Source organism: Corvus cornix, chromosome 2 (genome assembly GCF_000738735.6).
Source record: "Corvus cornix cornix isolate S_Up_H32 chromosome 2, ASM73873v5, whole genome shotgun sequence".
NCBI lineage: Eukaryota > Metazoa > Chordata > Aves > Passeriformes > Corvidae > Corvus > Corvus cornix.
Window position 1 is genome coordinate 66,870,483 of NC_046333.1, and position 144,179 is coordinate 67,014,661.

Genomic DNA, 144,179 nt, shown 5'->3' on the forward strand with positions numbered 1-144,179 from the left:
AATTAAAACCAGTTTTCTTGCTTTACAGCATGTGGAGCTGGCCAAAAACTATGAGTGAGTAACTCTGTTTACACATATGCTTTTTTGGTTTCTTTTTCCTAATCTTAATTCACCTTCTCAATGTCAGGGCATTTTAAAATTCTTCTCATCCCTGCAGCCCCTGTTTCTTGAGCTTCAGCTTGGTTTTATTTAGAGTATGTGGAGAAATCACAGGGGCTCTGTAATGTGTCAAATATCACAATGGACCAGCACTTGTGCTGGCAGATAAAAGCAGCTGCAGGTTACTTAAGAGGGTGTGTGCAGTGTAATGGAAGAGAATTCAACCATGGAAAAAAATAGCCTCCAGTGTTCCATCATTAAGAGGAATACATTAAAGCAGCTGCAGAATTAATAGCAGGAAATTCCTTCTTTATGATCCATGAAATTTTCAATCTATATTATCCTATTCTTCCTAACAACTTCTAATTGCAAAAGTGAATTTCTCCGTTTATTAATTTTGCCACATAGTGACTTACAATTGAGAGTAAATTGCCTGAAAACAAAATTCTGTTTCATTTGACTAAACCATAAAAATCAGAGGACCATGGAGGGAATAGCATTCCCAGCAATGATATATTCTTTTCCTGCAGGCAATGAAGGGAGCAACCATTGAAACTGAGGTTTGTGGCCACGGTGGTCAGAGCCCCACAGAGATAGTGGTCGGCCAGCACAATGCAAATACCTTTCCTCCAGACAGAAGAGCACTCACTTGCCATGAGACTGCTCTTTCCTTACTGCTGTGCCATTTGCTAGGCTGACAAACTCATAATATTTTGTGGGTGGCAAAGTGATGTCATTTTACTCAACAGCTTGTAGTAATTTCCACTCCTAACCCTTCATGAGAGGTACAAATTACCAAAGAAAAAGGTCTATAAGCTTACAGATGGCAGTATCGCTTTTCTTTTCCATTGAGATCACAACATCCTCCTTTCTAGCTGAATGACAATTGGGCTGTCACTAAAATTACATAATGCTGTGTCCCCTGAGGGGCTATAGTTTGGGATTCAAAGGACAGCTGTCAAAATACAAGTTGCTCTATTTTGAGCTTTAAAAGTCTCTTAGCAGGCTGTACATAAGAGTTTGTCTTTTTTGTGTGTGTGTGAATTAGAGGTAGAGTTAACAATGGAATGTTAATGAAAAAACTACATTTACATGGTAAATTAAGTGATACACACAAGATACAAATGACACACTAAAATAACTAATGTCTGCTGTAAATCATGGGCTTGTGCAAATGGCAGCACTATAATGACCCAGTAGGGTTTGGTATCCTATGGTAAATCTGGCTTTTCCCTTTGTTTTGTGTACTATCACATCATACTATATGTAGACGAATCTGCTCTGATTTTCCAGGTGTTGTCCACTGTCTTGAAGTCAGCTGTGCTCTAACAGCATTCACTGCTGTACACTGAGTGCCTGCAAATTACTGTGAACAAGCATTAAATTAAAGAGTCTCAGTACAGACTTTGGCTGTGACTGGAAGGCACAACTTGGGTAGTTTTAAAAAATTTCTCCAAAATTTCCCCTAACACGAAAACACGAATAGGGAAAAAGAAAAGAAAAAAAAAAAATGTTCTGGTTTAGCTCCAATAGGGGCCTGCCCCTAAGCAGCTTCATGCCCACTCCCTCTGAGTGGGATGGGAGAGAAAATCAGAAGGCCCAAGGTGCGAAAACTCATAGATTGAGATAAAGGCAGTTTAATATGTGAAGGAAAATATGTGTGCACAAGCAGTGCAAAATATGGGATTCATTCATACCTTGCAATTGGCAGGAAAATATTCAGCCGTCTCCAAAAAAGTTGGGTTCCATCATGCATAACGGTGACTTAGGAAGACAAATGACATAACTCTGAACCTACATTTTTCTCCTTCTTTCTCCCAGCTTTTATTGATGAGCAAAACATCATATGGTGTGTCATATCCCTCTGGTCAGCTGGGGTCAGCTGATTGAACCTGGCCTCCTACAGTGGGCAGTTCTACGTTCTGCCAGTCCCTGCCTCTGCGTTCTGTGACTTGGGCAGTGTGACTGGACCTCTTGCAGGTGAGGACCACGGCAAAAATGTCATCTACTACCTCAGACTTCTCCATGTCTCTGGTAACCAGGTCTCCTGTTTCCTTCTGAAAAAGTTCCGTATTTTCCCTAGTCTTCCTTCTATCACCAGCATACCTATAGAAGCCTTTTTCTTTTTGTTGCCCTTGATGTTCCCAGACAGATTTAATTCTATCAGGACTTTAGTTTTCCTAACCTAATCCCTGGCTGCTTGGAGAACTTCTCTGTACTTCTCCCCGGCTACCTGTTTCTGTTTCTAGCCTTTGTAGGCTTTGTTTTTGTGTTTTAGTTTGTCCAGAAGCTCCTTGTTCATCCATGCAGGCCTCCTGGAGTTTTTACCTGACTTCCAGTTTGTTGGGATACATCATCCCTGAACTTGGAGGGGGGGATCCCCAAATGTTAACCAGCTCTCTTGGGCCCCTTGCAGGGTTTTATCTCAGGGTATACTACCAAGCAGATCCCTGAAGAGGCCAAACTCTGCTCTCCTGAAGTCCAGAGTCGTGAGCTTGCTGTGTGCCCTCCTTAGTGCTCTAAGGAACTCCACTATTTCATGGTCACTGCAGCCCAGGCAGAGGTGTGTGTGTGTCAGAGCATTTATTTTTGGACTCTATCAAGCAGGGCAGTCTTTTGCTGCACATTGCTTTAGTTGACAGCAAGAAAATCACATTTAAAAAAACCCGAAACAAACTGAATGCATACATAATATCACCTTTTCAGGTCTGAGTCACAGAGAGGAAGTAGCTGTCTGTGACATGAATGGGAAGGGAAACATAAGCAAAAGAGTCAAACTCTTAGATTAGATGTTAGTCCCATCTCTGAAATGCTTTTAACACTGGGGGTAAGACAACCGAGATGTGCGAGTGTTAGAACACACATTTGCAGCTCAGCTGTGTGGGAATGAATGAGAGCATGAATGATTGTTTTTATTTGCCAGTCTGGTTTGTGCAGGAGATTTGTGGGATGGTACTCAGGCATGAATGGGAGCTGTTGGCTTGTTTAGTCTAGCAGAACAAAAGTGAGAAAGGATGTCACTGCTACCTCTAAATACTGTCAGAGGGGGAAAGAGTATTTCATTGAAAAGACAATTCTGGCAGAGGAATGCTCTGGTATGAATGAGCTATAAATAAATATAGGCTGACTATGAAAAAAGTTCATAATCCTAGGCAAGGGACTAACTTTCAGAGTGGGGTAGGCAAAAAACCTCCAACTTGTTGCTTGTTTTAAAATAGAGCTGAGACAGTTTACAAATTGGATTGTATGATGCTATTATCTGGTAGAATGAGGATTAAAATTCGTCCACTCTGAGGTCTTTTCCCGTCCTAGGCTCGTTGGTCCTACAAAGCGTTTACATCAGACCTATGCATTGCACAGCCTTCCTGAGCACACACTGCCCCCCAAGGACACGTGGATAAATAATTTATTTGTCCTGTTTGACCTCTGCAAGTCAAAGCATCCACCAGGAATAAGCTGGTGCCTCTTAGCCAGTGGGAGCTGGCTGCATGGGGAGTTAAGAGGCAGTGGGCTAGGTTTGCAGTATCAGGATTAGTTCTCTGCAAAGATTTTGAGATTATTTGTGTTTCCAGAGCTGAGGTGGAGAGAATGGAGGACACTGGGAGACGGCATATGTGCACAGGGGCAGTATGATTCACTGGGAGTCATAATCAGTAGTGACTGTCAACATGCAAGCATCAGCCCTCATGCTTATAAACAATGTGTGTATTGGCAATTTCCTCTCCATTAGGAGGTTAGTTTAGATCCGTCGTGGCAACATCAGCTACCACCTGTAGCTTTTTTTGTCTTAATGCTTTTTACCTCCAGATGCATGTTCTCACCCAGAAGGAGTTGCTGTGAGCTGCTGATCAGTGAGAAGCAATTGCAGCAAGCATAAGTGGTTGATGTTGGTGGCTCTTTGTCCTTGGGACTATTTGCCCTAGGTCCTGCCTTCTCAGCTGTTCCATAATATTTGCTCTGGGACAGGCAGAGGGAGCAGGGAGCTGGAGTGAGGTGGTGGACAAAGTAATTGAGTTTTAATCAAAATGCAAATCAGCAAGCAGGAAACACTAACTTACATAAGTGATATTAAACTTATTAGCATTTAGGGAAAGAGGTAGTGTCAGAGAAAGAATTATTCTTATTGACAGTTCTGACCTAATAGTAGTTCTGCCTAATTGACAAGAGCTTAACTATAACCTGTACCTGTTCCTCTAGGGAATGTTAATATATATTATACTCACATTTCTACTGAAAGTGATGCTGTATCGCTGTCCCTTTCTCCATGGTATGTACCTTACATGGAAGCCTTAAATCCACACATTCATTAAAAAATATTTCAAAATTGCTTTTAATTAGTCCATTTTTAATTAAGGTAAGAGGATCTGTAATTTAAAAGTCTATTTTTAAGCATGGTAAATGTACAGAGAAAAGCAGACCAAAAATACACTCCTGGGGAAAAGAAACAGCTCGCTTAATGACAGGAGGTACTTTCTGTGGTTAGAAGACTCACCTGGTTGTATCGACACCTGAGAATTACTCATTCTCACCCTCTCTGATACTGCCTTTTTGTTTAGGGGGGTTGTTGGGTTTTTTCCCTATGCTGAAGAGGGAAATAATCTGCACTTGTCTTTTTTTTTCTTTTTTTTGAATTTATAATTACTCAGCCACTTAGTTTGAACACCACAGAAAGAAACTTCGTTAAAAGAAAGGGCTACTGCTTTGTACTTAAGTTTCCTGATTTGAAATTAAATTTTGATTCATGTCATTAGCTACTTTTCTGGACACTCCAGGTTTGTCCTTTCTTCTACCTTGGCACTAAGTGCAGTTTGAGTCTTTTGTAGTTGTTTCACATATACATAATGAGGAATTTTGGAAGAGTAATTTTGAGGCAGATAATAGCTTTAGAAAGTAATCTAAAATTTTCAAAGAGAAGATGTCTCTAATTTTAATTTCTAGTTTTTTGGGGTTTTTTTAAAGAAGTGATTTTTGTTTGCTCTAAGGATGGCCTTTGTAGCATAAAAGTGAGCTGAGCAACCAGAGTCAGCACAGGCCCTAAGCGAAAACCAGCCCAGGAAATTAGATGGGGGTTGCACAAGCACATGGGCAGCACAGCCAGGTCCTTCCTTGTGTTGATCTTGTGGAAGATGTTGAAAAGGTGATGTTAGAGTGAAGCATTCAGAGATGAGATGATGTGGGGAAGGAGGAGTCTGGAGGACACAGTTTGAAGCGAACTATACCAGTCCGGGCAGGTTGACTGCAAGCAGCAGCTTGTCAGCGAGCAGAGCAGTGCCAGGATGAGCCTGTCTTGCTGGTTTTGAGTCCTGATATTACACCAGCAAAGGCCGCTGCAGGTACAAAGGTCAGACTCATGTCTGCGTGCACGTGTGCACGATGAATTATTTAGTTTCCTGACTTTTTCATTAAAATGCACTTTGCTGTTAAACAAGGTGAGTCCCTTGTTTTTACCCACTTCACTATCACAAACTCAAGGACTTGAAGTTCAAATTAAATGGAAAATAATTATAACTGAAGCAATTATATAAATGCTGTGGGACCTCCAACACAAGAAAGTCATGGACCTGTTGGAACGAGCCCACAACAGGGCCACAAAGATGCTCAGAGGGCTGGAGAACCCCTCCTATGAAGGCAGGCTAACAGAGGTGGGGTTGTCCAGCCTGGAGAAGACAATGCTCTGGAGACACCTTGGAACAGCATTCCAGTACCTAAAGGGGGCCTGCAAGGGAACTGAAGAGGGACTTTTGACAGGGGCATGGAATGATAAGACGAGGGTAATGGCTTTAAAATGAAGGAGGGTAGGTTTAGATTAGATTAAATTAGATTAGATATTGGGAAGAAATTCTTTACTGTGAGAGTGGAGAGGCCCTGGAGCAGGTTGCCCAGAGAAACTGTGGATGTTCCATCCCTGGAAGTGTTCAAGGCCAGGTTGGACGGGGCTTTTCTAGTGGAAGGTGTCCCTGCCCGTGGCAGGGGGTTGGAACTAGATGATCTTTAAGGTCCCTTCGAATCCTAACCATTCTGTGACTCCATGAAATACAAGCCCCTTCTCCCGTGTTATATCAGCTTGCAGCTATCTCATCCGGATCTCCTTGTGGTATTATTTGCTACTACTATTATTACTATTTCATGATTACTGTTACACTGTTGCAACTCAAAACCATCAAGCAGCATGAGCACCCATTTGTTCCGTTCCCTCAGAGGTAGGTTCCAAGTGTGGGGCAGGAGAGCCAAGGGAACGGAGACCTCTTTCCAGTTGGGCATGGAGCTTGAAGATCTTGGGGGCCAGGCTTTCTCCTAGAGGCACAAGACTATTACTGACTTGGCTGGTACCACCACGCCTGCCTTCTTATCATTCATTTACTGTAAGAAGAGCTTCATTGCAGTATGTGTGCATGTGTAAATACATAAAAAAGGATTGTCATTTGAAATTTTAATATAAATCCATAGATCAATATAATTAATATGTAAAAAACAGATCTGTATAAAACAAATATTATGTGTTACAGAAATAATATTTTAAGGCCTTTATAAAATTATTACCAGAAATGAGTGTGTGTGTACAAAAAGATATTGCATTTGTTATTGTTACTTTTTAAAAATTTTAGTATCTATTTATAGATCAATCTAATCAAAATATAATATAAAAATAGATATTATATTGTATTTAAATAATATATTAATGCTTTCATAAAATAAAGAATTTCCAGAAATGAGTGTGTTTGTATATAAAAAATATAAAATCTGCAATTATTTCAAATGTTAATCTAGATGTATAGGGCAATCTAATTAATAAATAGCATTTTAAAAAACAGATGTTGCATGCTATATGAACAGCACTTTCAGAGAATGGTTTATTTCCAGAAAGGAGGGTGCGGGTGTGCGCGAGGGGTGCGGGGAGGGAGGCGGGCGGGGGCGGGGGCCGCGGGCGGGGCGGGGCGGAGGCGGCAGCGGCCGCCCGGGGCTTTGCCCGCTCGCTCTCCGGCGCTGCCATGGCTCCGTTCCGCTGCGGCCCGGCGTGGTGGCGCGTCCTGGCCCTGGCCGTGCTCGGCCCCGTGCTCTGCGGCCGCCCGGCGCGGGCCGAGCCGGAGCTGGAGCCGGGCCCGGCGGCGGCGGCGGCGGGGGACCCGCACGGGCGGCACCTCTACAGCGCGGAGATGCTGCGGCACGGCGCTGCCGCCGCTCCGCACTTCGTCATGTTCTTCGCCCCGTGGTGGGTACCCGAGCGCGGCCCGGCCCGGCCCGCGCCCTCCGCCCGCCTCTTCCCCGTTGACGTGGCGGCGGGAGGCGGCGGGGCCGGGCCGGGCCGGCGGGGGGGCCGCGGGGTCGCGCTGCCCCGAGCCCCGCGGCGGGGCCGGCGGCGGGGCCGGCGGGGAAGGGCAGCCCCGGGGGGCCGCGGGGGCCGGGAAGGGCTGGGACGGGGAGCGGGAGCCCCGCGTGTGCCTGGCCCGGGCCTCGGCGGCCGCACCGGCCACCCCCGTCACAGAGCCACGGGCTCAGTTAGGTTGGAAAAGACCTCTGAGATCATCAGGTCCAAGCCATCGGCGCCCGAAGCCGCCCCCCGGCTGGGGCTGCGGGGGGAGTCGCTCCGGCGTGCCGCAAAGAGACCGAGAGCAGCTGCAGCTCGGCCACCGTCACTTACTTACCATGTGCCCCCCAGCCCAAGCTCGCAGATGCTTTCATTGCAGAATTTATGTTCTCTTTGCAATCGCGAAATTTAAGGGAAAATTTTTCTGTGTTAACTATAGTGCTGTGTCCCCGAGGCCACAGGTATCCGTAGGAGAGCTGGAGAATTCTCAGGTTTGCAAGAGACCCACCGGGCTTTTGTCCTGGTCTGGCACATTTGGCATGGGAATGATTGAGACAAATGAGGGAACAGTGCTTTACTGGATATTCCTAGTCAAGACGACAGTACTTCTCATCTCTGTGTCTTTCTCATGGTTGTTCATATTCTTCTCTTTTCTTTGCCTCTTCCCCTACGCTTTTTTAACTTACTGATATCCAGTAAACATTATTGGGAGTTCTGTTCTTAGGTTTGTTAGGTTTCTTTTTTCCTTTTTTTTTCCTCCAAAGTTTTCTTTAATCTAGACAAAATAAAGTTAAGGGAACAATGTGCAAAAGTTATGTTTTGATCCAAAGTTATCCGTTGCTACATGGTGCCGTTTAGGTATATGAGAGTCTTTGAAATCCATAGCAGGAAAGGATTTCCTTTGAAAACTTTTTTTGTTATTAACATTGACTTATTTATGCCATGTGAAAATGTAAGTAAAAGCTTGAAAGAGCAGATGCCTTTGTTCTCTGAAGATCACAAAAGTGGAGGACGCCTGACTTGCTGGTGAAGGACTTTTTCCTGAGAGTGCAGTAAGGCCTAAGAAATGCCCATGCAGAGCAGGAATGCTTCTGTTCTTTTCTGTACTCAAGTGATGATATCTGTGTCTGTCCACACTTTGACTGTTTCACAGGCATCCCTAAAAACAGATAAGCTTTCTTTTATTCTGAGACTGTTTGTAGGAGACCCTGTGCCAAAAGGGCTGTTGCAGAATCCAGGATATGCTGCACATCCTCAGTACGGATCAAAGGGAGTGTTGGCCTTGCAGACTTGGATCACGCTGTGCCCTTGGGAGGGCTGAGGATATCTGCCCAACTTAAGTGTGAGGGAGCTGTATAGTTTACCAGATTTGTTGCAGCTTCTCTGGATGTTCTCACCCTTAGTAAATCTCCAGATCTCTGGGTCTTGGCTTCAGGGCCCTTTGTCTGGATGTCTGGTCCCTGACAGGCAGCAACAGGGCCAGGTTTCAGGTCCAAGGGAAGAGCAGAACAAAGGGAACATCCAAATGCCTGAGAGAGGTGCTTATACACACCAGTAGTTTTATTGTCAGTGGGATCAGGGGGTATCTTAGAGCCTCTTGCCCTGTTCTGAGGTGATGTGCTAATCTCCTAGTGCTTCTCACAGGCTCTTCTCTGTAGTTCCAAGGCAAACAGCAAACAGCCCAACGCTGAGCTGGGATTGTCTTTCAGATTTATGTGGATGCTGCTAATGTTGCATCATCAATCCTACCAGTAAGAGTTGGGTTAGAGCCAACACCACCCTTCTCTTCCAGATTCTTGAAACAAATGTTGCTGAGGGCCTTGCACAGAAACAGTGGTGGTATCCCATGAGGTCCTAGATTTATTTCAAATATGGCAGGATACTCCAAGAAGAGAGCATTCCAAGTCATTTGCCATCAGATGTCATAAGACTTTTGTTCAGAAGGCTCTCCCACTTGGCAGGTACACCTGGGGACAGAACAGTGAGCAGGTTACTCTCTTGGTGGCACAAAGTATTCGTAAGTTGTTCACCATGCCAGTTGCATTTCTAGAGGGGAGTGAGGTTCCCCTGGTTCCTTAGCTGGAAGGAATCTCAATTGAGTAGTTTCACTACGTTGTTTTGACTCTTACAGATCTTTTCAACATGTGTTCTTTCTCGGTAAACCTCCAGCAAGTCCACTGAGCTACAGCAGAATTGATCACCAGAGTTCTTTGTTGTTGAATTGAACTCTATTGACTGGATTTTACTTCAGTTGAATTCTTCTGTCCAGAGCAAGACTGGGCCTGTGCTGCTTGTACCATTATACATGTCTGTGTTCTTAACTGGATAAGGATTTGAGCTGTATCTTGCTGTGGAGATGCCCTTACTGGCTGCAGAGCTCAAGCTCTACTGATGGCCCCCAGAAATGTCTGTGTTAGTCTCTTTTGGATCTTCATCTGTGTTTGTAAATGGAGGTTGTGGATGCTTACAACTTTCTAGCCCATGTAGGGATGAAAGAGCAGGACTCATCATGGACACCCAGGTTTCCACTGTCCCCAGCAGCTCCTCCAGCCCCCCCTAATGTGTTGCAGAGTTGCAGCAGTGAAGGACTGTGTACTTACATGGGCCTGAGGGAAGTGTGTGATGTTGCATGGTCTTGCTCTCTTTAGTTTTGACCTCCTTGGTTTTATATATATTTCCTTGGAAACTTCAGAAAAAGTGTTTTGGGGACTGTCTCTCATTTCCTTCTATATAATACTGATTTTTTTTTTTCAAACTGGGAATGGCTAACTAGTCAATTACTGATTCAGATAGGAGCATTTTTCCTGCTTTATTGTCAGTTTTAGCTTCCATAATCCAAAGAAGGAAGGGAAAGGGTGTGTATAGCAGAGATCACAGTGTTAAGTAGGGACAAGGCAGCTCTGTTGTGCTGAAAAAACAGGAGGTTAATTAATTGGGATTCCCTTACCTAGCTTTTCATGCTCTGTTCTATAACAGCAGCCTCTGTTCTATAACACTCATTTGGTGTTTCACATCCACTAGGGGAAGGGACCAGGGTATCTAAAATCCTCCTCTTAATTCAAGCTCTGTGAAGGAGTTGACTATGGAGGGAAGTCAGAAGTTAAATATTAAGGGAATATTTGATTTTAATAATAACACCTTGTATCTCTTCACCAGGACAATTCAGAATTAGATCACGTGGGAGGTTGTATTCACCCACATCACGGGAGCATGTGTGACCCACTATGCCTGACTGTAACAGGAAGATCAGAAAACATTCTTTATCTTAAAGTAAATCTCAAGGTGTTTTGTTTTGCTTTGGTTTGGTTTTTTCTCTTAATGATATCAGGATACCTAGAAAGGTGTGAATCCATGCAACTTTTCTATAAGTGTACTCAAAATAATTTGTATGAGTGAAACTGTTTTAAGTCAGAGCAAAGTTCTCCAAAGTCCTAATGGTGATTTAATTGTTACTTACAACGTCGATGTTCTAGGTCATGCCAAGCAATAAGTGCTTTTGTACTGTCAGTCTGAGAATGTTTTCTGTTAATCCAACTTTGTATTTTTTAGATGTCTTGGAGGGTTGGCAAAAGCAGCTGTTAAAGAGAAATGAAAATCCATTCCTTAAAACTTTTCATCATACTTTGAGGAACAGAGTATTGCTATAATGACTTGAAAGACTAGGTAACAGTGAGAAGAATAATAGCCATTTTCTGCTTCTGGGGAGGTGCTGTTGTAGCAACTGTGGGAGGCCAGTTTTCTGTGTGTATGCAGATATAAAGGGTTGATGGTGTGTTGCTGGGCCAGAGCACAGGATGGGAGGATTTTCACAGAATCACGGAATATTCTGAGTTGGAAGGGACCTAATCTTGACAAGGGTCATCAAGATTTTGGGAAACCGTGTTCAGAAATCAGTTGTGATGTTTCTTGACTTGTGTGTTACAATTCCTGTGAAGCACAGAAGTGCAAGAGGCATTACAAAGAGGCTAGAAACTATTATCTTCTTACCTACTGCTAAAAAAATGGGGGGTTTGAAATACTAGAATGTAAAGAAAGAAAGCTGGGCAACCTTGCAGGATTTCTCTAGAAAGCTGGAAGACTGACAGTGCTTTGATTAACATCCTCACTAAGTTTGGGGAGTAGGATTTTTAATGTAAAAGGAGAGTAGCGAGAGGTTCTCAGATCCTGGTGATTTTTACATGAGGTGTGTTTGCAGCATGCTACAGTTCCTAATAGCATTTGCTGTTGTTTACTGTAACAGTGCTTGAGTATGGAAGATTTCTGATTTAACTGATTTAACTTTTGATTTAAAAATTTGTTTAAATTTATCAAAATCACCATTCTGCATATGGCTTTTCCATGGGCTCCTTCCTCTCTAAGTGTGAGCAGCTATTAAACAATATCTTGTTCCTTCTGTCACAGGTGTGGACATTGTCAGCGCCTCCAGCCAACTTGGAATGATTTGGGAGATAAATACAACAACATGGAAAACCCACAGGTCTATGTTGTTAAAGTGGATTGTACTGTAGATATTCCACTGTGCTCTGAATTTGGCGTGCGAGGATACCCTACGTAAGTACAGAAAGAAGTCTGCTCCTATTTTTCTTTTTTAGTTTTCCATGGTCCTCTGCCAATTTCTTGACGCTAACTTCTAAGCTATATTTTTGCTGGGCTTCATTGTAGCCCTTTGGACCTGCTATGTTAATTTTAAGCCTTTTTACCATGTTGCCAAGTACCATGAGATACATAGTACTCTTATGCTTTTTGTTTGTTTGTTTGTTTGTTTGTTTGTTTTTTTAAAGAAGCTGTTTCATGTCTTGGAAGGTGGCTGTGTTTAACTGAAGTCCAGAATTTTCCTGTTCTTTTCTCTGGGAGTATCTCTTTCTGAAGCAACAGTACATTGTGCAGCTGTGGTATGCATGACAGAGCTGGTTTCTACTAGCAGTACTTTAAAAAATAACTTGCCACAAGTTTGTCAGTACACTGCACCCTTCATATTTGTATTATAGGTGATCTCTTAGATTCTTAGTGAACTTAGTGCTCATAAAGCAATAAATTAATGGTATCACTTAGCATAGTGGTGGTGATACTGTGTGGACTTTTTTCTAGCTAAATTTGCTTATACTGATCTAGTATTTTAAGGTTATGTTTACGCTGTTATCAAGGATGTGTGTCTTACTACCTCAGCTTTGGTAGGCAGAACATGGTCTAGAGTATGTATGAGAGTTCAGTGCCTTTGGGTTAGATATGTGTTCCCTTTTAAACTGCTGAAAAGGAGCAAAATAATTTATTTTTCACTTGTGTCATCTTTAAATCTTCTTGCAAATATGGATGGGATCCTTTCAACTGCTTTATTAATTACTCATCTGAGTGGGGATAAGTGGAGATTGTAATAATCTGTAGCCCTTCCACAGCCTGTATTTTTCAGTTTCCTTCCTTTTGCTCACTTTGTCTGGTGCTTTTGCCAACCCCAGCAACAGCCTGAACTTTTCATTCGCTCCTGGCTGTACCCACTTGGATGCAGATGAGTGTGACTGAGTAGAAGTTTAGAGTTATAAATAATATAGTCCTTGATGAGATAGGAATTGTTCGTAAGGGCAGTGCGTGCCTTAGTTCCACTACAAATACCAAGAAAAAATTAATATTACAGTTTTGCTTTCATATCTTCAGGAGTGAGCACTGGTTGTCATTGCATATTTGCGTAGATTGTATTGTGGTGCTGTTCCTCTTAAAATAGGGTGGCAGAGATTTTTGAATAGGAAAAAAATCAATGGATGTGTAATTGCTGGAGGGTTTTTTCCCTCCCTCCTCTTTAAGGTCATTGAATATACTGGAATAGTTACTGCTTGCTTTTATCTATTTGAAAGGTAAAAATAATAAGGCAGTCATCTGCTAGGTATAGAAATATAGCAATGAAGGGGAATTCGTGGTATTAGCTCTCTTCCTGTCTGAATCAGTTTTGAACTAGCTTTTTTCTAAAAACCTCCAGCAAGGGAAATTTCACAGCTTCCTCAGTCTCAAGTCCAGGATGTGCTGATCCCTACACTGCTTTTTCAAACACCTGTCAAAGGAAAGGCTGCATCCCCTTTTCATCTCCTCAGAGAAAAAGTGGCTGAGCAGGTCCTTGCACTTCTTAGTACAGTTGTCTCAGGATTGTTTGGTGCTGCAAAATAAATACTCTCTCAACTGAACTAGAGAAAACTTACTTGTTTGCAGAAAATAAAGGTGCAGGTAGCTTTTTTTTAAGGTGTTACCTGAATTTTTTTTGTTACTTTTCAAAAGTATTGCCAGCAGGTGTATTTTAGATGTTCTTCTTTTTTGTTTTTGTTGCTTCCTTATTATTTTGACTTTCTATCATCACAAGGAACATTCAAGAATATCTTGAACAGAAATGACAGTGGGAGCTCCTATCTCTTTTGAATGGACTTGCATTATGTGGTTTTTCAACACTTTCATATGTTAGTATCTTTCAACTGTGGAACAAGAGAGAGAGAAACATTTCAATAAACAAAAGAAGCAGTACAAAATGACAGCTTGGCAAGGGGAACTGAGGGCTAGGAGACAGTCATAATTGAAACTCTGATTTGCTTTAAAAAATAAGACTAGGTCAGAATTCAGCATTACACCTTTATCAAATATACTTCCAATTTTAACTTAAAATTTATTAGTAGAAGCTTTAAGTAGTTTATGGAAAAGTTTTGATAGCAATTATTAAACATTACAATCATGAAGTCTGAATGCCTGCAAGCAGTCACTTAACTTCTTGTCCTATTGACTTGTCTCAGTGTGTTTTTAATCAGTTTAATACCACATGAAAAGCCCTACACTATGAGAGCAGTCAGGAAACAAAAGGTGAGAAAGAAATTCCTGGGAAAATAAGCATTAGATATTTTTCCTTTGGTGATGGAGAGAGGTGAACAAAACAAAATTGATGCTCTTTGACAAACTGAATTAGGATTCATAGAACTGAATGCTGCAATTTTTAATTTGCTCTTTCTTATTGATCAAAGTAATATTACACCATGCTGATTTTTAACTTGGTATTTCTTTTTTTCTCTTTTTAAAATCTCCTTAAAGCTTACATGGGAATGAAAAAGCGTCCTAAGCTCTGGCCATGACATTTCAATCTGAAAGGGATGCCTGATGCTGATGTTAACAGTCAAGAGATCTCTTACTGCAGCCTGAGCTGTATTGCCATGGATTAGCAAAGCACATTATCTTCCTGAGAATGTTTCCTGTGTGAAAATTTTTGCCTCACTCTTCTCTACATTTTGACCCTTTAGGCTAAAGTTGCTTAAACCAGGACAAGAACCTCTGAAATACCAAGGCCCTAGGGACTTCCAGGCACTGGAAAACTGGATGTTGGAGAAACTAAATGAGGAACCATCTGTAAGTGAAAAGGAAATAAGAAAAGGAAATACTCTTTTCTGCAGGCTTACTTATCTATCATTTCTTTAAGTTAGGTTTCAATTTCCAGGAGGAGATCTGCTCCTGAGGATAAAAGTCAGGTTGCAGTATCAATCTGAAACAGCTTACATGTAAGTCAGAGTAGTAATTAAAACTGTCATCCTGTGACCTGCTCCCTGCTTCCTGCATTTAAAACTGCAGTACATAATGCAGTTTTAATGCTTATACTTTTGATGTTTTAAGACACAGTCCTTGCTGTCATTTCACTTGACACCTGTCGGCCATAATGTTTCTAGAATAAGAAAAGCAATTTAGCTCTAATACATTGTAAATTGCATTGTGTTGGGCTTAATTGCCTCTTAAAACATGGGTGCCATCTTTAGCTCAGTTACTTTCTGATAATGTTGTGGCCTAAAGAAAAGTTTTAAAATGATCAATTAAGTAAGATAAGCTAATACCCTCACTAGGGAAATCCTTAAGTTCAGGGGCAGCATTCACATATGGGAGCCAAGCCTTGCCTAAAATTAAATTTGTGATTGCTGTTTCTAATCAAGAGAAGGCATTAGTGGTTGCTGAACCAGTTAGAATGTGATTATATTTAAACAAACGTGGTGTTTTTAATAACTAAAATTAAATGCTAAACTATTTTAAGAAAGGCACTTTGAGGTTCTTAAAAAATTCTTTTCAGCTCTAGGGTTAGAGTGTAGAAAGTATTCACTTGCTTTTGCTGAAATGCTCATGAGTTTCTTACAAGTTATAGGTTTGAAGTGTTTGCTCTATTTCCATTGTCTTCATGGAGGCATTAGTTAGACAGCATTTCTTCTGGCATTAGGGGAGCAGAAAATAGCTTTTGCACTATTTTTAAATAGCCCAGAGACCACTGAAACGGGTGTGGTGGCAGTTGTGGCTGATGTGTGATGCTCTGCAGGAACTGTTATATAATTTAAGCGTGTTAATATATGGTGATGCAATGAATACTACAGCAATTACTGTGCTCAGTGACTGTACTACAGTGCAGTGAATGACTGGTATTCCACAGACTCTGCTAGCTCTCTTTTATGTGGCAATCGTTTTCACCTTTTGCTATCAAGTAGTTGTTTTTTAGGACACATTAGGTAGCTAAATCAGGCTAAATAAGAACATTGCTTTAGGAATTTAAAATTTCAGAGTCTATGGCACTGTCACAGAATGGTGTAATGCAGGAAGCAAGTGTTGTGTATTTGCTGTAGAAGAGAAATAAAAGTTAATTTTTCTCATGAATAGGAGCCAGGATCTGATGTGGAACCACCAAAAGCCCCTGAACCTAAGCAGGGAATGTATGAACTCTCAGCAGACAATTTCAAGATGCACATAGCAGAAGGTAACTGTTTTTTCCAAAGAAGAGAAACTTGGTTACAGAGACATTAGTAGTGGGAAGACTGCACCAGAAATGTTAATTTTCAGGGTACCTCCTTCCCACTTTTTTTTCCAGTAATACCTAGTGAAAGAGGACGAAACTTCAAACTATGTAAAAATGCTCTGGTTGAATTACATATTGCAGACTACGAGAAAGCTTAAGCAGAGCACTCAGAAGGCAGTAAAATTATGGCTGCTAACCCCAGGGAAGAGGCTAGTGGGGCTTGTTCGACTGAACTGTCTCTTCTCATGAGTTCCTTGCTCAGTCACAGCCTTGCTGCTTTGTGTTTTTGCAAGTCCCGTTTCCTCCTTCCCTAGGTGCTGGCTTGTTCTTCCTCCCAGGCTGTTGTTCTGGATAAGTATAATCCACCCTCTTCCTCCTTCCAGCCCCCATCCCACTCCAGTCTGGCCCTTTATTTGATATTGTTTAGCTTCCTTCCTCCAGAATTTAATGTGGGCAAAACACTTTGTCTCTTCAGCTATTTTAAAAAATATTTTGTCTGGAAGATTTAAAATTAATGCCAGGAGGGATACCTAATATGGGAAATTTCACCCCTCACATAACAGTTTTTAGACAATGAGCAAAATCTTAGAATACAAACTTTGGGCTGGCATGACAACAGAGGATCCTGCTTTCTCCATCTGTTATCCAAAAAGGAAAGGCTGGATTAAATTAAATATTTGCCCATTTGATATCACTAGGAAGGTAGAACTAGAACTTTTTTAAGTAACCATTAGCTGATTAGAAATATTTTCATGTGTAAAATTGCATTTTGTGCAGCTAACTTAAAATTTCCCAGCATGTCTGGCTCAATGCGGAATTCAATCAAAATTCTGAATGAATTTTCCTCGAAGCCATCAGGGAGATGCTAAGCATTTGTCAACTTAATCACCTTCTCAGACTGTAAAGTTCAGTGCATTGCAGATGTTTTAATATTTTTATTATGTATTCATTGGCCTTCATAGAGGAGACATTCTCATGGCCATTTGTGATAGTTAAGCAGGTTTATGATCATCTGTAAATCTGTTGTCCTCTCTTGACTCCAATTACAAGAAGTTCAGTGCTTGAATTGAACATGAAGCTTAGCAGTTACACCAGCAAGGTTGACTTCTGTTCTTAAATAGCCTCCTTTTACCTTTTTGCTGCTCTGGGAAAAAAATAAATGATATTGTTTTCTATTGAGGAGAGTATGTCAATGTACATGGTAAAGAATTGCTGATTTTGATGAGATATTCTTATTAACTTGTGGGAAATTTAATTTTGCTGTCTACTTGACCAACACAGAGCATGTCAATCAGTTTGAAAGTCTTCCACATGCAGACCAGTTAAGTTAGAGTACACTATTATTGCAGTTTGTTTCCTAGTTATTTTGTGCTGCCTTGCCTCGGACCTTCTGTTGTGGACAAGCCCTCAAACTAGAAATGAATTCAAGTAATACCAGCCCCAAAGCAGTCTTCAAAGGATTATGAATAATTCTATTAAAAACAGCTTTTCTCCAGTTGCTGGTGTTTCCTGCAAATAATTTTGATTTTTTACCTTGTTCTAATTAAGTTCATTTTTATTTCATTTAAAAGAGCCTTGCCTTGACGTGTGCAAAAATGTGCAGCAATTTGAATTAATTAATCTTAGTTGAAAGAAATTGCATATTCTGGTACTTTGCAATCAATAATACACTTTTAAACTAAACATTAGTAGGAGATAGCACAGAGACTCTCTTCTGCATAAAATACCACGAACATCTACTAAGAGTAGACGACGTGAAAATTCAAAGAGCAGGGCAGAAAAAAGAGAATGGAAAACCGAACAATAATTTTTAGGTAATTCATGGACTTAAGCATTTCTTAGGAAGCACCATTGCATCAAGTTGAAGTTTAATACTTTAATTTATGCTGTTATCAACATATTCCTTGGTAGTTCTTTCTACTCTGTAACAGGGCAACTGATTGACACAGTTGAGTTAAACACTAAGGTAAATGGCTAGGTTAAAAATATCAGTTTTAATACCTCACTTGTTGGCTTGAGATTGTGAAGCTGTTTGGATTTTCAGGAAATTTGGCAATGCTGTGGGACTGCATACAGTATTGAAAACCTAATTGCTGAAGTATTTTGTCCTGGCCTTTGATTCACAGTGTTTCCTATCTTTAACTCAGGAAATACCATGATAAATTTGCAGCCTGAGATTAGTACCTCAGCTTTAATTGCAGCTAAGTTCATTCCAAAGGAACTAAATATTTTTTTTTTCTTTTTTTACTTAAAAGGTAATCACTTCATCAAGTTTTTTGCCCCTTGGTGTGGTCACTGCAAGGCTTTGGCCCCAACCTGGGAACAGCTGGCTCAAGCCTTTGAGCATTCGGAAACTGTCAAGATTGGTAAGGTAGGTGAAGCACTCTTAGTCTGAAAATATGGTTTGTATCAATGTATGTTTCAGCCAAGAATCATGCCTTTTGTGCTATGATTTGCAACTAACAATTGTTTTGGTTGTCACCTCTTAAATCCTTTTATAGTCATACTTCGTATTTTAATTTTGAGACGGTCTTTTTTCTTTCTCACACATCTGCAGTTAACAGGACTCCCCCATTTTAAGCAAAGCCTCCTTGCAAACCCAGCTGCCTCTCTGCACTTCAGAGAGTTGGGAATAAGTCTAATACTTCAGATGCAGGGAGTAATATTTTGAGACTTGTTTTTATTATGCATCTGCTTTGTCAGAACTTGATAGACTTCAGTATTTATTTTGAGTGGGAAAGTGACTTCTGATTTGTTCTTTGCAGCATTGCATTCCTTAGCAAGATTTAGCCCTACTGGGTATTTATGATGAATTATTTCTTTTTTGTTTTCCTCTTTTTCCCCATAAAACTTTTAAAAGGTTTCAGGGGGTCTTACACCTTAAAAATTGATATCTTGTCCTGCTTTACTATTTTCCTTAGGGTTGATAACCAGGTTCTGTGGTGTATTTACCATGGGAGCTTGTTACTTGTACGTGGAGTGACTTCTGTGCAGAGGTATGGAGGTGGTCTGGCAATTGCAGTTACTGGCTTTATTTGCTGACCCATACCTAAGTCCAGGTGGCTCATGATGGGAATCCCTCTGTATCTGCCAACAGTGGAAATCGGACCGGGCTCAACTCCCACATCCCTAAACTTTTACAGTGGTTCCACTGATCTGAAATATTGCATGGCAGCAGTGTTGTCAGTCCTGCAGAGGGACTGTGCTGTCTCCCCTGCCTCTGCCCTCGCAGCACTTTCAGCTGTAGTAGGAGGGATGAGCTTGACTTCTTCATTTTTTTTTTTTTAAATGCTTTTGAAAATGTGTTAATTCAGGTATGCTGCACATGCACAGCGCAGGTCAGCACAGTTGAACTTTAGAGGAGACATAGATATACATGTATATATAAGCACAGTTGGACTTCAGAGAAGATGCACATATATATATTTTCAGACCTGGTGGATATAGATTCCCTCTGAGAATAAAATGTCAGAAGCTATTTTTCCTTTGAAGCTTTCTGTACTTTTTGATACCCTTGTTTGCTGTCTTATGAAAACATTGCTTAACTTAAGTATCTTTCTGAAGTTACCATTCTCTGGTACCCAGAGAAAAATAAATTTCCAAAATTTCTGTTGTAATCAGTTGGCTGTGGTGTTTGCAGATCATATTACTGAGAGTTGCTATTTAATACCACCACTAAGAGTGGTCTTGATGCCTAGACAATTTTGTGTAACTGTATAACTTGTGAAACATCTCTTGAAGCATGTCTTGGCTAAGATTTTAAGTCTGTAAGTAAACAGGAAACACAACTGTTCCTAAGAAGGTTGAACCATGACTTTCATCTAATCTGGGGGAATAGTGTCTTAACACTGTTTAATCTTTAGGATTGATCTTCAGCAAAAAGCTTATGAACTAGTAACTTTACAGACTGGTTTGTGACATACTAGAATTGAATGTTGCTATGCACTTGGAGCTTCCCTTGGAATACAGTTAACTTGCTAGCTGTTGACGTGTCTTCTGAAATCTTTAAAGAGTAGTCTTAAAAAGTGGGTGAGCCAGTATGTTTTCACTTTAAAGCTCTCTCACATTAGTGTTTTTGTGTCTCATTGTCCACTGAGCACTGATTTTATTAGCTGAGAATAACAAGTGCTTTTTAATTGAAATATTTAATTATGTCTCCATTGTTCTTTGTAACTGCTACTACTTCCTTCTAGCCATACCTCCCTCCCCGATCTCTCCTTAAAAAGAAAAAAATAAATCAAATATACACAGAGCCTCCCAATTATACAACCAAACCACTGTTTGGAAGGCAGACATAATCATTGTCAAGACAGTACTTGGTACTGAGTTTTGCCAAGCCTTGTATTGCTTGTTCCTGTATTTTTCTGAGCTTTTAAACAAGGAAGGCTGTGATGCTTGTTGTATGTTTATTTTAGGCATTGAATAGTTTGGGGTTTTATTCCCAAAATGTAGGTCGACTGTACCCAGCATTATGAAGTCTGCTCTGAAACCCAAGTTCGTGGTTATCCCACACTCCTCTGGTTTAGGAACGGTGAAAAGGTGAGTCTGACACTTCAGCAAAAGATTGCACCATTTTTCTCTGAATAATATTTGGACTATGCTTACATTCTGGAAAAAAAAATCAAGTGGACATATACAAAACTCTGCTTGTGAGAGAAGAGATATTGGAGGTTCATTTGGGTACTAGAAGAGGTAGACTTTGTCCACAGATACAAGTTAACGATTTTTGCTGTATTTTGCAAACAACTGCTATAATGCTCATAAACCTGTGAGCAGTATCTCCAGTTAGGCTGCTGTGTGAGAGAATTCTGGGTTTACTTTATCATAGTATTTTATTTCCTATGGAACACAAAAACATAACTGAAATAGAAATAATAATAAAGTATATAATTTTCACAATGTGTATCAGAAGGTTCTCATCTCTAAGTGGTGCCCATCTGCTGAGTGATGTCTAGAGATGCAAATTTTCCTTCTTACATAAACTGGAACATTTCACATGACACTGCGAGTGAGAATCTTGTGGGCCCAGTTGACATTTTTCCTTGCAGCAATTCAGAGAACTAAAATATTCTGAAATTATGGGGAGATAAAATATTTATAAATACCACATACATGAACAGCAGTAAATAAACATATTATAAATTGTAGTGTTATTTATACTATGTTTCACAATTTCAAGATTAGTTAAATATATTCAATGGGTATTAAAAACAGGCCTGCAAGAGAACCCAGGACTACACTTTTAGCTCTTACCTGCTAAGTTCTGGGCAGGGAGGAAGGAAGAGGGGGTTTTCTCCCATTCATCTTGCATTCCTTTTTGAACATGTACAGTATCAGCAATGTTAACTTTTGCTACTCAGTACAGTTTAGTGGCCACTGCTTATGGCGATTTTCTGGCATTCTAAAGAGAAGCTGGCCCTAAGTACATATCAATGCATGTGAGGTTTGGTATAAGCATCCCTTTAAGATCAGACACTCTAGGGAATTTAAATGAAGCAGCCCCTGTGTTTTTGAATCCCAACCAGATTCACATAAGTATGCAGCCTTGTGACCTCTCAAGGGACACGTCAGAAGCACAACTGGAAGCTGAAGGAGTGGTCAAATCAAGCATGGTGCTACATCCAAGGCTAGAGGTTTCCAGTTAATTGAACTTCTGTTTAAACTTTGTAATAACTGAAGTTGGAGTTCCTTGGAGTTATTTGAATCAAGAGTGCAGTGAAAGAAAAAGAATCACTGCTGTTGTATTTGGTAAACCTGAACCTTGGCCATTAATCTGAACAATATATTTCAGATGACATCAAACTCTCTTTCTCCACTGGCAGTGTGGCATTCCTTGGTGGAATACTGCCACCACGGTCCCATCTTCCTCCATGGGCTGATACAACATATTTGAAAAAAGCACAAAACAATCTCAACAATTTTCCAATAATCTGGCCCAGAAATTCCTGAAAATCTTGCTGGCAGCTATGATACTGATGAGTAAAGAGAAGGAGGAGAACTGCTTCAGTCATCCAGCCTTGCCTGTAATACCTTCATCCCCTTTGTCATAACTGAAGTCTGGCATCACACCACTGCTCTTGGTGACATGCCGCAGATACCCTGGGAGGAACCAGTGGGTGCTGACCCTGCCCTGTTGACATGGATACAAACGAACAGGTACAGGCTTCTTGCTCCTTAGTGACTGACACCCAGTGCCAGGAAAGGGGCAATAGTTACAGGTAACATTATCAATTACAAAAGAAGAGAAATGTGTAGAAAGAGTTTCAATGATAAAGGAAAGTTGAAGAGATGTCTGTTCTTCCTTCCAATGTATGGAAGATTGTATGTTGTTTCTTAAAGAGGCCTCATCTGCAAGAGGAGATACATTTTGCAGCCCACACACACCACATGGGACCACATATCAAGAATTCTGTCTAAAATGGATATATAATGCCTCAAAGTTATGATCTCTCTTCTGAACAGAAAAATTAGTGCTTGTTTTCACAGACAGCCCTGAGGGCAATCATGCAAGAGCCAGTTTGGAGAGGGCTGACAGTGGATTTGAGGCTAGAAGCTGCTCACAACTGCTCCGATTTCTTGTTCTGACAATCTCATGATTGTCTTGTTCTCTAGATTTGTGAAAGTACCTGAAATATGGGGAAGCATCCAAGGCAAACTGTGACCTCAAAGATCTGGCTGGCTGACAGCTTTATGTACAGGTCAAAAAATAGGATAGGATTAGACTTTTGTGAGAGTAGTGCCATTGGAAATGTATGCCCTGCTGCAGGCTGCTGTAGTCTCTTGCTCCCAGGTGAACTTAGGTGCCCAGAGTACATTGCCTTACTTATTTGGGTTTTCCAAGGATTTGTGGCAAGTGTGTAGGCCAGAGGAACGACTGTGTAGTCCAGTGACATGCAAGTTAAGGTTTTCAGCCCTGTCAAAGCATTGTGTAGAGCTCACAGGCTAACAGAGACCACACCCAACCACACTGGGTATTTTATTTTTCCTTGTAGTAGCTATAGGTTCAAAAAAATAAAACTTTGAAAAAGCTGACTAGGGTGAGACAAGAAGGTGAAAGTGGAAAAATTTCAAAAATTTGCTTCTGTTTCTAAAATACCTTTCATTTCAAGGAAATTTTAGATAGTTCCCTTTGCTTACTGAAGAATCTATGGCAAAAGCTGAAGACGTGGAGTGAATAGAATGTCATAGATAAGTTTAAGAACTAGATAATCATATTTATTATTACTATGCTTGCACTTGGCAATCTTATGTTTTGCTGGTAATTATTTATTTGCTACATTAACTGCATATAGAAGGTTGCACAAACTATTTGATAATTGTAGGGTGACCAGTACAAAGGGAAGAGGGACTTCGATTCCTTAAAAGAATATGTGGATTCCCAACTACAGAGCTATGGGAAAGAGCCACCAGCAGACAAACCTGCTGAGGCCTCACAGCCACCACCTGCAGAGCCCACCCATGTTGAGGTAAGTGCTCCTGTGCTCTGCAGCAGTGTAAAGTGTTCAGACTGTTTTAGCAGTCTGCCTGAGTCTTACATGTGTTTTTCTCTCTCTGATAGCTTGACAGTTTCTGGATGTAAACGGTACCAAATACTTTCCTGGTTATTTTTTTAGTCATTAATGAGTGGAATCAGATCATAAAGCCTAGAGATACTTTTATTAACCTGATGAATTGGAGAAGGAAAAAAATCTGATTCCTATTTTATGGTTGCAATAAATTGTTTAGATACAGGCATAAATGTGGTCATTTTGGCCCATGGAACTGCTGGCACCTTGGTTTGTATGATAGCATATTTCATCACTACAGAGATGAACATTTTTTGCAAGATTATCACTTGAACCCAGGAGGCTGATGCACACTGCCAAGCCCCTAAAAAAATCCAGGACGTAATTACAAATCTATCTGCAGAAACAATGAACAAAGATTCTGAAGACCAGTACCAGTATGGTAGGGTAATGTGCCCTGTGACAAGAAAACTCCTTGGGGTTTGGAGACTTATTTTAATCTTGGTTGTAGGAGCTACAGGCTTTAAAGTGTTACCAAGGAATTGGTGTGAATTGGTGTGAAACCTTTGTGCAGTTGTAGTTCATGTAATATAGTTTTCTGTCTTTTCTAATCCCTTTGGCTTTTCATCTGCCATCTTTCTTGGAGATGAATGAAAAGTTGGTGGGGCTGAGAAGTTAGGGATGGATTTCAAGCACAATTTTTCATGAAATGTGCAGAACATACTTTCTGCCTATAAAATAAGGGACAGGGATTTACACTCCCTTGTGATATAGAATGAACTTAAGTAATTAGGCATCAAGATTATGAATACAGTTTGTATGCAGCTTCTTACAGGAGAATATTACCCTTCCCAGCTGACTTTTCCAGCAGCATTACTCATCTTGCATAAAGTGGCTTACCAAACATTACAGACCACATAGATTTGCAATTTTCATACTCTTCAATTTTTATTTTTTTAATTGACCTCATATTTGGAAGATCCCAATGAGCTGGTGTTAGTACAATGCCAAAAGTAATTAGTTGCCTTTCTATTTTTATAGAAATAACACAAACCACATGTGACACAAATTCCCACTTCTGCCTTGCATTCACCAGCACACACACAAGCAGGAAAGGATTGTTGGGGGATTTTTTTGCGAAATAATAGTAGACATAGTGTAGGACTCAACTTGTCCTTGCAACTTTTATCTTCAGACCCCTTGATTTTGTTTTCATGAATTTTGAAACAAGGGGCCAGCCCCTGTAGCCAGCAAACACTGACTGCATTTGCCATGAGTTGACCACAGCTGGTACCACAGGCAGCAAAAGCAATGAGGTCCCACTGCAAATTTGTGTCCCAGTGTTGAGCCCCTACTTGGATTCCCTCATGTCTTACATAGCCCAAGTACTTGCCAGCCCTTTTGCAAAAGCTGTACTTTTATGTCCGTGAGATTCTCTACTGCCAGACATGGCTAAAATCATTCAAAAAATGATCCAGGTGGATTAAGGCAGCATGACCAGCACATGCTCAGATTGTGATTGCATTAGATGTCTTTTTTTGAGACACAAAGCTAAAACTGAGATATCTGATATTAAATTTATTTTTGTGGTTATATAGTTCACATTGCTATTCAGATAGTAATCTACAGATCCTTAAAATTTGTTTTACTGTGCAAATCATGGGGAAGTTACTTACCAAGTTTTCAAATTTTGTATCTTAGATTGTATATTATGTTTGGAACATCAGGTTTAGATATCCATTTAGAAAATTCAGAAGCATAGAAGCATACTGCTTACTTTTTCCTTCACTTAATTATTTCTGATTATTTAATAATTAGAAAGTATAAAAGTATAATTTCAAATTTTAAATAATTTTTTAGTGGTAATAACAGTTCAACTTAGTCAAATAATTCCATGAACTAACTATTTACAGAAATGTTTAAAGGTAGTGGATGATCTGGATTTTCAAATTTATTTTTGGCTTCATAAAACTTACTGGGATTAAAATAGAATTTATAATACTGTCAGTTGTGATCTTGTTTTTCTTTTGCTTTCATTTGATTTTGAAGCTTTTAGAGGCATGAGAGTTATTTGTTTTTAATCCCTTCCACCCTTAAGGGTCTCACACAAAAAATGAAATTTCAGTTCCATGCTCTCATATGAGACTATAAGCAACGTGCTATCCTCCCATCATTCCCTTGCTGCTGATATTATCAGGAGTAGAAACACTTCCTGGCACCCATGCAAGTGTGGTGTTGTGATGTCCTCTTGACAGGCAAATCTGTGTTCCTGGTGACAGTTTTTCTTCTGTGCATGCAAGGCAGGGATAGAAAGAACAGAGAGAACAGCTCTTGAGACATCACTTGTGTGCCTGGAATACCTCATTAAAATCTCAGATGGCCATTACCTGCTTGAAGCCAACTCCTCTAAGGGCTGTTCCTTGAAACACAGTGTATTAAATTGGGGTGATTTTTTACAATTACTGAAAATTTGGATACAGGCAAATCCTTTGAAAACAGGAAAGCTTTTTTTCTCCAGTTATGGATGAGATTCAGTGCAAAATATGCTTTTCTCTGCATCTCTCTAGGGAAGGAAAGTAGCTGAGAAGTAAAAGTCAGGTCTGCTGCTGCTACTCTTGTTTATATTACCAATAATATTATCTTTTCCATTTTCAGTTTCCCTTTTAGGAAGGTAAAAGCTCAGTAGGCTGCTGTTATATATACAAAAAGGCTTGACTTTTTTTTCTCTGTCGTTTTTTTGTTTTCTTTTTTTTTTGGAGCAGGCTGCAGTGCTCTCTCTCTCTGAAAAAGACTTTGATGCAACCATTGCCAGGGGGATCACCTTTATTAAATTCTATGCTCCATGGTAAGAAGTTTGCAGCTGCTGCTGTTCAGGATTATTGCTGGTCTAAGCTGTGAGTGCATTAGTTGCTGTAGGTCTTTGAGCTGTAGTACTGTATTTGTTGCCTTGATCTAAACTGCGAATTAGCTGAAGAATGTGTGTGTTGGCAAGAGTTGCAGCACAAAAAAAAGCTCAGTCTGGTTTAGATCTCTTGAGCTGCCTCTTTGTGGAAAGGCTGACGTAGAAGCTTTACCGTGTCAGCCTCCAGGTAATGCTAGGGTAACAAGGAGGGTGAAGCTTTCTTTGCAGGCTCAGCATGCTCCTATCCCTGCATTAGGGTAAGGTGAGGGGAGCACATCATCATATCTCAGTGCTGAGAAAAAAGAGCATGCTAGCCTCAGGGCCCTCTCCTGCCACAACCAGCCTCGCTTGGAAGATTCATTCAAGCCACCAGAGTTTTGATACAGACTGTTGAGCTATGGATAATTAATTGCCTGTTACTCTTCAAATAACTCTCAAAAAACTAATTTGCACAAATGACAATTTTAGGATGTTCTTAGGGTGACCCAAGGTAGAAGTGTCCAATGCAGATGGTGTAGGTGTAGACACCCAATGGAAGGCATTGGGGGGAGAAATGAAAATAATGTCTGGCATCTGCCATTACTGCTGTATCCAACAGAGCCTGGGACCCCAGCTGGGTTAAGACCTCAGTATTTCAAACTTGTAGAACAAGTATTTCCCCAGTTTTCTCACTATTCCCTTTCTGAGAGAAAAATAAAATTTCACAGTTCTCTCTCTGGTTTATAGAACTCGTCTTATTTGTGCCTCCGCTGAATTTAATGAAACTTGCATGCCATCTTGCTCATCCATTGCTGGTCTCTTAGCCAACAGAAGGAAGCCTAGTGTAAGGGGACAGATTAAAATTAAGCTGTATTTCACTGTGTGAAAGATAACACATCTCTGATTTAAACACTAGCATTCCATTAACACAATATATAAAACATAAAAAGATCTTTTGTTTGGGGTACAAAAGACCCCATTACAAAGCAACACAAGCAAATGCAACCCATATTAGATGTGCTCAGGCATAACAAAATATTGCAGTTTAATTTTGACAGTAGGCATAAATGTGTTTCTTACTGCAGGCAAGAGTTACCTGGGAGCATTTCATTTCATGTAAGCTCAATGCTGCAGGCTTTTCCAGTGTCGTCACCCTTTGCTGCTTGAGAACTACTTCTATGCTCTCATCCATCTGAAGGATCTGCTTTTGGATGTGAGCAAGTATCTGCCACCACTGGGTTAAGAAATACCCTACCCATAGCTCTCACACCCCTCATTGTTTGCTGCTCTTTCCTCACTGCCTTTATCCCCTCTGTACTCTGGGAGGGACTTAGAATGAGTCTGTGCCTATGCTGCTTCTGCCCCACCAGCAAAACTGACTGGGAAACTTAGTTCACACCTGTGCTCAGAGCAGCTTCCAGTGTGATTTCTGAACCCAGGGCTTGTTGGCATATCTATTAGTTCGTTATCTGGAGCAACTTTTTCTGGGAAAGTTTAAGATCAAGAAATGCTCCCTTTTTGATTGGTTTTCATTAACAATACCATGTCCCCATCTCATGAGATTCTCATGAGATACTGCTGGATCTCACAGATAGGATCAGTGTTGGATGTTAGGCTGAGAAACAGCAGTTTCAGGATGTAGCATTCTTAAACCAATGTGTGCTGCCTGGCTGCAATGCTCTGAAAGCCACCATTTAGGAAAATGCTTCCTATATTTATGTAGCTTGTATCCTAGTTTTAGCTCTGAAAGTCAGGCTTGTGACTGCCTGTTAGTGCTCTGCATATAAATGACCAGATTCTCTTCCAAGTGGATTAACTTATGTAGGGCTCAGCAAACACTATTATGTTGCCATCTAGTTCTGTCTTTCAGTTAGTTTTGGATAAATATTAATGTTAACTTGCATTGTAAGCACAAAATCATCCTGTTCTAGTAGTTTTTGTGCATGGTCAGAAATGCTTTTATACTGTCACTGTGTATTAACAAGGTGGTTTAAATATACATTGGCTTGCATTAAGAAAACTTTTGCTGAGACATCTTTCATTATTTTTGTAAATGCCCTGATCCAGCCTCAAGGCAATTATGGGTCTGTTTTAATAACCTAATTAAGGTGCAGCTGGCTTAGAACAGAATGAGCAGTGCAGCTTTAAAGTCTAAAGTGCTTTGGGAATTCTTCTTGAAGGCAGTAAGAAGTTCACATTAGGAACTTGGCTAAGCCAAGTTCAAAATATAAACAAAATAAATGCTTTACTATGCATTGGTCAAGGAGGCCATTAGGAACTGGAAGAAATTTAATAGGGATATTAAAATCTCATTTAACTAACTAAACTTGGGCTACATAACTTTACCATAACTGGCATATGCTACCTGAAAACTTAATTCATACTACAGATATTCTGTGTCTTCCTAAAAGAATTTTTGTTTCCAAGAGATCATCTTTTTTTCCAGTTAAATATTCTCTGTGCTTGTCTTTATTTGGCTTCATATTCCTCTGTGGGGTAAAATGTTAATGCACGGACATCTAGAGTACCATTCTAGGCAAGACTAACAAAGGCCAGAAAGTACTTCAGTGCTTAAATAAAATCACTTGTTTTCTTAGCTCATTTACTGACATAATAGTTCAAGGGAGTTGGAGGGCCAAATCATTGGGGGATAGGAAAGGCAGCTAGTTAAACTTACAGCAATTGCAGCAAGACAGCAGAGAGAAAGTGGAAAGTGTATCTGCTAAACAAATCTCCCTCTTTTGTTTCTAGGTGTGGTCACTGTAAGAACTTGGCTCCAACCTGGGAGAACCTTGCCAAAGAGCAATTTCCAGGTTTGACTGATGTCAAAATAGCAGAAGTAGACTGCACTGTGGAACGTAACGTCTGCAACAGATTTTCTGTAAGTGTGAAAGTTCTGAAATGAAGGGGACAGTATTGTGCACCAAATGTTGGAGGCTTCAGCATGCAGCCCAACTGGCTGCTGCACTCCAGGTGCCTGGTGACAGTACAGCTGTGTTAGCCAAAAAGAGGCACCTGCTGACACCATTTCTTTCCTGAACTGTTTGTTCAGACTTGGTTATTCTCATTACTGGACAAAGCTGAAGAAGTCCCTACGTTAGGAAACCTCTCTCTCTGAAAGCACCAGGTAGTCTTGTGGTATCCAATGCTAAATTCAGTTCCTAGAAAGAAAAGTCTTTCAGAGCTGGTAGGCAGACAATTGAAGACAGCTGGAGCTGCCATTCTGAGAGCCTAGATGAACATGTATTACCCCATTCTCTTAAAAAACTTCAGATACTGCAGGCTGCCAATGAAAGTTCTGCTGTGGGTTTGGTTTTTTAAATTAAAATAGCTTATTGTTCTAGAGGGGTTTGATGACTTTTCAGAATCAGGTAAATATGAATGATGGATACAAGTTTGAACATTAATAGCAAGTTTCTTTTGCGTGTGTCTTTTGAAGGTACGTGGTTATCCTACACTTCTGCTTTTCCGAGGTGGAAAGAAAGTCAGTGAACACAATGGAACGAGAGACCTTGAATCACTGCATAGCTTTGTCTTGCGTCAGGCAAGGGATGAATTGTAATAAAAGTCTGGATGCTCTGTCCCTGGCTGGCTTTGTACAGTAGCTGAGGGATTTCTATCTTTGCCAATTTTCAAATAGTGTATTTGGGGGGGTGGGGCTTTTTTTGTTTCTTTGTTTCTAGGAAATTGAATGTACTTAACTTTGGTATCTTCCCTTTGTGTGTGTGTTAGAGACATGCCTCTCTGTGTGTGAAGGAAAGCTAACAAGTAGTTACTGTGCAAATCAAGAGTATTTTCAGCATTGGTAGTTGCACTGCATTTCTGCGTTCCCGCAATGAAGTGTAAATGGTTTCCTTTGAGACCAAAATACGTTAAGAAAACCAACTGAAGGGCAGCAGTAGAATATTTTTGTCTTCAGGTTAGATCTGGTTAAAAAGTAATCCTTACAAACTACTTACCGTTACTAGAAAGGCAAAAGCTACAGCTGTGTTGAGTCACTTTTGCCTCTAGAACTGTACTTAAACCCTATTTGTCTTAATATAGCTGCTGAAAGGTTGAAAACACACACACCGTTGGAAGATACCAGGCCACCATGAGCTGGTTGTTTCCTGTTAATCCTCTCAGCATGGGAGGTCTAGCCATAATGAAAGTGATGGCACTGTAACATGTGCCTGAACGTTACTGATGCCATAGTGTATATGTGTCAGGTGGATTTCCATAGGCTGCTGCCATCCAGCTCCAGAGGCACAACTATGCTCTACTTCTCTAGAGCCAGAGTGAAAAAATAGGTGCTGTTATAACTTCTCCATTAATGGTAAATGATCAGTTAGACTCCAGAGCTGACCATGTGTTTCCTATCCCCTGAATCCAGACATTGTGCTGACCTGCTCCTTAGTCAGAGTACCTAGAGAACAAGTAGTACAATGTTTAATATTTTTTTCCATTCAGCTCTTCTACAGTAGTGACAAATAGTTCCCCCCTCTTCTTGAGCCTTAACGTTTTTCCAAGCTGTAAGCATTGATAAGTTTGAATGCTAGGACCACACACTTTGTGGTGTCTTGGATTATAATATGAATCTATTCTTTGGTGCATAAGATGTTCCATGTTAGACTTAACTGAAAGCCAAAGAATTTACATTGCAGAGACTGTCACGATACAAAGGCAACAGCAAACCAAGGACTGAATTCTGCTGTCTCATGTGCACAGAAACTCATGGAATGAGGATTTCTACAGGCTAATTTGACTAATCTGTCAAGATGCTGGGTTTTGTCCATCATATGGAGTAAGTTGGGTTGCTTTTCTTTTTTATTAAAAAAAAAAAAAGGCAAAACATCAATGAACTTTTAAACCAGTGAATTTCTCCTGGTTCTTCACTTCACTGTCTGTCCAGAACTTTTGATTCTGTTTGATCAGAAAATGTGTGAAGGTGAAAAAGCCACAGTGAAAGAGAAATGTTGTACTGGCAGGTGTATTGGATCAACGTGTGTATATCTGCCTTTCAGGAAGCCTTTATTACATTTTTAACAACTTTCTAGTGAAGCACAATCTCATGAGTTTCTTGTATAAAATCAAAGTGGTACAATTGTTTACACTGAGATTTTTTCTAAATAAAAACTTTTTAAAAAAGCAGTCTTTCTATAAATGATACAGCACAATGAATATACAGTGACAAGTGCAATAAATTATAGCTTGTATTTACAAGAAGCCTTTTAAATGCAAGTAGAGGTAAGTGCATTTAATACAAGTTTAATATTGATCAAAACAATTTGCTATTAGCTTCTGCTAGACAAACCATGGCTCTACGCCGCATATCCTTTATACCAGTTTGTTAGTTGCATGAGTTGAAAGGGAAAGATTGCAAATGTTGTTGACATTCTGTCTTCCTGTAAACAAACTGTTCAGCTAGAGAATGAATGGCCCCTAAGCTTTTACGTCTAAATTACAGCTGTAGAAGTGTCCTGACTTCCTTCCTGGGCAAGTGGTAGTAGATGAGGCAGCTCCATGTGGGGAGTGGAAGGAAGTTGCATAAGACAAGTGTATAAATTTGTATTGCTCAGTCAGATGGTGAACTGGGAAGACCAGCCAGGGTCTGAGTTCATGGTGTTTCTAACACAGGGTGCAGCCAAGCCATCTTACGCTTGCAAGATCAGAGTTAAACGGTGCTTGGAGCATAAGAGAACTGAAACATCTGCTTTGGCACAATTTTAGATGCTTACTGTCATGACAGTCTCCTCCTGACATCTAACAGTCTAGGTGCAGTAACTGGTCCTTCTGGCCAAAAGGATCTTGCATGAGATGTACACTCCATGTCTGAAGTGCTAACACCACGTCCTTTAGCTTCTCTGCCTCTCCCTCTCATCTTCCCTCCCCACCCCTAAAAAGAGACCTCACTTGTTTTGGGTGTTGAGTGCCCATCTGGTAAAACTGCAGCACGTGTCCAAGCACCTGCTACAGGCCAAGCTGCTCTGTGAGATTAAGACCATCCCAGCCAAATAAAGTGTGTGGGCATTTTGCTGCTGCTGCTGAGCTGAGCAGCCACCATGGTGTAGGGTCAGGCTGCAAGAAGTCTAGCAGTTTGCTCGCACCCCGGGGGGTGGTCCCCACACCCCTTCCTCCCACAAGGCACATACATGGTGTTCTGAAGGGTGATTCGTCACATGGTTTTTTTCCCAAGATCATGAAAGCAGGGAGGGCTGTATCCAAGTTCATGGCAGCATCACAGAGTCCGTGTGAAGACTGTTTGTCAGTGACATCCACAAGCTCTTACTACCATATTCCTGTATTTCTTCAAGATTACATTAGAATTATCATCAAAGTAAAGAACAGATATGGCATTTAGTTTGGTAGGTGCGCAGCATGGTTTGGGAACATAATCAGGATTCATAAGATGAACCTGTTGCCAAGAAAGAAAACACAACTGAGCCACTGGTATATTGTTTACAAATTCACCTGGTGCTTTGGCACTGAGCTGCCTGGAGACTTACCAGAGTTTGTACAATGGCATGATTGGTTGCGTTCATATGGGCGTTGAGTGGGAACGAGCACTCCCCATCACAGTAGTTGGCTGCGTAGCCCTTTGGAGCGATTATCCAGTCCTTTTTAGGGAAACAAACAGAACGTGGTTCAATAGACAACTGCATGCAATTAAGAGCAGCTGAAAATTTTCCACTAACTTCTTCCTTGAGGGTGAAAATGTGTTTTCACTGAAACTGCTTGGATTTTAGTTGGCCTTTTTTTTTTTTTTTTTTTTTTTGTGTGTGTGTGCCATCACTTTTCCATGGACACACTGATTTTAATGTCTGAACAAAGGTGCACATCTACGTACAGCTCAACTATCATGAACTAAGAGGGCTTTATCCCTAAAACTCTTGCTTGGCTGCATTGTGGGGCTTGTGGTTTGGAGGCCTTTATGTTCCAACATTTCCTGCAGGCCCTCTGGTCAAACTACCTTTGAAATGTAATGTTTGATTGCACTATAGCCTGGCCCTAAATAACTTACTCTAAACAACTTTCTGGCTTCATGGTGTTGCAACTAAACCCAGTTTTCAGTTTACCTACCGCAGGCAGTGCTAATTGTGGGGCAGGGATTGTGGAGGATTTCAAACAATGGCCAAGGTTAAAATCAGGGTGATCACTAGAAAAAAATTTAGTTAAAATCACTGCTTAACATCAGATTGTTTTCCTTATCATTAGAGGTACACAGATATAAGCCCTTGCCCGTACTGTGACTCCCATGAGTGACAGAGAATGACTGTATACTTGAATCTCATAAAGTATCAAGCTTTCTCTGGATCTTATCAAATGTCACAACTATCAATATTTATTTGCCCTTCTCTGTGACTGGTTATAGTGAGGAGGCACAAGGGACATTTTAAAGCATAATGCCAGACTCGAGTGGAATTACCGTGACACTGTTTAGATAACATTTCATAACAAAATGTCTGGTTTACCCAGAGAGAAACATCACACACCTGCCATCCCAAGTCTTGGAAGCTAACGTAAAGCTCATGCTTTCTGCACGCTGTTTTTAAGTCACTGCTGTTGTAATCTGTTAAAAGAAAAAGAGCAAAACAAGAATTTAGAAAGTAAAACAGGCAGAGCATTGCTGGAGGGCACAGCTGGCCAGATGTGTGCATGCTGTGGGCTCAGCAGTGAGAAATGACGAGTTCCCTCCGCAGCCAAAAGGAAAAGGGTGTTGAGGGACATCTAAAGCAGGGCTGAAGCTTTTAAGATGCCTGTGGGAATGGAGGAACCCAAGTAACAAGGACTCGGTTATAGTTACTTCAGCTGTCTTTAAAGTGCTTGGAAAACACCTCCAGTAAAACAACTTCTTAAAAATAAATCTGCTCCTTCAGCCCAGCATAGGCTGCATCCTCACTGGGTGCTCACACTCACCGCACTTCCTCGGCTGCCATTTCTGACTTGTGTTGACTTTGGGGAGCTGAATCTGCACACCCTCACTGAGAGAAAGAACTACAGCTCCAGGAAGGTTAATCATCACCTTGTGCCCCTGCACCAGTCTGCAGAAGCCCTCAAACAGCTTAGGTGGGCTGGGAAGTCATGTCCATGTTCCTCTCTGTGCCTTACCCCCAGCTTGCCTCACACATCTCATGTGACCCATCGCACCATCTCTGCCCTTGGACCTTTACAAACCATGCTCTGAAAAACACATTTCTTGTCTCCATAAACTGTGTATCTGCAGATGACACAGCGCTGGACATGCTCTCGCCATTCACTTGCTCCTTATTGTCAATAAAAGTGGAGACACAGGATGCAAAGCCCTGACCAAGACCTTCTCCCTTGCCATGGCACAATGTATGGGGATGTTTCAACCATGCAGGAGCTGCTCCTGATGATCCCACAAAGAGCAGCTTTTGCCAGCGAGTGGAATTTCCCATTTATATTTGGAAAGAGGGGTGGCTCGGCATGCGAACACCTGGAACCACAGTGAGTGGAGGAGCTGAGCTGTGACAGAGGGGCCTTTCACCTCCAGGTGGCTGCACAGATCCACCCTGACTGGTGGTTGCTGATTTTGTGACACCTCAGGTGGCTTCTGGACCTCGGCAGAGCAGCCACAGAAACCACTTTTGCAGTGGGGTGACTTGGCCACCAGCTACAGCTGCTGATCCTGTGCTTTGCACTCAGTGGTAAGCATGAGAGGAAGAGATGGCAGCAAATTCAGCCAAGCAGCTTGGGACCCCAAGTCCCCATCCATGTTTTCCTCCCACGCCTTTCCACAGGGGCCTCCTCCTCCTCCCTCACAGCCCTCATTTGCAAGTAAAGGCACTCCTTTCAGCAGGCAGATGCCACAGGCTGATGTGCCTGCCTCCTGCTGCCCTGGACCTTCCAGTTACCACCCCCTGGTGCCCCTACCATGGCTCAAAAGGGCACCCTCCCAGTGCAGCTTTCCCCAGATGCAGCAGCTGGGATAGAAAAATATTTTTAGTGACTTTTTCCTTGGCTCTGAATAAGCCTTTCTTTTTCTTCCCTCCAGCACCCCCCCCAAAGTTTGGGAACTACAAATGCAAATATTTATTCAAAAGAAAAACTATAATACTAAAAGCACATCCAACTGACATTAAGGGCAGCACAGCAGTACAGCTGGGTACAGTTAACACTGAGGGCTGAAAAAAACCGTCCACCTCAAGCCCAGCTTCCCAACCACTAAAGATTAGAGAGTTGTTTTTAGAAGCAGTTGGGTTTTAAACTCTAAGGATTGCATTTCAGACTTTCAATAGCTTCGCTTCAATCACGGATTTAATCAGGTGAGCAGAGCTGGTTAACAGCCTGCTGCAGCATAAACATTCGCTCTTCCAGGAGCACACGGTAGCAAGAATGGAGGCGAGTCTCTCTATTCAAGCTTTCCATTTTCAAACCAGACATACCCAGTAGAAACCAGGGTGTGGTGGTTTATTTCGGATGAAGCTTTCCAGCCCCTGGCTCAGCCCAGGAGCAAATTTCTAGCATGAGACGTTTTGAAATGATTTGATCATAATGAGGGGAAAAAAAGAGAAGATACTTTTAGTGATCAAAGGCTTTCATTAAAGTACCTGAAAACATAACCTAATTGTTCTTCGATGGGAAATATATAGTTTGTTTAGAGGAAAACTATCTGTATTTGACAGCGGAGTTGATCTATTCACAACTGAGTGGGCAAAATGATGCTACATTCCAAATCCAGCTGCAATTTACCCAAATCTGCTACAGGAAAGGGGAGAAGGCAAGGGAGGCAGAGAAAACAGGAGTGGGAAGGAAGGCTGCAAGCAATCACAAGTTTAAGAAAACACAGGGGCGGAAAAAAAGAGCTGCTTAACAAGCTACACCAAGCAGAACATGTTACGAACGTGTCCTCTCTCACACTACCCCCAAAAACTCGCCTCAGCTCACTGGTCGGAGTCACCTGATTCACACTCCGCATGGAGCCCTGGCTGCTCTCCACCCAAGGCAGATGCAGACAGCTCTACCTCCTCACTTGCCCAGCTTCACCCTTTGCTTTCCTAAATGTTAACACACTAAACATCTTCTCTCCCTGGGTTTACACTCTTCCCTGTTTATCCCTCACCCCAAGATCCCCTGTCCTCTTCTTTTGTTATGTGTTTGCCTACTATATCTACTTTTTGGAAGCTATTTTAGCCTAACTTTAGGGAAGTCACAGACCTTTAAGCAACCCTTAGCAGTGGCTTTCTGAATTGGGGAAAAAGATGCAGCAATACAGATGCACATAATCATTCCCTACAGTTAGGGGCTCAGCATATGCCTTAGAGCTACGTACATTGGATGTATATCCAGTTATGGGCCTGAAAAGAAGAGGAATACACAGAGTCACGGGGTTTTGGCAGTGAGCTAAAGCTCACTGAGCTACTGAAGTTGGCTTCCACAACACATTTTCTCCAAAGCCTGGAAAGCAGCATCAGCCACCCCAGGTCAGCATGCTCAGCTGTTTTAGCCCAAACTGCCACTCAAGAACTGCCAAGAGGCAACAGGGTTTGTGCTCCTTCCCGCCAGCCTTGCAGCAGGGAGCCAGGAGGGCCAAGAGCAGGCAGCCTGCAGAGGGGAGGTGCTGCAAACAACTGCCACAGGGCTGGCCTACACTGCCACGGCACAAATTGCAAGGATTGCTCGCCAGAGGCCTTCAGCATCTTCTGGGAGTTTAGACAGCTGCTTTGGGAGCTCCTGTAGGCTCCTTGTGGGTTTAGCAAAATTGTCTCTATTTTTTCCCCTGAACATACCAATTCAGAAACGCTAACTTGGCATTTACAAGGCACTGAATTTAATCATACTGCAAACAATTTTGTCTAAAACAGAGATTTAAAAAAAGCTCAAACCTCTAGTTCTGCACTTAAAAATAACTCCTGAAGAAGCACAGTTAAAACAGCACAGCTAAGATGGCTTGTCTCTGTGGTGTCTTTGCACTGAATGTTGTCTGCTTTCACCGGGACCCAAAGTCTAACTTTCTGCAAGCACAGATGTTTCTCTTAAGGCTGGACACTGGCATGTGTGTTGCTGAAAAGGGTGAGAGAACAGCCTGACCCTAATGGTCTTCCTCCTACAGATACTTCTGCACCCACCTTAGATTTCCTATAACCTCTCCCACATTAAGTGCTGGCAAAGAACATATAAATATTTACTGAGGTCGATCCATCTGAGAATACCCTTGCTGCTCCCAACATGCCAGTTTATCAAATTCCACACAGTAATTAATTGCTTCTGTGATTCAAAATAGCTTTGACAGAGGTCTCCAAGGCCAGCCCCTTCTTCTTGGTGTTTGACTTTGGTGATTTGTCTGGATAAAGCTGGTGTAAACTGATCACACAATTAATAGCAGCTCACTTCACATGAAAGTGATCTGCCTGGGTGGGAAGAAGGGAAGATGTTGGGCTGACGTAAACCCGCATGTGAAGGCACATACAGAAATGCTGGCCACGCTGCTCCAGTCTGCATCCAAACACTGTACTGAAGGGAAAACTATAGTGAAGGGAAGATTGGCTGCCAGATAACGAGGTTCATTAACAAGGCCCTTGCCATCACAACAGCACTTGGCCTTATTTGCCTTCCGTGTTTGCGCATGCTGCCCTTTGCGGTATCTGCTTCCCGTACACGCAGGGAAATCTGTCTGGTGCCTTGCATGTCTGCTGGAAGGAAAGGCCACTTGAAGGGCTTCTCCATTTTTTGTGGAGCACCTCACACCAGTCCTGGGGGCCCTAGGATGGCTGAAGAGAAGGACCTGAAAAGGGACTTGGCTTGAGTTTCATTCAGAGCAGCAAGCGCAGTCCAAAGTCAGGTGTTTAAATCCTCTCCATGAGGAGGGGCTGACAGGAGGGGATGTGCCTGAAGGCTGAGTTGCAGAAGAGAAGGATTATCGCCACTGGACGAGGAGATAGCCCTGTGCAAAAACCGTAAATCATGGAGCTGGCTGAAGGGCAGAGGGTCACCACCTGTTATGCTGGACAGTCCCATCTCTTTGGTCAGCTGGAGGGTCAGCACGAGTCTGAGAGCATGAGTTCAACCCACTGCAAGATTGCACTGAGCAAGGGCCTCCACGCCCTGCCAACAGCAGAGAAACACCTGCCCGCTCCTCCCACCCATTGTGCTCCTCCATGTCCTGGGCCAGAGCTGGCATATGACATTCAGCCTCAACAGATGAAAATACTCCTTTTCTTCCTGCTCATCCTCCTCCTGCAGAAGAATTGAGGCTCCAGGAATGCAATGACGCAGGATTCTATGTCAAAGCAGTTTATAACCATGGGAGTTGCTCAGTTCTGCTTTATATAAGGCAGTGATAATTATGTGTTTATAATACAGGGAAATAAGCATTCTTGGCAAAAAAATACAGAGCATTGAGAACCTTGTGCCACAGCCACAGCCTTAGCATCTGAGCCCTTGGTACTGACTTCAGGACAACTGCACATCAAAGTGAGCATAATGGGGTCCCTTTCCCACACTCAGCAGCATGTTCTCACCTAACTCCCTGCCTCCCCAGGTCCAGTACCAGCCCAGCAGCATGCTTCATGTGCTCCAAACTGATTGAAGTACTTGCCACATCTCGAGAGTAAATGGGGCTTTTTGAAACATCCCATCCCAAAACAACTTACAGCATCTTTTGGGAAAGGGATTCCTTTTTGGACTGAAAAAAGAAAACCCTGTGTATTGATTAACATAGAGGAAGGAATCTACAAAAAAATCTACAAAATCTAACAATCGACAAAAAAACCCCATCAAAACCAAACAACTGCCTTGCTCTGCAAGAGAGAAACTGCTCTCAAGCCCTGGTAGGCAGCAGCAATCCTAGCTTGGGGAAGAGCACAGACCAAAAATTTGACAAGATGTGAGACACAACAAGAGAAGAAGATGCCCAGTGAGGATGCACAGAAGGGAACTGCAGCATCCCAGTTCTGCAGCACCCACTTTGGGTCCAGATGCATCAGGGCACCCTCAGAAGAGCTGGACAGCCTTCAGGACAATCCCTGGACTTGCCTTCTGCTTCATCCTGGGGAGAACATTTCCTCAGCCCCACCATGCATCAGCATTTTTTTATCCTCCCAGGTCAAAAAAAAAGAAAAAGGCCCTGTGATCTCTAATGCTAAAAACTTTTTGTTCATTGGTGCGCCTCTTGGACTGTCAAATCAACCACTTCTTAAAGAGAACTGTCTGAGAGTGTCACACTTAGAAAGGAAAACAAGATGATGTAGTCTCTCTTTTCTAAACACAGAAACCAACCAAACATACATTTTAACTTTAAATTCCCTTCCTTTCCCCTGCCTTAAATCCACAGTCTCACTATACCTTGTTGACTACTCTGCTGCCAAATTCCAGGTTTTAAATTAAAGCTGGCCCAAAATAAGCCCACGAGACCACAGAATGCCAGCTATTTTTTCCCTTTTTGTCATTTTAGAATTTTATGACCTGATGTGTGGTGTAGTCAAGAAAACAGCAAAGTACAAATGGCCCTTTTTGCCCAACATATCTGCTCCCCCTGGGGCTTTGAGTCACATTGCCTGATTTAATAGTGTGAAAATTTTGTTTCAGCACTGTGAAGTTTGCAGAGCCAGGGAGAGAAACCTGGAGCTCATCCTGACTCCAAGTGCCAGTAGCACCGCAAAACAGCAATGCAGCAAGTAACTTCCCCAAAGCACTGTGAACGCATTAAAAAAATGGCTCTTGTGAAGGGAGCACAGGAGCTGAGCCTACCTGAGTGGGAGAGCTGCCTGCACAACAGCTGGGCTTACAACACCCAGCTGAATAAGCCACCTGTGCCCATGGCAAGCTCATCATGCAGGAAAGTAACTCCGCAAGCAGCTACGATGTCCAGCTTTAAAACTGCAGCATGGAAAACTGAAGGAGACCAGGACCAAAGCAGGTCTCAGCAATCTAGACCCACAGAAGGTGCTCTCATGGCAGATTAGATGGTAAGTCCTCCAGAAATGCCACACTGGCACTGGCCAGCCTCCCTCGGTGAAGTCAGGCTGCAGAACTGAGTTGCTCCTCCTGCCCTTAAAATCCAGGAAGGGACATCTCACACCCAGCTGAGTCTGGCACTTGCAAGGCATGGCACAGGAACCCACAGCCATGCTGCAGTGTGCACCACAAAGACATGCAAAGGCCCCTAAGTGGCCAACTGCTGCTGGCACACACTAGCCCAGAGGGCAAGTCCATCTCCATGATGGGCTGGAACAATTGAGCTGAGTCAACACACGGCCATGCACAAACCCTGGCCACCAGCCCTGGAAGGGCTCCCAACCTGGCTCTGCTCCCTGCAGCATGGAGCCACCTTGGGTGCAGCTTGGCTCACCCACAACCCAAGCATGCAAGAGCAGGGAACAGCCTACAGATTCCCACCAGCTAAGTGTCAGCAATGCTGGCTCATCTCCTTCTGCTGTGTTTGGACATAGACTAAAAAAATACAACTGCCTCTCTTCCTTGGGGCATAGTAATTTCCAGACATGGGAAAAGCAGGGATCCTATTGGAAACGAAGGGGGCAGCATAAGCAAATTAATCAAGCAAGCCTTGGAATAGGCTGAAATGTTTGAGAGAAAAGAAGGTACTCAATGAATAAAGGACTTGTAGCACTGTGGTGCTGGAAAACAGACAAGACTTAGAAGACTCAATTTCTGCCAAAATATCATTATTACTCTATTGCCCCACCAGCCCACAACAGCACTCACGAGCCTGTTGTAGAACACCTACAATGTGCAACCTCTCCACAGTAAACAGGCAAACTTCTTTGCCTGCCTGGAAATGTACTTCACCATCTGTATGCTGATGTTCTCACAAGGTTAAAAACAATAAAGCATCTCGTGCTGTCCTACCTTGTTTTTTTCCAAAGAAAACTGAAAGAGGACTCTGCTGGGAATGCATATGCGCAACACCATAAATCTCAGTGTATACAGAGATGGAGTCTTTTAAATACTGCATTTCACAGGGCATAATTCTAGACAAATACTGCATAACAAGCAACCTACAAGCACAAGAGTTGTGGTTAAAATACCTCACCACCTTGAATTCAATGGATGCAACTTCACATGGGGGTCTGGACTCCATGCTGGATTCAAGAGGACTCCTGTAAGTTTCATTATGTGAGACCTCCTCTTCCACAACCTTGCGGATGTAACCTATTCGCCCAAGGAGAGCATCCCACCTCACGACCCCCTTCTTGCTTCTGCACTCCAAAGCAACCAGAGCCATTACAAGAAGTCATTCCAGCTTGTGTTGCACAATTCCCCGTGCTCCATGATTACCTGTGACACTGGATACCCTCGAAACGTCCTGAGTCTGGGTGGAACGGTTTCGACTCTGCTGCCTGCGCCTGCTGGTCGCTGACCTAGTGGTGCGTAGGTGAACTTCGCTCACTTTGAAGAAGGCCACCATGAAAGGCTGCTTGTCATAAGGGCCATCTCGCCCTACCAGGCCTGCTTCTCTAGGGTTTACACTGAAACCTTCAAGACAAACAGAAAAGGGAGTGTTAGAGAAACGGTGCAGTTGGATTGCTCCTTTCAACAACCTGGTATCCCCATAAGCAGTGTCTCCTCTCTTCTTGCTCAGACTCTTCTTTAAACACCAAACATTCCTTTCCTGCCACCACCACCTATGGACATTTTTATGACAGCACTCCACCCATACTGGACAAGACCTTACTGCAGCATCTGGTTCCTTGGTTCCCCTTTGGCATCTCTAGTACTGTTTTGGCTTTAAAATTATATAGATAGATATGTAAACACTAAACTCAGATGTGTCATGAAATTCATTCTGCTTCCTGTGAAACACAAGAAGCAGACATGAGATTAGGAGACCTCTAGGGACAGCAGGGGGCAAAGAGATGGTGTGCTTTTGTCAGGAGCACGGTGATGGGCTCTCAGCCCAGCTGGGGAGGTAGGGCTGGCAGTAACATTTCCTCAGGGAGATGTGGACAGCCCCTCTAGTCTTACTTGACATCACAGGTGTACCAAACTCCAGCATGAAGCAATAGAAAGAAAACAAGGTTGGAGACTGGTTCCTATAGAAGACAAATGTCACGGTCATCTTTTTGGTCACCTTCTGCTCATCTAGATCCTCTTCACTGCTTATCTTCCAACACTCAATTTCATGCTCTTTTGCAGTCTTTTCCTTTCTTCTCCACCTTTCAAAGTTTCTGTAGGCTGTGAAATGCTGTCATTGCAGCTGCCCCACACAGCAACCACATCGTTTCCCCAGCAGTGATCACACGTCAGCTTTGATGAGATCTGAGCATCAACAGCAGCCACAGCCCCCAGGAGGGCTGCCATAAACCCACATGGGGAGGTACATACCCATCCATCTGCCTCTTCTCTTCCTCTCATCCCTAAAACTCACCCCACATCGCATCCCAGCTCCATGCCCCCTTCTACCTCTAATACAGAAACTGAGGCCCTACCCAAACCCACCTCCACCAGATGGTCCTGGTACTGTCTAGAGACACCTGACCTCACTCAGACATGTCCATCATGGGACAGCCAGAAAATGACAGCCCACCACCTGTGCCCTCAGACATCTTGCTCATGGTGTTGGCTACAGCTGCCTTACAAACTCAGAGTGCTCACCCTGCCACATCCCAGCTGAGTTCTGTTAGCACCACTTCTAGAGAGCATCCAAGAGACTGAGGGGTGACTCAAGTTACCTGGCCCATAACCTACCGTCCCGGGTCACCACGCTCAGCTGCAGTCCCATGTTGTGCTGGGGGTTCATCACCCACATATTACTGGTGGCAGTGACGTCGAACTCCAGCCAGCCCTCCTCCGACGCCCACACCGCCCGCGTGTCCAGCAGAAACAGGTCGGAGGCCCTGCAGAGGAGAAGGGTAATGACAAGATTGTGATGGTGGGGATTGTCTCTCCTGGCTTTTGCTGTTACAGAAACAAAATCTGAAATAGTTACAAGTTATGTTAATGTCTAAAACAAACAAAACAAAACAATGTCTTATATCTGCTTGTTTGTATCCAGAGTTTTGTCATGAGATGCACATACTTTGACACGTGAAATTCAGGAGTATAAAGGTTTTCACCACTTTCTAAGATGGAGGAAAGCAATCCTAGTCCTCAGGGCGGTCCATTTCTCCACAAGCAAGGGATTACTAAGGCACTCTTCTTCCTGAAGAGTGTAATGCTAGCCCTGACATTACTTCATTCATACATTTATTAGGTTCATAGCCAGTGGAACCACCAGCATGACCAGGCATTCAATGGCTTTTGCCACAGGGGTTTCATGGTTTAAGCTCACCATACACAAACACAGGCTTACCTCAACTGACCAAAATACAGAACCAAATAAATGGCTGACCAAGCATCAAACAGTGAAGGAAAATGAACCACTAAAGGCCTCTAAAGACATTTTTCTGAGGCTTATCCACAAGGATTGGACGCCTTGTTCCAAGGCTGCTGGTCTTGCCCCATCTTCATGGGCTTCAGCTTCAAATGCTTTTAAGTCTGTAACTTTTTTGCAGCATCAAGTACTCACCCAACCTCCATTTAATGAAATCAGCTGCAGAAGCACCCAGAGAGATCCCATGTACATTTTCTCACTGTATTAGAGACATAACTTTCCTGTGCTAGAAGGCTACAGTTTCCACCCTTTACCTGTGGCCATCACCACAAAATGGATATCAGGTGTCAATCCCATCTTCATCTCTTTTGCTCCCTGGATTTTTTTCTAACAACGTAAAAGAGAAAACAGAGTACCTGTCTCTCCTACCCACCAAAGGTTAAGTTCATAAAAAAAATTTTGATTGAGTTACGTTTTATTTTTGGCCAACTGCTATGTCATACTGCCCAGCAGCTTGGTTTGCATGAGATCACACATGGAAAAATAAGCACTTAAGTGTACTAGAGCTCCTAGTGCAGCTATTTTTACAGCATGGAGGCTTTCCTCCACCTCACTGGTAGCTGCACACTCTGTGGTTGACTCAGCAGCCTTTCCCACAGGAGTCTTTGCCACCATTCTTCCAGCGGGAAGAGGGCTCAAGATCAACTCTGACCTTCACCTCCAACAGCAGCAAGCAGCTAAAGCTGGCCAGCTGCTACATGTTTTGGAAACCTTAAGGCTGAGAGATTTGGGCTTTCCCAGGCAGGGTATATAAACTGAAGTGTTCCTGAAAGGCAACTGCAAACAGCAGCTGCAGCTGTGACCACTCTTTCCCTCTCCAGTTTTAAGAGAGGAATGCACTTCTAGATCATTCCCACCTCTGAATATGACTTAAACACTGGGCCTCTCCAACGCTTGAAGTCAACTATATCTGAAAAGGGGTTTTCCTAGCACCTGTTCCAACCTTCCCCCTCACACCAATTGCTTCCTGATCTCTGTACTCTGTAACTCCTCTGCACAAGGAACCCTGTAAGAGCAAACCCTCCTGAACACTGAAGCACACACACAGGAGCAGTCAGGTCTGAAAAAACATGAAGAGGAGGCAGAAAGTTTATATTCCCATCGCCTTGACCTTTGGGAAGGCACGTGGACATCAGAGAGCTGTAAAGCCAAAATGGTCCACATGACAACATGTAGCCCATTCCCCTGAACTCCAGGGAGGATCACCTACACCCATGTCATTCCTGAGAGATGTTTGCCTGACCTGATCTTGTATATCTCCAGCCTCAGGAACTTTCTCATCTTTCTAGGGAATTGAATGGATTTCACTTGAACTTCCCCTCCCCCCCCCCCCATATTATCTAACTTAAATGTCACAACAATATCTTCTTCTTGTTACAACAATATCTTCAGTCTCTCCTTACAAGCCCTGTTTTATAGACTTAGACTCCTCTCATTGTTTTTTATTAACCCAGCTCAGATCAAGACCTCACTGATGCTGAGTAAAGTGGAAGGATAATCCTGATGCATCTCACAGACTGTGCCTCTACTCATACACCTCAGAATATGATTTTGGCTTCTTCACAAAACTCACACTGTTAACTCATGTTCACCTTGTGATCTACTATAATCCTTAGATTCATGCTGCTGAACCACAAAGGACACAGTCGTTCCCTAGGGTGTATCTACATCAGTGATTTTTCATGTCCAAATGCAGTTGTCCTTTCCATCAAATCAAATTGCCCCCCACTCCACACTGAACCTCCACAATTATCAGATTACTCAAAATACAGTCTTGCCTTCCAATGGGTGTCCCCCATTTTAGTGTCCTCCACAAATATATTAAGAAAACTGCCTGACCAAAGAGCAATTCTACCAAACAAGAATGAACAACTTTATCCCAGTCTGTCACTCTCCCTTTGGAAAGATTTTAATTCCTTTGTAAAATGAAGAAAAATGGACAATCGGGCTTTCCAGTCCAGTTAACTCTCTGCAAAAGTTCTCATACAGGACTGAGTTTCAATCAGCTCTGCTATTCAGGTGACTTTTGTATTGTTCAGCTGGATGAAGCCAACACCGAAGGTTCACCCCTTAAGTATTTTAGGCCACAGTGGATGTGCAGTCAACACATCTGAATACCTTTTCTTACAGCCTCTTTTCAATCAACCCTTGTCGCCCAAGCCTCAGCAGGCTGCGCAGAATTGCACATCATTACTAGTTTCTATTCTGGCATGAAGGTTTTAAAAAATTATTCAGTTACCTATTCCCAAAGACAAAATTAGGGAGAAAAGGGAAAAAAATAAAAAAAGAAAGAATTTACTCACATTAAAAAAATCTCCCAATTATTTAACTGTGTGTCTTTAACCACTCCTTTATTTTTTTCAGGATGGAAAACTTGTATTTCCCTCCCCCCTGAAGAAATTCACCTCAAATTTGGCCAAGCAGTAAGTACTTGAAAATTGCTGCCTACAAAAGCTCAACAGAGATTCAGAGCTTTGCAACAAAATCCTCTGGACTTTTTGTATGCAGGGAACATATGTTCCCCTCCTTTCCCACTTGGTAAACCAAATACCATGAATCACCTGAGCAGAATCTGCTCTTTCCTACAGCCGCATGTCTAGGAGATACCCCTGCTACTCCTGCAAAAAAAGCCATATGATGTCTGATCTTGAAGTGGAAGCTGGGAAATATCCCAGACTAGCCCCTGGTCAAAGGGAAATAGGAAGGAAGGTCAAAGGGAAAGAATATCTCACCTCATCCCCTGGTCAAAGGGAAAGAATATCTCATCAGATGGGGAAAGGTAGAGGGTTTTTTGCAGTCATGGGGGATACAGAGACATGCAAGGACTAGATGGAGAGACCTTGGATAAAAAGTCTGCAAAGAAAAAGGGATTACAAAGTTCTTTCCTCTGCACAACAAGAAAGAGGCCATATAGCCATATCCAAAAGATAAATAGTTTAGGAAGCAGTCAGACACCATGCTGAAGAGCACTGCACATAAGCAGATGCAAGCAAACTGTCAAAGCAAAATCTAAGAGTGGACAAGAAGGTGAGAAACGGATCATATACTGAGCAAGTTACACAAAACACAGTAGTGAATTTCTAGTCATTAAGTGACAACACTGATCCTGTGCAGTGAGGCAGGCAGTGGCCTGACAAGAGGAAGCAGCAACCATGTATGTGGTCACATTCATGGAAGGGTGTCTGAAAGCTTCAGCCTTTGAGAACAACAGAGGCAAGACGGAACCTGAGGGAAACAGGAAGGGAGTGTAAGGAACAGGAAAAACTAGAAAAAGAAAGGCTGGAAGAAATGTTTGAGCCAGCATCATTGAGGAGAGGAAGGAGTATCTGCTCTCAGCATAGGCTGAAGAAAGAGTCAGTCCAAAGGTTTCATGCCCAAGCAACCCCAGATGTCAAGGACATCACATGACCTCTGGCACCTCCACAGGACTTTAAAATTCAGTGTACAGAAGATAAATTTCATCACCAAAACAGGCAACTTCTTAACATACTCTCTAAACCTGCCTCTGGGTTTTTACACAGCTACTGCCACCTCATTGTCACTGAAACGCCCAACAGTCTCATCTTTATTTTCAGTGTGCTTGACTATCTGGATGAGTTCAGTTACTGATTTCCATAGGAAGGCTGCTGCAGGCACAATATGTATTAACTTTATATTATTAAAGGGAAGCAAGTGAATGGGAGAAACTGAGGTGATGAGCTGAAACAACTTTCCTGATACAAGAAAGGATATTAAATAGGAAGATGCAAATTAGAGACTCCCAACTTGAAACAGGGTCTTTGTTCTGCATCAAGGCCCTGAAGTATGGCTCAAGTCTCAAGAAATAAATAGGAGTGTTTCCATGGCCTTCAGAAGACTTTGGAGAAGGACAGAGAAGCAAAGGTCAACAGAGCAATCACAAGTGGCTGCAATAAACAGAAAGGAGTACACAGTTTCCTGGAGGAAATATGGCCTGTGTAATTCAGAAGGCAGGATTTAGCTCCAGTGTCCTCAGAGAGCAGATTTGTCAGATATAAATATCAAATATAGTTACTATTCTTAATGCCAGCATCCCAACCATGTACTCAGGGCATTTATAGGAGAAACAGCTTGCATTTAACTTCAGTGCTTTTCCCCCTCTAAGATAAATATTTTGTTAACTGAAACCTCTGCATAAACCTTTCAACAAAATGTCTCTGGGTGTTAATTCTCTTTAATTGAACACTAATTAACTTAGAATTCATTAAAATTAGTAACCAGGTCAAGTGGTTTCTCCTAGTTACTATACTTAGTGAAATGTTCACATGAAAATAATTTCTCTGTTCTGGATACACATTACAACATGGAACTTTGCTACAGGAAAAACACCAAAGCTATAAAAAGCTAAATTTAAAGAAGCATCTGTTGAACTAGTTTTTTTTTACTTTCCCACCCTCCCTGGCCTTCTTTGCCTGAGCAGGCAGAAGTTTTACCAGGGAGACAGTGAGAACAAACAGAAATCTCACCTTCAAAATGACCAAGTTAAAGGTCTCGTATTTTAATTACATGTCTTGGAACAACATTTTTGGCCCAACTTCAAAGCTTGCAATTACCCAGGTGTTTAAAGGATTGTTACGCATCAACAGCCATTTACCAAAGCATTAATTACTATAAGTCTCTAAAACTTTCCTCGGCTCAACCTTTTTGTTTACTTTTCTTCAAAGACAAGTTGACATAATAGTCTAGACTGCCTAGCAGCAGTTTCTCAAAAGGGAATTTTGCACAGAAGTGTGTGGAATCTACATTTTAATTAACACACTTTCTAAATACTCTTCTGCATACCTCAGAGTCTTTAGTTTGCACTGACATCAACTTTCTGTAAAAATTATCCTGCGTATTGCAATCTAGCAAGATTATTTGTTCTTATTCACTTTCAAAGGGCAAATAACTTTTACCCACAACTGACTCGGTCTTACAGAGTTGGATGGAGCTCCACATAGATAAAACTTTGAAACTGCAGCCTTTTCAGACCTGTAGATCCCCCATCTTGCAGTAGATGTAAGCACTACTTTGAATTTAAAAGTGTTTATTACTTACAGAATGGACTTTACGTGGAGCTCCCACGGCACTTGGAGGTACTGCCAAGAGATGCAATACAAAACCTTAACAACATTAATATCTAAATGACCAGTACTCCAAAGATTTAACAGCAGCAAAGAAAATTCAATCTATTGGTGCTCCCCTGTACAGAGAGCCTCAGGCAGGGGAATGCCAGCACCTGGAGTGAGCTGCCATGGAAGGCAAAGGCAGTCTCTATTGCTCCATGAGAAGTGAGCTTCAGTTTAACTGTCCTGAAGAAGCAATGCCATCTGAAGGACAGAGAACCAGGAGAGATGTACACTGCCTGTAAGAGTTTCTTAGAAACAAGAAAGGAGATATGAAGAAATGTCAACCTACAAATGAAGTTGCTTCCAAGGTGGAATAGACGATCAGCAGCTGGGCACTGATCTGCAAGGACTGACAGCCAGCAGAGGGAAAAAAGCACGGAATGGAGATGTTGGGACACTCTGGAGGAGGTCTGCAATTCAGCATAGGGAGGGGAAAGCCATCCTGGATGCATCCAGACATGGAAAAGACCAAGAAGGACTAGATAAGCTCAGCCTTGCACCTCCACTGTTCCATGTGATAAGAGCTCCCCTGTGCTGAAAAGGCTGTCCTGTAACACTGTGCACATCGCCCCTGGCAGCAAAGTCTCCAGGGGCAGAGGGTTAAGGCTTCCAGACTCACTAGAGAGCAGCAGGGGGAAACTCATGTTTCAGAGCTGCCTCTGGCAAAGAGTGAAAAATCAGAGCCTAGAGCTAGAGGACACCAAGAATATGGGAAATTCAACCTACGGGTCCATGATAATCTCCAGTAAAGTCAACACAGATATTTGAGTGCAAAGGTGTCACACCCCATTCAGCTTATGGTCATGAGATCTGAGAAATGGATATTTTGCCAACTGGAACAGTTAAAAAAAATAAAAGAAAAAAAGAAAAAAAATCATCTCAAGTTACAGGGATAAGAAATGTATTTATTTTTTTTTAATACAATTCTGTAAGAAAAAGGGGTGTTTTAGCTGTAGTGATGGCTATAGAACTATACTTCAGAGTTTAAATGCCATTTGAGGCATGAAGATGGGGGAGAGGACAAAGGGGTAGTATTTATCTTTGTCCATTAAGTGAAGAAATAAGGCACTGATATGGCATTCTTTAGTTTAGATAGAAAATGCCAGCTGGTTATGGAACCAGTAAGCTTCATCCAGAATAACTCTGACTTTCAAACTACTCTAAACCAACCAGCCTAAAACACAACAAATCACATACCCACAGTGGGAGCTGAACTGAGATGCGGACAGACGCCTCTCTATAGCATCATGGAAACAGCTCTATCATATACAAATATATGCACACTATATACAAATCTGACCCCAACTTGAAACAGATTGATGCTAGCTTTGTCATTTGTATTACACAACCCATTCCAAAACCCAGTCGAGGAGGGTTATTTATTTTCTAAGCTATAAACACTGCCGTTGAATCAATTTGCCCTTTAGATTAGAAGCTCGGATCACATTTGTATAAATATCCTGTTGCAAAGAGGAAGACTTTATTACCACTATAACTGGCAGCTAAAACCAACAAGCGCCTTAACCCTTAAGGAATTGTGTTCACTAGAACAGGAACATGGTCCCCAGGCAGTTGCTCTGCAGGGCACATTTATGTCCACACGTGTCTTTTCATGTAGGAGGAATCTTCCTGACCGTCATGTCCCCATATTTCATTCTGGGTGCAAACGAAACTGTTTAATAAACTGACCATTAATGTACCGTATCTTCCTTTGATCACTAACACAGGCCACTGTGTTTTTCATAGATCAGTTGTTTGGACAGTGTGGGAGTGTTTTGAGGTCTGCATTAGCAGGATATTTACACTTGAAAACATACTGATGATCCAAACCAAGGACTAACATCTTTGATCAACCATAAACTGCCTTCCCTAGTCCTGACCTGACACCTCTCTGGGTGAGGGCATGGAAGTTTCGAGAAAGAAACTGTTTAAATAATGATCTGTTTTCAGGGACAAACTCATTTCTTCCCTTCCCTTGTAAAGGTCTTGTTTACATGGCATTCCACTCTCAAGAGGCACCAAAAATCACAGAGGGCTTTGCTGGTGCTTCCACAAAATCAGTGCTGCACTTTAGACTCAAGCCCAGGTGCCGGGTTTAGCTGTGCATTGGTACCACACAAGGGAGGAGAGTCGAGACTGTGCAGGTCCTGCCTGCTGAAATTAAACAGTCCATCAGATACAGCCAAGGTGGGACAAGCACCTGGAACCTGACACCACTTGCCTTCCTAAACTGGTGGTTTGGCAAATGTCCCTGTTTTCTGCATATTCCAAACAGGAAAAAAAAAAAGAAGAAAAAGATTCCACCCTAGTGTTCAAACAGCCCAGTCTTTTAAAACTCTGGGGGGTTCGGAAGCTGAAGAGCAGCAACATCTGGCAGATGTATTGCCCATTCCCTCTCCCAGCATCAGCTCCTACAGCCACCAGCCTGTTTCAAAACCCAGTCATCCCCCTCAAAGCAAACCAGATGTCACCTCAGCCTGCCTGGTGAAGCCTCTTCTCCACACAATCAGAAATGCATCCTGCTGATGGCTGGCCACAAGCTTGACCCATCCATCCTGAGGATTTCATGAATCTCCTCGCAGCATCCCACTGACAGCTCCAGCAGTTTGTGTTATGACAAAACGTGGCCGTTAAGCGCGGTTTGGTTAAAAAACAAAAGCTTCATTTCTAGGCACTGTTTTTCTTACCTTACGAGAGGGTGGAAGGAATGGGGAGATGAAAATATTACTGACACAAGTGAGTCAGTATTGAAAATGTTTTCTTTTTTGAGAGAATGTACATACACTACACTGTCCTCAATGTGAGTTTCACTGCCTGGAGCCACCACAAATATACTTTTCATATTTCTGATGGGACAAGGTCAAATTTCTGCCCAGAGGTTTTATGCTATTTCAATTAGCTTTGATCTCTGATCATTCATGCTCTCTTTCCACACATGTCTGCCTAGGAGACAGCCTCAAATGGGCCCATATAGTCCCTGATTTTAGCCTTGTCTACAGTGGCAAAAATCAGTTTCATAATTCGGTAACTGGCAGCAATTTTAGCCTCAGGCTGGGTTCCATTTTTAGCCATCAGGGAGCAGCCAGCAATGCCTTGCGAATCCGTGCAGCAGCGCACATCTGGGCTGGAGTCACACGCTCACGCTGTTACTGTCCAGATGAGCTTTTTTTTCCCCTTTGCTCAAGTAATACTGAATTAAGCCACTTCATTACACTTAATTGGAGCCAAGGGATACTTCCAGGCTCTGAGCTTTGGTGGAGATTTTTATTTACTGAAGATTTCTCTTATCTCCTGCCCTGCCAAACTTGTCTCTTTGACAGAAGCAGGCAGGATCCTTTTTCTTTATATTTTCCCCCCAGAGGTGCATGCTGCCTTTCCCTTGTAGACTTCTGGTTTACATCTATACATACCAGCTGCCCTCTTAAGAATTATTTGCACCCAAAAGTATTTTAGTAGCTACTAATAATTGCCTCAGACAACTGTTAACCTCATAAAAGCCAAGATTAACATGGTGTCTTTCAACTTTTTCTGAAGACTGCAAATGTTAACTGAGCAGGTACCTGCTGCAGCCTTTACGGACGAATTTTCCTGACCAGCAAGAATATTTGTCAGCAGAAAGAGATGAAAAAATGTGTGACTCATCTCTCTCACCTGCTAGTTCACCAGCTAGACTTCAAGATCTGTATAGACTCCTCCTCATGCAATAAAATGTCATAAAATGTCAGGAAATGTCAGGCTGTTATTCAAAACCATTAGTCTAAAGGAAGTGTGACACAACTTTTTTTAGAAGTTTTTGGTTTTTTAAGTCAAAGGCAGATGTTATTTTCTGGCTCATGTGATGTCTTCTAAAATTCAAGAGAAGCCTTAAAAATATTTAGCAAGTTCCTTCAAAACCCAGTGACTTCTTTTCCTTATAATTTAACCTTCCAGTGTTCTGAACTGGAAAAGAGAACATTGTATTCCAAATTAATCCACTGAGACAAAAGGGGAGAAAAAAACATTTTGGACTTTTTTTCCCCCAGCAAAAGCAAGTAAGTGAACGGATGATCAAAACCCATAACCTCTCAAATAATACAGTTTCTTAGGGTGTACCAGAATAATCTGAGACATTTTTCCCCTCCATGCAGAGATATTAGCGAACAGCTAAATACAACTTTTTAGTATTTGTTTTCAAGATTGCTTACAGGCCAAAGTCCACAGGTCACCAGTGAGGGTGAATGTTTGAACCTATGGCAGCTGTAGCCAATGGAGTCAGACCTCAACTGAATATAACACTGAATATGTAATATGCAACTTCCACTGTCTTATTTTAATTCTTTTAATGTCTACATATTTTTAATAAAAAGGGAACATTCAATGTATATATGCACTTGTATAAACAGATACATACAGAAAATACAAACCTATCCATGTATTTATAGAGAAGCACAAATTTTCAAATATGATTTTATATTTTACACATACATGAAAGAGTCCTTTATGTTGAAAGGAAAAAAGAATGGAAAAGGGCATGTCCTTTCTACAGCTGCAAGAATCTGTGAGCTACATCTTGCCCACCTCTATGAGGATGATGTGACAAGTCCCACAGACTCATCTGAAGCACAAGATGCTTTAGCCAAACGCCTCCCTCCTTCCCACCAGTAAAAGTAAATAAATAAAGCAGAAAAAGAAACAAAAAGAGAGCCTTGAGGGACTGGATGAGTCAGAGGTTAGTAATGAACTACAGACACTCATCCCTGGGTCAGTGGCTCACGCCTAGCCCCTGTCAGGAGGGACGGCGAGTTGCTGGCAGTCTGGGCCTGGAGGAAGCCGCACTACGGCTCCCAGTCCCAGCGGCGGGATCCCCTCGGCATGGCCGCCAGCAACGGCAGAAGGAACGTGGCAGAAGGGAACTGAAAGACCCAAAATACTTGCCAGCTCTTGGACAGAGACCACTCTGGTGATCCCTACCCAGGTGCTGCTGCCTCTGCTCTGTCCATAGGGAGGTCTCAAGCACCCAGGGAAGCCCAGGACACGCAGAATGCCAAATGACACGTCGCAGCTTTGCAGCGTGATCCCATTTTGGCATGCTTCTGGTATGGTGTGTGAAACTGAGATACAAGGTCTCAGCATCATTGTTGCACACAGCCACTTTCAGAACAGAGAGTTTGTAAATTTGTTAGGAATATTTGTTAGGGTATACTAAGGGCACTATCCTGTACTTTATCCTGTACTTTATTCTCTTTTCTACGTTGCCTTACTTGCTTGCTCAGTTTACTCCAACAAAATGTTATATCCACATAAAAGTTGACAGTTCTCCTACTCTGTGCCCTGCCTCGGTGACTGTCACAGAACAGTGTATCAGCTGCTTCCACAGACACCTGGCAGAGGTTTTCTTCCAGCTCCAGAGGTGGGATCTCTACTTGTGGAATCTAAAGCAAACCAACACTTGCCATTTTTCCTGCAATGTGGCTCTGAATGAACAATATATCTAACACCTACGAAATCTGCATGTCTGGACTTTCATCAGCTCTTCAAGTGGGCATTGATGTAACATCCTAACCAGCAAGCACATCACCATAGGAGGCACTCCATGAATCTGCAAGTTGAAGCACAAAGGGAGCACTGATCTTCCAAAACCCACACCTTCTTCCCCATCACCTATTTACCCAAGTATTTCTCTCTTTTCCCCAGAGGCCACACTCCCCACAGAACAACCACAAGCTATTTGATGTTGCCCTAAGAACTGCCAATTATCAAAGGCCAATCCTTCCAAATGATACCAGTGGAAAGGCTGGAGAAAGAAGAAGCAGAAAGAAAAACACTCATGAAGCCTTCACAGAGAAAACAAATGGAGCTTTTTTTAAAGACTGCTGGTTTTGATTTCTTTTTTTTTTAATGCCTGCAGCAGAGGAACAGCTACAGTCCTGACAAGTTTCAGTAGAAGTAATGAAACACTTTTGTACCACAGCATTACTCTGACATTTAATTGACCATATATTTCCATCTTTTAGCCTTACATGATTCCTCCTTCTGAAACATTACTCTTTTTAAATTAATCACTCCATTAACACTTGTTTGGATTTTTGTGTCACAGTTTCTACCCTGCCTCTATCACTTTTCCTCTCTCATTGCCACTGAAAGATCAGAAGTGATTTTGTACCTGTGATCAGCATGCTGAATTTTCTTCTGCTTTATTTACTTTAATGTAAGTCCAGCTGGGAGCAGATAAAGTCTGAACTAATTACCAGTATTTTTCAAACAGGCTGGCAGTATTAAGTTGAAAGGGGATATGTGAATTTCAGTACACAAGAGCAACGCCAGCAGTGGTTTAAAAATCTACTGCTTCTCAGCAGATTCTTTCTCTATTTAAAGACAAAGCTTGCAGCTAAGTCACACCCTCATTTGCACTCTACCATGCCCATTTCCCATAAGGAAAGGACCATGCAATAACATAACCCTGTTAACGTGAACAAACCTGATATTTATTTTCAGTCCTACCAACATTAATGCACAAGCTCAGCCTTCTCCAGGACAGCAGCTGGTGGCACAGAGCAAGCCCCCTCTTGCATACCTGTTCTGATGTTCCTGCAGCACTTGGTAGATGCTGATAAGGAAGGTTTGGTTTTTAAAGCTTCCCACAACGCAGTCCTTGTAGATCCGAAACTCAGCGGCTGTGACGGCCTCGCCCTCAGGAATCTGAGACAAATTAAATTTGAATTCCTTGTGGTGCCGCTGGTGAGGCGTGAACTCCTTGTCATACTCAACTGCAAATGGGAAAAGGAAAGAAAAGGAAAAAAAGGAACCATGACTAAAATTTAACAACAAAAGGTTTCTACATGCTGCCACCTGTTCCTTCAAAAAAACCAAGAATCTTGTTTTTTTCTCCAAAGATAGCCCTGGCAAGTGCCAGCAAAACTGATGCAATTCAAGCTTTTCAAATACAGTACTAAGTGAAGATGAATGTTCCTCTTCTCTGGCCAATTCCTTTGGGTTTTCGATTTTTCAGAGAAAAGCCAGCTTTGACAGGTGAAATATGACCATGCATTTTGCTCCTGTGTAAAAGTCTGAAGCTTGTTACCACTCCCAACATTTTCCACCTGTGACTCTCCATGTTCTTTACAGCATTTCCATAAGTCTCACAGCCCTCTTCCAAGAGAAGAGACAAGTAATTCCGTTTTGCTTTAGCACACACTGGCGAAGGCAGAACCAAGTGATAGCACCAGGTCAACCAATTCCCTAAATGCCCTAAAATGTGCTGTTTTCTGGCTCCTGGGTTTGTGCACTAGCCATTCAATCACCTTGTGAGCAAATACAATTAATATGACATTTATTTTGAGTGTTAAAGTCAATCAGAGCTCCCCCTCCTTTGCAGAAGCTTATTTGAAAATGAGAGAGCTGAGGAGTGACGCCTTTTGGTTTCTGGTCTTAGACCTCCTTGGGTACATTCTCAGGCGAAGGGTTTAAGACAGACACAAAACAGAATTCCTCCTTCTTTAGTTCTCAGAATGTGCATTTTCTGTTTGAGGCTCCCTTTGCAAACTCTGCTTCTAATCCCACTCTTGTATTACTTGGTTACATCTCAGTTTAGTCTGACTTTGATTAATTGTTTGTTATTTTTGCTAATTTTCTACTAGAAATTGCTTTAAAAATTAACATATTATATAAACATACAAAATTACATCTTTACAAGCCTGAGGGGACAAAAAGTGAAAACAAAAAGCTGTTCCCACCAGAGGAACTGAAGGCGTGTATGTCAGTGACGAATAAGTCACCATTACACTACCATTAGGGACATGATTACGTTCAGAGGCAGCAAGGGAAGAACAGATCCCTTTTCATGTTTGTCTTTGTGGTCACTTTTTGTTGTTCACCCCCATTTAATACATCAGACTGAAAAGGCGTCCATGAGCCTACCCTCCCAACATCCCCATGAGGTAAGCAGCAATGCCTGTTCTACAGCTGGGATACTGAGTCACCAGGAGAGTGACTTGTCCAAGGACAGGCAGCAGAGGCTTGTGACAGGGCCAGGAATGACAGCCAACGTGCTTGAGGTTCGGCACTTTACCCACAGGTTACCTCCCTGAAGAACAGACATCTCCCAGCTGCTGGAACCGACCCCTCTACCTTGCCCAACTGCCTGTTCCTCCTCATTCTGCAGTCAGAGTTCTGTCTGTCCTCTCCCTTTCTTTTGGCAGCCCTTTCATGTGAGCTGCCTCATCTGGCTGGGTCCACGTCCTGGCTCCCTGTGAGACAGTTAGTCACATCCTTCTCTTTGAAGCTCGCCTGGAAATCTTTTCACCTCTGCATGACTGCTGCTGAGCATTCTGTGGAACACCACACTGAGGGATGCTGCATTACAGGCTGCCACAAGGCAAACAGGCAAATTCTCAAACTGCTGTCAGAGTCAGACACTGCTGCCAATTTTGTCAGTCTTTCACTGCTGTCTGAGCAGCTCAGATGTCAAACAACTGACAAACGAGGGTGATTGGGCTCTATAACTTCCAGAAATGAGGTCGTGACGCCCAGCATCTCCATCAAAGATTGCACCAAGGCGAATGATGGTAACACTCAATCCCAGTGCCACCAGGAGTTACCTCTCTGGTTGTTGGTTACGGGTGATCCAGGCTACCCTTTGAAGCACCTGCCCCTGCGTTTAATGGGGATTGACTCCAGCAATACTGGTGTCACTTCCATGTACGCCCTCCGAGAGGGGACCCGAGCTGCTCAATCACTCCCCATCCTGAGGAGAGGCCCACAAGATGCACTTCCCAAAAGAGAGGAGGCACGTACTTTGAGAAATTTGCAAGCATCCAACCAATGAGAAACTGTTGGGCTGCTTGCAGCAGGACGTGCCCAGCTTGGCCTGTTTGCTCGCTGCTAAAAGACAAGAGGATGTAATTAATGGTGAGGGAATGTCTACATCCGTGGGTTTGGAGAGGCACACATACGAAGCAACGATTCTCGATTTAGAACTCACTACATTCTCACTCAGGGGTGCAACAACCAGCTGAAACCCACACCCCCTTCCGTGCTGTCACAGGGATGAGCTGACCTGCAGGAGAGGTGCAGCGAGGTGGCTTTTCCCCAGGCCCATGGCAAAGAATGATAAAGAAGAAGCAGGAAGGGCAAGGGGAAGGACACAATGAGGATAAGCAACAGAACTCCATCAGCATGCCAGAAAGCTAAAATTACACCAGAGGCAGCAATGCTTCCTGCCAGCTTTTGCCCACATCAAGATGCGACATGGTCTCTCCAAGTGCACAGGAGAGAGCCTGGAGCTATCCCACACAACATGGGCTCATAATGAGCCCAAACATCACTTTTTGTTGTTCCTTTCTGACCTCAAGTCAGCTACAGTGGCCCAACCTCCACTAATCATCACAAAATGCGCAGCTTAAAAGTGATATAACCAAACTCTAGTCCTTTAAATCAGTATTTTCCCACACTCCTCTTCTAAAAAGTCAAACACAAGCCACACGAGGAAGAAAAGCCCACCAAAACATCTACCACAGAGCATGACAAGTAGCAGCAGGTATGATGCTTGACTCCAATTACCCTTTCCCAGTTTTTAACTTGCCTGATATATTCACAATAGTATTTTCCTGTTTTTTTCGAACTTTCTTCCTTTATCCCTGTCCTTGCCCAAATACACCACACAATCATAGAAGCTGACTAAACTGATTACAGGGGAAACATTCAGACTGATTTCGTTATCAGGCTTGGCAGAATAAACAGCCTGGAACACACAAACAAGGAAATCTTTTTTTAATCCTTCAGATTAAGCAATTCTGCTTATTCTAAGAATGGCAGGTTTCTGTTATAAGAAAGAAATGATGTTAAGCTGATGCTGTCCTCCACTGTGATCAGTTCAGAAGCAGCCCAACAACATCAGAGGATGGAAAAAAGCCTACATTAACCTTGTATGAAGCAAGTATAAAAGTTTAATGAGTTGGAAAGTCTTTCTGGCTATGTATCTCCCCATGATACAATGGAGGGTGGATTTTTTTTTCTTTGTGGGAGTGGTGAGATATTTAAGTTCTATATACTCATTGTCACCCCATCAAGCTAATAATCAACTGTTTTCATTCAGCAAGACAGCTTAAAAATATAAAATGCCAACAATCCTTCTCTGGGGGCTTTTTGCCCCCTGGAAACTTCATTTTTAACAAAGAAGTCAAGTTTTAGAACAGTAAAATTTGGAAAGGCAAGATTCAAGCTGCTGGTTCCCAGGATTACCCAGTCTGGATTGCTAACGTGTTACAATGCATCATATGAGCTTGTATTCAAAATACAGACAGCATACACCAAAATGCAAGGCAACAGCAAAAAGCAGAAATCATTTCTCAAGCTGCTTTCCCGTTATTATTTTTTCCACATGAATACCTTCAGGTCAGACTGACCGGTGATGTGAAATCCGAAGCTAATTTCCATCTGAAGATGGACATAAGAATGCCCCAACTGTGCAAAGCTCTTGCAGGGAAAATGAGGCAGCTCACAGCTGGGGTAGGTTGGGAGGTAGAAGCCCTGAGTGGTGTTGGGCTCCCATAACTATTTCCCAGAGTGCTGGCTGGAATGTCAGGACCAAGCCAGGCAAAACCAGTGTTTGTACAGTCATGGCATGAACTATAGCCTATAAAATTAATCTTCATGGTCAGACTGTATTATCCTGAACATTACTATTTTTTTTGCTGGAGTAAGTCCTTGGAGACTACAAATCCAGGCCTGCACATATCAGGGCGAGTTGGCAAACAAGATGCCATAAAGAGATTTTAGCCCATCATGAGCCAGAGGGACTGCCCACTCCACCATGCAGGTCTGCCCCCATCCTGGCTGGTGGCTGCTCCTTTGCTTGCAATGCAAAGGAAGGTGTGAGCTCTGGAAATTGGACTCACCCCCGAGTTTTCACGAGAGCCCATTTCTGAGCAGACTAGCAGAGCGTACAGAAACAGTTAACAGAGAAGCCTGCCAGTAGCTCTTTACATTCCCCTTAACAAATATTTTTAAATACTATACAAACACAGCACTATTGTTGAGCAGTTAAAAAGGCAAGAATGGCAAAATTAGGGTTACTGTGGTTTTGAATTTTGTGTATTCTAATTCTAACCCAGTGTTGCAATAGCCAATTTCAGCACAAAATGTCCTTGGTTTAAAAATAGCATGCTGCTTACAATACTTATTACTTTAAAAACACTGCACAGAAAAAAAAAATTAATTGAGAAATTAACACATCTACTTTGGTAACTATACCATCCTACTTCCATCTGACTGTGTTGCACACACCTTGGACCAAAGGAAACATAAGCCTAATGACAGTCATGGAAACAAACTCTCCTTCTGCACAGGAATTTTAAGCATTTCTTTTTGGATCTAAGTAAACCAGTATGCAGAAATAAGAGGTCAACAGCCTTTCCAGAGGAAACACAATTTTCACTTAGAACAGCAGCACCAAGTATCATGGTATCTGGTGATTTTCTCCAGTTCTCAGCTGCTGAGGAAAGTGTTAGGTCAGGTGCTCAGGTGAGAATTAAAATACTGGCTTAAGAAAGTCTCTAGTTCAAACTCTAGGTAATAAAGCCAAAAATACTAACCTAGAGCTCCAGAAGTAATTTTTAAAAATAAATTTCCTATATAAATAATTATGATTTCCATGACAATGTGGCTCCTTGGAGGGCACAGAGAAGGAGTGGGTTGCAAATTAATAAGATAGGACTATTTAGGGCAGGCCATTCTGCATCTGTCCTGACCCCAGAGAAGCTGAAACTACTGAAGAATCTTTTGCACATCAAGATCTTTAATGGTGACTTGGTTTTGCAGGGCCACAGCTACCATGCCCCAGAAAAAGCACCCAGGATTCATAGCCTGCTTATGCAAAGTGGTTTTTGCATAAGTGTTCACTAATTCAGTTTGAGAACAAATGTAAGCCATTCCTACTCATTTCTCAGCCTTCACACATGACCCACTCCCAAATCAAATCAGAAAAAAAGCTGAAAACTGGAATTCCTAACAGGAGATTCACCACCACATCTACATAATCAGCACAAAGGCAATTCCTCCATATTACATCACCAATTTCTGCTCTAAGTCAACAGCGTTTATCACATCTGGAGCAATGAAGCAGTGTATTAGGCCTCAAATGCTTTAAGCATTACCAAAGCTTCAACAGTCCCCTCTAATAAATGGACCATGTACATATATGACTGATCTACTGCTGTGAACTTACAGTGGCCAGAAGTTCACCAGAATTTCTTCAATAGTGGCTGACAATGGCTTGCACAGAACAAAATTTTTATGTAAGCTGAACTACCCCCTCCTCAATCTTGGAGCACAGTTGCTAGTTGCTCCTTTTGAAGCAAAAGAGAGCAAGAATATGGGGGTTTGTACACCCAATCTGAGCGACATCCAGCTTCAGAGCAAGACTCGGTCTTCATTTGGGTCTTACTGTTTGCCTTCTGTTTGATCTACGTGGGTGGGGTCTGCAGCACATTTTTACTCTGAAGAGATGCCCATGATATGCCTGAAGGCTTGTCTGTATTTTCCAAACCCATCAGGTCAATCTAAAAAGAGATACCAAGTCTCCCAGACAGTCCCACATCACTGACAGATGATCACAACTGCAGAAGCACTGTTAATGATTAAAGCTGACATTTCTTCCTAAAATAAGCAGCATTTCCTAAATACTGTTTAAAAAACTGCAGAGTACAACCCAAAGAGCACCATGTACCCGTTTAATGTCTTCAAATAGGAAGGAGACTAAAAGGCTTTACAGGTACTTTCTGCTGTTAAACAAGGAAGCAGAAGTTACGTTGCTCTAGGTGGACCTGCAGGTTCAAGATGAGGCCAGCAGCAAAAACAGATGGCTCCTGGAAGTAGTGGGGATGCATCACAAAAGGATCGCTGCTGCCTGTTTTTCACACTTACATATATACAGTGTGTGCCACTGTCAGTTGGTTACCAAGCTAAAGAGATAAGTGGTCTATCCCACTGCAGCAACATCCTAAATCCCCTACTGCTTACAGACAGGGCTGACCACTTTCTCTTTACTGTAAAGACCCAAAAGAAAGCAAGACCTTCCCATTTTCAAAACTATGGTTTATTAACAAGTCATTTCACAGGCAGTGAGAAGGACAATTCTTTAAAAGAGAAGAGACATTAAAATACAAGGTCTGAAAGCAAACCCTTCCCTGCCCAACATGCATGAGAGTGGGGGAGATCATTTCTTTCCACCTTGGTTTCAGGCCAGCAATTTCAACTACCTTCTGTGATGACAGCAACTCTACACAGCCTCCCAGAACCTCCCAAGAAAAGACTGTTTCTTTCTATCACCTCAGCCATGGTGAGGGATTAATCACCTACATCAAGCCCATTGCCTATTGCTCCTCCTGCTGCTCTTCTACCAGATGAAGATGCCATATCCTCCCAAATTTCTACCCCTTCACCCCTTCCTGAAAAGCAGAATGAGCAAAAAGAACTAATCCCAAAAAAAGAACCAGTCACTCTGCTACTCAGACATCTCCCCTAGATTTGCAGTACAGTATGCCCAACAAACTGACCAAGGTTTGTCCTCATAGACAAGCACATGTAAAAGTTTGCCAGACCTCCGTGATGAACTTGTCCTGCATCCCCAGGGATAAAAGGCAGTTTTTAAACATTAAAAAAAAGTCAAGATACTTATGAAAAGGCACTGCACCTTTTGCTGATCCCTCTGGGTCCAGATGAGGTGGTGCAGACACAACCAGCTGTACAACCACAAATCTAATGTAGTTGTAAGTTAATGCCTAGACACCTTTACAATAATAAGAAGATTCAAGGCCAACAAACTCCAAAAGGGTGCTTTCTTCAAAACAGCTCTAATATCACATCTGGGCTGACATAATATAAAGTGGATTTATTCCACTAACTTCGGTGGAGTGATGCCAGTTTACATCCGATGAAGACCTGGCTTTATGCTCGATAGCTGTGTGTGCCAGAAAATAATGACTCAGAAAATAACCCATCATTAATCCAATCCCAATGTAATTATGGAGATTAAATTTAAACAATAGCAAATCACTCTCTAAACATAACACTCTACAGAAGATCTTCAAAGGAGGAGGAGTTTTTATTTTTGGATGAAAAATACAACTGAGCTCTTTTTTGTTTCTTTGTGCTGGGAATCAAGCTGGAATCGGCTTGTAAAATCAGATTAAAATAGTTGCACAACAGCTTCCTTTCAGGATTCTTGAACCAAAGGCAGTCTAAAAATCAAAATAATGCCCTAATCAAATACATAATACCCATGGGACACCAGAAAGTACTAAAAAGGCATTTTCACAAAGATGCCTACTGTACAGCCAGTAAAGCTTTTCCACTCTGCAATGGGAAGAGGTGGCAGTGGGGTCCAGCCTTTCTCTAGCACATGATGGGAAGAGTTGCAGTAAAACTGAGGAGAAGACAAAGTGTTCGGGGGGAGATAAGCTGGGAGGCTGACTGCAGGCCATCAGCACCACTGCCAACAACACTTACATTTGGGCTTTCTGGGCTGTCCCCTTGTAGCAACAGAGATTGCTTTGCAACTGCTTGCACAGCCACCTCCCTCGTTCCTTCCCCACGGCTTCCCAACACAAATGTTAACAAAACTGGTATTTTCTTTCCATATGCTGGCACATAGGGCAGGTCCCTGCACTGCAAACAGTGTTGTATCTTAGGAAAACAAAACATCTTTCTGCTTAAGAGATGCCAAATTGCTTTATCAAAGGCACTACTGTTTGCATTTTTGTGGCAGTATTAATGCAGTTCCCACTGAGAAGTTGATAAAGACCCTGACTGCAAAAACACCCCTCTGGAAGTAGTGATCTTAAGCTATTTCTGTACTGCGTTTCCAAATAATTAATGATTAAAATAATATTATGCTTTACAAAAAGCATTTCTATTTCACAGCCAGGCTTCATGCATGCAGAGCCAGCTTGCAGGAGGGGAGAAGGCGATGCTGTCAGCCCATCGGCACGGAGACAGGATCGGAAGTGCTATGCAGCTATGCACGTGGTGGGAAAAGAATTCTCCTACTGCTCCTGCTTGCTTCCTTGGCTTAGCATTGGCTCCTGTGTCCACAGCCACACATTAACTGCCTGCGACACTGAGAGCTGCCCGTGGAAATCTTCTTGCAGCGTTTCCCACCCTCCAGGTTCGCCACAGGCCACGCTGCATTTCCTGCTGGCATGGCCACTGGCACGCAGCTCCCTGGAAGCACAGCTGCCCTGGGTGCACTAACTGGGTCTGGAAATATTTTCAGAATTTTTTAAATGGCATACTTATCTTGCACCATCTCTCAAAATTATCTGTCCTTCTGCTGGAATTCAAGGCAGGACAAACCAATTCACTTGTAAGTTTGAGCTAAATTTCAAAATGCATGTTGTGCAAATTGGGGGAGTTTTTTTAATTTATGGGCGTTACCCTCTCTGCTTGTCTTACAGGTGAGGTTTTATGTTTATTGGTATGACTGTGAATCAACCAGCAGCAAGTAGGAAAGCAGACAACAGAAGAATGTTAGAAATTTAAGTTGCACGCTTTCATTTTGTTGAGCACTCATCTCTTGGCATCACAGGCAGGTTTCAGCTTTTCATTTAATAGCCCAGCTGAGAAAGATATCTCCTGAGTACAACGCAATCACTCCCCATAAAAATACTGGCCAGAGCGCTTAAGGTTTTATAAATTTTTGGAAAGGTTTAATCCAGCACTCAAGACTGATACACAGAAGAATTCAGCCCCACTCCAGAGGTTGTCACACTGTCCTGGAGCCTACACCACCACTGTAAGGGCATTGCCATTGTTGACATGACTTGTGACTCCAGCAGATACCACGAAATGCTGTTGCCTCACTTATTGTTTAGTGTTTTACACAGGGCTCCAATTTCAAATGACTGAATTACGCAGCATCCAGCCAAAAGACCACCAAAGAGCATGGGCTTTGGGGAACAGGCAGGGCACTCTGTGAGGGAGTATGAAGGACACCAGACTTGGCATGAGCCAGAAAACAGAAGATACAAGAAAGGAGGAAGCACTTCCCCTAAGAAGGGCAGGAAGTGGCTGCAGGGATAAAAAGAATAAAATCGTGGTCTGGAGATGCCACAAGTTCCCAACCTTTAACACGACTACAAAGCAAATACTCTTTGTGACAGTCATGGCAAGAAGATACTACAGCTCTGAAGACTGAGGAGAGCAAATACATTAAGAGCCTGAAGAAACATGAAGTGTTTTAAAGACTATTATTCCTGGTTATGTATGTTTGCCCACAGAACAGCATGGTTTGTAAGTGACCCTCCCCTCAGTGCATCCATTTACTATGTGCTGGCTTGGCACACTGATCGGAGGAAGGGGTTCCAACACGTCACCAGGATGGGAGATTCTCAGCCACTGCTGGGGGTGAATACCATCAGGACAACTCCCTGTGCCAACTGGGAAAAACAGAGCCTGGAAGACATTGATCTACACAGAAATACCAGGGCACCTTTGCTAAACCAACTGTTTCTCTTGCCACCCCTCTTATTTATCATTCCTTCCTCCCTGTCCTTCTGTCCCGGCCATCCTGACAGGTTCCCTAAAGGTTCAGGCAAGACTCTCTCAGGCCCAGGAAGCTGGCAAAGAGAGTGAAGATGAGCAAAGAGGGACAGAAGAAGGAAAAGGAAACTCTCACCACTTCCACAGCCTTCTCCAGCAAAGGCAGAAGGGCCATGAAGCTGCTCACAGTGCAACCCTAACACATCTGGGAAGTGCTCAAGAGCGGCAACCATGAAAACTGAAAAAAAGCCCAGAAAGCCCAGAATATTTTACAGCCCTTACAGCAATGTGAGGTAAGTGTTGCTCTTTCTGAGGCAATAACATCTTGCAAAGTACTCTCCCCACACTAGCTCTGTGCCATGATTTGCCCCCACTGTGCACGCAGCCAGAGAGAACCAGAGGGAACCCTTGACATGTCTTGCTCATAAAAATCAAGTTATCCTGCCCTACCACACCACTGAAATCCCATTTTTTAATCTGTCTACTGGCCATGCCAGCACGGTGCAATTTGGGAAGTGACTTTTTTACCTCTGAAATCTCATCTGCTGTCAACCAACATAATGATGCTGTGGAGAGCCAAGCAGCCGTCAGACATTTAAAAATTTGCAGCCGCTGTGGGCGGTTGGAGCAGAGGTCAAAAAATAGTCATTAATAGTTTTACCTAACCTGCAGACTTTCAGCTGCTCAAAACACAGCTTTAAAAAGAAAAGAAAATGACATCACACAACTTTAACAATCTGCTTAGGAGTAAAGAATTTCACTCTTTAAGAAAAAAAAAAAAAAAAAATAAAAACCCTGGTTTTACTAACAGCTTTGGTCTAAGCTTTCCTTTTTCTTTTTTTTTTTTATATTCCCATATCCCACAGTGACCAGAAGCATACTTGGAATGTCTCTGTCCATCTGATAAAGTCATCAGTGGCTGCAGCCCCGTGCTGGGCCTGCGGGGGACACAGCTCCTACTCCCAGCTGCAGAGCACAGTACCCAGCCCAGATGAAAGCCAGGGAGATGCAATGCTTTGGGAATGATGGGAGACTCCCAATCAGGGTAGGAAATCCCAAGGAAAAAGTAAGACTTGAGGAAAAGCACCATTAAAAGGACTGTTAAAGGAGGATTTGTGGAATAATCCTTAGTTCCACATAGTTGGCCTGACTTTAATACAGTAGCATAGCTGGGTAGTTCACCTGAAAAACATCCAGCAGGAAAAGGGTCAGACTCTGCCAAGTATTACTTTTTTTTTTCTCCCCTTTCTCCCCACCCCCCTCACTTTCACCAAATACCCAAAGCAACCCTTGGGCTCTAGGCATTTAAAAATCAAATGTTATCCACAAATGTTCTTAAAGCAATAGCACATAAATTGACTCCAAAAGGTCTCAGGTTAACAAATAGGAAATTAATAAACTTCATTGGTTTAAAAAACAACCCAGTATGTTGGCATTTCTGACTTTCAGTTTATCTTGCCCTTTTTCTGTAAGTTATCAGGTTCCTGGAGACAGAATTTAAAATGAAAAAAAGAGAGTATGTTAAAACTCTCAGCAGAGCCACTTCCCACAAATTAATTTTTAGAAATTTGGCTTCTATATCTTCACTCCTTGCAATCATGTCCTGGCTGTTTGGCCATCCCAGCATTTCTCTGCCCCACCCAATCCAGCCTTGTCATCACTGATTTTATTTTTCCGCTCTTCTCTCTTAGTAATGCCCTCCCCTCTTGCACACCATCCTTGGAGAAAAACATCAAAACACTTTCAAATTTTAGTACAGATAAACATATATTGATAAATCAATTGAAATAAATACCTACAAAAAATTTCCAACTTTCATCTTAAAATATATCTTTTATCTTTTGTTGTGCCTGAAGTGGTTTTAATGCTGTCAACAACTAAATTGCCCAGACAGAGATTTTAGTTTATGACTCAGTTTATGATTTAGTTTGTGACTATTTATTTTAGTTTATGACTTTAGGCACACTGGTTAAAAAATTGCTTTTTTTTTCCTTAAGTCCTTTAAAGTATTTTTTTAAAGTTACAGCAGGATGGTAATGCAATGCATCTGACACTATTAACAAGATTCCATGGAGACAGCTGCCATACCTACTCCGTTTTTATTTGTGTTTTAATAAGAAAACCATCAACCATAAGAAAGTTTGGATCAGGTTAGCACATCAAAGCACTCTTTTTACAAACATATACACAGTAGGGAGAGCTGAAAAGCACCAGATCTTTTTAATGCAAATTTACCAAATCTTTTTCACCCCTGCACATTAAGCCACCCTAACAAGTGGGGCTGTGGCTTCAGCAAGTGAATCTTTTTATGGCTATTCTCTCATAGACACAGCAAGACTAAAGCTTTTATAATGTTTGCGTGCAGAGAAAAAGGCAATTAATTATATGGCATGTCCTAGTAAAGAACTTCCCCCAGTCTAAACAGAACAGGAACCTCAGTGTTGAATAATTGATGTTATTAGCTGCAGCTGCTATCATACTTGGAGGAATCTCCAACTCAGAAACAGCAGTGATGAAGTGCTCCAAGATGAGTAATAATATGCTTGATATTAAGGGGGGGGATAAAAAGGATTCTAAAAAATGTGGTCTCTGGTACAGTAACAGTTTTAGAAAATTGCCAGGCAGCAAACACTGAGGGATACCAAAAAAAAAGCACACCACATTTAAAGAGTTGTCTCCATGAAACCAATATTGAGGAGGGGAGAAGTGGGTAGAGAGGAGACTCCTTTTATTGACCTAACCTACATGAATGTTAATGCTCACACTTGTGTTGCAACAAAATTGGGGACTTTGAAAGCTCTAATCAGTAGGTACATGAGCAAATATTTATTCTGATCCATTCCAGCTCTCTGCGGTTTGTAAATCCCCAAGAAAAAAAAAAATTGCAGAACAAACCAGTCTACACCACGGAATTTGGCTACTTCATGCTAGTTAGAAAATTACAGGAAATAGGCCAACACAAGGAGGGATTATTTGGTGGACTTTTTTGTTTGTTTTCTGAAGACCTGTGACTACCTGATATATGTGCACTTGTTTGGGTAGCCGAGGAGAATTCTTTCGAGCATTCTTTTAGGCATAATCACTGCAATATTGAATTCCACATGCTTGATGTCTTGGTGAGGTGTTGATGTATATAACCTTCCAGATTCTTTCTGACCCACACTTTTCATCTGAAGACATTATAAAAAAAACCCAAAAAAAACAAAGCAACCCCAAGCTGAATAATATCGCCTTTGTATTTCAAGATCCTGAAGAGCTTCTAGCAACATTATTTTTCACCCTGGTACTCAAATGCATGGAAAGAATCACTTGATATCTTTCCATCAGAGGAAAATCTGAGCTGGAAAATATTTTAGATAGAAGGTTTATCTTACTGGGGATAGCATCCATTCAAAGTGTTAGAAGGTCTTTCCATCCAGCAATAGAAAACTTTTTCTATGGGATGAAGAGAAAAGTTTCTGCCTTTACCATGTGGAAAACATCAATAGCTTGAGCAACTCTGCTTTAGGCTGAGCCAGAAAGAGTCTGGGTGAAACAGAACTCTCAGCTTCTACTGTAGGCACTGAAATAAGGCTGGGAACCTAAAAAAATCCTTGCAAAGACAAAATGTTTTCTAATAAGTATTTCCATTAGAAATGCTTTTCTCATAATTATACTCTTAATATTTTGGATTCTGAATTTTTTTTTTTTTTTTGTACTAAGGAGAACAAAAAAAAAGCACAATAAGATATTTTTTTTAGTGGGAGAAATGCTTATATCCAAAACCAAGATTTATCTATATACAAAAAAAGCTGGTACTCAACAACAGCAAAAATGATACAAACCTTTTTGAGTACCTATTTTAGTCTCAAATGTCTAGCTCAATGTTATGAAAAGTTTCTCTCCTCTGCCACTGCCTTTCTGCTGTTTCTTCAGCAGAGCAGCAGCTGGGATGGCTCCCTTGCATCCAGTGCATTGGTTGTCATAGGACCTACCTGAGCTGTATCTCATCCAAAATGGCACTGGGCATGGGCAGTGGTCTGATAACAGGCAGCTTGACTGACCTGAGATTAGGTTATTACACTCTGTGATTTGCTACACTCATATGTTTGATTTGGCTCAGTGTATCACAGGCCAGTCCTGTTCGGGTACCATGGGATTACCAAGGGCAAACACCAAGGGCTTTAGTCAGGTATCTGAAGCAGTAGGACTATTTAGTTTTTAAAAAAGGAGTCAACTGTACTCTGCACACAGAAGAAAGTGTGATTGAAAGGCTCTGAAGAGACAGTCAAATGTGAATTACGCTTTCAGAATGGATGGAAGGGAGAAAAGACAAATATGAGCTAGTCTATCCATAAATAAATACAAGTTTAGCTGGATTTGCTAAGGTTTTTAGTTTTGGTTACCTTGCTAACAGTAAAATGGGCACTGATAAACTTCCCCAACTGATACATATATAAGTGTGGAATCAAGTACACACTGATTCACTTTGAATAAAAAACATTTTGGGCATTTTAAAATAAAATTTATTAGTGGATGTCTCAGTGTGAGCAACTTTATCAGCATTACAGCAGGACCTCAGGAGTCCTATAGAAACAGAAACAAAGCAGGGAAAGGGATGCAATATTAAAAACTGAGAAACATGAATGCAATAGTTCAATGACTTAACACTTACAACGTGCTGTTAGATACAAATAGCCAATGCTCAAGTTAACATTCTGTGCTCCATATTCATGATATCCTACATGCAGAACAACAAAAGAGGCTAAAGCTGCATTTCTGTATGGCTCAGGTAAGGCTGTGAAGCATATTTTCACTATATGCTTCTTCAAAGGCTTGTATTTCTTCTACATGCAGCTTTAATGTTTCATTTTCTGACATGGAATACTTTCCTTCTTAAAACCAAAAGTTTCTTAAAGGCTGTACACTCTTAACCAACATGGGCTGAATCAAAAGTCTTTTGGACTGATACATTATATTCAGAGTACAGCAAATATTCCTTCTAGCCCTACCTTTCATTCCTTGTCCAAGAAGATACAGCTCACAAATTCAGATATCACAAGTTCATGCATTAAGCAACAGCAAGAAACTGCCCCTCACAACCCCTTTCCAATGCAGCCACTTTCGCTAGAAAAGTTATGGTCTTGCTTGAATTCCACATAAGTAGAAAACAGAGCTTCAACAGGGAACATTATTGAATGAGAAGCAAACATTTCTCATTTATGTTCCAATTTGAAATACTTTACAAACTTTATGGATACCATCACAGCTTAGATGCCTTATAAGGAAGCATTAAAAGATGAATGTCACAGGAACACACCTAGTGGTCTTGGGATCCTGGGGTTATCATAGGGCTAGAAATGGAGCTTCCATTTCCAAAACCTCAACACTTCCAAATGGATGTTCTTTAATGTCACACTGGAACGAAAACATCCCAAAGTGAACCAAAACCACTGAAATCATGTTTTGTTGAAGCAATAGGTTTCGTGCTAACAGTACATAAAAACTCCAGTTTGTAAGAAAACAGAATCACTAGATCAAAATATACAAATGGCCTAATTTTACCTCAGTAGAGGGCAGAGCAAGCTAAGAGAAAGAAGTCAGGGAAACCAGACCTGGTTTCATCAAAGGTTGCTGCTTTATCAGGTAGAATCCAAAAGTACACTTAAGCCATTCCTGGTACTTCACAAAGAATTCAGCTGAGCTGAAACCATTATTAGAAACACAGAAGGTCTTGCCCCTTCTGGTTTGGGCAAGAAGGCTCAACCAAAACCATACCTGACACCCTGAGTTATTTGAAGCACTGCAATCAAAAATGCCCCAATTAAAAGCTCTGTAGGACAAGTTATTTAAGTGATGGAATAGCCACACCTTTCACAAAACTACAGTGGGTAGGTAAAGACTCTCATGAAAACCCCTTTCCATTCTAAAGCTGTTTTTAAGCATCTTGTGAAAACCCATTTCCACAAAAAAACCTCTCTCCAAGTTATTTTACCAACTGCACTTTGGTTTTTTTGTTTTTTCCCCACTAAAGACCTTGGAAAGACCTTGGAACCAGAATGTAAATTATTTTGCAGCTTCCCTCACAATGCTCTTCTCTCTACAAGATGAAATATTTTGCTGGCATCCATAGCAAATCTCTATTTTTAATACCAGTAGCATGATGGAGAAGCAAGGCAACTGAATGTTGGAAAATACTCTACTCGATTTTCCTCATTTCCCAATAAAATTGACTGAACTTTATTTGGCTGTTCACCTCCACCAACTCAAGACTAACATCTGCTTTTTGGTCTATGTAGGTAATAGAAAGTTTCCATATATTTAAAGTTCATTTTGCATTCCTATAGATAGCAGAAAACTGTAACAAAAGTTTGCATTTTCAGAAAATAGCATTCACATCACAAGGTACAGGAGCAGACATTCAGAAAGACTAGAAAATACATGATCAAATACTGCATAATCTACTTAACTCAAAAGCTATTTTAACTCCTAAAAATCTACTCTCCACTGTTTGTTTAGTACACATGCAGGCACTTGCTAAACTTTTATCCAGGTTACAAATGTTACAGTGTAAAAAATGTGTTTTCAGGCCATTTCCTAATTTTTTCTGTAGATGTAACTGTGTCTTATAGCTGGGAATGAACTCTGAAGCAGATGGTATTGCCAAGTACCAGTGTAGGTGCATTAATAAAGGAATTAAACTCTACCTCTTGTTTGATCAGCATATGCAACAGCATAATCACAGAGGAGCTGCAGCGCTTATGTTTCTTTTTCTGTCTACTGGCTGCACCTTTGCCATGACTCATGAAACACTGTGGGCATGTGGGTTTTCCACCCTCCAACTGAGTTGCTTCCTTCCAGGTGTGTGATTCCTTGCTCTTGCACACACACTCACTAAACCAGCAGTAGTGGGATGGGGTATAAAAGCTTGCCTTCATTTGGGTGATGAAAGACTGGCAGTAGGTAGGTCTACACAGATATTCAAATTCACTCTTTTCTTGTCCGTCGAGTTTGCATCCACATCATAAAGGCCTCAGGTCCTCCATACCACCACTTATTACCTAGAGAGGGACATGGCTTTGTATCCAGCCAGCACAAACAGTGCTACATTAACTCCAGCAACAGACACTTGCCTCCATCAGGAAGGGAAACCTCTGTGGCACATATACCCCATACACTTCTCTCAACTCTCAAATAACAGGTTAAGACAATTGTTTGAAAACTAAATTTACATCAGGTTAAATCCTCCCTTCCTTCTGATTACATGGACCAGAATGTTTGCATACTGCATTGTCAGAGACCACTGGTGAGACACTGGGAGGAGATGAAGTGTGCCTCTCTCTCAAGCACCTGAAAAGCCAGAGAGGGAAATTAGTTACTTGTTCCTCAGTCACCCCCAGCACATTCACAAGGAGAGCAGTGGCAAGGACCTGGCTTTTTCTCACCAAGCACAGAGGTTCATCAGGGCAGTGAGAGTTTTGGAAACATGAACTTCTTCTGCATGTTAGATTTAGCTCTGATTAGCTGGACAAGGGGAAAAGGTTTTTATGATATATAAAAACCCAGTTGGAAAGCACCTCAAATAGAATTGATGGAACTGACAAAAGCCTCTGAGTGTGCAAACGTGAATTCTGGCCTCTTTTACATGAGGTCAAGGCTAATGAGAGGACTGATACTAGAGTCTGTTTACAGAAGTTTGACTGGCCACACCAGTGCTCATGGAAGCTCGGGGTGATTGGGAGGTGCCAGTGTTCTGCCAACTCAGTGCGAGACCCTGGCATGCTGGAGTGCCAGGACATGGACTGGAAGCACCAGCCCAGATCCCAGGAGGGTAGAGCTTAACTTCTAAATGCAAGTTTTAAGTGAGTTAGAAACATAGGATGTGTTGGAGCTGAATGGGGTTAAGTCACTCGTCTAGACTTAGCCAACCACGCTTTGAAATAAAGCCTTTTAAGACTGAGACCATTCAGTGCAGTATTTTCAAAGCTTTGTGCTACTGTACTTAAAATGCTGGGGATGTAATGAAAACAGAGAAGACAAATCCCCTTCCACAGGGCAGCTGAATCTGAGGTTTAGATCTACAAATAGTTTAAATCCCCAGGAAGAACTTGCAAACGTCCAGTATAAACTCCCCATTCTTAGTCTATGGAACCTTTCCCACCCCTGTCCCAGCCCAGATAAAGCCTCAAGTTCAGATATAAACCCAACTCTCCAGCTGCAAAAGCTTAGAAGAGATACTCACAATAAACTGCCCCTCATAAAAAAAAAGATACAAGTCTCTTGCCATTGGCTTGCTTACGGATTCTGAAAATCCCTACTGGGTGATGAGTGGGATGTGGTCAGTGGTCAGCAATGTCTCCTGCACACACACTTTCTGTGCAGTCCTCCAAGGAGAGCAGAGGTTGTCTGCATTTAATTTCCGAACCACATTTTCATCCTTTTCTGCCTGCACCCAACCACAAAGAAAAAACAACATCCACACCACTCATTCTTTTCCCAGTCTGAGAGCTGCTCTTCCACTTTTCCTTGGGACAGCCCATCTGCTACAAAGTGCTTCATCTCACAGCAAGATAAGCTGGGATGCAAACACCAGGACCACAAGCTTAATTTTCTGGGGACTGCCAGCCAAATTAGCTCTTGTAGGGACATAGATCTATTTCTGTCTGCAAAGGATTATACACTGAAACCACTTCTGACAGTACAAGTTAAACTGCAAAGAGGAGGGTGGGGATGGGGTAGGGGGTGAGGCCCTCCCCAATGTATGGATCAAAGACAAGAGTGTATATCCTGTCATTGCTTGAAAGCACTGGAATTTTTGCCAGATTATGTGTGGGTTTCAGATTTAAAAAGAAAAAAAATAAGAAGACTCTATGCTTTCCTTACAGTCTCCAGATTTCAGAAGTTTAAGGAAGCATCAGAAATAATGAGAAGCAGGTGAGGCTGGTTACTGTGGTTCAGCCAATTGTCCAATTTCCCCTGCCTCTCAAAGTAAATAAAAATAGACAACTCCAGTGCTGGTGGTGAGGGGGAAATATCAACATCTTTCTTAGCCTTTCTGTTTCCTAAGAACGAATGCTCAACTAAAAAAATAAAATTCAAAACCAGGATCTCAACTGAGCTATTTGTTCCACTGAGTCCAGAGTAACAGATTGTGACACACTGGCTTAATCTTCAAGACAGTGAAATCCGAAAAAAGATTTACAAGATTCACAATCCTGTTTCAGAAACACCCCTCCATTAGGCGTTGCTGATCAGCATATTTCCTTTGACATTCAACAACAAAAGCTGTGAGAGGACCTTAAGAGATGATACACCTAGAAGAACAACATTGATCTTAAATTTTGAAACATTTAACTAATTGTGCTTCCTCTTACTAAATCATATGAAAAGTAAGCCACAAAGCAATATACACAAATTTAACTCATCTTCCCACTGTTTTACATAGCCACAAACTCAATGCTGACACAATCTATGCCTTTCTGAAATAAATGTGCCAGTAGTCTAGGTTAAAAAAAATGTCTGAATGGAGAATGTTACCACCATAGAAAAGTGTTCCTCTTAAGATTTTATACTGTAGAGACTACTGCATTCCTTTAAAATTATGACTAAGGCAAATTGTCCACATGCCACTCCAAAAAAGGCAGTATAATAAGCAGCTTCTTAGCCAGTCTTTTCTGAATTATTTAGACTTAACAAGGAATGATAAACCACCCCGAAAGTTATATTCCTGACAAGATAGAAGAAGACACCAATTTCTTTTAGTTACTCATTTTAGACATCTACCACTACACAGTTACAATCCCAAAAGTCCCCAGAGATACTGTGTGGTACATTGGAAAAGCTCATGGAAGGTTTTTAAAGTGTGGGCATTAGGAGGACACTCTGTCTCCTATTTTTTGCCACTAAAATGGCAATAGAAACTGCAATCTTCACCCTTCTGGGTAAGGGCTTTTGGGGGCTTTGGTTTTGTTCGGTTTGGGGTTTTTTTGTTGGGTTTTTGCTGTTTTTTCAGTTTTGTGTGGTTTGCTTTTGGTTTTGTTTGATTCTGGGGGGTGGGGGGGTTCAGTTTCAGTATATGATAGAAGGAATGCAGAAGGTAAAGTCAGAAATGGAAAACTTCTGGTTGTAAAGCAGCAGCACTTTCTTGCTTGACTTAAGTTGGACACTTGCTCTCCTCTCATAGCCCAAGACTGACATGTTTGTGTAACGTAATTCATCCTGGCAACCTTTGAGGATGCAGGAGAACAGACTGCCAGGACCACTCTGTGAAGAACAATAGGGTTTGAGAAAAATATGTTCTTCTGGTTTTGTTTCAGCCCTCCACTGCCAGCACTAATAGCACCCTGTATTCCTTGAAACAGTTGAGTATCAAGAAGTCCCAACCACAGACATGCACAGGGTTAATTTTATATTCTCAAGGACTTCAGTTTAAAATGTATCAAACATTAATCGTTTGACATGTTTTGAGCCATAGTGTTGACCTGACCCATTAAAACAGAGCAATCCCTAGGGGTGAAAAGCGTGTAGTCTTTTTAACCTGACACTTCACACTTCAGCAGTAATGAGACTAAAACCCAAATGAAGTCATGTGTCGCTTTGACTGGAGATAAACAGAGCTAGCTCTGCTTTACTTGATGACCTCCCATAGTGTGGGAAGGCTCAGCCTGAAATTTTTCACATACATATCTAAGGCATTGAAACTCTTGTGACATTTTTCATTGTACAGTATTTTATGCTCTCATTTGAACCCTTTGATGCTTCTCTCTGGGATTTTTTTTGCCTTAAATGGTTCTGCAAGTTCCTTTTTGAAACAAAGGCTGCTAAACCCACTGTTGATGCCATGTTTGTTTTCTTTCATCATAATGAAGTCCCAAGTAATTGATTCATAGTCATTCTCCTTACATGAAAACTTTAGCATGACCCTCACTGGGAAAGATCTGGTTTCATTCCAGCATATCTGAAGCATCTGCACAATTAAAATGCCATCTATTTTGAACCATTTAAAACAGAGATAAGCTCTGAGAAGAAAAGGAACCTGTGTAACGCAAAAAAACCCCCAGCATCAGCATCTCAATGTCTGAACTCCGTAAAGTTATCATAGGGAAATGGTTAAGTCCAGTCTCCTATTCAAGTTAATTACTGCCTAGATAGCAATCTCACCTGTGCTGAATGGATCCACAGCCCTTCTCATACCTGTATATCAGTATATGATTTCATAATTCAAAAAACATGAGGCTTGAACTACACATTGTTAGACATTTACAATGAGCTCGTTTGTGGCGGTCCGGCTCACCCAGGCTAAGTGAGTCAACATCTGACAAAGGCCAGTTTGTTGTAAAGGAAAATATACATTTCTCCCTTCCTGCTTGCAAAGCAGGAAGACAATAGGGCACTAAAAGTCACAGATGGTTTAAGAAACATGAAGTTTTTATAATCATCACAGAAAGAAAAAAATAAAGGCAAGCCCTCAGTGACAGCTTCCACTAACACAACCAACATAGCATCCATGCTGGCCTTCACAGAAGTGATGGAGGAAAGAAAACACTGTTGAAGTGATGGTGGTTTCTGTATTTCTGATCAATTAATGGGAAACAACAAAGGTTTTTAAAAAACAATCCTTTTGAATGGTACAAATACGCGCATGCAGAATAGCGCAGACTGTGTGCGAAAACTATTTTTGTTTCTTTCAAATGAAGTGAGCCAAGCAGATACTCTGCTCTTCTCCTGATATAGAGAGGCATTTCAGGATGCTCAGTGCATGATAAGAGCTCCCCTACCCGAAACATCACATGTCTCCTGGGTTCAGGAAAACAGTATCAATCCTCTCTCTATTACTCCAAGATGTTCTGTTTCTCATGTGACATTAGCTAGGCAGGCTTTTAATTGTCATTCAGACCTTAGACCAGCAAGACAGAGCAAAATAATGAGGAGGGCAACAACTTTGTTGTGACAGAAACTGCCTTCCAGATGAATGAATGACTCTTCTGCCATTGTTCTGCAAAGAGAAGATGGAGCAGTCAGTTCCCCAACCTGACAGCAAACAAGAATGGCTTCCAGGAGTTGAACAGGAAAGCCAGAAGAGGGATGAGCCAAGAACCACAGGTTCAAAGGGCAAGGTCCCTTATGTTTCTTAAGGGAAATTACATGATTTACACAAGGTCAAAAGGGAGCCAAGGTCTGAGCCATGATCCAAATTCAGATGTTTTTGGAAGCCTCATTTTTTGACACAGTTTAGAGTGTTTCATCTTATCAGAAGAGAGCCTGGGAGTCTGCCTTGATGTTCCCAAATTATTAAGTGCTCAACTAACCACGTGTCCTGCAATTCCTCTTTTTTGCTCCCTTCAGGGCTTTCAGGGACCAGCATTTCCCAGGACCCTCAATCCCAGCTGGCAATAAACAAAGCAGGAGGGGCACCAATCTACCTCACCCCGGGAAAACACAGAGTAACCAAGTATGGGAGCAGTCTGTAGCCCACATCCCATCCCTCAGCTTCCCCCAGCACCAGCCAGGCATTAGCCATAAGCCTCCCAGCTCAGCTCTCCATGCCAGAAGGGGAAGGTTGCAGGTTGCAACAACAGACACCCACAGCTGCAGCAGCACAGGGGACACCTCAGCATCAGCATCTGGAATCAGCACTGAAAACACAGTGTGGAGTTCTCCTGCCCTTCTGAAATGCAGTCTTAGCATGTCCAAGCAAAGCCATAGCCATGTGCTGTAGTTCTACAGAGCAATGAGGATCCAGTCCTGGGGAGCATAAAAGTCACCCATGCACTCAGGGCTTGTTGCCTTTTTACAACCCTGATGTATTGAACATTGGAAAGATTTCTTTTTTTTCCTTGGGACTTTTTTTGTGTGGGAGGAGGAAAGAGTGCTTGTTCTTAGGAAAAAATCTGTAACAGATTTTTGATGTAAAAGACTCTCAAGCATTTAATAAAGTGGAAAGTTAGTCTTTTTTTGGGAAAAAACTCACAACATTTATAGCCTTCACACATCTATGCCAAAGTTAGACCTCTTCAGAAGTAAACTCAGTGTTCATCAGGCAAGGATTAAGAGATCACAGAGAAGAGTGGGGCAAAGATTATTCACTACATCTCTTGATTACTATGCAGCTAGTGGAACTCAGTGTTTACCAACAGTATTTTTACAGGTCATGCCTGAGTACAGCAGAAGACACAAGTGTCATTTTCCAGCATGGGGCCAGGACACAGAAGAGGAGGAGTCACCACAGTTTCTTGTAGTGTTCTCTCCTTCTCAGCCTGCAGTAATCTGCAAATGGAGATAACTTTACCCCTGTTTAGTCTGCATTCTGCCCCACCGTGTCAGTGGAAAAGCTCCCTGGGAGGTGCTCGTAACCATCACGAGGAAGGGGAAGGTACAGCTGATGCCTGAGGAGAGCACCACATGGGGTATGAGGACATACCACGCCAGAAACCCAGAGACAAGACCCAAAATTCTTGTCTCACAATGCTCCACATGACACATAAACAGACTAAAAGCCACTTCGGCTCTCAGCTAGATCAAAAGCAAGAAAAACTTTTTGGCACAATAAAAGAGAAAGCAAGCAAGGCTTTATCATATGATTCCAATCACAGACAAGAGGCCTTTCAGCCCTCCAGAGATTAGCCTGAATGAGCAGCGTAGGTTTGGGGCAGAATAACTCTCCATTTCTTAGGAAGTTAATCTGTCTAATTTTGGAGGGGGTTGGTGAGGGGGCTCTCCTCCTCAGGAGATAAGCTGCTTTTATAGACTTGGCAATTCTTACAGCTGCCAGGGGCATTAACAAGGCTCATACACACAGCGTGATCCTCTCTGCTTTCAGTAAGAGCAAAGCTAGAGCTGCTGGCAGCCCGCTTTACAGCCATCGGGTCACACCACTGACAAACAGGTTCCCAAGCATTACCAGATTGTTTGTGTTAGTTTATAGGAGACTTCCATTTGTGGTTTTGTTGTTTTGGGGGTTTTTTTAATAGGAGGCAAGGAAAGTATCAGCATTCCCTTCAAGCATAACTACATTTCTGACATGTTAATTGCTCCTCAGAAAGCCTGCGATTAGCCAAGCCTAACTTCATTGCTCTCCATGTCTATCATCGAAATCATCATTTCAGACCAATTAAAGGAGCCCCTCATCCACCTGATGAATCGTGTCAAGCTCCTTTGACACAAAATCCCTTTTGTGGTGGATGCAATTACTTGAGGGATGATGCTGGCCCTTTCACCAGTTGAAACAAGGCTCTTTCTTCAATAAAATTTTACTGAAAGAGAAGGTCTGCTTCCTGCCCTTGACAGAAAGAATACAAAACTACTTTGAGACCATCTTTGAATGCCATTTATCCCACTTGCTGACTGTGAACAACTACACTTTATGACCAAAATCCCCCAGTTTGTACGAGCTAATCGGAAAGCCTACTCACATTCGAAGCTCTCCACATCATTTGTGTCTTCCCATGCTCCTCGTAATCATCTTTCCTTTACAAGTGGCCTAATATTCTGGCCACGGTCTCATGATAGGATCTCTGAACCATGGAGGTTAGAGACAGCAGCAACACAGAGGTCTCTGAACACATCCCACTACCTTCCCATGCCTCCTCTGAACAAGAACGACACCTCCTAACATAACTCCATCCCCAGACGCTGCTTCCGTGTTGTTTCCATCACCATTTTCTTTCCCCATATGCGTGACAGAGTGCTCCCAGGATGACAACTAGACACAAGAGTGACCCTGACAGCAATATCCATTTGTATCAGAGGATTAAGTACACAGTCCAATCACAGCATCTGCCCTTACTCATTTTGGATACTCACTGTAATTAGGATATCAGCAAAATTTGTCCATGATCTCTCTTTAGCTGCCTGAAGTAAATTAAGCCCCCCTAAATACTTTTGCCTCCTTGAAACTCTCATCAGTATCTCTTGATCCAGATTAAGATAATCCTTGAAGCTAGGTAGGGGGTTTCAGAAGCCGCTGTCAAAATACAAGGGATTATTTTCAGCGACACATCATTTCATAAACTTAGTTGCAGTATGTGCCATGGAGAAAATAAGTCTCCTGAACAATGAACCCCCATAAATTCTGTTTGCATATTAGAAACCACTCCAGGGAGGTGACTATCTTTGTGTTATGCCTTCATTACTGCTGTTGGTATACAGAGAAACTGCGGAAGGGTAGTGTGGTACAAAGTTCTAATATTTATTTTGTCTCTTTCAAAACACATGTAATGTTCTACTCTGAATTGCCTGAACAACAGTAGCATAGCAATAAAGTTAGATTTTGATCTTTTCAGCCATTTCTTAAACTATCAATGAGTATATTAGAAAAATAAATATGCATGCAACATGTGACTGGGAAAAATCCATTTGAACCTTGTCTCACAGTAGATCAGAGCATCAAAGCCCAAATTCTGTCCCCCTTTACCACAGGGGTAGTTGTAACACAGGTGCAGCTGAAGGTGAAATTTACTTCTAAAATGTTGGTGAAGAGGAAACAATTTTCCCTTCATCTCTATTTCCTCTCTTTAAGAAGCACTCACACCCAATCAGGCAAAAAATAGTTTCACAGTGCAAATTCTCACAGGTTTCTCTCTAACAAGTTTCAACATCTCAAAAACCAATGACAAAGAGCTCAACTTCGGTCTAGCAACATAACAATTCAAAATGAAGCTTTTAAATAAAAGAAAGCCTTCCACAGCAACTGCAGCCTAGGCTTGAAAAGCAGAAATATCTGGCCATTTTGATATAGGGAAAAGTAAGAAGGATGCCAAAGTAATCAAGGTACACACCTTGCAAGCGGGGGCAGTCTGACCTGTCAGAAAAACTGCTGCTAGAAGAAGGGCCTGCTATGGCTAAGGCAAAGTAAAAATGAGCCCAGTAACTACAGCATCACTCTGGAAACCCACATTTGGCTGCTGGCCCACCAGGAGAGTCAGGAACAGACATAGCATGCCAGGCACAGGTGGAGCAGACCTTCCCACCTGCTCTGGGTGGTACCAAACAGCAGCAAGCCAAAACTTCTCCTCTTCCCTTCACACCACCTTCCTCAGACAAGGGTGCTCAGATCCCCATCCATCATGGGGGTGGCAAAACTCAGCAGAAAAAGAAAAAACAGCAATTTCAAGGGGAAAGACATGAAAAGCCTTTAGCTAAAGAAGGACAAAATAATTATCACTTAACTATGTTTACTGTGAATTCAAGAACTCTTTTTTTTCGTCCTCCTCCAAGGGCTCACAAGCAGAAAGGAGAAAACTTCCCATGGGTTAGTTAAAGGCAGCATGTTTCTGTACAAAACACAGGTGTTAGCCTGGGGGTATCCCTGTCCCTGAGCCTCACAGCTGAACCACAGGGAATGCTGCACTGAGGATGACTCCTCCAGTTCACTGGAGAAGCCTAAGCAGAAAATACCACAGTTTAATCATGCTCTTTCCTATACATGACACACCTGCCTCCCCCTGTGACTAATCCCCTTTTCTGTTGTGGAAATATCTGGTTATGAAGACAGCGTGGGCACGGAGAGTCGGCTAACAGCCTACGGCACTTGCCGACAGTCCATAAACATGGGTAATGGGAAGACTGTGAAGAAGAAATAGGCTGTCCTTCAGTGACAGCATGATTAAGTACAGCCTGCCAAACACAGGGTCTAACCCAAAGGCCAACAAAATGAACAGGAATTTTTTTGGACAAAAATGCTGACGGCAGCCTTAGCAAGGGCTCAGTAACACGTACCTGGGGCAGCAGTGTCACTTGCAAGGCCCACTGCCACCAAGGATGGTCACAGGAACCCAGTATCTCCTCACGTCAAGCCATGTGGGCTCAGTTTTTGGTGCTCTTAAATCTCACTCTACAGAGTCTCATTTAAAGTCTGGGCAAGTGAAGCAAATCAAAGGAACACCCGCATCTGCCTGCAAGCTGCTGCTGTCATAGAGAGCCTGGAACTGAAACAGCTTCATGACAAATCACACCACTTTCTAGATTTCTGTGACAGACAGAGGGAAGAGGTATGTTGGAGGATAATTTATGGGTGGGATTTTAGGAACCCCTGAAGCCTTTTCAAGGAGGTCCCCGCAATCCCAGTTGACAGAGGCATTTATGAGTTCTCATCTGTGTGTGTTCCATGTCAAAAATCTTAATTCAAATCCTACCTTCCTTGTGACCCAAGATACTGTCTTCATTGTGCATGAAAGCACATGTGAACATTTAACACATGATGCAACACAAAGACAGAGTAAAAAAAGTTATACTCCAGCTTGCTCTGCCTAATGAATAAAATGTTCTCTGACCAGGCAGTCAGGATGATAACAAAAGCTCACTTAATATGCTAACAAAAAACCACCATGAATGTTGACTTTGGTTTCTTTTAGTATTGTTAAAACATGCTCAGGCCAGTCTTTAAATACTTTTTCTATCTCCATTTACTGCCTGAAGGCATCTCTCCGAAGAGAGTTCTTTCATCCCCATCTCCAGTAATAATCTATATTAAAAATAAAAGGGGTTTAAATATAAAAAATGAATATAAAATTTAGTTCATACATCCAGAGTTGCAAGAAACTTCTTCTTTTCTTAACAACAGTAGGTTTGTTATGATGCAGGTGTTTTCACAAAGATTTCTCCTCACTGGCACTGCTCTGCTGAAGCGTGCCCTGAATGAATAAACTCCTAATGAAATGTTTGTAACCTTTCTAGAGGGGGACAGTGATGGGAAGTGGTTGTTCCCAGTTCAGGTTCTAGAAAAAACAACTGGAAGCCCTCTCAGCCAACCCCTGTGGAAAGGCTCCTTAAGCGACAAGAGGGATGCAGCCACCATGTCCTCAGGTGGAGGACAGAGGACACCAGTGGAACAGCAGAGCAAAGTGTGCATTGCTGCTGCTCATTCCAAACCTGTCTCACAGGACTTCTACTACCACAGGTAGTGGTTTAACCCTCCTGTTTTACAAGGCAACACCTTCATTTTACCAACAGCACTCACTCCTGCCAGCAACATGGGTTGCAACTTGCCTGCAATCAAAGGCAGAGAGAGGACTAGGAGCAATGTGGAATCATGAACAGATCAAGGCATATATTAAATGTCTGGTCAAGGATGCCCAGTGGAACTGTAACAATGCAGAGACTTTTATTAGTTCTCTGCCTGTGTTTCTTTGCAGACTGAGCTGCTGACAGTTGAGGCTGCAGCACTTAGGTCCAAGACACCAGCAGATGTGTCTCCACAAGTGAGCTTTGCACTTGTCCAGCTCTCATCAGGAGATCTTTCTACCATTGCAACCTTCAAACGTTCATCTGAACACAGCTGTAGAAATCCAGCTGTGAAAAAATGCAAAGTGTACCAGCAAAACAATGAGTTTCATAACTTAAAATACTGCATTTACACTTCTCCGATGAATTTGGGGGGCTTTTAATGTGAATCCAGAGACAACAAAAACCACCGTGCTTTACCATTTCCCTCTTCCCATTCCCTTTTGACTTTTTGGTAAAGCTACTTATTGCATCTAGTTTTAATCAGATAGTGAACTTTCCTAGACAAGGATTGATCCTTACGTAGAGTGCCTTGCACAACAGGAGAGCACCAGTTCAGCTGGAGGCTTCCAGATGTCAACATAAACCAAACAAAACAGTATGTTCATAAATGTCAATGCTTGGAGTAGCTCTTAAGGCATAAAAGGCCAGTAGTGTATGCACTTCCTTAACATATTTAGCCAGGAAAACTGCACTTCCAGTTTTAAGCCCCACAAAAGCAAAGGTATTCCCTGAGAACTGCTTGAAGACTCAGGAGTGGCAAGATACACATCCATAATTTTACAGCTATCAATTGATATTTTCTTAGCTAATTAATATGCCTACAACCAACATCAGTGAAAGATGCTAGAGCATGCATCAAACTGTAATAAGCTTTTACAATCAAACTGTTTGGAAATGTAGCTTCCAAGTTCATATTTAATACCCTATAATGTTTCCAAGAGGGAATAGTATTTTCTACTCTAATTCTATTATGTAAAAATATGTTTTCCCTGCCAGTAAAGCATATGGGACAGTTTTTCTGTTGTTAATAAATGAAGTCATGCAGTACAGATTTTCACATTTAGTATTCTGAAACTAAGCCCCTTTCAGTAAAAAAACTTGGCCAAAAATAATCCTAAACACAAGTGAAATTAAGTGCTTTCCCATCATCTTCTCCAAAGGATGAACTTCTACACAGTATTTCCAAACAGTCGTTGAAACGCAACGATCATGAGTGACAAAGTTTCTCAGTGTGGATCTTTCACTGAAGTCAGTCGGTAACAACTCTGTAACACGAGGGGTTGCAGAAAGAGGCTCTCAGGAAGATGCAGGGTTATGCTTCTCAAGCTACCCAGAACAAAGCAGTGTTCTCATTCATTTGAGCCCCAACGCTTCATCAGTCCTCCAAAATGGCATTCACATGCACGGCTTTTCAAGTTGTATACATTCCACTCAAATTTTAGCAAGTCTTTTCTGAGTACACAGGTTTAAGTACCAGCTTAAGCTTTCGTGGTATTCAAACCTGAATCAGAAGCAAGTAGGTCTCAAAGACAAAGGGGAGCTGTCTAGCTAAGCTAGCATCTGGGCAGGACTCGTAAACCTACATGAACTGAAAATAGAAATCGGACCTCTTATTTATTAGGAATAAAGGTGCCTCACTTCAGGATATAAAAAGATTGCAACTCCTACTGTTTCATTAACCCTAAAAAGTGGTTTTGTCCTAAAGAACATCTTTAAAAATGTGAAAGCGAAATACGCCTTCCTAGCCTTATCATGTTTTTCATAGTGCATTTCCTAATACTGCAAATGCCATAATAATGATGAAATCATAGGAAAAACTTGCTGCATAACTTTTTTGCCGATACCAAACTGCCTCTCGCCATGCTAACTCTGAAGAGTTTACTTCAACAGCAGATAAGCTCTGAAACAAACCAACTGCTACAGCAGAAAGAGAAAAGAGCTCAAAGCCACTGCCAAATACCCAAAATATGGAAATGAGTTAACTAGCAAATGTCATCCCTGTTCTTGGCCCTCCTGACTCAGTAGACAAAGAAATGGCATTTAATTTTGCATGACACCACACAAGTCTGACATGTTCAGCTTCAACCTATTTAATGTGACATGAGAGATGCAGATGACTGACACTGATGTAGAAAGGGGAGTATTAACAGAAGTGATGCAACTCAAATGCCAACAAAAACCAACTTTCACTTTTAAAAGCTAAGCTGGAAGATGTTTCAAATAAGAAATCACCTCCAACCACTTTCAGAACAGTAGTCTGCTCAAGCGAAAGAGAGGGAAGGGTCCATCTCTGATCCAGCTGTGCGAGGAAACTGGGCAATAGGCATAAAGGACAGACATGGGGATGTCTCCACAATGATTACTTACACATCTTTCTCTTCCATGGGCACTCTGAGCCCAGTCCAGAGGGTGAGTGTCACCACATTCCTGCCTTGACCCTCCTCTCAGGTAGCTTTGCAATCCTCTGGCTTCCCTGTTGCACAAGTACACATTTGATAGGAACCCAACCCAATTCACCCAACCTCACTCATTTCCGCCCTGACCCTGGACAGGCAGGACCCCAGCAGTGGTGCTGCCCTCTGGCCCTGCTGCTCCCCTGCTGCAGGCAACCTCTGCCTCACCCTCTGCTGAGGATCCCCAGAAATCAGCTCAAGCAGAAGACTATCCTTTAGGCTCCCTGTCACTCCTCTCCAGGACACAGAGCTCCCTGCTAGCTTCCATAAATTCTACTCTATTCAAATTTGATTTCTCAGTGCTTCTTCCTTCCATGCCAGAGGTGCCCTCACTCCCCGTGCTCTGCAAGAGCACGATGGCTATTTATTAAAAGAGAATGGCAGTGTCTTGCACTTCCTTTTGCAAGACCACACAGTTAATTTAACTCATCGTTAGGGGTGGCCAGCTGAGCTCTTTTACAAAAGAATCGCAAAATGCAAAATCATTTTATCACTTGTCTCTTTATCCAGCAAACACTTTGGTTTGGCATCCAACCTTCCAGCTGCTGCTCTGAGAGTCTGAACTGAAAAAAATATTTCTCAGAGTTGTGAAGTTGTCACAAGTAATTATCTGCCTAGCCCAGACTTGACAAAACGATGACAAAAGAGGTGACAGGCCCTTCAAGTTAACAAATTTGGACCTGACGCTCAAAAACAAATTCCATCAGAATCCTCCAGTCCAGGAGACATCTGAAATCTGCTGTTATAAAACTTGAAGCCTTGTTGGGAAAAAGCAGCCCCGGGTTTATTGGCCCACACAACAGAAGCAAACATGGCTGTAACAACCCTGGAGCCTCCCAACAGCATTCACTTGTCCGGCACTCCAACGAAGAAAGGAACTGCCATAAAGAAAAATTAGAAGAAAAAGCAGCAGATGAAATATACTCATGATTTTGCAAACAAGTTAAGAAACAAACAACTTTGTTAGAGGGCAAGTGGACAAAGGATTCATCTTTGGACTTCTTCCCCCGAAACAATCCACAGAAATCTGCCTGCTGAAAGGGAACATGAATGGGAAAAATCCCGTTCATGAGCCAAGGACTGGTTGCAAACGCCTGGGGATTTTTGTCAGCTGGCCAAATAGGGCCCTCTGGCTTGTTTTCATTCTTCCTTCTGCCCGCTACCTGCAATCAAAACTTTTTATTTCAGTAGAGGACAAATCTCTACTGAAGGCACATAAGGGAACACTGAGGGTGGACGGCAGCAGCAGGTGAGCAAGCGTGCGCTCCTCTCCAGGATGACAGACAGTGTACGTGCCTTGGTGTTTGAATCCAGGGAGCTCATTTAAGGACCTGTATTCAGATGGTGCACCCTCAAAGCAGAGGACAGCTCCAGCTGCCATAGAGGGACTCTGGCAGGATCAACCCTTATGTCAATTGCTTTTCTATCTTTTTCCCAGACATTTTAGGAGAAGTTGTGGGTACACTGGCTTGTCAGCCCACAGCTGAGCCTGCAGAACTCCATGCCTGGGCTCACTGCAACCTGCTGAAGTGCCACCCTGAGCAGTAGCAGGTGCTGCCGGGGGTCTGCCCCCGGGCTCCGTGCTACGGCTCTTACAGAGGGAGCCCCTGCCAGGGTTATGAGCCATCAGCCTTCCTCGGGGACTTGATAAATAAAGGAAAAACAGACGAAAGAAGGAAAGCAGCTGTTTGGAAAGGAACTGTAAAAACATCTGTAGCGCACCACCAACTGCTTCTGGCTGTGACCACGGAGGGTTTTAAAGGGCCGTGAAGTTGCAGCAGAGAACTGGGACCTAAGCACCCTGACTAGAAGGACACCAGGACCAAATGGCACTCCCAAACAAAAACAGCAAAACTGAGTCGCACTGTCACAGTGAGCCTTCTGCTTTTGGGGCCAGGCGAAAGAAGGAAAGACAAGTTAAAACTACAAATAAGAAGTCCTTAATAACACTGTACTGCACCTCCAACAGCCCCTCACAGGTGATAATCTTTTTAGCAAGTGGCATCAAGGGGAGATTTAAAAAGGGCTTTGTGACATTTTAATTTATTGCTGGAAGGCTGGCGGCTGCACCACTGGAAGTGGTTAGTTCACACACAGATGAACTCCATCGCTGCCTGCACTTGACTAGCTGACAACATACCAAAGAAACACTAAAATCAATCTATTTGGCTTCAGTGCATATCATTCCAGCACAATTTTATGCATTTTTTTCAGACCTAGCAGGAGGGGGAGAAAAAAATAAGAAGGTTCAAGGGTCTAAGTAGCTCAATTTATTTTTCAGTAACTAAGTTACCAGAGACTTGTAGGGAGATTGTATTTACTTTCTGAAGGAGGCTCCAAGTTGGCAGAGAGGTCTTTGGAAGTACATATTTCTTCACGTTCTCTTGATCTCAGTGTGTGGAGATTCACTTAACAGCTGTTTTATGTGCAAATATTTTTTCAGGCATGTCCTCCTGAACCATAAACAGATTTTTAAAGGAAACCCTCTTAAAAGAAGTTAAGAGACAACAAATGTCTGAGCCTGTTCTCACTCAGACCTGGAGAAGAGATTTGAGCAAAGCCCAGAGGGTCTTCACACCACAGAAGGTTAAGGGGATTTGGGAGGGGGTTTGAGATTTTTGTTTGAGTTTTTTTGTTTGGGGTTTTATGGTTTGTTTTTTTTTTCTTTTTCCCCCCCTTTTTTTTAATGTATCAATACTGTAGTGGTCCTTCCAACAGAAAAAAACCCCAAGGTTCTGCCTTCTTCACAGCTGTACTTCATTCCTTTTTCCACATATACATGCATTTATATGGATTGATATGTGGAATATCTATATTAGGTCCACCTATATTTAACCTTAAAATTACAAAATCAACAAGGTTTTCTGGCAATGCAGAAGCAAGAGAGACCACTGCAGTCACCTTACAAGAGCTGTAATGAATCACGTAAACTTTTAGCTGCTACACAAACTAGGCACATCAGTAGATCTGTACATGTGTGTGCCTACAAGCAGGAAGGAAGAATTCTGGAAAGGGCAAGGCAAACCCACCATACCATTTTCTGGGGCACAGATTTAATAGAGAACATTTGGGGTAACTGTTTATGAACACATCTAAGAGCCTACAAAAACCACTTCAAGGTTCTTACATCATACAGAAAAATCTCTTATGTTAACTTCTTCAGGTTCCTTAGAACAAAAAGGGATCTGTAGACTGGGCTTCTAAACAAATATATAATTTGTGATTCTAATGTTAAACTGTCAAGAATTCCAGCAGGAAAGAAAATATGCAAAACTGGTTTTAAGCACCAGGAAAGAAAAGAAAAACAAAACAAAACAAACAAACAAAAAAACCCACAAAAAAACCAAAAAGAACAGAAGAAGAGGAAAGATAAACTGTATTTTGAAAGGAGTAACAGCACCAGAAGAAACACCACTGAAGCCACCTGGAAAGCGAGGATGGTAGATTCTAGCTCCGAGAGGGGAGTTCCACAACCTACATCCCTTGGTGGCAGAGACAGTTTAGAGGTTGCTGTCTGCCTTTGTACTTCCAGGATGCCATTCTAGACACCACATCCTCAATGGCTCTTGTTGGGCCCTTGCTGTGCTGAGTGAAGTGTGTGTGAAGCCAAGCTCCAGGTCAGATCTGCAAACAGATCTAGTTAAAAAAACAGAAGGAAGGAGGATGAAAATCAGTAATAATGCTGATGCTACAGTTTGCTGGTATGGTGAATCCAGTTTTAAAACTCCTACTACCAAATAAAAAAAATGTGATAAAGAACCAAGATACAGTAAAAGTTTCCTCTGGTGGTTGAAGCTTGCTCCAATCCTTGCTTGCTATCTGACTCTGTATTGGCAGGCTCCTGGCCAAGTCATCTGTCAGTCTGTGCCTCCCACAGGCAACATAAGGCCCACATAAAAGCACCAAGGTAGCATTATATCCCATGTCATCTGTTCACGGCTGATCCAGATCACATCCATGCTGCAGAGTGATCCGGTCCGAGACAGGGACCTGGGGCCAGACCACAGATCCACAGTGGAGTCATTGCCTCACATCAATGAGCAGGCAGGCCAGTCGACAAAGCCCTGATGAAATCTCCTTCCTGCATTTAGCAGTGCCATTACCTCTTCTGTCCCAAGCTGTCAGCCTGTAATTATGATCTTGCAGGTTGTTTCCATTAAGAGATGAAATTGGAACCAGGTATAGAGCTGGCAGAAAAACAGCATTTCCAGTTGTCAGGAAATTTTCATTTCTTTTGAGTATGGTTTTGGGCTAAATTGGATGTACTTTTTCTGCAGCTGGGGATCATGGTTAAGATCCTTCTGTAATGCCTGCACTGGAATTGGGCACCCCAACACTCCCAGCACCTCCTGCCACAGGGGAGGGCACATGCAACACATTTCTCCTGGACTCTCGATTCAGCAGCAGCTCAGCAGCCCAAGATATTTCAAGTGAAACAATGTAGGGTCAGCTACTGGCATGTCCTCCTCAATCCTTACAAGTATTTCCTCAAGGTAATATACCTGATCCACAAAGAAGTTATTCCCTGCTGTTCTGAATAGACCAGAGGGCTCTGCTGACGTCTCCAAAGTACCTTTTACATTCCCCAAACTGCAATCCAAACTTGTATCATCTATATTCTGAACTCACAGAAGTAAAGGACAGTCAAAACAAAACTCAGGGTCTGAGATAAAGTGTCAGGAACACCTAAGAGAAATGAGTGTGGAAGAAGTAAATCCTCCATCTTGGAAACCCATCAGCCCACTGAGTAAAGAGGAATGACATGTTTCAGATGGCTCACAGATGAACCAGAGCATCACAGAATATGCTGAGTTGGATAGGACCCATCAGGATCATTGAATCCAGCTCCTGGGCTGCATAGCACCATCCCCAAGAAGCACACCATGTGCCAAAAGAATTGTCCAAATGCGTCTTGAACTCTGTCAGGCTGGTGCTGTGACCACTTCCCTGGGGAGCCTGTTCCAGTGGCCAACCACCCTCTGGGTGAAAATATCCAACTTAAACCTCTCCTGACACAACTTCAGGTCATTCCCTCGGGGCCTGTCACTGGTCACCACAGAGAACAGACCAGTGTCTTCCCCTCACAAGGAAGTTGCAGACTGCAATGAGGTCTCCCCTCAGTCTCCTCCAGGCTGAACAGACCAAGTGACCTCAGCTGCTCCTCATATGGCTTCAGTTCAAGGCCCTTCACCATCTTTGTTATCTCCTTTGGATGCTCTCTAATAGTTTCATATATTTCTCATATTGTGGCACCCAAAACTGCCCCCAGCACTCGAGGTGAGGCCGCCCCAGTGCAGAGCAGAGTGGGACAATCCCCTCCCTTGCCTGGCTGGTGATGCTGTGCCTGATGCCCCCCAGGACACGGCTGCCCCTCCTGGCTGCCAGGGCACTGCTGGCTCATGTTCAACTTGCCATCAACCAGGACCCCCATGTCCCTGTCCATGGGGCTGCTCTCCAGCCTCTCATTCCCCAGTCTGTCCTGGGGACATCCAGGGTTGTCCTGTCCCAGGTGCAGAATCCAGCACTTGCCCTTGTTGAACTTCATACGTTTGGCAATTGCCCATCTCTCTGATTTGTTGGGGTCTCTCTGCAGGGCCTCTCTGCCCTTGAGGGAGTCAACAGCTCCTCCCAGTTTTGTATCATCTGTAAACTTGCTCAGTGTCCCTTCCAGTCCTGCATCCAAGTCATTTAAGAAGATGCTGAAGAGCACAGGGCTGAGGATGGAGCCCTGTGGAACCCCACTAGTGACAGGTCACCAGTCTGACATCACCCCATTCACTGTAACCCTTTGTGCCCGACCCGTGAGCCATTTGTTCACCCACCACATGGTGTGTTGTTTATCCAGCTGTGTGCTGGACAGTTTGTCCAGAAGGATCCCGTGAGAGACACTGTCAAAAGCTTTGCTGAAATCCAGAAAGGCTACATCAACTGGCTTCCCTTGGTCAGCTGGGTGGGTTACCTTATCATACAAGGAAATCAGGTTTGATAAGCAGGACTTTCCTCTCATGAAGCTGTGCTGGCCGTGACCAATGGCTGTGTGGTCTTTTGAGGGGTTTTTGAATACCTCCCAGAATAATCTTCTCCATAACTTTACCATGCACTGAAGTGAGACTGACACGCCTATAATTTCCGGCATCCTCTTTCTTGCCCTTCTTGAAAATCAGGACAAGATCTCTCAAAAATCATCAAGACAGGTTTTGTGATTGACATTGGCCAGCTCTTTGAGAATTCTCACGGGGGTGAGGGCAATTCATATCACACTCACTTTTTCCGACAGTTGCAGTGAAAGGTGTCTTTCCAAATTTCAACTTATGAAAGAAAAAAAAACCAACAAAAAACCCTTGAACTAATGCTCTTTATTTATTTGAAGCACTCCTCCCACCCATCAAGCACTACTGTTCTGAGGGTTAATCATCCTTCAAGGATTCAATCAGCCAAAAGATATTATTCCATTTTCCAGTTGTCAATGAGTAGCTTGTGAACAGATCTGTTAGTTGGAATAACCTACTCCACTCTTTTTTACAACTGATTTCCACGGCCTGTCAGCTGCAAACAGGCCATTCACTGCCATCCCATTGACTTGTTCAATGGACACTAAATCTGCAGCTCCTTTTCATTCACATATACAACCCTACAAAAATCTTATGCCAGCAACAGATTTCTAATTTCTCCACTCATTTGAGAAGCCCCATACCAAAACAACAAAATTCTTGCAGGATCCAAAAAGCACACAGGAACACAGCATTGCCTCCCAAAACATAATGCAGAGTGCATAGATCAGGATCAGTGAAAGAAGCCTTGTTGCAGGACTGCCACTTGGCAGAGACAGCGTGACTGTCCCCTGTCCACTCTGAATCTATAGGTCAGTGATGTCTGTGGGTATCGCTACAATTTATGCTGGCACTCACTTTCTGAGTCATTTCAGGACTTTCTAAGTCAGTTTTAAGATCTCCCACCAGCCTTGAACCAGAACTTGGCCTAAAAAAACCCTGAGCTAGGACTGGATACTTTTATTCAAAACAAAACAAAACCTTGAAACATCTGCTTGCACATTTTTGTTTTTCTAATTGTAGGTATGTCCAAACCAAACAATCTTGCCTCAAAAGGTTACCCCCTGTTTGCGCTCTCATAACTCAAAGTCCATAACGACAACAGGTTTACGTTTTTTATAGGTCTGTAGCTCACCACTTGGGTATCTGCTCAAGAACCTCTGATGAACAGTCCTAGAACTGAAATAGATGTTACTAGTACCTACTTTTTCCTCATCAGTGTAACACAGCTTGCCTGGTGCACAATCTGTCCAGCAGACCAACAGGAAGGGGTTCCCTGCAGCCACAGAACAGCTGATGACCTTGTACCATCAATATTGTGCTTCAACTCATTCCCATATTGAGAAGTTTTATCACGAGTCTTATATTATACACTTACAGTTGTTGTCATATATTCAAAATCCTTGAGTCAGCCACAAAACTAAACACAACTCCTTTTGGTATTAAATGATACATATGAAGGTATCTTTCTAGACTTCTACAGGAAAACTCAGAACTAAAGACTGAAAGGCAAAGAACAAAGGTATTAACCAGCTTGTTCTTTTCAGTCAAGACAACAACCTGAGGAGTTTGATTTTTGTTGCTCATTTCTGCTCTAGAAATACATAAAAAAAGAAAGGCTGGCAAGCCACTCCCTACAGTTTTCATGTGGGAAAAGGCTGATGGGGGCAAAAATCACAGAAGTGGTTGTGGGTCCCTGGGGGTCGGCTCACAAGCTCCTGCCCTGGAGGCAGGTGCTTTAAGGCAATAGTAGAGCAAAGATTCTCAGAAGAGAAAACCAACTGCAAGCAAAGGGACAATTTCCAATAAAGTCTCTTGATACTGCTCTATGACAAGCCCAAAAACTGAAGGATCTGCCTCCTCTTCATTTGCTCAATCAAAATAACAAAGGCCAATGCAGGGCTGAGGCTGATCCTTCTGTCTGCAATGTGGCACTTAGCAAGTCACGCTTATTTACGGCCCTAACCAGCCAGAGTCAGATTGATGAGATCACAGAAACAGCTTTAATAGACCAGACCAACAACTCAGGAATCCCAGAGCCTTGTTCTCCAAAGGTGGCCAGTAAGAAATATTCAGGGACAAACGCAAGACAACACAGGAGGATCAATACCCTGTCACAGTCTTCCAGCCATCAGAAGCTTAGCACTACAGAGGGAATCTTGCGGGGGAAAGGGGAGGAAGGGAAGGAGAAGAAATCACGGTCATAGGACAAACTGAACTGGAACTGATAATAAGACACACACAGACTGTAAGCCAACAAAAAGTTGGTAAAACAATGAAGGCATAAGAATGAAATTAATGACAAAAACACATGTTCTGAGATAAAATCTGAGAAAGACAGTAAAGGAATTTTTGAAGAACTGTGCAATAAGAAGTTATGAAAAGGCAAAGTCAACACTAAAATACTTACTCATGACTGCATGAAAATAACTGATTTTTCAATTATTTTAAAAGGGAAGCAAAAAGTTTGCTCCAAAGTGCTGCAGTCTGGTTATTTTCTTTGCACTCTACAAGCTAACCTTCAAAAGATGATACTTTTTACTCCTGGTGCTTCTCACAATGCATGAGATGCATGTTTTCTGTATAATTCATCTGGACTAACAGTTTAATCTATGCACACTATCTCTTGGCCAGTTCTTTCATTCTAGTCCTACTCTGGCAAAAAAAGAAGAGGGAAACTGTTATGCAGAGATCCACTGACAAAAATGAATTCGAAAGACCAACTAGGTAGATCCAATTGGTAAACTGAGCTCACAGCAAGAAAAACCCTCCAAAATTAAGTTAATGAAAAATCAAGTTAATGAAAAATGATGTTTCCCTTATTTAAAACATTTCCTTCAAGCGAAAATGGCTGGGGGCTCTTAAAAAAATGAAAGAAACTTCTACAAATAACCATCACATATGCCAGTAAAAGGACGGAAAAAGGAATCTTTCTTAATGGAAAATACACTATTTTTTAAATTTTCTTCTTCTTCCCTTTTTCATTTCTACTTCAATAGAAAGAAGAATAATGTCCTTAAAAAGTCCAAACCATAACACTTTAGTTCTTTTGTTAAAAAAGCTAAAATGTTAATTTTTAAAAAAGACTGACCAACAATAATGTTGAAACCCAGCAATGCAACTCATGACAAGCCATGCTTATGCAATACTAAAATTGTTATTTACTAGAACTAATCAAAATATACCCCTCATCTCTAAAACTGAGAAGTAGGAAGAGGGTTACTTTCAAGCCAGATTGCACCTGCTCACTGTTAGTACCTGTGAGCTAACTCAGACTCCAAAATTACAGCAAGCTGGTGGACCCCAGCACTTCCAGAAGAAGAGGTAATGCCCAGCCCTCCCCCTCCATCAGGTATGCTGCAACAGGGTTTGGAGTAATTTTATATCCATGGCAGGGATGCTCAGGCTGGTCCCAGGAAGTGGAGGGGACCATGCTGGCACCCAGTTCATCCCCAAGGAGGACTGACCACAGACTGGACAAAAGACAACTTGGAGCAGGAACTGTGGCACCCAGAGCTCAAGAGCCTTTTCCTTCTTGCAGGTGCGGTTGAAATTAGGTTAGAGAACCACTGAAAGTCAACAGCAGCAAAATTATTTCAACTTTCTTTTCAAACTTGTCCACTCCCTCAAAACATCACTTGTGGGGTAATTTAGCACCTCACAACTCATAAGAGTACTCTTTCAATTTTTTTAATGCCACCATTTACCACTGCTTCCACAAAAAGCACTGCATTTCTGCAATGCTGTGTTAGCTACCACCAGAAGGTCAGCAGCAGACTTACACCCCAACTTGCTCCTCCACCCAGGAATCTGTGCAAAAACATTCCTGCCTGACTCATCTGTTTCCCCAGTCCCACATTTCTCTCCCCTCCATCGTTGACCAATGCAGAGTCCTGGCCCCAGCCTCTGGCCACCTTTTCCACTTCAGCCTTGCTTACCACTCATCTGTTCTCAACACCACCAAACAGGAACGTGATTTACCATCTGAATTCCTCACTGCCACATATTTCAGAGGAGTCCACAAGCATCCAAACTCGCCCCAGCACCAGAAACCTCTCACCCATGAGGGCTAGCAGCTCATCAGTGCAAACCACAGTGTGTACAAAGCCAACCCAGAAGTCACACTGTGAACACTGACTGGACTGTGGTGGTGATTGCTGCTTTATTCAAAGTTAAGAACAGGAAGACCCAGCAATGAAGCCCTAAGAATGAAACCTCAGAATTTACGTAATCAGTGAACAGGAGGCTTAAATGGTAAAACCCAAGACAGTAAGGGTACGACGTGGCACAAAGCCTCCCACACTCATCCACAAAAATGCAACCATCTCAGAATTACTCGATCAAATTACAAGCCCTTGCATAGCTGAACAGACAATGTTCCTCCACCAAGGCATGGGCTGTCTTCAATCGCTGCAGAAAGCCCACAGCAAACAAATTCAGAACTGAGACAAATATCCGCATTACTGTGAGAAATGGGAATGCATTTGCATTTCCAGCCTTCTCAGGCAACTTTTGTCCATTGTTCAATCCACTTGGTCTCTGTGACTACACAGTACGGACATCAAAATGGCCAGAAAGCCCATCTAGCAGACACAGGAAGAATGTGCTCCTCTCACCTCCAGGGAGTCCATTAGCTCCCCTGTAGAATATACCGTGAAATACAAAGCCATGCCTACAGCCTCTGAAAATGCCTACAGCAAGCACTGTGAGCAGCAAACGACAGGTTACCTTTACCTCAGTGACTGCTTTGTGTCACAAGCGCTATATGAACTCTTGCCATCCTGCCAAAAAAATAACTTTAAGGGGAAATGTTCCTTTCAAGCCATGTATGGGCTTTGCACTGAAATAGAAATTTGCTTGCTCTTCTCCTGTTCAGTTAACTGACTTGATCCCCTGCATGCTGTTCTCCAAAATGCCAAGTGATTCCGTGTATTCTGCTGAGACCAACCATCAATACAGGTCCATCACTCAACAAGAGAAATGATCCCTCTGCTCTCCACCAAGCAGAGAGTTCAAAACATCCATTTATGAGCAGATACACAAGTTCTAAACCCAGACATCACTGATGTCTCATCTTCTGTTTCAGCTGCACCAGGCTAAAAATTATTTCCACGTACACATGCCTCCCAGGGACATGGAAGCAAGATTAGGTACAGAAGACTATTCTGCCTGTACAGAAATAAACTTTGTACAATCCTTACTTTTCCTTAAAGATCAAAAAAACCATGTAAATCTCTAAATGTGATACGAAATACTGTAAAATGCATATTCCTGCATATTGATACATAACACACTGTATTTCAAATAATTTATTTAATGTGGATAGACACATTTTTTTTGTTAATCTCTGCACATTTTGTTACTCTGTCCTCCACCCCTTTTGTTATTTCTGTCATCCCGTCATGTCCTTTTAGCAGTCAAGGGCAGAGCTGCCTTCTCTGTTATGTATTGGTACAACGCCCAGCACAGACTTCTCATTACAAACTCCAAGCCCTGCTGTAAAAGAAATAGCAATTAAACCCATGAATAAATAGATAAATTTCTGAAGAGAATGTAGAACGTACAAAATGACACAAATTCACAAAAATGCTGGTTTCGTGTCAGTCAGTGCTGCAGACGCCAACTCCCTCAAGAACCTCCATATTTTATAGGGCTTTTTATGGCGCACTGGGACAGAAGTGAGAAGACGACAGCCTAAAGCCAGCTCTTAATCAAATGCAGATTTACCTATGGAATACGGACCGATAATTAGCAAGTTGCATTAGGAAACAGCTGGGGAACCAAAATGACTCCTGGTGCTAATGAAACCTCAGGTCACCTGAATTTAAAATAAAACCCTTCAAGAAAAGACTCTTCAGTTAGCCATCATTTTTTATTACCGGTATGTGGGACACTCCCTGCTAAAAATTCCTGCTTCTCTGGGTGGAGACTGATCACTTCTGAGCCATTTCTTCACTGAGTCTGAACCACCCACATCTACCAGGAACATTTATTGTGATGAATAGACCTATTAATACCAGCTTCACCCCACCCTATACTGCTTCAGAGTATGGAAACTCAATGGATGTATCTGGTTTTGGTTAATATGCCATGACTCTCAAGTTTTACAATGGGAAGGCAGAGGAAACACATTATGTATTTTATTGTAGTATTTTGGCACATTCTCCATACAGTGGAAAATTCAACCTATCAGGGATGCAATTTTCAGTCTTTCCTTACCAAATCTTACATCCTTCTTCATCTTTTACGACACAAAATATTTTCTCTTTCATTCTTTGCCTCTTTGCCAGGAAGAGCCAAGAGCAAGCTTTAGGTCCTCCCAAGCTCAAGTTGACACCACATCCAAAAGGACAGGAAAGGGACAACAGCATGTGAGGCTTAGTGAGGGAAAATCTTTCAGGAGCAGTTTTGGCACGGACTTGCTTTCACCTCACCTTTCAAATCCTTGCTACACCTAACATCCCTGGACACCAGAAACTAAATACTGATGTAAAAATCAAGGTTACTGCAACCTGATGAAAACCCTATGCAGGGGTCACTCAGAAGAACCACACAAAAAGGCAATAGCTTGGATTGCTGTGAGCTATCCCACAATTACGGATCACAAATTTGGAGCACAGATTATAAAAATAAGTGAGACAAGGCAACCATCATAACAACAGAGTCAAGTCAAAAGGACAGCAGAAGTGGGGAAGACACTGAACTGCTCTAGTTATGAGGTAAAGGGCAGGCATACTAAGACTAAGATGAGGGAAAGAAAATGCAACAGGCTTTCAAACCATACACGCTTTATTTAAAGTCCAGCTCCTCAGGAAAACCAAAGAGTGAATTTCCTCATGCATAGGACAGCTGATGCTGCTACAAGGCAGGAGACCACCACCTCTTCCAGCACTTCACCAAAATGGCTTCTGGACAGGGATGCCCAAAGTACAGGACCTGAGGTGGGCTCTATTTGGAAATCCTCTCATCAAAATCACTTGTCACTAGTCACTCCAAGGTGCTAGAATAAAACCCTTACTTTTCAGTGTTTCCTAGCACCGCCGGAGATGCTTGAAGGCCACCCCCTTGGGGAACAAGGACTCCCTGGCAATATGTTCCAGAACAACTTCATTTTCACGATTACTGGTGTAACCCGGTCATGCCTGTCCCTCCCAGCAAGCCAACTTCCTAACAGCTTTGGCAACTCTTGCTCCTCCAGGTAGGAAACACTGAACACCCAATGCAGGGAAGAGCGGGAGGAGTCACCACTGCTCCATCTACATTTCAGACCCAACCAGGACCCTGGATCAGGGGAGAAGCAGCATTGCAACGACTCCACTTTCCCCAGCACATCTGATAGTGCCATTAGCACAACTGGCTCCCAGCCACCTGAGTGAGAAAAAAAACAACTGGATGCTTGTGAGGAACGATCAAATAAAAATTTAACGTCTGAATAAACAGAACAGAACACCTGGCAGAATGACTGAGGTCCAACCACATGTACTGGCAGCACCAGCAAGAGCTCCAGTGCTGCTCAGCACTGCTGCGGTAGGGAGAAGCCTTGAGCTCAGGCTGGTTCCAGTGCAGACCCTGTAAACAGTTTCGGGCCACTTCTTGGCAGAGCTCTTCAATTTATTTTAGATTGCCGGCACGTGCCGGAGGGAACTATTGGGAGGCCCATAAAAATTGAGTTTCCTCTCACAGTGTCAACTGATGAAGTAGTCTTTGCTTCTTGACCTCAGTCATTGTATAGTGCTACCGCCTGCTGTTACAGAAAGTTGCTGTGTGACAGTAAGAAAGCTGACACCTAATTGTTACATTTGACCAAGTGTTTTAATTAAGGGAAGAGTGTCTTTAAAATAAACTCTTAGGAGGCTTTGGCCCACATTCAGGAAAGCACTTAAGTATAAGTCTTAGACTGTCCCTATCCAGGAAAGCACATGCTTAAGTGCTTTCCTGAATGCAGATATATTCCCATCCTGGGGCCTTAAAAGTGCACTAAATAATAAAATTTATTGCAATTTGATTTCACTGTTTTCTTGAAATATTTATTTAGCTGTTTCTTTATTAAGAGTAAAGTCACTTGAATTTTGTATCTAACAACCCATACTGCTTGCTGATTGCATTCCAAGAGACAATCTGTTAATGCTGTTTCAGTTAAACTCTAGGGTTTTTCTCCCCCACAATCATGAAACTGTCTCATTTTCTTGACACACTGCTTACTCTCACACAGGGTACCTACTGGCCACATACCACTCGAAATAATTTTGCATGGAGTTGGAGACCTTTGGGTCTGTTCTTCATCACATACATAAGAATGATATAAACTCAAGCTTTATCTAAACCAACTCTTGTGTCTGGGGCATTCACTGAACAGTGTTCAGTCGCTGCTTCTACCAATAGTAATGCCTGTATTGTTACACCGGTATAGATGTCACAAGTCAGAACAAAAAACCAAATTTCAACACTAGCAGATCCTTCCCCCCACAGACAATACACAGTATTTTACTGTGTATTACATCTCTGTGTGTACATCACAGTATTTTACTGTGTATTACATTACATATTACATGTGTTTTACATCTCTCACAAGCTACCTCCAACACCTTCACACTGCAAACTTTAGATTTTCCCAATAGAAAGCTGATGGTGTTCAGCAGGAGGAGAAGCGAGCAAGAGCACAGCATGCACACATCCACATGAAAACCTGGGAGAAGAGTTGAGGTGTACTCTGTCCTACTTAACCACTACTCCTGCAGCTCCTGAAATGTGAACTTGAAACTTGGGAAATGAGAACAAAGGTGTCAAATTTGTTAGTACTGCTAGAGCCCAATGAAGTGAGAGTCAATCATGGCTTTAACCATGCTCATTTGGCCAACAGTTACACCGTATCAGTCCCACATTCCATGACTTACATCAAAAGTCTGAGCCTTCTCCTGTGGTCCTGTCAAGAAGCACCAGGTATTGACCCAAGCTAGAGAAAGAGCCTCACTGTTTCTTGTGGAGCAAGAGCCTGCTGAGACCCCATTACTGAATTACTGTCAATCTCTCACATGCTAAGGCTAGGACAAGTGACCAAATTTTGTTCAAATCAAAGCAGCAGGAGGACTTTGCGTGTTAGGTATTTTCTCTTCCCCCTATAACACTGAGAACAGTTCACATCCACCCAGTAACACCACCTAACAGCTGCTGCATGGCTGTGAGGACCCAGGACACGAGTGACACTGCTGATCTCTCCTGCTCCCACCACATCCTCCCCAGCAGCTTACAGCTGTAGGTGCTGGTTTTCACTTCTTTGCTCCTACTTTTTTTTTTTGTCCAGGGCAGCTGGCAGGAGTCCTGTGACCTGTGAGACATGGAGGAAAACTGCAACAGATTTCTATGGAGCTTGCTGGACAAAATGCCTACAACATCTTTGTTTTCAATAGTTCTGAGGGTCTTTTCTAGTCCTAACATGAATTTACCTTTCTTGTTCAGACTTGGGCTTTTTGTGTACACCACCACTGCTAATGGAAGTACCACCTGCTGTACTTTAGCTTACTACCTCTGCGCTCCAAGCATATAAAGAAATGCCAAAGTGATAGAAAAACAGGATATCGAAGCGTATTCACATAATCTGCACAATATACTAAAGAAGGTTTCAAAGGGAGAAAAACCTGCAGGACTAATTGTCCTCTGGCTATACAAAGAAGCAGATGCAAATATAGGTGTCCCAACTGTGACCAGCAGGTACATAATTAAGGGAACACCACATGAAGACACGTGCTTAATTTGTTCAGGTGGCAAGGTTAACGAAATAAGCTCAGGGAATGAATGCAACACAAGCAGATTGACTTAAAAACTGAAAAAAAGCCAGTCAAGATGAATCACACATCTCAGTCTAATAAAGAAATAGTCTGCCTGCTTTAAAGTCAATCATAATTGGTTTCCCCTCACCTTCCAAAAATGTGTTTAAAAAGGAAAATAGTATAAATGGCTCAAGCTAAACCACAACCACTTTATTCATCTGCTGTTTCAGTTTTTCCTTAAGGCTTGTGTTTAAAGAAAACCCAGAGCACCCCACTCTCAGCAGCCTTTTCACACACACTGCATTTAACGAGAAAGAATACAGATCATTACTATGAAGTTCTGTAGGAGAGAACATTGCAAGGAAAGAAAGCAGCATCATTTTCCACAGACTTCTCTTCTGGGCACCACCAGACAGAGATATCTGACCTCTCACTCCAGCAGCTGCTTGCGGACGCACAGAGGATCTCATGGACAAAAAGGCTTTCAGGACAAATCTCCTGCCCCTGTGAGCCTTGTCTCTTTCACACAGTGCCACTCTCACCACAATGAGGCACCATTACTAGTGTTTACATAAGTCTGAATCATGCAAACTAGGAAAGATGGAATAAGAGGTAAAATAATCAAAAGCTGCATCAGCAAGAGCTGTGGTTTCAGTCAGCGGAAAGCATTATTTTTAGAAAACCAGGATCTCTTAGTCACCATCCTTCAAATTCACTTGCCTGCACAGGCAAGAGCCACGACCCTCTCTCTGCTCCAGCTCATTCCTCATTCTCCAGAGTTTCTCCTCCCCTTCATGCCCATGAAATCAGGTGTGCATGGCCAGCCCAAGTGATTTGCTGGACATGACCCACCCATGACCAGCTGCTGCATTTACTACAACTCTGGTGGGGTCTTCCACATTGTGCTTGTGATTGTATCCAACATTCCAAGGGCTGGCTTTTTTCAGGGGTCTTCCCCAGCTGTGCTTCACATGTACTTCAGCCTCAGATAACCAAAGCAGCTTTCATAGTTCAGCTGCCCCAGAAATCACTCCAACACTTTTTTTCTCCTCGAGTACAGCTTGGGTTTAATTCAACGGGAAACAGCAGAAGTAGCAATGTGTGCCCTTCATGCCACACACAGTGGCAGGCAAATACCCTGCAACCCAGCCAGAGATGATCTGAATTGCTGGATAATTGACTTAAAAGCTTGAACTGAAATCTGGGGTGGCAGATCACATGCAATTCTGCCAAGGATTCCCCTTTCCCCTCTTCCTCTAGCTTGCTTCTTTGCATCCCAGTTAGCCTGAACACACCCACATGCTCAGGGAACTCCTGCCTGCAGCAGAGGGCAAGGCAAAACCAGTGAAGACCTCTGCTACAGCAGCTCTGACACTGAATATGTGGCAGGGAGCAGTAAGACAGCAATAAGGTGGATCCCACCAGGACACTGTGGCAGAGCACTGGCCAGGTATTCTTCAGCAACAAGCTCCTGTCTGCATGACTTCCTGAAGTGACTTTTCGCACCTTATTCTTGGGATCCGGTACCAACCTGAAGTAACTTCACACAGGCAGGAGGGCAGTGGGGCAAGAAAATCCGTGACGTGAAGACAAACCATGAAACCCACAAAGGACAGAGAGCATCTCCTTCCAGGCCGCTATGACCTGGGCTTAGTACACAATCCCTTACCTCAGCTGTGGTTTTGTCTGTGCGTGCGGAGGGCAGGTTTTGCTGTCCTTACTCCTCAAATAGCAGCAGGCAGCAGTGAGATCTTTTCTCTGGGTAACTGCTGCCTCTGACTCTGGCACAAGGCTGCACTTCTAGCAGGAGAAACATATTAGAAAACCACTGTTTGATATCAAAGCCTCCACAGTCTCTTAATAGTCCTTCATAGTTTTTGTAGCTGCATAAACTTTTAGAAAAGTTTGTTAATTTTAAAATAATGTGTTTATTTAACTATGATATTTCTCTCTTCTTGATTGCTGAGAGGATCTGTAGTACAAACCCAGGTTTTCTTCCATCTCAAATTGGTACAGTGCAAAGCCAAGAATACATATGTTGCTAGCTGGAAAATAAAGTGCCCTTGATTCCTAACTTTATTTTGGACAGTGCACTCAAAGTTATTAAAAGCCAAATTCAGTAGTGAGAAAATATATATAGCTTCAACTGTTTTGTGTGGGTTTAAAGTACTATTTGCTTTATGAGTAAGAGATTCAATAATGCATATATTTACATAAAAATAGTTCTGACATTTAAGTTAACTTCTTGCCAAGCTAGTGCAAAAGTGGAAATGTAAAAAGCATAAGCAGAGAAATAAGCCCCTATGCTGTAAGTCTGCTATTTACAGGTAATTTTTTTTCCTTGGCAATAATACCTGAACAGTATGTTTTATAGCACTAGACCTAGCCACTCTGAGTCAATTTGGTGTTTATGGAACGTGCCAGACTGACAGTTTGAGATTTAAATGCTCCATGCCAGCTTGTAGTTGAGCTTGTGTAGGGGCTAGGAGAGTTTCCAGAACCCGGGCCACTGATGTTCTGCAGACACGACAAAATCCACGATGGCACTGGTCCAGTACACAGTAACGCAAACACCCAATTATTCCTCAAGCCCCAGGAGGCTTCTGAAGAGGGTGGCACCAACATGTGCTGCATGAGAGCATGGAGTGAAGCACCTACCAAAAGTCAAAGCCCCAGGATGGCTATAAAATGTCCAAAACTTTAAAACTGATGCTGTTCAAAAGCACCTTACTCTGCTAGCTCTGGGGATGACCATGCAGCAGTCACTAGATAATGGATGTGATAGACAGAAGAGGTTGGAAACCGTCTTTTCTACTACAGTAACCAAGATCGTTCTTTATTTCTTTTTTTCCCCCAGAGCAATTAGTCAGCTCAGGGATGTCAAAACATATAACTGGGCCACGAGACAAATTACAGTGTAAGTGCTGCTACTTTGCCAATGACCTAGCAGGCTTGGCCCCGAGATTTCTAATGTTTGAAGTCTCATGTTCCTTGTTCAGTATTGCACTTCTTCTAAAGACATTTTAATTAAGATGAAGTGACAGGCAAACCTACTTGCATGGATCCTTCATATATATAAACAAATAACAACAAAGCCCAGATGACCAAATGGGTGATATATTGGTATGAAAAAGAGAAATATAAAACACATATATATACATTCATCAAGTCTTTGGTTACCAATTCACTCTTTAGCGAAAGTTCATGACAACAGGCTCATCAATACTTAATACTCTGACTTTCTCAGCTGAATGGTCTGGCAATCAAACAGCAATCTTTAAATTCTAAGCATCATAAATATATGAACAGAAACAATTAATCAGAGCTGAGGATAGTCTTGATCCTTACTGCAGCCTCATGTGTTACATATTTTTTTCTGCTGTGATCTCACTAGCAATGCATCACTGTTTTTAACCACTCTGAGCACTGATTCTACGTTCAGCAGCTGTGTTTGTTTACAGGGCTAGAAATTAGCACAGGACAAATGGACTTCATCCAACTGAAATTTTATTTTGGCATTTTCCACTACACTTCACAATATATTGGTCCTCATAGACCAATTATGTATTTGCCACTGACGCTGGCCAAGGAGCGTGCATAAGCAAAGATGGTGCTCACTAATACTACACAGGGATGCTTTTATTGCTCCAAATGCGAGCTCCCTAATTACTAAGCACAGCTCAGTCACTTGTAGCCAGGAAAGTCCACTATTGTATTGTTCATACTTTTTTCCACTAGGAACATAAAGAATGTCATCATAATCCATACTGCGCTTTGCACTCTGCCAGTTCAGTAAGAGCGCTGAAATGCAATGATATTTTATATTTAAAGGGACCTGCCAGTGCCCTTCACACTTATAATTGAGCTCCCAAAGCCAATTCCAAAAGACTGTAAACCAAATTCAGATGAGTCAGCCCTAACACCATTTTCCATTTCAACATTCATATGGTTTTTCATGCATGTATTTAAAAACAAACAAAAGAGCAGCCCTTTGCCCCATGCACTTTCCATTTCCTTGACCATTACCTTAGCATAGAGCTGGGGGGTGCTTCAGTTTTCCCCATCCTGCTCTAGAATAAGCTGTTAAAGAGGAGTTACTGAATTCACTGAAACATGGTGGCAAACACTCCTGCCCGAGTTCTCACACACCTGATAGTAAGTGTAACTTTAAATGCTTGCCCTAGTTATTCAGAATACTTTTGTAAGCTATCCCTATTTATGCTAGAACTCACACAAGAGATAAACATAAAGTGCATTAAGTTGTAGTTTAGAGACTCTATGCTGCTAAAAATACTCTGGTTCTATCTTAAAAAATGTATTTTAGAGGAACTACCAAACAGTCCCACAGGCACCAAACAATTTCTTCAGGCAAATATCCACAGCTTTTCTGTCAGTTAAACCAATAAGTCCTGATTAAGCACCTCTCTGGAGAGAATAAAGTTAAAAGTACTATGCAACTTCTTGAAATATATTTTCTTGAGGACTGAAAAAGCCCAAGAACATTTGCATGACATTTTCTGAGGAACTGCCACTCACTATTTTTAACTTTGTTTAGTGCAACAAACTCTGATAATTTAAAATAATAGCAATGATGATGTTCTGACTTCACAAGATGCATGAAGAACCCTGTCAAAGTAATATATTGCACTCTGCCATGTAATTATGTTATGTTGGAGCAGAGTGTTGGAAAACTTAGTATAATCATTAGCCGAGCGCTGAATGTTTTGATTGTCAGACAGGTTGTATATGATGCAAATATATGACTCAGAAATGATTTCACATAAACATTTTGGTAACAGTAATCTGACTCATAACCTCCAACATAGAAAATAACAAGCTGCACAAAACATCTGTGCGCTCCGAGCAACCCTGGCTTGTAGCAACCTTCACAAGTCTCACAGCACAGAGACACCAGAGGTCCTATCCCTGAGGACCCGAAGCTGAGAGGTGTTGACACCTACCTTCCCAAAAAGAGTCAAAGAAAGAGCAAAAAGCACTGTCATTCCCACCAGAGATCCCCGGCAAAGAGCTATGATAGTTTATGCCATCTGATAGCCTGCCCAGGGGGCATTGCTTGGTTTAGGTCCACAGTTAACAGGGCTAAGATGGGAGGAAAGGTTTGTTGCTATTCCACCCCAAAGTTTCGCTATGTCAAGTACAACACAATGCACAATTCTTCTTCTATTTATTTTTTCATTCATTAGGAGATGGACAGCTTCTTTCATGGCCCCCTTCTGAAGACAAATGTGCAGTCTTGAGTGACAAGGAGGATTTACCGTCTGTTATTTCAGAGGAGGTTTGCCATGTTTATTCTGGAAAGTGCCATGAATTAATGAACTATCTCTTCAAGCCTCAGTGCATCAGAGCTGCCAGCTCTCTGGCTGCCAGAAGCAACAGACTGTTTTGGGACCCCATAAAACTGTTTTTACTAAGACTAGAGATAGCAAAAGTATCAGGCAGACCCAATCCCAATAGCTTCTGAAACATAAAGGAGTCATTATACCAACTTCAGCTGTTACACTGCATTTTTATGGGGAGTTTCTCAACAAAACTGTCAGTTAACTGGGAAGAACAGCTACTATTAGCTTCCCTGCAGCATGGGCATTACCAGAAGTCAACCAAACCTTTACTAGGCTCTCCAATAGTTTTAAGTGAAACATGTGCTAGCCTGTGACACCTTTCATCTTTCCTATGTTCCACTGTTGGCAAGCATGTCTGAAGAGCCATGTCCCTAGTGGAGCATGGTTGCAGAAGGCACAGACTGTGCAGCACTGATGAGCAAGGTTCACAAGCATGAAGAACTAAAGCCTAAGCCAAGTAGAACCTGTAGGCTCCAGCTAATTCATGCTGCCACCTGAAAAAAAGGTAAGTTTCACCAAATAGGACCCTTTTGTTTCACCGGCTCCATGAGCCACTGGAGGACCAGCCAGGTCAGTAAAACAGCACACATTCTCATGGTGAGATTGCAGGACTGGAAGCAAGAATTTCAGGGACCTCATCACAGCCCTGGTCCAGTCATAACCTCTGAACCTCAGCCTAGTTATTTGGAAAATCAGTACAAGAGTGATTTACATTTGTCAGAACATACTGTGAGACTTCAATGCTTATGAAGTGTTTCGAGGTTCTGAATAAGAGACAGAGTAGTATCTCGATGTTGTCTAGCAAGTAACAAGCATTACATATCCTGCAGAATGGAACATTTTTTGACAGCTGCTACAACCATTACAGTGTAAAAACTATCACATGCAAGAGACAAGACACAGACATCTCAAAGAGAAAATCTATTGTAGTACATTAAACAAACGTATTTTCTCTCCAGCTATCTTCCATAGCATAATAAGTTGGAACTACCTTAAATATGAGAACTCTCTTACTCTCTTTTCTTTAAGTCTCCCTTCTTTTCCCTTCACTCCCTCCCCCCTCTGCCTTTTTTCCTTTGTGGGGTTAAAAAAAAAAAATTTAAAGAGCAAGCCAAGAGATTCACAATCACCAAAGCCTGCAGAACATACAGTGAATTTTGGCAGGACATGCATGTTTATCCTTTTCATATGCTGTTTAAATTATTTTTATAAACAACTCATTATCTTGCATAGCCACTGCTTGGTCCTTTTCATGTCAAAGATGTTTGATGTTACAGTAATTAAGCAAAAGGGTCTGCATGCTTGAAATGCTGTCTCAGGATGATGGTTTGTGGGCAAGAGAGGCTGCTGCTTTTCTAAACTGAAGGGTTTCTTTGCCAACCTTCATCATGTAAGTTGAGCACCTGGATTCTGTACTTGTGGATAAAATCTTTGCGTAGATATTAAAACATGAATTTCAAGGCAGGCTTAAATTTTAGAACTATCCTCCTACTATTTTGCATCAAAATTGTGCACACAGGTCAAGGCTTGCAGAAAATCCTCTCACTGCTTGCACATGAATGTTTTGAAGAACCAGGCTCGGCATCATTATGAAGATTCATGGACATTAAAAGTGTATAAATCCTCTTCCTGCACCACACCACACCACACCACCAGTGTGGCCATAAGTAGTGAAGAAATGTGAATGGGAAGTCCATGGTAAGTGACATAGGAAATGCCGCCTCCTTTTTTCCTGCAGAGCATCTGGTGATTTAAAGACTGCTGCCTTGACCTCTGTTCATCTGAATTTGGCCAGAGTGAGCTTGCACCTCTGTGACATGAGGAACTAAAGCTCTGACCACTTCTTTATTCCTGGATATAGAACCTTAATCCAGGTATTTTAAAGCAATTTGAAAAATATGGAAGTTAGGCTGCAGCAAGTGTTCATGTTCAAACAACTTTGTATTATTATGGCGTTACAAAGGCAGCGACAGAAAAGTCTTTTGCATCTTGTACACATTAGTTATGGTTAAACATTATTTTCCAACTTATTTGGATAATTTTCCTCCTTGTAAAAGGACTGGAATTGACTGCTAAGAGCTTTACTCTTCTGGATTTCTCTCTGAAGCGGTCTGGAAAGCCCAGGAGAGACAAGGATGCAAGAAGACATCTGTTTCACACTGTAGCTGCCGACCCTTTCCTCCCTCCAACACCCCTTGGCTTACGTGTGCGACTATCAGACCCTGTTCATGAGCTCTAATCTGTTCTCATTTTTTAAGTGCTCTTTGTTGCCTGGTGTGGAGCTTAACACTTGTGCTTCAATAGACATTATGTCACCCTTTAGCCCTTGTACAAACAGAGTGTCTAATACCTTGACCATACATGCCACACGAACGCGATGCAGTGAGCGACAAGATAAGAAAGCTGCAGCAGTACACCTCAACATAAACATCTCTGTGCATGCTTTAAACATGGCACATATTACAGCCTGCACTTGATAAAAGAAACTGTAGATCTCCAATTGACAAGATTTTTGGTTGAACATATAAATATTCATCAAAGGAGTGCTTCAAATAGCCAATTCATGTATTTCTCACACTGCAAACAACCATTAACATACATGGAATAACACATCTTTGGAATACTGTTTGAAAACACTCTCTCATTTACTATCAGGAAATTTGACTCTTCAGAACAAGTGTTAACACTGTCTTGATTAATTTGTAAAGCTATTCAAGCCTTGAAGTACATCTGCACATTCAGTATATTTCCAATACTGTATTTCTGTTTTCATTTTCTAAATGTTTTTATTTATACACTAATATTTGACCTATGAATGTTCCAAGTTTATAAGGAGCCAGCTGTTCTAAATTCTGGTTATACCAAGCATTCATGCAAAACGTCAGGTGATATCATTGGATATTTTTAAGGGGAAAGTTCACAGGAAAGCAGTTATGTATTCTTGTGATTAACACCACATTGGATCAAAACAGTCATGTCTAGCTCTCTGAAAAATACAGCTACTGTTTTAGTTAGCAGAACACTTCGGCTCTGTCTACATTATCCTTTTTTGCCAAAAGTTCCCACTGTTGCTACCACTGATTCAATTCTGTTATTGTGCTATGATGAACACTGCTACGTAAAATAAAAAGAGCTGAAAGCAGTGCTGTCAAAATCTTTGTGCCCTTAACAACAAAACAAAAAAAAAAAAAATCTCATTACATCACCAAAAAAAACCCAACCAACCCAAAAGCCAAACAAACAAAAAAATCCACTCCAAAACTCTACCCAACACTACAAGACTGTTTCTTAAGTAACTGAAAGTTCAGGAAATGCCAGCCCCAATCCACAGCAGGTTTTAGGAATCGAAGTCCATTACGAGGTATTAAACACCCCTGCAATCCCACAGGGACTCAGCTTCTTTAATTAAGCTTTTTTCTCCTGCAACAGCCCTGCAGCAGGTGCAGCCCCATGCCTTTCCCAGGGCCACTGTGTGGGAGCCTGCTCTGGGTGCAAAGCACCAGGCCACAGGAGCCTCTTAGGATGCTGCTGCCAGCCACCCCTGCTGCAAGTGCTGCAGCTCTGCAGAAGGCACTGCTCTTCATCCTCTGCCAGCCACAACTGGAAAAAAGGTGGAAAGAAACGACTCACTGAATATTTTTCAGGCACCCTCAGTACATCATGGCTACAGAATCCCAGTCCCAAGTGCCCTCTCAATTCCCTCTTAGAATTCCAGGAAGTTTGGGCTGGAAGGGACCTTCAAAAGTCATCCAGATCAACCCCTGACATGGGCAGGAATATCATTCAATAAAACAGATTGCTCAATGCCCCATCCAACCTGGCTTTGAACAGCTCCAAGGATGGGGCATCCTCAGTTCCTCTGGGGAACTTGTTCCAGTGTTTTACTACTTCTTTTTGAAAAAATTCACCCTTATATCCAATCTAAATCTACCCTCTTTCAGTTTAAAACTGTTGCCCCATCAAACAGGGAACCTAGGCGTGACCCAACACCAGACTCCAAGAATCAGGTGGACAGAAGACAGCTTTCCAGTCCTTAACCTCCATCTCCCAGGCTCTGAGGTCTGATACTTGCTGTAACAAATGGGAATCTCTCACCCATGAGCCATTTTTCCATTTGGGCAATAGTGCTTGCTCTTTGCTTCACACTGCTATATAAATGGTCAAATGGAAATGTTAAATGATTAGTAGTTGTGCATCTGCTGGGATACAGCAGAAACACACAATGGGACTGTTTACGTCCCAAGTAAATCATACCTTCCTCTAACCCCCTACAAGCCAGCAATGAGGCAAGATGACCTAAAAAGAATTGTGACTCCATGGCATGGAAAGTCTAAACACCACCTTCCTTCCTCCTAAATCACAAACACCGCTTGAAAGTTTATATTTAAAACTACAAGAGAGAGTGTAACCACTGCAATGCACCGGGCTAGACCCAGCAAGGATCCACAGCTCCTTGGCAGAGGTACAAGCCTGCAGCAAGCAGTCCCAGCAGGAACTCAGCACAAGACATCCATGACAGCTGCCCAAGTGATTTTCTGCTAAAGCCATGTTGAGCTGGAAGAAAATTGCCAAAAGGAAACCTTTTTATAACAAGTGGTTTAGCTTCAATTTTTTTAAGGGAAAGAACTAGGAAGTTTTGCTTTTATTTTTACAAAAAATTCCAAAAAAAACCCCCAAAGCCAGTCCCACACCTGGGTTTCTAATTCAAAATGCAACTTTTCATTTATTTACAGATAAAAAATTTGGCTTGAAATAATCAAGACTGGTCTGGCAATACTAGCTTTTTACAATTACAATAAACTGCTGTTGTTATTGTTGTTGCTGGAAGAAAAATTTGTGTGAAATGTTGAAGTCTAAGACTGTAAATTTTCAAGCTCTGAAAAGCTTTCACAAGATAAGGAATAATCCTACTAATGCCACATGGTCTGGTTCCAGTAGCTTAGTCCAGATGACAGTCAGACTTGGATAAATTGCTTACATGAACATGACCCTCCACTCGTTTCAACAGTACAGGTTTTGAAGAGCAGCTTCTCCAGGAGCCACACATCTTCCAGGGCTCCTGGCCAAAGGCAGGAGGATGACTACGGTCCCTCAAACTCCCAAGTCCAGAGGAGATGAGGGCTTCTAAAAGACCTTTGCCCTTTCTTTAATCATGTTGTCGGGTAGCTTCACACTATCAGGCAGCTCGCAAGCAGCAGCTACTTCAAGGAGATGACATAAATGAGGACCTTGATCTCCATCAGTTGAACAGCAAATGTAAGGCTGCTCTTTGGCGCTTGGGAATCTGTCTTGGCATCAAAGCCCACTATACAAGGTTTGGCAGAAGTCAGTAAACTCATTCAGCTTCATGATTTCCAATATTGGCCTGCTCTGGACACACGTGGAGGATGCTGCTCACAAGCCGAGCAAGTGAGGCTGTACACAGCCAGCTGGCAGCACAGCCAGATCTGCAGCATCACACACTCCAGTTACTCCCTGTGAGTAGATGTCTTGACCTTTACAACACATGGCCAAGAGTATAAACAGATGGGATGACAGTATGAATGGTATGGTCCCATCAATACAATCACACGACATCCCTGATACATCTTGGTTGCCTAATTTCGTATCTCCCAACAGCAAGCATGGTAGTGGGAAAAACGCAGATGGGCCGATCAAACCCTTCAGATGAAAAAAATTCACCTGCTTTAGAAACACGTGTAAAGATGTTGGAGCACTGCTTCCCTCCTGTGAAAAGCTGTGCAGAACAAAGGCATATTGCTTGCACCTAAGGTGCTATGGATTTGGGCAACATCATTCCTAAAAGGAAATCTGGTAGGCGACCGCTGCCAAAAAGAATGAAAGCCTGTTTGGAAGACACTGCAACCATAAGGTGCTGCTTTATAGGCAAGGGGGGGAGAGAGAGAGAGAGAGAGAGAGAGAGTGTATTTGTACTACAAGTCTTATATTTACCTCCAAGCAACCCCCTTGCACTGAAAGGGAGCACCCTTGCCCCAGCAGACACTTGAAGTCTTGCAGGGAAGATGGTGATTGCCTGGAGTTTGGGGATTCAAAAATAGAAGAGGCTTTTCACTACAGCCCCAACTCAAATCATGTTGAAGCTTCAGGACTGACTGCAGGACCGCCTGGGAAAAGGTGAGCTTCCTCTCAACCTTTTTGCATGAAGTTTTCCCAAGGGACCTGTGGGTCTTATGATAAAAGGGAAAACCCTCTCTACAAAAGTACAGAGATACAGTGAATCGATGCTGTTGGTCTGCTACAAAAAGCCACAATGCTGAATAACCACACCCCAAAGCACACTTTTAATGATCTTTATCTCTGGAGGGTTCGATGGGTTCAGACTTTTCCTGCACAGCTGTCAACAGCCCCAGATTTGGGTCACAGCAGAAACCCACAGCCTGCCACTGAATCCCTTGGGTTTGATTGTAGGAAGTACATGGCTGTTTTTCCTCTCAGTGTGGATGTCAGGATAGGAAGACATGGGTGAACACCATGTTCAAACACAGGATTGCTTCACAGCACCTTTCATTATACACAGATAATTCTGTATGCATTTAAAGTAGCAAAGTCTTTGAGAGTCTTGTTTTCTGCTACTTCACACAGCATGCGCTACTCTGAAGACACCAGCTGCTGAAAGAGGGGAGGGAGAGCAGATCCCCTTCACATCAGCACTGGTATGCCAGAAAAGACTGGGAGGACTTTAGATCTGACCCTTGTCTACAGCTTGGTTTGAGCAGTGACCCCTCCCTGCTCATCTTCCTGGACTGAGGAAAAAGGGGGTTGGTTGCAAGGAACTTGATACATTTTTCACTAAAATGGTTGTAAAATAAAGGGATGCTTGACAGTCAAGCTGTCAATCCAGCATCACTGCCTCAAGAGGGATCTCCATACCAACCCCGGGCTGTTTTGCCAAGAGGAGATAACCTTATCTGGTGCCATAAGGAAGGTACATTTTCCAGACAGGAAACATTAATAGATGTTATTCTCCCAACAGTACTGTGTCAAGACACACCACACATTTATGTCAAGGCTGTTCCTACAAAAAAAGCTGAACAGTTTCACAAAGACACCCGCTGACCCACAGTGCAGTCCTCTGCTGCAGCCTCACAACCCTGACATACAGCCATTTCCACAGCACAGAAGTTTGGTACCCTGCTTTGTCAGTGAATCCATGCAGATGTTTCCATCTGTGCTAGCTATCCAGACTTCCTATGTGGGAAATGAAAAGAAACAGGCACTTGTCGGATGCCTCATCCTAATGAAAACACCCAAAATAGACACTTCTAGGATCATCTTCCCAAAAAAGGGACCAGATTTACCAAGAACAGGTTATGTTTTCTGTCGAATTATTTTTTTGTACCTAACCTGATAAATTATATTTATTTTCTGAATTATCTGAATTGGTTTATATCTTGTGTGGTTTTGCTTGTAATGGGAACAAAAACTTATTTCTCCTCCCCGATACTGCTCTCCAGGTGCTTTATAAAACAAAATGCTAAGCATCTCCTAGAAACCCTGGACACACCAAGCTCCCCGTATAATCAGCCCCTCTGGGAATCATTGCCCACACCTTGCAAGTCCATACTACAAGACAGACATCACCAGGTAGGCAAGATAAATCCCAGACTCCCCATTTCAAAGACTGGTATTTCTCATCCTCCCTGTAAGACAGCAACTCCCTGTGTCTGGAGAACCTCCACACCTCTGTGGCCTTCTTTTTTCACTTTAAAAAAAAGCCCAAAATAAAATAGAAACCATCCCCAAGAACACTCCCACCTTTGAGACTGGGACAAGCCTGCACTGCCTGAATAATCTGAGACCTCACCAAAGTCCCTCAGCTTTCCAAGACCTTTGTGAAGACGACCATACCCTGAGCACATACGGAAACATAGCCTTCCCTAGACAGGAAACACATCTGCTGTATCCCCAGACTGAAAGATGTAGGTTGGTCAGGAAGAGCTGGAGCCCTGCATGTTTGAAATCAGTGACTACAAGCTAGTGAGACTCTTTTTGGGCTATGGGTTGGAAAAATTAAATTCACTTTTATAAGAACATCAACACCTGCAAGCTTCTCTGCACAGCTGACCTAGATGATGGCTTTCCAGCACAACGAGATGCATCAAACTTTTATCTGGATCTGAGCTGCAGCAGAAGCAGTATCAGCACCTGAAGGCAGGTCACCCACACTGACTTCACACCCACACAGCCACGTGCACCTGCACCCCCAGGTGATACCATACACTCCTCAGCCCAGGAGAACAGCGAGGGCCCCTCACATCTCTTTGGTAGTTGCCCCTTCAATAATGGAAGGGGAAGTCTTCAAGGTTGAACACAAAGTTCTTCAGAAGTCAGTTTTAAATGAACAGAAGTAACTATATGTATGGCCACATGCAGAAAGCCCCAACTAAAATAATTCTGGCAGTGTCTACTTATAAGCAGACTCCAGCTGTGAGTTTTCAGGGCTGCTTGACATGTACTTCATCAGAATAGTCAGTGTGCTTACGATCAAGAATTCTTCTCTTTCTGTGGTGATCCCACCATCTTTTGCTGCATTTCTGACTTCGTCTAATACTTCGACAGATAACAAGCAGGCTTTCTCCCATCAAACCCTTGGTTTCTGTATTGGAATATAACATTAGGCTTCCTCTAGTTTTCTGACCTGAATTATTGTTAAATGGAAAAATAAATGTCAATACACAGGTGAAAGACCCCAAAATATTCCTGAAATGTCAGAGAAGCCACAGAAAACAGCCAAACAGCTGTTCAGTCCCAGCCCATCCATTTGCCAAAACTCTGGTAACAAACAATCACATTAAATGACATTATGGTTTATGACTCGGAATTTGGAAGTTGATGAGAATTCTACAGTTGATTCATGCTTCCTGAGACTCATAACTAGCATTTCAATTGCACTATTTTGCTACATTACATGAATAATTTTCCCTGTTGTTACATAAGTGTCTTGATCCAAATTATCAGAACTGATTTGAGTCATATGAGTGGAAGGGGCTATTTTCAAAAGAAACACATACTTTCAGGTATACCATCTAATAATACTCCCCTGGTGCTTTATAAACAACTAATTACCTTCTAAAACACCACATGCTCACATTTATGCCTGGAATCAGCTCTTTTGGGAACTGCCTAGTCCCTTGCAAGCACCTTGTTTCACATCCCTCAAGTAAAATGTGCCATGGGGTTGCTTACAGGCAGCAGCACACTTCTTAAACTCACAGCTCCAAGTATAGGTCCTGAAAGTCCCAAAGGCAAAAAACAGAGACAGCAGCAGCAGCAGCTCTGTGTATTCAAAGGACAGAGACGTCTGGGGAGGCTGGGAGGGAAGAAAGAGAGAGGCAGGTGCCCTTTAGTCCTGAAGCCTGTACAGTATTTCCCAGATCTCAACTTCTGAGCTGAGACCACAGACCTCGCTGTTTTCATTGATGGACAATTTCAGGAAGTCTCAATCAAATGCATCCGAGCTCTGAGATCGCAGCACCACCTAAACATCCCCGAGCTGACTTTAAACAAGGCAATTGAGACCCTGACAGGTACACACCCACGAGGAGGCAACAGGGCTCTACGGTCCTGGAAGGTCTGAGCACCTAAGGCAGCTCAGCTGTATCCACACGAGTTGTGGTCACCTCGGTTTCAATGCAGACAAATCCTTCAACAACTCTTTGCAACACTTCTGACCTACTACGTGATTTCCATCAGGTACAAAAATTAATCAGCTCTTGTTCTAGATGCATACAGCATGGTACAAAGCTACTGAACACCTGTACCAGCACTGGGAGCTCCAAGAAATTTCCTGCTGCGGTGACATATCCCTGCTCCAAATGAGTAAACACACAACAAATTGTATTTTTTTTTTTAAACAAGACAAGCTGTTGTCGTTCTGGCACGCAGCTCTGGCAGCACTAGTGAAAAGGCAAAGTTTTCAGCTGACCGGCTAAGACACTTGAGCTTCACAGGAATTCCCTAAAAAAAGGAACTGTAATTTGCCAACTGAAATATTTTCATTCTCCACATTAGGCTGAATCTAATTACAGTGTTTCCTTACAATTGCATAGTACTAAGAGCTTCCTTAAGTAAAAAAGCTTAATAACTTTCCCACCGAAATGCCTGCCTCAGAGCCCTTCACATCGCTGACAAGATGATTTGTTTGAAGAGCAGGTTGACGTCTAACAGAACTTAATTCAAGATTTCCACATGATACAGATTTTTATCATGTTCCCGTGCTCAATCACCAGAAAAACCGACACAGAGTCACATATTCACCACCACACTAGCTCTGATCCCTTAAAATAAAAACAAAACAAATTAAAAATTAAAAAGAGAAGACGAGGACACCGTGGAGTAGCGTGGCTGTACTTTGTTCAAGCCCCAAAGGCATCTCTGCTGGACCTTGCATAGAGTTGAGTGCAACCTGTACTCTAGCATGACCCCAGCCCTGCTACCCACGAAGCAGAGGAGGGTGTGTTTAATTCTGAACTACAGGCTCTGACCACTACCATCAGAACAAGGACTACTAAAAAAATAATTATTCTTTTTTCTTCCTTCTCCCCACTCCTCCCCCCGCCAGGTTTTGCATTCTGGCGTATATTCCTTTTTTTCTGTTTGCGAGAGGTTTTGCCCTTCGCCGAAGTGAGCTGTCCTCCTGGCCGAAACCCGCGCAGCCCAAGGTGGGTCCCAGCCGGCAAAGCCGCGACCGCGTCGCGCCCCACCGGGGAGCGGCCGCCCGTCCCCACTGCACAGGCCAGGGGTGCCCGCGGGACGGGCGGACGGGTGAGTGGCTGGGTGGGCAGCCTAGCACCCACTCCCTCCCTCCCTCACTCACCCAGGTTGACGAAGCTCATGACCATGTCGGCGTCGTTGAGGAAGGCGCTGTCCTGCGGGCTGGGCAGCGGCGGGGCGGGGGGCTGCGGGCGACCCCCGCGCTCCGTGCCCGCGCTGCCCTCCGCGCCCTCGGCCAGGGAGTGGTAGAGGTCCAGCATGAAGCGCGGCGCCGCCGTCAGCCGTCCCGGCGGCGGTGCCGGCGGCTCCCGCGGCAGGGGCCGGGGACGGTGGGGCAGCCCCAGCACCGAGAGGATCTCCCGCTGCATCTCCCGCTTCTCGTGCGACTTCAGCCGCCGGTAGAGGAAGCCCGAGGCGGCGGCGGGCGGCGGCGGCTCCCCGCCCTCGGCGGGCAGTGCGGGCTCGGCGGGGCGGCAGGCTCCGCTCAGCAGCGCCCAGCAGCAGCACAGCCAGGCCAGCCGGCGCGGCATGGCGCTCGGCCGGGCGCGGGCGGGCGACGTCCCCGCTCCCCGCTGTCCCCGGGGGCTGCCCGCCGCCCTCCAGCCCTGCCCCCCCGCGGCGGGTTCGGCCCGGGCCGGCGGGGGGCGGCCAGGCCGGGGGGGCTCAGCGCTCGCCCCCGCCGCCGCCGCGCATGGCCGCCCGCGGGGCACCGCGCTGCGGAGCCCCCCGCGCCCGCCGCCGCTCAGGTGCGGCGGGGCCGCCCCCGGCCCGCTCCGGCCGCTCAGTTCGCCATGCCCCTGCCCGGGGGATCCGCGCCGGGCCGCGGGGGCTGCGTACGGGGGGAGAAGGAGCAGGGTGAAGAGCAGCAAACTTTTCTCGCTGCCAGGGAGCGAAGGAGCGAGCGAGCAGCTCCTGCGGCTGCAGCCCCGGTCCCCGCGGGCTGGCCGGAGCGCGGCTGCTGGCAGCGAAGGCAAATCACCAGCGCGCCCGCCTCTCGGCGGGGCGGGCGGCCGCTCCTCCGGGGCGGGGAGCGGGCGCAGGTAGCGCGGCCCCGCGGGGGCGGACGGGCGGGGCGGGGGCGACGGAGCAGAGCAGGTTGAGAAGCGCCGGCCCCGTCGGATGTCACGGACTCGCTGCGCTGGAGCGGCGCTCCGCGAAACTGCGGCTCCGGTCGCCTCTGCCGTGCGACTCTGCTGGCTTGTTTCTTGTTAAAGGAAGGGTTTCGGCCACCCCTCCTGCCCCCAGTGGGTGTTGGCTATTTGTCCTGAAAATCGGTGGAGTTTTCTAAATCTGAATAAGCGCTGCTGTTCGTTTTAGCAGGTTACAGCATTTTACAGGGGGTTTTTTTCTGGAATACCTTGCAGAACTTAACACGGAGCTGTGGTACGTGGCTGGGTGTACCCAGGTACCCCCCGCCAGCCCTGATCGATGGAGTACCGGTCTGCGTCCTGTGGGTTAGCCTACACTGCCATAAAAGAACATACCCCTTCCTACAGTAAGGTTGCAGATCTGAATTCATCACTTTCATCAAAGAGGGAAAAAAAATCCCAAAACCCAAACACCATCCAACATTCCAGTAACAACAGCTTGGTTGAGCGAGAGGCAGCTCTTCCATACCCTGATCTCTGACTTCATGGATCTTCCTCGGGTTGGATGAGTAAAGCCAGTCTAGTCTCACTGAAATCGGTGTAATTGCTCTAGGTTTGAACTGGGATAATTTCATAGGAGTTGGCCCGAGAATAATATCTGGACCATTTGAAGTCACTGGCAAAAGATCCATTAACTTTATTAGAATCAGAATCTGGCAATAAGCTCATATTCAGCTTCCCAGAGACACAGCTGAGAATATTCAGGACAGAATACGGTATTTTCAGAAGTGGAGGATGTTACACTGAGCCTTCATGTCTCTGAAAGTGAGGTTACAGATGTGTTTTTTAACTGCACCAGTCAAGGAACACCCTAATGCTGGATATTTTAAAGCTTGTTTGAGAGGAAAAAAGGCGTGTTTCAGGACATTTGACCACAGCTGTCATGGGGGTGGGAGGGAAGAGTACGCAAGTTGCTTTTGCAACTATCTTTTTTTTTTTTTTTTTCTCCAGATTGTGAAGACACTCAAAATTTGAAAATGAGGGTACATGTGACAGCATGGACCCAACATGCTCCTTTTGCTGCAGTGGATCCCACTACCTTCATGAAAGAGGTCTGTGTCGCCTAAGAAGGACTCAGGAAGGCAATGCCCAAGGAAATTTTCATACTGCTGGTTCATTTATTCACTTTTCTCAGCATAGAGCAATGGGGCTGCTTTTGTTAAATGAGGAGATTAGGGCTCACTCCCAGAGAGGAGGTGAGTAACACACATTTCCTTCTGTAAGGCAGTGTGGGATCCTGCTGGGAAAACCCAGGTTCCCAGGAGCAGAGCCTGATGCACAAGCTGTCCCCTTGGTGAGCTGAGAGGGATGCAGGACGTTTTGTAGCCCCTTAGGAAGGGCGTCTGGAGGCTGGGAGGAAGTGCAGGAGCCCTTAGGTGAGTGAGGGACATTTCCTAGGCAGGTACTTGTCCCGCAGGTGGTGAGGGAGGAGAGCAGCCACTTCCCACGGCCATTCACTTCCCGCTCTGAGCCTGTTTGGGTGTAGCTCGTGTCGCTGTGTCCAGAAGAGCTTTGTAGCCTCCGCTTCCTGTTTTTGACAATGAGAGACGGAAGTGTCCCATTACAGGGTTATTGCTGAAGAATGAACTCTTCATCCGAAGTGTCCCCTGCTCCTCTCGAAGATAGGAAGGGATGATGCACATTTAGCAACAGACAGTGTCAAACTCTAGGGCAGCTCTTGGGTGTTTCTGCTCCTCTGATTCTCAAACATATATCACCTTTACGTTTTTAATCTGAAATAGGGGTTACAGCGATAAAAACCAGCTGTTACAACAGTTGGAAGCACTCGGGCGTCTGAGTTTGAAGAAGTCTGAGGACAAGGACACACAGAAAACCTTCCAGCACTTAACCTCTTAAGTTACCTTATTCTTGAGGTAAGTTCCCTCGTGTAGCTCGGAAGCTAATAACCTCCTCATGAAGTCATTGCACCTTGTTAAGTTAAAGACTTCCACGTTTTTCTTCGGAAGTGCTTTCAGAGTTGCACCCTACTTATGCCTGGAAATGCCTCTTGTTTATGGATGTGAAGGCTTTACTGTAGGATTCAGTTAATTCTATCAGACCTACGAAAGTTACAGCGTCACTCAGCAACTCAATGAGGCTGAAAAGTGCTAAGACTTCCAGAGGTCACATGCAGTGACTGCTTTCACCTGTTCCTTCCATCTGAAAGGGCAAGTTTCCTCAAAGGATTTTAGGACTTTGGATGGGAGCTGCATACCTAATTCTCTGGAGGAGTGCAAAGGCTCTGTATTCTACAAGTGCTTGCAGTCTGAGACATGCACGTTTTAAGAGTTAAACATGTATTGCAGAACTACCGACAAGATTTTGGATTTTTTGCTGCCAAGAAGCCTTCGCAGCATACCCGCGGTCCAAAATTCTATGGTAACGTGTAATTTCACTCGAGTTTTCGCTGTCAGATCTTCAAAAATGCTGCGAATCCAGGTTTTTGAGTATCGCGCAGGTCACCAGCTTTCCCTGCTCATGACGGACATCTGGTGGCAAAGTGGAGAAACTCGGGTCTGTTCCTCGAAGTTTCCCTCGTTAGCAAGCTAGCAATTAAATATTTTTTTTCTTTGTCTCTCAAACAAACAGACAAAAACCAAAATCAAAACAAAACATGAAAAACCAACAAAAAAACCCCAACCACCCCAAGCCAAAAATAAACAACTCCCTGTCTATATAATGCAAAGAGGTCTCCTACCTACCCCAGAACAATCCTTATGTAATTTTCTGTCCTCAAGCCAAACATTAGTCTATATTCAATCCCACACCTGCTCAGTACTTCATGAAGAAAGTCTTTTACACATGACCATGAACAGACCCTGTACCCCACAGAACACCCATTCCAAGGTGTGGCGTGGTGCCAGCAAGGCTTAACTACAGCAGTTAATTTCTTCTGGTAGTGACAGTGTTTAGATTGTATGCAATTAAAAGCTGGGCTACCTGTTTCTAGTCAAAGAGGATTTACTGGGTTTTCAGTTATCCAGTTTTATCAAATCATTCCTTGCTCTTATTTAAGCAAATTACTTTTCCTCATTGTTTCATGCAAAAGTTGTGAGGCATGTGAAGCGCTGAAAGGCTAAAGAGGTAGTTAACTTTAGTTGGAAGCCTTCAGAATGAAAAGAACCAAACAACAAAAGAAACAAAACCCAAAACAAAACAACAAAAAAAAATAGAGTTTCCATCACAATGCCTTAAAATACACTACCTCAACCGTACTCATGAAGAGGACTATGCAAAATCTTCATCAATCCTCCCAGGTACTGAGAGTACACAACCCTAGCAGAATGATACACATTCTATTTAATTTTTTTCAGGACAAATAACATATTGTTGAGTAGAGTGGAGAACTCACTATTCTAGTGATCCCTTCTCCATCTCCTGAGCACAGAAAAGACACAACTTTGCATTCACTCCTTCCCTTCAGATGAGCCACTGGTTCTGAAACTGCCTGTGACAAACCCAGGCTCCTATGCTTATGGGGTCAGCAAGGACACTGCAGTAAGAGCAGCTTCGGTCCTCACATTCATTTTGCCAAACAAAGCAGGTATTTTTTTAAAGCAATGTGGAAGAGATGTAAGTAATGACATTTGCTTCCTAAAAAAAAACCCCAAACCCTATGTTGTACAATAATGACATAGCTGGAAAGAACTATTTGCAGTGCTGCACTTGAAGAGGTTGAAAATGCAAACATGCCTCCTAATTTTAGTGTATCGGTTTCCAAAGTCTGCTTGTGCAATGAGAAAGAGTGGTTGAGTATAATCTTAGTTCAAAGATTCAAGCAGGCTAAAAACAGCATTTGCTATGAAAGCTCAAATTTTTCCTTTTGCTTGCTGAACAAACTTGCTCCACTGCAAGTAGAGGCAGTTGAAAAATAGTAACATCATCTTATTTGCACATAGCAAACCACTACTCTCTTTACTCAGAAATCTGATCTAAAAATACGCAATGGTGATTTCCCAGATCAGAACACTTTAAAAAATGGTTATAAATATCAATTCAATAACACAACTGGACGGCTATCCCTGCAAAAGCGAACAGCTAAAAATTAAGTAAGTCCCAGTATGAGGTTCACAAACAATTCCAACTCTGTTCCAACACTGGCCACCATCTTCACCCTATCAAGTATGTACTTACATACGAACAATTATAGCTTAAATTTTATTTGAAGTCAACGGTATTGAGTATTAAGGGAATCTGACCTGAAACGGCAGCAGCTAAATAAATATTAATATATTGTGTCATTGATATAATTTTTCTGGGTGTTTTCATGATATTTGCTTTTAATTTCTTTTTTCATTAGTGGGATCTCAGAGAAAGAACTGAATTTCTTCTGAACAATGAAAACTAGAGACGTACCTGGCTGCAAGAACGTGAATGCTGCAAAAAGAGATGACAAGAGGAGGAGAGGTCCTCACTCCATCCTCTGCTGGTGTCAGCTGGTGAGCTATCAGCCAGTGTCTCTCCATGAGCATTGTCTGGCATACTGACTAGAAAAAATGAACACCAGTGGTGGTAGCTCATAATGTGAGAATGAACTGTAAGAATCTGATTTTATCAAGTGGCACTTTGCAGCACCCTTCATTAGCCAGTTACTAGAATTAGTGCTTAATCTCTACCTCAAGGTGGTAAGGAAAGGAACCAGGTGTATTTCCCACATCATGGTGCTTGGGTACTCGCTGCTCAGCCCTCTGGTTATCCAGCTCCCTGTCAACAGAAGAGGAGGATTGGGCAGTGTACTGTGCTGGAACAATTCCCTTCCACTTCCACCTCATTCTGCTGTGAGCTGTGAGCACACACATCCCTCCGTGGCTGGTGTGCTGCAGAGAGGCACCTACAACTGCTTCCCAGGGCTGAACACCTGAGCTCACTCACCTGCAGAGGTGCACATTTCTATACAGACAAAAGAAATTGTGTGTATTGGGGATGCAAGGACCTGGCCATCACTTTCTGCTTTGGGTCAAAAAAGAAAAAAAAAAACAAACAAAAAACCCAAGACCAATGATAATGATTAAGGAAAAAACAGCTGTTAAAATTGCTCACAAACACTACAGAATGGGACTGGAAAATATCCTGGAGAAGAAAAAAAAGGGTTCTGAAATCTTATTTAAAGTAACTCTGACGAGGTCTGCTCTTACCAGTGTGCAAAATATCTTTTCAACAACGCTTTTCAATAAAATTGGGATAGACCCAAATAGCATGGGGCCACAGTGGGGATTGCCAGATTATTAAAGTCTGAAAATACAAATGCCATTCCCAGCAGTATCCTATTGTAAAGTCCACTGTACTCAGACTGCCATTCCCTTATCTATTTGCACACAGGGGCAAGTTTTCAAAGACAAAGGGTCCTAAACACCCTCCAAAAATAAATGTCAGAGAATGTTCCCTGCTGCTTTAAGCTCAGTTGCTGTTTTGTACCAGAAAGCCAAGTGGCCTCGCACCCATCCCACCCTGAACTCGGTGGACATCTCCTTCCTGGGTAGGGCAGCTGCAGGAAGCATGACAGGCAGCTTGGTGCCTTCTCCCATCCTCAACCTTCTCCAAGGCTTCCCCACTGCCACCATTACCTCTTCTTGCAGCAGAGCTGCCACCAAGGGGTTTTCTGCCTTGTGGTCTCCTCAGGCTCTGGGGAATAAAACACATTTCCTACAGTTCTTTGCCACTTACAAACATTCAGTAGGCACCACTTGCTTTCATTCACTTTTGCTTTAAAAGATACCTCCTCATACAGTGCCAAATCAAACATGGTATTTTAGGAAAAAGCAGGGTCCCAGAAGACACTGGACAGGGCAGCAAGTCTACAAAGGCATTTTTAGACATCAAGAACTGTGGCAGCTAAAAAAACTTTAAAACCCCTGTTGTCTTATAGCTGAGCCTTTTCTTTCATACACTTTTCATTCAAACACTCCCTCATCCCCCAAAGAGAATATTTTTCATTACCTGTACTTACTGTGACAGCTAATAGCCTTATGGATTGGTTCCTTAAGGGAACTGATTCAGCTAAGAAGAAAGAAGATGTGAATTGTTCCCAAACACCATTTAACATTTAGATTTAAGAGGTGCACAATGCAATAATCATTTTGTTAACAAGCCAGGAGAAGAGCTGAGGTAAGTGGCAACTGTATATCAATTTTAGCTGAAGAGATGCAGCTGCCATTGTGCACTAAACAAGTTTCCATGCCAGCTCAAGATGAGGTAACTCAAAAAAGAGAGTAATCTTTTTTCTTTCTACAGGAAATGTTTAGAGGCTGATAAAAGAGGTTTCATACATTTGCCTTCTGGAGGCAGGTAGAAATTAGAGAGAAAGAAATGTGGTTTCTTTAGAGACTATTAGAAGGAAGCCTTGTTAAAAAAAATTCTGCATCCTTAGTGTTCCCTAAATTAATAAATTTCCTCCTTGGTGAAGCAAAAGTGATAAGCAGCTAGTAATTGCATTGCTTCAGGGAGGCTTCAAGTTTCCAGAGCAACAGCACGCCTGTAAGGCAAGGCTTGTCTTTGTTGCACTGTTGGCCCAAAGAAGAGCTCAAATTTTCTGTCTCAGCCAGCTTGCACACATGCTCTGAAGCCTCTATCCCTCCTGCAGGGTGCCAGCAGCCCAGACCTTGCTGGGTCCCCAGGAGATGCAGGCTGAGAAGCCATGACTGCCGTAACTCAGGGTGGGAAATCCAGCTGGGACATGGCTACCCAGTGTCACTGGGCAGCATGGATGCTCCCTGGAGTCAGCACATCCACACAGGTCAGCATGGCTGTGGGTGCACCGAAAAGCAGGTAAAACCTTCTCTTGCAGACCCAGACCCCACAAGCCATTCAGAAGGGACTTGGGCAGCTGATCTGCTCTGGGTCTATGTGGGTCTTTGCTCCTATATAAAAGGATGACTTTTATGGGGTGGAAAGAGTAGCCCCTAATGTATTGTTACTGTTTTCATATTTGACGAGTACAGCACTATAATAAATAATGTAAAACAATGAATAAATAATGTCAACAAGAAGATAGGATTAGCTTAAAACTGAGTACCTCCAGTGTGTAGGGTACCAGAGGTCAGACACCAGAAACTGCAGCGTTGCGCTGACGTGATGCTCTGGCTCAGACTTTCTAGATGGATGGAGCCCTGTGACCACCCTCTAGCTCACTGAGTAGGGGTGGTGGGACAGCCTCTGAAAACACACCAATGCCTGCAGGACTCTCACTCTGTTTTGAAATTAAGTGTTGTTAGGACTGCTCTCTGGGACTGACCCCCCAGACAGGGAAGGCTCATGACCACAGCACTGCTCCCTTACTCCCCAGGACTGCTTCTGGTCTGTACCAAATCCACACACCTCGGGAGCCATTTGAGATGGCACTACCTGGCCCAGGCTGAAATAACACCCAAGACCACTGTGTTCAACCAGGGGGACAATCCTGTCCCGGGACCCAGCAACACTGCTTAATGTATGGGAACAGATGTAGTGTGAGTTGTCTGATGCAGGCTGGATGCTTCCTGAGGATCCTTCATGGCACCCTAGGGAAGGACACTGCTCTTGGCCCTGGGCAAACACCTGTGTTTTGTGCTGGTGTGAATTAAAAACACAATTCATTTCAAAATGCTACCTGAGGTTTGGGGCAGTTATTTGCAAACTGCTGAGCAGAGGTCCCAGTGGAAATACAACATTTGGCTTGGGAAGGAAACATTTCTGAGCTAACTTCTGGCTTAGAGTAATTCTATTCTCTTACAACGTCTTTATTTCACTCAGCTTTGAAGAGATAGAGGAGTCAGATAATTAATTATAAAAGACAGTTTAAAAAAAAAAATAACCAGTCATTCCAGAGTCTTACAGCCCCAAGACAAAACTGATACACCAGTGACAGCATATGGGCCCTTGTTAGTGTGGAACCAAATGCCTGCATCTGATCTCCATTAGAGTAGCCTCTGTTCACTTCCCTCACCCAAAACGATAGGGAAATCCATTTAATCTTCTGCAAACCATACGACAACACTTGGCGAGTTTTGTTTCCTCCCATTTGAAATAAAATAAAGCAGTAAAATATGATAACAGTCCATCAAGTGATGTTCCAGTTTCATTTATGTGATGTTCAGAACAGTTTGTGGCAGTAAAAGGAATGGGTACTGGAATGAAGTATTATGGTTAGCAGCCTGTGGGAAGATATATTTAGTTTAAATACTAATAATAGCCTAATAGCATCAAGGCAAGATAATGGAATGTGACAGATGTTGGATGTTCTCTCTTTGCACTGTGCCAGATGTATATTTTAAATTACTGTCTGCATCACGAAAGGGCCAAGAGGCCTCGCTTTCGGATTCAGGGCCCTCCGAGGCTGGGCTCTGCAGACAAGAATGCAATCCCTTTCTCGTGGTTTAACCCCAGCCAGCAACCCAGCCCCACACAGCCACTTGCTCACCCTGCTCTGGTAGGATGGGGAAGCAATTCAGGAGGGTAAAAGTGAGAAAACTTGTGGGTTGACGCAAACACTATTTAATAAGCAAAGCAAAACAAGGAACCATTCCACTACTTCTTATTTTTAGGCAAGTGTTTGGCCATCTCCAGAAAAGCAGGGTTTCATCATGGGTAACAGTTACTTGGGAAGACTTCCATAATTCCAAATATCCCCCCTTCCTCCTCCTTCCCTGAGCTTTTATATGCTAAGCACAATGCTATATGGTCCAGGACATCCCTTTGGTCATTTGGGGTCAGTTGTCCCAGCTGTGTCCCTCCACAACTTCTTGTGCACCCACAACCTACATGTTGGCAGGGTGGGGTTAAGAAGCAGAAAGGTCTTGACTGTGTACAAGCACTGCTCAGCAATAATGAAAGCATCTCTATATTGCTGACACTGTTTCCCTCACATACTCAAAACCTAGCCCCATGCTAATTACTGTGAAAAAAAATTTATCGCACACAAAACCAACCCATTCTCCCTAAAAATAGAAATTACAAGTTATTTTTATCATGTATATCAATATTTTTGCACAGCCTGGTATTCCTAGAGCATCCTTAAAGGTGACATTGTCAAAATATTCACATGGCACCCATTTATTTTCCTGTACAGGTCATCCAGCAATGAACCAGGCTGTGGGGAGCACTGCTTGGCAAGGTGATGACTCCAGGCTGGCTGCCTGGACTGAGATCCAAAGTTCCTGGGGGATCACTTCATTTGGGCAGTCAGACAGTGCCACCAGCAATCAGAGGAACCCTTTCCAAGAGCAAAAGCATACATATATTACAGACATTTTCTTGGAATTACATTACTGTCAGGAATGCTCCGCACAACTGAGCACTATAATTAGAAAGCTCTTTTAGTATTTGCCCTTCAGTTTTACATTTGAAGGGGCAAAAAGTTATGTATAATGTCAATTGCAGGTTCATGTTATAGAAATAACTCTGAAAAGGACAGTGTTGACCTCTGTGTTTTCCTCCCACCAGTGATATCTGATACTTATTTCTGCATAATTTTTCTGTCGTATGAGCTCAGACTGGATTTCTAGACTCATACAAAGCCCTTCACAGACTTTGATCACTAAATATTTATCATTGGTCCATAATATGCCCTGAAATATATATTTTTGTAGACTTGACACCATCACCAAAATTTTACAGAAGCTGTAAATTAGTAAAACATGGGACCAGTGCTGCAGACTAGGAGTTTCCAGATCACATCCTCTCCAACTTGTTGGCTCCGTGAAGCCATCAGAAGCAAAATACAGAGACCTGCTGTAAGTCTCTATAACCCATGCAGTAAGGCTTGCTTTTCCACGAAAACTCTTCAGATCAGAGCTGTATTAGAATTACATGTTGAAATGAGATGATGTTGTTGGGAATAATTCCAAAGGGTCAACTTGGTCTTCCATGCAGCTACTCTGTGATTTGCTAAATTACTGTGCACTTTGCTCTGACATCATTCTGACAAAATTCTCAGGAGTTACAAGCAGTAAGCAGCTATACCTCTGTCCTATAAACAGATACCATTTGGAGCTGCATAACTCTCAGACCAGGGGATAAACCCTCATGCCTCTAACTGCACCCATCTGAGTTCCTACCACCATCAGAGTGCCCAGATGTCCCAACACTTAATGAAGTCACTCTTACAAGACTCTGCAGGAGGAAAAAGACCTATTTTCACCTGGAGAACTAAGGAACAAGGAGAACGGAATAGTTATTCCATGGTTAGATGGGAAACTGAGAGCTGAATCTTGTTTTTCTGGTTCCCAAACTGTTTCCTAAATATTAACCTCTTTTTCCTCCAATAAGAGATGCAAGACGTTATGGGATTCTGACATGGATTTCCTCCTGCAGCCCAAGGTTTTTGAGCATTTGCGGTTTGATCTGCCACTGTCACCACCACGTTTCTTCAAAGAGATGTCTTGAAGTGTTCTAACGAGCAGCTGCAACCCAAAACAGGGAGAAAGGGAGAAATGGTTCACAGATCTTCAGAGCTACTATGTGGATATGTGGTTGGGATCAAAGGGGACTGCAGATGACAACAGCAGTGCTTAAGAGTGATCTTGAGAGTTGCGTTATTTTGCACAAAATTTTCTATAACCACACCACTTTGTTCTCAAATATTTGAGCAGGTTAGTGACATTGAATAAACTGTAATCATTATAACATGACAACACATCGAAGCCAGCACAGTGAAAGTGCTTTGTATTCCCAGGCACTCTACAGTCGTCATCATCTTCAATATCTGACCATAACTCAGATCCAAGAAAGTATTAGAACAAACCAGACTGCCAACAATTGGGTAATTAGATACCTCCTTGATCAACTACTTCCTTTACACAGAGGCCCGTATGGTTATTATATTACACTGTCATCATTAAAATCTTTGGCTGTTTAAGGCAGAGCACACAACTCTCTGTGCTGTGAAGTACATTTACAGAAATCCACCTTCAGAAAATGTGGATTTTTTTGTTCAAATCATATGTGAATCTAAGAAAATTCAACTAAGATATACTAAGCAAATAATACTAACAACTAATCAAAACTTCCCTTTATCACCCACCAAAGGATTACCCAAATGTCAAGGGAGAAATTTCCATAGGAGACAGACCACAGTTCTCCCCTTCTTGCTCTCTTCAATTTTTTCTTTTTCTTAAGGCACCTCAGCATGGTGTAGACTCTATAAAATTTCCTGGTAAATGATCATTGAAGTACAAATAAATATGTGTTTGATAAGAAGCTCTGAACTCCTCTGACAATTAATAGAAAGTGCATTTGTTGGTAAGTGTGCTTCCATGGGAGATAATGTGAGCTCTGGATGTGTGACCCAGTGGGAAGCTCAAGGATATACAATGAGCCATGAAAATGCCACTCTCCAAAGAAGAGAGCCAGGAAATTAAGACACAGAGATCCATCACTTCCCAGATCCCAAATAATTTCCTGCAGTTGTTGTACAGCTAATTATTTCTCATCCCAGATTCCTTCAAAAACTGACATGGGCTTTACTGCTCAAAGTAACAGAACTGAGTAATGCTACACAAGTCACAATACTAAGACTTTCTGCCCCCTCCCTGAGCTCTGCCACTTCCCAGCACCCTGTTCCTCAAATTTGCCTTTGCTTCCGTAATTCCTGCCTGAGACTCCATAATCTTAAAACTCCACACCCTCCCTCCCCCAATACCAAATTTCCCACAAAGACAATGAAAGAAAATACATCAGTAATATGTTTTCATGCACTCTGCTTCCACAGGATTTCCCTCATCTCTGTCCTTCAAGGATGTGGTAAGCAAAACACTGGTACTAGGGGATTGCTTTGCTTAATTACTAAAATGGCAAATTACCTTTAGTTTCATTTGTGAATAAGCTGTCATAGTCCTTTGTGCTTTACCTTTAATTAAACATACATAAAAACTTTAATTTCTGTTTTCATTGTCTGTGCCCAACTGAAAAAAACACTGTCAGAGTTTTAGTTGCAGGATATTTGTTAGTTGTGGCTACAATTGCAAGGCATACCTTTAGAGGAATTTGAATTAACAGTTGATCAACTTAAATTAACAGTAACTGCATCAATGAAACATCCCAAGTCATGGTAACACTGTAAGTAAACTATTTACTTTTGAATCTTTTCCAAGGTAGAGAAAATGGGAAGAATTGCAGAAGAATAACAAGGTACAAGGAATGCAAGGGCTGGAGGGACAGGATCAGGAGGGACAACTGAATGTGGGTATCACCAGAGATGCACTGGAGGTATTAGAGTTCAACAAAGCAAGCTACTGAAATCACCTCTTGTCTCAAAATTAGTGTGTTTAAAATACAAACTTAAAAGATACTTTCAGCATTATATTCAAATTAATTGAGTAATTAGAGTATTTAACTCACTTAATAACCAATTTTCATTTGTGTCACTTTTAGTGTATTTGTCCTTTGCAGCAGCATCTTGGATCGTTCAATCCACTGCAGAGTGGACCTAATGATAGACCTTTCTCAAATCCCTTCCCAAACCCAGCATAACAGCATTTGAAAATTAGCTCTTTCTCTGCCTATTGATGGCTCTGTCTGATTAGAACTTACAGTAGTTTTGGATTACTATATATTAACAAAATCCCTTGCTAACATTGCTAGTGGGTGTTCAAGGTCCACTCAAATTCCACCTCTTTGCACTTTTCACTGTATTAACAGAAGTCATTGTAAGGTTTCTTAATTTTCAAGCTCACCTTAAAAAATGACAATTAAAATCTTCAAAAAAAAAGGGGGGGAAAATCACGAGGGTTTAGGTCTTATTCTCAAATGTGTTTGCAACCTTAAGTTTTGCAAACCTAGATTACATCCAAACCAGACACCTGTAAGTTTAAGAATGGGATTACAGCAAGATAGAGGTTTTGCCTATGTAAAACCTGTGTATGTGCATTTGTACATAGAAGTGACTGTGAACCTAACAGAATTTTCAGATACTTGGCATGTGCTTTTTCTGTAGAAACTTTCTCAAAAGTGCACTGAGATGACACAGAGGACTCCAAAGGGCTCTTTTCTCCAAAACATGTCAGTCAGCAGGAAGAGAGACTTCCAGTCCACCAGCACTGCACACTTGCCTCTTTCAACAGCCCCATGCTTAGGAAACTTTCCATGAGGAAGAATGCCATTGAAATATTATAGCCCGCCCCACATATACATACCTATACACATATACGAATTTATATACTATTTTGGTATAATACACAAGAAGAATGTAATTCTACAGAAGCACACTTCAGTGGATAAATAGAATGGAATGGAGCAAAGATTTCATCTAAGATCTCAGACCTGTGCCTGATCTGGAGTATTTGCAAACTTGACCTTTGTAGTAATTCTGTTTGCAACTAACATGCATGCTGATCCTGGATTTGGTTTGACCAGTTTCTATTTTTATTAGTACATTTTGCTTAGCAATTGGAGACTGCTGCACTATGACACATCCCAAACACCTACCAGTGCAATAAAACTCAGTAACAGCAACCCCCATTTAATCAGATCTGTATGAGAGAAAAGGCAAGTCAATGGGACAACGAGAACTATGTTACTCGTTGTCATGTAGATAGCAGAGAGAACCCTCTTTGATTATTCCCAGCCCAGTTTAAGGTATAATGAACTACCAGCTAGAAAACAAATTTTTTTACTTGTAAACTGAGCAAGAAAGTCCATGAACATGAAGATTTCCTTACTGTCTTTTCCATTGCTTAGCTCTTCAGAACTAAACTGAGCTTTGAATTAATGCACAAATCTGACAAAGGACAAAACAACATTTAAGTTACCGTTGATAAATGCCCAGCCAAAAGTAATTACTTCTACTGTGGCTCATTAAGAAACTGTTCCATTAAAGTAGAGTTAAATAATGAAGGAGATGAGAGAGTTAAGGTTCAGGGAGCTAATGTGCAAAAGTGAAAATGTTTGTAAAATGCTCAGATTGTACTTTTTAAAGGCAGGATTTTTCTCCCTATGTCCAACCTACCTTAGTTCTCCCTAATATCTCCTTGCTGATGAAATGAATCTTACCCTTTTTGCCTGTCTGGAGCTGGAAGGCATCAGGCAGGCTATAAGGGGTTGCAGGAAGATGGAAAAGGGAGGAGTAGCAATTAATTTCAGAGGACTTAAGCTGAGCACCACCATGCCTAGTCCAGCTGAGCTCAGAGTGCAAGAATATGTGGAGACAACGGGCTTGAGCTGGGAGTGTTAGAGGGGGCTGGATACTGAGCTGCAGAAGGAACTCAATGCCATTATATAAAATAGGAAGGCTAGAATAGGGTGGCAGTATAAAACTGCTGGGTGGCACAGACTGTATTCACATAATCTGGTGTTTTTCTGCATTATGGTTTTGGCTAAATATCTCAGCCCTAATAACCCTGTTGCTACCATAATGAAAGACAAAAATAACTGATAGAAAATATCTCGCTTAACAGCTTAGCTTGATTTCTCCTGTTGTGCTCCAATTTCACATTGCAATATCTCTGCAATAATTAGACATAAATGGATAGTGCCAAGCACCAACATCACTGATCACCTAGTAGAGAAATAACCCATGTGATCGTGTCCCATGGCCATCCCACCAAGTTTTACACTTCTGCCATCCTCATTTCAAACAGTCTGTTCATTAATATAACTAAATACTTGAAAAATGAATCATAATATTTTTTAAGAGGGAAGAAACAGAAGCATGGAGCTGTTTGCAATGATCCATGCACACCTTTAACAGCCCAGGTATTTCACTCAGTGGAAGTATGTTGACGCCAGGACTCTTAGATAACATGAATAAAGCATCTGGAAAACTGACTTTAAGGAAGCAAACCCTCTGTATTAGTTACATAGCTTTGTCTGTCAAAAACCAAGAGTGATCTCCAAATGAGAGGAGCTGCTACAAATTTCAGATGATACAACTGCCCTGTTTCCATTTCAACTGGAAAAGCCTACTGACCTGGCTGGCTCTAACATTACCTGAGGTGAGACCAGAAGAGATACAGTGTTGGGTCAACAGATACTGATACCTGTGAATCCAATACTGATACCTGTGTATCTAATTCAAGCATTTGCTTTCTGAAACTGTATCCATCTGCATTGCTTTTTATTAACAGGCCATTATAAATGTGCCTCTGGCAAATTCGCTGCTGATGGAAATGTAGACATGTCCCTTGATACTGTCTAAAATGATTTATAAGGAATGGATAATGGGACACGTGCCAGTGAAGAGGTCAGAAGCAGTGTAAAAAGTCACTTGCCCAACATTCCCTGTCAGTAACAGGCTGGTTTGTCCCAAACCTCTTTGGTAAAACAGAAGTCTTTCTGATGCCAGCTCTGAAAGTACAGGCCACTGTTTTTAGGAGCATTTGGCTCTTCGATCAGCCTTTATTCCACTGTGAGGAGGTACGGACAGCTCTCCTGACATCTTTGCAGGAGACACAGTGGAAGGCACTCCACCCACAAGAGCAGAGGAATTAATTATGTCTTTTCACACACCAGAAAAACCCTGCACCCTGCTTGCCACCAACACTGCAAAAAACACAAAAATGTCATCTGAAGAATTGTCTCAGGAGCTCTTGCTGGATGTCTTGTCCTCCTTGCCCATGCTAAGACGAATGTCAAACAGTTTTCTGGGCTTCAGTCTAACTCTCAGTCTCAGGAAGACCAGGCATACACATCCTTACAATCTTTAGGTGACATCGCACATAGACAATGGTAATTACTTCACATTTGCAGTGGGAAAGTTCTTCTAAGTGGAAAGTTTTGTGCAGAAAAAGCCTTCTTAGAGCTGAAATAAAACACAGACTACCCAAAGCTTCTAAAGCTTTGGGGAAAACTAATGAAATTAGGGAGGAGAGGGTACACAGATGACACAAGACATGACACAGATGGTATGACACAGATTGGGAACAAAACTACAGATTGGGAACAAAACGTTTTGTCTACAAGGCAATAGTCATGATATTCCTACTTTATAAGCATCATATTTGGACTGCCCAGAGCTACTACGTTAGGGAACTCTATCAAATTTGTCTAAGTTTCCTCAGACAATTTGCAAGAAGACATAAAGCAGTAGAAAGTAAAGTCCAAGGATATAAACAAAGAGAGCAAAAACATAACTGAATGCCCTATGGCAAAATTAAATTTGATAAACTCTCAGCTTAAAAGAGAGGAGGACACCCAGTCAGAAATATATCTTCCTGCTGACATACAGAAACATGGTTGTATGACATAGAAAAAACCCAAGTGTTTCAGAAGACAATTTATTTATGGCTTAACGACAATTAAACCAACTATTATTAAATTAGCTGAAATGAAAAAAGAAATCACTGGCAAATTGGAAAAGAACAACCCTTAGGTCAATATGGCAAATTTGTTATCCTGCATGTGGGAAAACATCCCTTGCAAAATTTGAACCTCACAGCTGGATGAGAACACATAAGCAAATTTAATGCAGAGCATAAACTGTTGGTTGTCACCATCCACAACAATGTACAATCAGAGCACCCCACATAAATGAGAGACAATCAACCTCTCTCCATTTAAAGCTGCACAGAAATCTGGATTTACCAGCAAAACTAGGGTGTCTCCTTGTAATGCTAGGCCAAAGCTTTCTTGCAGATCTACTCAAAGCCACTGAACATTTGAAAAGGGTTAAATGGCAGATCCTAGAATCCCCTCAATTTCTCCATAGTCTCTGCCTAGAAGCATTGCATTTCCATTTGAACTACAAATGACCCTGTACACACAATCACGTAATTCATATTTATATAAACAGAGGGTACAGTATGTATAATTTGAAAGATTTCTGGGAGGGGATGCATCATAACTAAACTCCTACTTTTCCCTTGAGGAAACAATCCCATTTGGTTTTAGTTAACTTCAAAGGACAAAAGTATTTTTCCTTCTGTGTCAATAATTTAACAGAAATTTGTCATTTCTTTCCACAAATCCAGCTTTCAGAGTTGCCCTGTCTCAGTGACACACACACCCATATGCAAGCCTGCAACTGCCCCCCTCCCCCCCCCCACACAAACGTAGAGAGCACAGCAACTGCAGCACAATGAAATGCTCCTGCAGCAATTTCTAGCCATGAAAATTGAGTTTAGTTTCACTGACTTGCCAGAAACCTCTCCACACTGGGGAGTTGTATTTCCAAGCACATACCATGGGACCGGGACCTTTGGTGACATGTTGTTCCAATTTGATTGAGGTTGGGTTGCAGGCCAGGCCTTTCAAATCATAACCAGCACAGAAATTACCTCCTACGAAACACTGCAGAAAAGTGAGACTGCAGCAGCCAACCTGGGAAAACTTCATTTTCGGGTCAATGCAGCTTTAAGCATTGATAACATTTTTTTCCCCTCAGAGTTTGTCCAAGAACTGTTTCAGAGGAGGCTGAAAGGACACTGTTTGCTTCCATTTGGAAATTTATGTGCCCTGATTGCCTAATTCAGAATTTGGGGGAGGAAGAAAAGCAAAGTATGAACGTTTAAAGGAACAGATTTGGATTAGAAAACACTGCATATAAATCTTAGACAATCATCACTTTTTTCCAACCCATTCACTGTCTTCAGCACAGAGCTAGGAAGGCATTCCTTTCAAAATAAATTAATAAAAAAGTGCAGTGATGTCTATTGTCTATAATAAAGCCTACAGATTAATTCATAGCAAGTCAAATTGTCCCAATCTTAAACATTTGCAAATACATTACCCAGAGATGCAGCTGTGCCTCAATGGGACCAGCCTTAGCTCTGGGTGATGCCAGGTTGACATTCCCCATGGTTTCAGATCCATGGCAGTCAAAGCCTCAGCATGGTCACTGTCCATCTTCCCCAACTGAGCCCTGCTCAGGCTCCAGGGCTAATTCTCTGAGTGTTTGCTTCTCTGCAGAAGCAGCTTCCTCACTTGTGAAACTGATTTTATGTCAGACTACAGCATTTCATAACGAATTATAATGTTTGATTAAGCTGTTAAAACATAGTGGGAAATGTTAACAGCTAGAAACATGTTCTTAAGTGTATGCTAGTCACATATCTTGCTTTCAAGTGCTTCAATTTAGAAATTATTTGAATTATAAAATTCAACAGGGCTTTGGGCCATATAAATAAGCCATATTTAGAGATATAGGGCCAATAGATTGGAGTAGTTTCTTTGACATGTCATTGAGATTACACTAATTCAAACTCTCTGGAAATCTGACTCATAAAGTAGAGATATTAAATGGGAAGTAACCATTTTAATATGGCTCACTCTGTCAGCTGTATAAAATATATGCAGAAGACAAAGTACTCCATTCTTAGTTACATTAAGAAGTGTTTACACCACCATGGAAACTCAAAGGTCCTTATAAAGGTATATCTCTAGACTTCAGGGAAAAGTCATAGACTATTCTGAGCAGCTTGCTACATTACTCCACTTCTCACTAACAGCAGTACATGCTCAATAACATCTATTTCCTTAAGATTGCAATATGTTAAAAGTTTGTGTTAGTTTTTTGGGGTTTTTTTTACTTCTATGAAATAGCTTGTTGGAGAACTAGTGAGAGGTAATGAAGCAAGCTCTAAGCACTAATGGATGTACAAGAGGGCAGAGGAGAAAGCCACACAGGCAGCCTTAATTCTTCACTCTCATAGCCCAATAGTTCCTCTTTCCAGTCTTCATTTCAGTGCTCTTTAACCCAAGGCAGCGACGAGGGGACAAGCCTCTTCCCTAATGTGGGTTTGCCAGATGTTCTCCACCTCCTGAGGGCCTTTTTGGTTGGATAAGCTGATGCCTCGGCATTTGTTACAGGAGTCATGAATCACCACTCCTAAGCTTTTAAATTGACGGCGCTGCCTTCACCCCAAGAAAACAGCTCTGTCCATGGAGCTAAAACAAGTTTGTACAAAGCCCTGCCCTTGCAGCAGCCAGAATATCCCCTCTACAGGGATGGGACAAGGCATACCAAGACAAAATCTCACCCACAGCTTTGCAAGCAGACAGGTCAGAATCCACGATCTCAACAACACAGGATGCATGATGGATGGAAAAAACCACATCTCTTCAGGGAATGGTAAACCTGTCCAAACTTCATTCACAGATAAATGGTGTTCTTCTTCTTTGCTGGGATCCCCATTGATCAGCTACTGCTCCTGTGGTATAACAGTGAGAGAAGAGAATGAGTACTTCGTCTTTCCCCAGGGAAGAAACCATCATTTCCAGATATGGATGCATAAAGGAAATATGAAAGAAAAAAGCCCACACGGGCTACTATCTTACAGGCCATCTAAAGCCAGGTTACAAACATGGATAGAAAGAAATGATTCAATCTTCTGATTTTTTTCTTTTTTTTTAGAGTGTACAGTGAGCTGAAGCATTGTCATTCCAGGTATAACATCAAGAAGAGAAGATTAAAAAGATTTTGCTTTCCTGCACCATGAGTGATGCAAAGCCATGTTGCCCCTTAATGAACAGTGAGGGATGTTCTGCTCCAGGACTGGAATTCTCCTGGAAACACAGTCTGTTGACTCCTAGTGAACTGGTTTGCCTGCCAATAGGTTGAGAATAAATTCACACCTTTGGGCTATCTTCTGAATTATTCTTGGGCATGTTGTGAAAGATGAGGATGTATTCCTCTGAGCATAGGAAAAGGCCCTTATACTGAAAGTGGAAAACCACATAAAAACAAGTTGTACTGATTCTTTATCCTTGAGATGGTCAGAACAGAGTTCAAAAACATCCTCAACAGAAGAAAAGAATATCTCAGCATACAAGTTCATTCCAATGCTGTGTCAGATTAATAAATGCAAATGCAAATCTCTCCTGGAACTTTGGAAGACATTAAAAAGGAGCACTTCATTAACATGATGCTGAGAGTCAGCAACAGCTGTATAAACCTAAACATCTACTTGCATTCCAAATTGAAAACAGATTAAAAGATAACCAAGATTTTTTTCACCCCTGAATGTCAAAGAGATGGTGATATAAAATTAACTTTTTATTCACGTTTACAGCAGGAATGAGGTAAAGAACATAAGGGGTGTAGAAAACTAAAAAAAAAGAAGGAAATGAGGAAAAAAGGAAGAAATAATGCATATTCTGATGTCTCCAAGAACTGCTGTTCAAGAGTATTTAATCTGTTACCATGAAAATGCCATGATAGTGTTCAAATAAAAACCTGGATAAGCAGATTTTTCAAATGACTGTGTCTGAAGTAGGCTAGAGGGCTACAAAGCCACTAGACTGTGGACCAGATCTAGTAATGTTCAGATGCATGTCCTAGCCAGGGCCTTTACACTTATAAGATTCCTAGGGACATGCAGGATCGGGGAAAACACACGGGTTTAGAGATGCACATATATATACATATTCTATCCATACTTGTAACAAAATACAGTATATGGTAACACTTATGCAGGAAGGGAATGATTCACTTTCCAGTACTGCAGCCAATGAACCATGGAATATAACATTTTTTATTTCTTGGTGGTAACTGTCAAAATGCATTTACTTTGGGGAGATGAAGAGGAATCACACAAAGAAGTGTAGAATAATTATGTGTTGAAAATTAAACCCAGTTGTCTGAACTGGGAAGAACAATATAATGTACCAAAGGAGGTCTAAAGTGTTTTGGCCAACAAACTTAGAGGTCATCCAAGACAACATACTTTGTAAATGAGAGGCAAAGGCAGCTCTCTGTAGTGTATGCCTTACCTCTGATTTTGAGAGTTCAGATCTACATTTAACGCCACAGAATTCATAGTTTAGTTTATACATATTATAAGGTTGTTTCTCTTACACTTATCCAAAAAACTGTGGATAATGTCTAAGCACACAGAGTCAGGCCCAAATTCTTTGTTCAAGGATGTTTGTATGTGCAGGACTCCAGAAAGAGATTTTAAAGGACAAATTCCCATTCAAGAGTGGCATGAAAAAAGACATTTTTTCTCTGCTTCAGAACAACAGCAGTGACAGGATTAAAAGAACTATGAAACTCAACCTTTCTGGGATGTCTTTGGAACCAGGAATGTACTGGCCAAACTTTTAACTCCCAGTTTGTGTCCTGAATAAACCCACAGGACAGGCTCTCTGAGACCCAAAGGGTCTGTGCCCACCATATGAAACACCTGAATTACAGTCTGCTCTACCAGGAATTCCTGCTAAGGAAGCAGTGGGAAGACACGATTGTCACTGTGGAGTATCCATACAAAAACCACAGCTCCCTGAAAGGTCCAGAAGTTGCCAAAAGTCTCAGTGCTTCAATGACCAGTGGTGTGACAAGACTAGAGAAGTATAGCATGCACTCACTGTGATTAAGACGTTTCTTCCCAAAAAGCAAATACAACAATTAAATAAATTGCTTGCTCTTCTGATGGTAGAGATTGTTGCATATCAGCAAGTTATCGGCATTGCAGTGATTTTTCTGTTAATCTGTCCCATATTCTTTCCTCGCACCCTGTCTGATTATGCCCCAAAGAGATACTAGATTCCACAAAGCTGCTGAAAAGAGAACAAGCACAGAGCCAAGGCAAGCCTTGCAATGACTCGTGCCAAGATGAAGGGGCACCCAGAGGGAGGTTAGGCAGATGGTGTAATCTGAGTGTTCTGGACAACAGGGGAGCATGGTATGCACTTCTCAAGGCTGTCCATATACCACAAAATATAAAGGGAGACTGCTGGCATGGAACAGCCATGTTCACTGCATTTTAAGGATGAATACACAAAATGAAAACTGAATACATTTCCAGAGACTTTTGAGAGGGTAAGGCAGAATTATATCCCCTCCTAATCCACAGCCATATTTCCTCATCACTGGGGATATGCGTCCTCTGTCCATGCAACCAGGCCAGACAGAGAAGGCTAAATTCATTTTTGGGTGACTGAGGTACCATTATTTTTAGGTGCTGCAAGAAAACCCAGCTGCTGATTAAACCACAGTGATGGAAATCAGAGCACAGCATATACTTTAATACCAGACTGTATGACAACACAAATTCTCCAAAATATATCAGGAAAGCTGGAATTTACTTGCACAGTTTAACAGACAGAATCACTGTAAATGGCTGCAAGATTCAATGTTACAATTTTCTCACTTTAGATCATTTCTGTGCTATATATAATTCATACATATGCCCCAAGAAAATAAAGGGGCAAATCACACACAAGTTTCTCTTTTTTCCCACCTTTGCTTTTTAAGTTTATTACACTAAAATTTACAAATTTCTAGGACTTGCCATACCAGTGCTTTCCACTTCCTTTCTTTTATTTCTTTTCATTCTGGATAAGAAGTGGCATGGTTTTGTAGTAGGCACTAACCCAGTGTTGTTCTCATGTCGTAAGTATTATAAGATAGAATAAGCGACAGCCTGGAAACTGAAGGAAAAAGTGAATAGTTAAGGTCAGGAGGAAGTTTTCAAAAATTGTTTGCCATTCCCAGCGTTTTTGTTTCAGAATGCTCAAGTTAAGGTGTGTTAGAAAGGTTTTTGCTTTTTTCTGATTAGGCGCCCAGTACTCCTTTGCATTACATGTGTATCTGTAAGGTACCTCAGGCCACGCTCATCCAGACACTGCAGAGTTAAAGGCTTTCTCTACCTCACTCCAAGAATGACAGCAACTTCCCCAAAGGCATTCAGACAGCAGCTCTGCCTGAGCCAAAATATCATGATGACTAACTAGTCCAAAGCACAAGCAGAGCAATTTTGCATTTGTTGACATCAGACTGTGTCAAGATGCCATCAGCATGCAAAACCTAAGAAAGAATTTCCCACAAAACAAGATGTAAACAAACAATCTTGTGATTTATCTTTTTAAGGTGGCAACATCAGGAACACATATTTTTTTGAAATTAATATGATGTCATGCTGAATTACAGGAATATCTGTGTTTTTCAAGGTTTTGGGGTTAGCTAGCTTTTCAGGAAACAGAAAAGCTATTGTGAATGTCACTACAGACCACGAGACATGAGGGAAGAGGACAACAGCTAAATTCATAGAGTCTATTACTCTGCAGAGGCAAATGAAGATATTGTCTACAGATATTTGGCCCATCATATTTTTCTTGAAGCAAAGAACAAGACCATGGCTGTGAGGGGAGATGTTCTTCCTGAAGCTCCACACTGTCTCTTCTGACACTTATGGGATGACAAACCCAAAGGCTGACACAATTACATTTTTGTGTGTCTTTGAGAAGCAGGATGACATGGTGGATGGCCCACCTAGCCAATATGGTAAAGCCAGTTGATGTAATCTTTTCAGACTTGAGCAAAGCTTTTGACAGTGTCTCTCATGGGATCCTTCTGGACAAACTGTCCAGCACACAGCTGGATAAACAACACACCATGTGGTGGGTGAACAAATGGCTCACGGGTCGGGCACAAAGGGTTACAGTGAATGGGGTGATGTCAGACTGGTGACCTGTCACTAGTGGGGTTCCACAGGGCTCCATCCTCAGCCCTGTGCTCTTCAGCATCTTCTTAAATGACTTGGATCCAGGATTGGAAAACTGTAAACTGTAAACTTGCTGTAAACCGAGCAAGTTTACAGATGATACAAAACTGGGAGGAGCTGTTGACTCCCTTGAAGGCAGAGAGGCCCTGCAGAGAGACCCCAGCAAATTAGAGATGGACAATCACCAGCCACATGAAGTTCAACAAGGGAAAGTGCTGGATTCTGCACCTGGGATGGGACAACCCTGGTTAAACATACAGATTGGGGAATGAGATGCTGGAAAGAAGTGTTGTTGAAAAGGACCTGGGGGTCCTGGTTGATGGCAAATTGAACATGAGCCAGCAGTGCCCTGGCAGCCAGGAGGGGCAGCCGTGTCCTGGGGGGCATCAGGCACAGCATCACCAGCCAGGCAAGGGAGGGGATTGTACCACTCTGCTCTGCACTGGGGCGGCCTCACCTCGAGTGCTGGGGGCAGTTTTGGGTGCCACAATATAAAAAAAACATTGAAATATTAGAGACCATCCATAGGAAGGGCCTTGAGGGGAAACCGTATGAGGAGCATCTGAGGTCACTTGGTCTGTTCAGCCTGGACAAGAGGAGATTGAGGGGAGACCTCATTGCAGTCTACAACTTCTTCCCAAGGGGAAGAGGAGGGGCAGGCACTGGTCTCTTAACTCTTATGACCAGTGACAGGATTCAAGGAAAGAGCATGAAGCTGTGTCAAGGGAGGTTTAAGTTGGTTATCAGGAAAAAGGTTTTCACCCAGAGGGTCTTTGGGCACTGGAACAGGCTTCCCAGGGCAGCGGTCACAGCACCGAGCCTGACGGAGTTCAAGAAGCATTTGGAAAATGCTCTCAGGCACATGGTGTGACTCTTGGGGTGTCCTGTGCAGGCCAGGAGCTGTAGTCAGAGATCCTGATGGGTACCTTCCCACTCAGCATATTGTACGATTCAATGATTCCATGACTTACAGCACAAATGTGTCCCTTGTTACTTGCTATACTGCCATATACATGACTTCAATTCAAATAAAAATCCTAGAAAAGCTAAGATCACAGTAGGCTGCAACAAGCAGGGCGTTTCTATCTGCACTTACCAGGTAATAAGCTATTATACAGTTGACTATATTATTTTTCAGTATAAACTAAAGACAAATTCAAGTTTTCATTTGCTTTTTCATTTCATTCACTAAATTTAGCAAAATTAACTTCACTGGAGAATACTGGTTTGCAAAAGCCTGGCCATCTCCAAACTTAGAACTGTAATGCTAGTTTGGGTATTTGATCTGCTACTTTCCTGAAGCAGCTGTTTTCTCAGGAAAGTGACATGAATTTTGGATTTAGACTTCTACTGTTCAGAAACACCGAGTGAGTTCCACTCATTTAATTTGTATATTTAAAGTCTATTGAAAATTCACCATATAAAAATGAACTCCGCCATTTTTATTCATGACATTTCAAAGGCTAATAATCAGTGTTTGATAATCTAAGGTGCAGATCTTATGCATATGTACCTATGCATATCTTTCCTAGCATTTTAAATTACAAAAATGAGATTAAAATGCTAACTTAATTAACTGGGGGACACAATATGCCTTCAATTTACTCTCTGTGCATTTACAGCAGCGATAAAATCAGCTCTGAGGCTACTTTCTAAGGTAAACCAGAGGACGAGAGCATACATGCAAAAAAAAAAAATAGTTAATATAATAATAAGGGCAATTAGTTGTAAGTGCTGGTTCATGCAAGGTGTCATTACTAAGATTTTAACCTTCAAATGTGAATAACT

The 144,179-nt window shown here is 42.5% G+C and overlaps 2 protein-coding genes across 2 annotated transcripts; one reads left to right on the forward strand and one right to left on the reverse strand.

Annotated features, from left to right (window-relative positions):
- Positions 1-7,051: 7,051 nt before the first annotated feature.
- Positions 7,052-30,159, forward strand: TXNDC5 (thioredoxin domain containing 5). Its single transcript, XM_039548256.1, has 10 exons — positions 7,052-7,309; positions 11,807-11,956; positions 14,668-14,773; positions 16,055-16,151; positions 18,446-18,561; positions 20,643-20,729; positions 23,513-23,656; positions 26,458-26,540; positions 29,328-29,457; positions 30,016-30,159. The coding sequence occupies exons 1-10, from the start codon at positions 7,089-7,091 to the stop codon at positions 30,136-30,138; spliced, it is 1,257 nt and encodes a 418-aa protein (XP_039404190.1). The 5' UTR covers positions 7,052-7,088; the 3' UTR covers positions 30,139-30,159.
- BMP6 (bone morphogenetic protein 6) lies at positions 30,016-118,446 on the reverse strand. The gene is made up of 7 exons (XM_039548255.1): positions 117,999-118,446; positions 55,588-55,780; positions 43,224-43,372; positions 41,814-42,011; positions 34,049-34,125; positions 33,062-33,172; positions 30,016-32,970 (listed from the first exon to the last, which is right to left on the reverse strand). The coding sequence occupies exons 1-7, from the start codon at positions 118,423-118,425 to the stop codon at positions 32,821-32,823; spliced, it is 1,305 nt and encodes a 434-aa protein (XP_039404189.1). The 5' UTR covers positions 118,426-118,446; the 3' UTR covers positions 30,016-32,820.
- Positions 118,447-144,179: the final 25,733 nt, after the last annotated feature.

Bases quoted from the DNA above. Each gene is read 5' to 3' on its own strand.
- BMP6 (XM_039548255.1), bottom strand. From the start codon at position 118,425: ATGCCGCGCCGGCTGGCCTGGCTGTGCTGCTGCTGGGCGCTGCTGAGC. The intron at 42,012-43,223 runs GTAGGTTATGGG...TTTGTCTTGAAG, and splicing joins GAGCGTGGTGACCCGGGACG to GTTTCAGTGTAAACCCTAGA. The intron at 32,971-33,061 runs GTAAGTCTCCAG...TCTTGGCAACAG, and splicing joins ATGCCATTGTACAAACTCTG to GTTCATCTTATGAATCCTGA.
- TXNDC5 (XM_039548256.1), top strand. From the start codon at position 7,089: ATGGCTCCGTTCCGCTGCGGCCCGGCGTGGTGGCGCGTCCTGGCCCTG. The intron at 11,957-14,667 runs GTAAGTACAGAA...TTGACCCTTTAG, and splicing joins GGCGTGCGAGGATACCCTAC to GCTAAAGTTGCTTAAACCAG. The intron at 23,657-26,457 runs GTAAGTGCTCCT...TTTTTGGAGCAG, and splicing joins CAGAGCCCACCCATGTTGAG to GCTGCAGTGCTCTCTCTCTC.